Source organism: Bos taurus, chromosome 23 (genome assembly GCF_002263795.3).
Source record: "Bos taurus isolate L1 Dominette 01449 registration number 42190680 breed Hereford chromosome 23, ARS-UCD2.0, whole genome shotgun sequence".
Taxonomy (NCBI): Eukaryota; Metazoa; Chordata; class Mammalia; order Artiodactyla; family Bovidae; genus Bos; species Bos taurus.
Window position 1 is genome coordinate 47,917,938 of NC_037350.1, and position 121,896 is coordinate 48,039,833.

General features: G+C 45.8%; 3 protein-coding genes across 22 annotated transcripts; 2 read left to right on the forward strand and 1 right to left on the reverse strand.

The window, feature by feature from the left end:
• Window positions 1–18,926: 18,926 nt before the first annotated feature.
• On the reverse strand, window positions 18,927–42,696 carry RIOK1 (RIO kinase 1). Of its 6 annotated transcripts, none has more exons than XR_003032267.2 (18): window positions 42,124–42,340; window positions 39,203–39,407; window positions 38,305–38,395; window positions 37,380–37,449; window positions 35,987–36,029; window positions 34,140–34,232; window positions 32,837–32,949; window positions 32,650–32,730; window positions 31,359–31,445; window positions 30,823–30,960; window positions 30,314–30,417; window positions 29,998–30,104; window positions 29,692–29,757; window positions 28,376–28,495; window positions 27,537–27,590; window positions 26,174–26,326; window positions 23,510–25,147; window positions 18,927–23,473 (listed from the first exon to the last, which is right to left on the reverse strand). XR_003032267.2 is itself a non-coding variant. In XM_059880698.1 (18 exons), exons 3-18 carry the CDS (start codon window positions 39,326–39,328, stop codon window positions 25,037–25,039), a joined length of 1,557 nt encoding a protein of 518 aa, XP_059736681.1. In that variant the 5' UTR covers window positions 39,329–39,407; window positions 39,550–39,669; window positions 42,124–42,211; the 3' UTR covers window positions 18,927–25,036. The 6 variants fall into 6 exon arrangements, 5 of the variants coding, with proteins under 5 accessions (XP_059736681.1, XP_059736682.1, XP_005223961.1 ...); XM_059880698.1 differs by adding an exon at window positions 39,550–39,669 and having other exon boundaries at window positions 18,927–25,147; window positions 42,124–42,211; XM_059880699.1 differs by lacking the exon at window positions 42,124–42,340 and adding exons at window positions 39,550–39,669; window positions 41,873–42,064 and having other exon boundaries at window positions 18,927–25,147.
• On the forward strand, window positions 42,416–86,703 carry CAGE1 (cancer antigen 1). 14 transcript variants are annotated; one of them, XR_009492598.1, is made up of 16 exons: window positions 42,416–42,863; window positions 47,376–47,896; window positions 58,402–59,301; window positions 61,998–62,147; window positions 64,366–64,473; window positions 69,970–70,089; window positions 70,563–70,643; window positions 70,833–70,940; window positions 72,055–72,159; window positions 72,465–72,530; window positions 74,251–74,355; window positions 74,938–75,023; window positions 78,472–78,540; window positions 79,115–79,145; window positions 79,911–80,069; window positions 80,185–86,703. XR_009492598.1 is itself a non-coding variant. In XM_059880689.1 (15 exons), the coding sequence occupies exons 1-15, from the start codon at window positions 42,851–42,853 to the stop codon at window positions 79,624–79,626; spliced, it is 2,505 nt and encodes an 834-aa protein (XP_059736672.1). In that variant the 5' UTR covers window positions 42,416–42,850; the 3' UTR covers window positions 79,627–79,866. The 14 variants fall into 14 exon arrangements, 11 of the variants coding, with proteins under 11 accessions (XP_059736672.1, XP_024839839.1, XP_059736673.1 ...); XM_059880689.1 differs by lacking the exons at window positions 79,911–80,069; window positions 80,185–86,703 and adding an exon at window positions 79,585–79,866; XM_024984071.2 differs by lacking the exons at window positions 79,911–80,069; window positions 80,185–86,703 and adding an exon at window positions 79,585–79,865 and having other exon boundaries at window positions 74,953–75,023.
• A 91-nt stretch (window positions 86,704–86,794) lies between these two features.
• SSR1 (signal sequence receptor subunit 1) lies at window positions 86,795–116,923 on the forward strand. 2 transcript variants are annotated; one of them, XM_024983621.2, is made up of 8 exons: window positions 86,795–86,968; window positions 89,339–89,451; window positions 92,126–92,213; window positions 93,411–93,673; window positions 95,431–95,507; window positions 96,267–96,345; window positions 97,686–97,779; window positions 116,411–116,923. In XM_024983621.2, exons 1-8 carry the CDS (start codon window positions 86,890–86,892, stop codon window positions 116,695–116,697), a joined length of 1,080 nt encoding a protein of 359 aa, XP_024839389.1. In that variant the 5' UTR covers window positions 86,795–86,889; the 3' UTR covers window positions 116,698–116,923.
• The last annotated feature ends 4,973 nt before the right edge of the window (window positions 116,924–121,896 follow it).

Sequence of the window (121,896 nt, forward strand, 5' to 3'; positions counted from 1 at the left end):
AAAGAAAAACGTAACCAATCTCTTCTCCTGCTCTGCAGCTTGTCTTTTCCCTTTTGGAAAGGAAAGCTTATCCTTCTTTTTTTCATTGTAGTAAATATACATACATAAAATTGACCCCTTTAACCATTTTTTAGTGTAGGTTTCAATGGCATCAGTATATTCAGTGTTATGCAACTATCAACTCTCAGAACTATCCATTCCTAGATGCTTTGCATCTTCCAAAACTGAAGCCCTGCACCCGCGGAACACGAAGTCCCCTTCCTTCCTCCCCCCTCCTCCCTCCCCCAGTCCCCAGCAAGCACTGATCTATTTTTCTGTCTCCACGAATTTGGTTACTCTGGGACCTCACATAAGTGGAATCAAACAGCATTTGTCCTTCTGTGACTGGCATATTTCATTCTGCATAAAGTCTTTAAGGTTCACCTGTATTGAGGCATATGTCAACATTTCCTTCCTTCCTGTTTTTCAAATTGTGGTAAAATACATATAACAGAGAATTTACTATTCTAATCATTTGTAAGCGTACACTAGAAGGAAAGTAAGCCTCGCATTGTTGTGTAACTATTACACATCCATCCCAGAACTCTTCTCATTTTGCAGAACTGAAGCTCCGTATATCCATTAAACAATAACTCTCCGTCCCTCCCTTTTCAAGGCTGAAACTATTCTATCCACTGGGTGCGTACAGCATGTTTTCTTTATCCATTTATCTGTCCCTGGACACCCGGGGTGTCCCCAGCTTCTGCCTAATATGAATAATCCTCTGTGAACATGGTGCACAGATATCTGTTTGAGTCCCTGCTTTGTTTAAGCTGTCTTCTAGCTTTTTTTTGTTTTTTTGTTTTGCCTCGCTGAATAGTATTTAGGATCTTAGTTCCCTGACCAGGGATCGAACTCTTCATCGAAGTGCAGGGTCTTAACCACTGGACCACCAGGTAAGTTCCTTCTTTTTTTTTTTTAAGTTTTAACTCATTCATTTTTTTTTTTTTTTTTACTCTTTCCTGTATGGTCTGTGCTTTTTTGTTTTTTAACCCCATGAAACATGATTTTTTGAATTTATCACACTTGCTGCAGTGGCCTGCCTATCTCTGGTTCCTGTTGTCCTAAAATCATAACATGGAGGCTGTTCACACCTAACTCTGGCTCTAAGCCCACCTGCTCAAACCCGCCGACTGCTCGCTGGCTGAGTTCACTCAAACCTGATCCCCTGGACCCAGTAAATGGGCTCTTAGGTCTGCTGCCCTTGGGCCCAACCCCCGACTCACGGCTCCAGCCTCAGTCTGGCTCCTCTGGCTGAGTCCTGCCCACTCTCACTGGTTCTTCTAATGAAAAGCCTTGTGCCTGGTCTCAGTCCTGGAGTCTGGGGCCTCGTTGCATCTGTGCCTGATTCCCGACACCCTCCCCATATCGCCCCTCCCACCCCACCCCCGCACCCTCCCATCCTCCCCCACCCCGCCCCCACCCCGCCCCCACCCCTTCATCGGATTGCCTGAACCTACTCAGCGGCTTGCTGCAGGGAGTTTTCGGAACTCTTGCAGGCCAGGGAGGTCTTAGATGGCGGGGGCGGGGAGGTGGGGGGGCGTCGCTGCTTCTTCCCGGGCGCCGTTTAGACCACAGTCAGAGGTAACCAAATTGACCATTATTCATTCTACCTTTTTTATGTGAAAATTAAGTTGATAAAAGGAAAGCAAACTAAAATAGAATCGGGGGGCCAGCGGGGGGCACTCTCACAGTCCTCACACTCTGAATCATTTCATCCCAACAGGAAGAGATTTTTTTTTTTTTTTGGCTGAACTGCATGGCTTGTAGGATCTTAGTTCCTCAACCAGGGATCAGTGATTGAACCCAGAGCCCTCCAGTGGACGTGCAGAGCCCTAACCACTGGGCCACCAGAGAACGCCCTCAAAAAGATTTTAAGCAAGTATGTATTGAGGAGCTAACAAGTGCCCAGCCCTGAAAATGCAAAACAAACAAACAAACCGATTGAAATCAAGGTCTCAAACCTGTGTGCACAGCAGCCCTATTCACAAAAGCCAGAAGGTGAAGTAAGCCAAGGGTTCATCAGTGGATGACTGGATAACAGAATGTAGTCCATACTCACAATGCAGAATTAGCCAGGCTTAAGAGAGGAAACTTGGGACTTCCTGGCGGTCCCGTGGTTAGGCTTCCATGCTTCCAGTGCAGGGGGCTCAGGTTTGATCCCTGGTCAGGGAACTAGGATCCAGCATGCCACACGGCACAGCCAAAAAAATAGAAAAATGAAATGAAAACCTGCCATATTCTACAAAATGGATGAATCTGGAGGCAATTATGCCAAGTGAAACACACTAGTTACAAAAGGACAAATCCTATATGATTCTACCTAAAGGAGGTGTCTAGAGTGGTCAAATTCATAGAGACAAAATGCTGGAGGGTGGTTGTCAGAGACGGTGGAGAGGAAGGAATGGGAATTTAGTGTTTGATGGGGACAGAGGTTTATTTGGGAAGATGAGAAAGTTTTGGAGGTGATGGTGGTGGTTGCACAGCAGTGTGACGGTCCTAATGCCACTGACGTGAGAACTGCAAGAACTCTCCACGGGAAAGACTCCACTCAACGCTCTCTCTCAGTGACCTGCCCAGACTCTAGCCGGCTATGGCAGCCACAGGCCCCATCCCTGGAAAGACTCTACCGCCCCCACCCACCCCTGTGCTGTTCTCTAGAAAAGCTCAAAGCTGCCCAAAGAAATTTACCATTTACCCAGCCAACCCCTTATTGATAGGCTCATGACCTCCCTTTCTTGGAGAATTTACTGAAAACATCAAAACAAAACAGAAAAGCTTACAATTGTAAATCTTTCCCCTGTCCTTCTGAGATGCAGGTGTTTCTATTACAACCCAGGGCAAATTTTCTCAAAGACCTAAAAGCCGTTCCTTTTAAGTGTCATCACCAAGAAGAACAGGGCCTGCGACCCCCAGGGTCTGGGGGAAGGGAGAAGCCTCGCTGAGAAATGCCAGCTGTGGACACAGCAGGCCTGACGGCGTTTCCAGGGACCAGCCCCCCATCGGCGTTTGGTAACGTTTAATTTCCCCGTCTCTGCTTGAGCCCTGCCTGCTGCTCCTCCCCACTGCCTATCTTCCTTGACGGTGCCCAGGCACCTCTGGCAGTTCAGAAGGAGCTCAGCTATTTCCCCCTGAGGTGGGAAAGAGTTCAACCAGATGCGCTGTCTAGCGAAAGAAGCCAGGCACAGGACCACAGAATATCATTCTTTCTTTAAAGTGGGGAGGGGCAAGGTTTACATATATATTTGCCTCTGTATGCAAAACCTGCGAAAGTCACACAAGAAACTGGTAACCCTGCCCTTTAAAAAAAAAAAAGTTGCCACTTTATTCATTTATTTATTAATTTTTGGTCGCACCTTGGCATGTAGGATCTTAGTTCCTCGACCAGGGATCACACTCACGCCCCCTGCATTGGAAGCACGGAATCCTCCTGACCGCTGGACTGCCAGGGAACTCCTGGCAGTAAATGCTTTTTAAGTTTACTTTTGGAGAGGGGAACTGAGTAGCTGGGGGTGGATTGAAGGGGAGTAAGATGTTCTTTTATGTCTATTGAATTTTGAAACATGTGACTGATACTGTTTCCAGGGGGGAAAGATTTACATAGTAACAAAACAAAAAGTAGGGCCAAAACAGAGAAGGAAGTTGCAGAATTGCAAAATTCTATTGTCTTCTTAGTTGAGGTGTAATTCACATGTCATAAAATTCACCATTTTAAAGTGTACAATTCAGGGATGTGTAGTATAGACAGAGAGTTGTGTAACCATCACCACTGATTCTGGAATATTTTCATCCAAAGGGAAACCCCTTATCTGTCAGCAGTCACTCCCGGGTCCCTTCCCCTGAGTCCTTGGTAACCATTAACCTGCTTTCTGTCTCTATGGATCTGTCAACTCTGGACATTTTGCGTAAATGGGATCATACAACATGTGCTTCTTTCGCTCAGCAAAACATCCAGGCTCATCCATGTGGTAGCACTTGTCAGAATTTCATTTCCTTTTATTGCTGAAAAATATTCCATGCTATGGATATACTTGTTTTGTTTCCCTGCTGATGGACAGCTGGGTTTTTCCACGTAGGGGATGTCATGAATGCTGTTCAGTCGTTCGGTCCTGTCTGAGTCCTTGCTAACCCCTTGGACTGCAGCACGCCAGCCTTCGCCATCTCCCAGAGTTTGCTCAGATTCATGTCCATCGAGTTGGTGATGTCATCCAACCATCTCGTGTCATGAATAACACTGTTATGCTAAGTTGCTTCAGTCATGTCCGACTCTGTGCGACCCCATAGACGCAGCCCACCAGGCTCCGCTGTCCCTGGGATTCTCCAGGCAAGAACACTGGAGTGGGTTGCCATTTCCTTCTCCAGTGCATGAAAGAGAAAAGTGAAAGTGAAGTTGCTCAGTCGTGTCTGACTCTTAGCGACCCCATGGACTGCAGCCCACCAGGCTCCTCTGTCCATGGATTTTCCAGGCAAGAGTACTGGAGTGGGGTGCCATTGCCTTCTCCAGAATAACACTGTAGAAATGCACAATTCTGGCTCACACTGAGTCCAAGTTGCCTAATACTCAATATGAAAACTGGGCAGCGTGTCCAGCTACAAAGTCAATGTTTTCTGTACACATTTAATACACATTTAAAATAAATTCTAGTGCAACTGTGAAAAGGTCAAAATTTCACTGAAGTCAAGCCTTCCCTTTTCTGTCCCACGCATTGTCACCCACCTGCGTGTTTCCTTTACCCTTTCCTTCCTTCTCTGCCTTCTGCCACCCTTTATCTCTCCAAATTCCCAGTCCCTCCCCATCTCCCCCGTCCCCAACAAAAGAACTAAATTTTCTTCCTCTATTAACAAATATTTACTTATGTATTTGGCTATGCTAGGTCTCAGTTGCAGCATGTGGGATCCAGTTCCCTAACCAGGGATCAAACCCAGCACTCCTGCATCGGGAGCTCAGAGTCTTAGTCACAGGACCACCAGGGGAGTCTCTAATCTTTCTTTCCTTTACGGGGCATTTTTTCATTCCGCTTCTGTTTGCCAACATATATAATCATTATTTCCAAATTAATACATCCTGGAAAAAAGAAAATTAAAAGCTGGCACCCGGGAGCCGTCTTTGAATAGTCACATTTACCATTCACTCTCCCTGCAGGCCCAGAGGTTTGTTGAAACCCGCCTGCTCCGTGGCTCTCATGAGACTGAAGCTGTGGTCTGTTCCAGCCCAGGTTCACTGGGCTCCGGAGACTCTCTTAATGGAGATTAGGATCAGCAGCAACTAGACTGTGGGCAGCTGCAGATAAGATCTGGAGAAGCAGGAGGGCAGTCTCTGTCTCACACTCACACACACATACACACACACACACCCCCACAGGCTCCCTTCAGAGAGACCTCTGTGCCTGGAGTCTTCCCTGGGAGTCAGAGTAAACACCAAAGATAAGGGCTCAGGCGCTTCCGAGTCTGATGCCATCTTGTCCATCTGGCCTCCGGAGAGATTTCCTAGGAGGGCAGGCTTGGTTGATCGGAGAGGGGTCCTTGGGGACCAAGGGTCAGGCTTTCAGGGCATGCTGGTACAGCCTGAATAAAACCTGCTGGACTTTTAAATTTTGTCATTGTCCTTTCAGTGGTTAATGTGCTCTTTATGGGAACACAGAAACATACCTCTTTCAACTGTGTATCATCACCTCTGTATCCCTGTCTGCTGGGATCGGCCAGCACCCTGCCTCTCTGGGCCTTCCACCAGAGTGCTCACTGGTCCCGGTGCCCCGGGTGGTCCACCCTGCACAGAGCCCCAGCTTGGTCTCAGTCCTCCCCGTCAGTCACCCGCAGCTCTCACGTGTTCCCAGGACCAGCAGGACAACGTCCCAACTCCGACGTGCCCTGAGGGGCGCCCCATCTGCCTTTACCATTCTCCGCTCACACCCCGACCCCAGCCTAGTGGGCTGACTCCCTCTCCTCTGAGCATCCCAGGCTCTTCCCAGCCCCCGCTGAGACCACACTCTGCTCTCTGACCACAATGCTGTTTATTTCCCCGTTCAACAAATATTTACAAAGTCCCCACCACATCCTCGTGGGGAGACACAGCCAGTGAGGATGGGGTAAAGATGCAGCACGCGGAGGGGTGTTGTGGGGAGCAGGGCTCCCGGAGGGCAGAAATCACTGGGGTGGAGGGGACATGGAAGAAAAAACCAGCACACCGAACTTGCCATCAGCAACTGTCAGGGAGACGTGGTCCCCCCCATCCTAGAGCAGAGGAGGCAGACACCTGGCTCGTGGCGAGCTCAGGAGCAGCCGGCCGGCGCCCTGCGAGGCTGCCTCCTCTCCCAGCCTCCGCAGACCAGACCTGAGAACGGAAGCTCCTGCCTCCTGCCTTTCATCTGGGGAGCCTCGGCCTAAGCCTTGTTCTGGGCAGCGTTTTTAAGCTTGGTGTGCGTGTCTCGTCTTGCCTCCCCAGCTCTCCGGGTCCCTTTGGGCAGGGTGGAGTTCCATACACGCTGTTTTGTACAGAGTAGGCAGCCAATAAATACCTGCTGAATGAGTAAAAGAATGCATGTCGGCCTCTGCTGTGTGCTCAGTCGGGTCCGACTCTTTGGTGACCCCGTGGACTGTAGCCCTCCAGGCTCCTCTGTCCATGAGATTTCCTGGCAAAGATACTGGAGTGGACTGCCATGCCCTCCTCCAGGGACTCTTCTGGACCCAGGGATTGAACCCAGGCCTCCCACATTACAGGTGGATTCTTTACCAGTTGAGCCACCAGAGAAGCCTATGAATACTGGACTGGGTAGCCTACCCCTTCTCCAGGGGATCTTCCCGACCCAGAAATCGAACTGGGGTCTTCTCGTTGCAGCCAGATGCTTTACCAGCTGAGCTACCAGGGAAGCCCGTGTCCTCCTAGCTTCTGCTTATCTATCCAAACTCCACCCAAAAAATAGCTCCATAAAGCACAGAGGATTGCTTTTCCCTATTTTACAGGGAATGCCGAATAGATTCATTCATCTGTGTCCCTAATGAGGCCTGAATTCTTCTGATCAAAACCACTAAATCTTTAGCAGGCTCACTGACCTAGAGAACGAGCTATGGTTACTGCTGGGGAGAGGGAGGGGGAGGAGAAAAGCAGGGCTGGCGGATTGAGAGGGTCAAACCACTGCATCCAAAGCGAGCTACAGGGACACGTCACACAATACAGGGAACACTGCTGTTTAGTCGCTACGTGTCCAGCTCTTCTGTGACCCCAGGGACTGTAGCCTGCCAGTCTCCACTGTCTCCACTGTCCATGGGATTTTCCGGGCAATAATACTGGAGTGGGTTGCCATTTCCTCTTCCAGGGGATTTTCCTGAATCAGGGATCGAACTTCTATTTCCTGCATTGGAAGGTGGATTCTATACCACTGAGCCACCAGGGAAGCCACATAGCCAATATGTTATAATAACTATGAAGTGAAATGAAGTGAAGTTGCTCAGTTGTGTCCGACTCTTTGCGACCCCATGGACTGTAGCCTACCAGGCTCTTCCATCCACGGGATTTTCCAGGCAAGAGTACCAGAGAGGGTTCGCCAGAGGATCTTCCCCACCCAGGGATCGAACCCAGGTCTCCCGCATTGTAGGCAGACGCTTTGCCATCTGAGCCACAAGGGAAGTCCTATAATAACTATAAATGAGGTAAAAAAGGTGAAAGTGTTAGTCTTTCGGTTGCACCAGACTCTTTGCGACCCCATGAACTGCAGCCCGCCAGGCTCCTCTGTCTGTGGGGTTCCCCAGGCAAGAATACCGGAGTGGGTTGCCATTTCCTCTCCCTGGGGACCTTCCTGACCCAGGGATTGAACCCAGGTCTCCCTCATTGCGAGCAGATTCTATACCATCTGAGCCACAGATTGGCCTATTAAAACTGTGAATCACTAAAAAAATTGTGAATCACTATAGTGTACACATGTAACTTACATAATATTGCACAGCAACTATACTTCAATAGAAATACACATATCGGGTTGGCCAACAAGTTTGTTTGGGTTTTTCCATACATACGTACAGAAAAACCCAAATGAACTCGTTGGCCAACCTGATATCTGATTAAGAATAAAACCCACCATATACTGGTGGTTGGGAAAAAAAGTTCATAAAATAAAATTTATCTCATAAAAGGGGGCCTTGATTACCCTCCTTTAATAACCATAAAGTCTCATTTAAACTGAAAACACAAAAAGCAGAGAGCATAGGATAAGGGTAAAAACGTATGTTCCCCTTTTAAATGTCACTTCTCTCTTTTGCAGTGTCTAGAGTGATTTCTGGAGGCTTCCCAGGTGGCTACAAGTGGTAAAAGACCCACCTGCCAATGCAGGAGACATGAGACACTGGTTTGATCCCTGCGTTGGGGAGATTCCCTGGAGGAAGGCATAGCAACCCACAGCAATATTCTTGCCTGGAGAATCCCCATGGATAGAGGCGCCTGGTGGGCTACCATCCATGGGGGTTGCAGAGTAGGACATGACTCAGGCGACTGCGCATGTGTGCATGCGCAGTGATTTCTGCGCAATGGGCAGTGCGGCCAGAATCACAAGACACGACACAGCCTTGCCCAGCTCAGGGCTGGCCTCTTCCCAGAAGCTGGAGAGCCCAGCTCCTTCAAAGCCAGGACACCGAAGCCTTGGAGCAGCTTCTCACTCAGCAAAGGGCTGGGGACGCTCCACCCAGGCCCCAAGCACTTGCCAGCTTTTGTCTCTGGGAGAAAAGGCTGCTAAGTCCTAACTGAATGTGCAAGGAGATTAAAAATAATTGAGGCAAATCCAAAGCTCTGCTCCCCACCCTTTTCCTCTGGGCACCTGCGGCTCCCTGCTCCCGGGATGCCTGCAGTAGGAGGCGGCCCCGGGGAAGACCACCCCCTTCTTTCAGGCTGCCCTCCATTTCTTTACTTCTCTGGTGGCTCAGTTGGTAAAGAATCTGCCTGCAATGCAGGAAACCCGGTTTCGATCCCTGGAGGAGGGCATGGCAACCTGCTCCAGTATTTGCCATGGACGGAGGAGCCTGGCGGGCTCAGCCCATGGAGTCTGACGTGACTGAACCTCTAGCACTCACTCACTGTCATCTCTTTGGCTGAGGCAGCTGGAGTCTTCCTCCAGCCCTGCTGACTGCTCCTGCAGGCCCGCACACTGTCCTACCCGCCTTCAAGGTTGAAGGCAGTTTCTCTTCCGGTCTCCACTCCTTACGCTCTGTCAGGCACCCCAGTTTTTCCTATAACGTCAAACCCCCCACCTGCCCCCATCCCCAAGTGGCAACTCTCGGATCTTCACATCTCTTCACACACTTGCAAACTCATTAATCCCCAAAGCATCTCATTCTCTCCCCGCAAGCCTGATCCCGCCCTCCTTTTCCATCTTGATGGCTTGAACTGCTGTCTCCCCTGCTACCTGCCACCAGGGCCGGAGTCCTGGGAGTCAGCGAGATGCTCCACCCCCGCCCGTCTCTACAGCTGCATCTCCACCTGCTGTCAAGCGGGACCCTCTACACTGAGCCCCACTGCCTCCGCACGGCCCACTTCCTCATCAGCCTCCAAAGCGGCTCCTTTGTCTCCAGAGTGGCTCCTTTGCCTCCAGTCTCTTGCCCAGTCCAAATTCTACATGTTGGTCAAAGGGATATTTCTCAGATGACAATATGATTATGTTCTTTGACCGCGTAAATTCCTTCGGTGGGACTGTACCGCCTAAACCAGTGGTTTCTAAACCCGGTTAATAGACCTGAGAGCGTTTTAAAATTTTATTTATATTTTAGTTGGAGCGTAACTGCTTTACAGTTTAACTGTTTCTGCTGAACGACAATGTGAGTCGGCTCTGTGTATGCGTATATGTCTCCTCTCCTCCCCTCTCCCAGCCCGCTAGTCGTCCCAGAGCCCCGAGCTGAGCTCCCTGTGCTATACAGCAGCTCCCCACTAGCCATCTAGTTTACACCTGGTAGTGTATGTATGTCAATGGACCTGAGAGCTTTTTTTTTTTAAAAAAAATGGAGATTCAGAGGATCCAAGAAAGGCCGTGTTGGGATTTCCAGCCAGTAGTAAGAGAGTAGTCCCCTGCGCTGGGCCTGATTTTGAAAATCACTTGCCTTAAAAATCCACTTTAAATTCTTTTGACACACCTCGGCCCTGACACTTGTCCTGAGTAGCCATCCTGAATGATCTCATTTCCCACAGGGACAACCCGTCTCTGCCCAGAGCCCTTGGCTCACTCAATGCCCTCTCCAGCTGAAGGCAACCTGCGCCCCCAGGCGAAATCAATACTTCAATTCTTCCCTGGGTCTCTTCTAAACCTTGTATCGGAGAAAACCTTCACGTGCCACATTGTGCCTCCAGTGCATTTTTTAAAAATACACCCCTCTCTCCAGCTAGGCCCTGAGGCAAGTCTCAGCACAGAGCTTGCATACAATCGGGTCTCAATACATAGGCATCAAACGCAGGACTAAAGGAAGGGGAACACGAGGAAACACATTCTTTCCACCTGCAGGATTTTACAGAGATGAAATAACATGCTGCTACTGCTGCTGCTAAGTCACTTCAGTCGTGTCCGACTCTGTGCGACCCCATAGATGGCAGCCCACCAGGCTCCGCCATCCCTGGGATTCTCCAGGCGAGAACACTGGAGTGGGTTGCCATTTCCTTCTCCAATGCATGAAAGTGAAAAGTGAAAGTGAAGCCACTCAGTTGTGTCCGACTCTAGCGGCTCCAGGGACTGCAGCCTACCAGGCTCCTCCATCCATGGGATTTTCTAGGCAAGAGTACTGGAGTGGGGTGCCATTGCCTTCTCTGGAAATAACATGAAGAACCACCAATAATTTTTACAGTTTCTGAAGTTTTAAAATTTCTGAAAGCCTGGAAACTTGCCATTTTCTGCCTGAAGTCTGATATCTCCACATCATCACAACAGGTTTCTTTTTCCAGGATCCTCAACCAGAACCTCCAATCAGCACTGTCTTAGGAGAGGGAGATGTCAGCTCAGGTGCAGACAGTAAGAGACAGCTCTGTCTGCAATGATTTTAAAGACAGCAGTAAGCCAATTAAAACTCCCTCTGCTTTTTATTGGGGCTTCTCTGGTAAAGAATCAGCCTGTCAACACAGGAGATGCAAGAGACACAGGTTCAATCCCTGGCTCGGAAAGATCCCTGGGAGAAGGAAATGGCAACCCACACCACTATTCTTGCCTGGAGAATTCTATGGATGGAGGAGCCTGGCAGGCTGCAGTCATGGGAATGGCAACCCATTCCAGTATTCTTGCCTAGGAAATCCCATGGACAGAGAAGCCTGGCAGGCTACAGTCCAAAGGGCTGCAGAGTCGGACGTGATTGATCAACCAACAACAAAAACTGCTTTTTATTATCACCATGTGCTGGCAATTCTAAACAATGTGAATAATAAAATTCTGCCAGTCCTCTGCCCACCAAGTAAGCCTGTCTTCTCGTGTTTCTGTCTTTGTTATCGTAAGTGAAGATAGGTATGATCTTTAAAGCTTTATCAATAAGAGAGAGACCTGAGATCTGTCCATGTTATTTCTGCCTCTCCTTGACTTTCCTTGGCAGGCTTTGAAAAGACTCTTAGAATAACACAGCAATAAAACAATTACACATTCATCCAAATGTAACATTTTTTGCTTCCTTTTCTCTTAGGAGCTCACACCAACAAAGTCAGAGATGTCCAGGCCGCCTCTGTGGTGTTTGTGTATCCTTCCTTAATCAGACAAGTCTGTTAGAGTCTGAGATGCGGTTCTGAATAAAGACCCATGATGAGCACATTTAGCTCATTTCATTCCTCCTGAAATGCTAAAAACCAAAGAAATAAAAGTGGCGCAGGACCAGGGAGAATGAGAGAGGAGACAATATAAAACTCTGGAAGCTGGAAAAGGTGGACCCGTGGTAAGTAACTTGGCTGAAGTGAAAGGGTTGAATGTCACCAATGAGGGAAGCTGAGCACAGCTTGACTTCTAGCCCAGGATCCTGAAAAGATGCGGGAAATGGCAGCACCGGGATCTCAGGCGTGTCAGTCACTCAGTTATATCTGACTCTGTGCAATGCCATGGACTGTAGCCTACCAGGCTCCTCTGTCCATGGGATTCTCCAGCCGAGAATCCTGGAGTGGGTTGCCATTTTCTGCTCCAGGGGATCTTCCCACATCTTTTATATCTCCTGCATTGGCAGGCAGGTTCTTTACCACTGGCGCCACCTGGGAAGCCTGGGTGACCTCCTTCATTGTCCTTTATTTTCTGGGGACACCTGGGTTTCCATCACGTGCAGGCGGGGCTCACACTGCCTTAAGGCATGGACACACACCCAGCCTTCAACAGCTGCATCCAAAGCACCCCTAATTTGCCTCCTCGGATTCCTCTCCCCTCAATCCACGTGGTCTGGAAAACAGATTTCTGCGCCTGCCAGGGGGCTGATACTGGCTGGCAGGAGCCCAGCCTGAGGCAGGTGGACCAGGAGCACCTGCTGAGGTTGGGCGGGGCCTCCGGGGGCTTGAAGACAGAAACAGCTGAAATTTCAAACTCCAAATGCAATGGTTCAGGGATCTTTTCTGCATTTGCTTTCTAATAGGGCCTTGCCCTTTCTTTGTCACAGAAATGTTTTCCCATCGTCAAGATCTTTGAAGGGTTTTTTTTTTCCCCTTTTATTCCAGGGACTCCTGATAAGCCTGTTCCAGTCAAGAGAGCCAGATTTCCTTCTCCTGACACCCTGCGAAACTGCCTCATTCTGGCAAGCTGTCCCCAGAAAACGCACTCTCTGTGTCCCAGGCCCAGACTCCAGCCCTCTCTGCACCATCCTGGGGCCTCAAAGCCACGCCCCAAGATCAAGGGTATTCAGAGATGCTGGGAGAGTGGATCCAGCTAAGGGCCAGGGCTGCTCACTGCTTTTCTGTTGAGGCCGCTTTCTTTAGGCTGGCAGGCGCAGCCTAAAAGCCAGCAAACCCAAAGCAGACTTGTTCAGAAACTGGGGAAGAAGCAGTGAAGTTCCTGCAGGAGGGGCGGGGAAGGTCCTAACAGAGGGGGGCTTCCCAGGGAAAGCAAGGGCCCCGCTTTTTGCTTTCCACTAAGCCGGGTAACCAGGGCTTCCCTGGTGGCTCAGTGGTCAAGAATCCACCTGCAGTGCAGGAGACTTGGGTTACATGCCCTGATCCGGAAGATCCCCTGGAGGAGGAAATGGCAACCCACTCCAGGATTCTTGCCTGGGAAGTCCCAAGGACAGAGGAGTCTGGGGGGGCTGCAGTCCACGGGGTCACCAAGAGTTGGGCACGACTTAGGGACTAAACAATACCAAGCTGGGTAACTAGATGCTCCGTAGGCTGCCTTGTGCCTCAAACGCACCAATCAACCCAACAAAAGCCAGCCAGAGAGCAAAACCAGAAAGCAACCACTCTGCAAACCAACCCACGGATCTCCTGGAGAATCCTAAGACTACGTGGCCAGCTTGCCCGGGGTGCTCGGGTCCCCCGGGGAGAGGGGCGGCCTCGGCCCCGGCCCACTTCCTGGGGGGAGCGCTCACCCCTTCATCTGACTGGGAAGGCCAGCTTCTCCGGCTCGGGTGCTAGGTGTGGGTGCCAGCTCCCCAAACCAGCTCTGCCTGAGCCCCCAAGCAGCACGCCCGAGATCCCAGGCCCCAAAGCCGGGAGCGGCTTCCTAAAAGGATGACGCCGACTCCTCCCACCGTTTTAAGCCAGGGTGGAGCCTGCCCTGCAGAACTGCTAAGTCAGGAAGTTTGGCCGCCGGGCTCCTCCACCCTCCCCTTTCTAAGCATCTCCTCGCTCCCCACCCCACCCCTCCGACACTCTCTACCGTCCGCCTCGTTTCGCGCCCCAGATATTCACTACGTACAGTTTGGTGTGAGTTTATCTTCAGATGAAATAAAACCCCTCATTGGCTCTTTTTCCAAGAAATTGCTTATAGCTAGATTTTCCCCCTCTGGCCGCTGCGTGGAGGGCAGGATCTTACTTCTCCGACCAGAGATCAAACCTGTGCCCCCTGTAGGGGAAGCTCAGAGTCTTAACCACTGGACCGCCAGGCAAGTCCCACCCCTAGTCTGCTCTTAAGACTCTCTTCTGGAAGCAACGTGTTGTGGTGAAGGCCATTTTCTCCTCTCTGCTCCCAAGGCTGTCTGTGGATTTGGGCCACTCGCTCTAGAGTCCTCATCTTTTAAGTTCCCAATTATCCTGCTTGTGAAATAAAACGTATTCATTCTGGAAGAGGGAAACAGAGCAAGATACGGACACTGCCAGGGAACTTGCCTTAACATTTCCTCGAATTCTGAGAGGAGACCAATTACTGAGTACACTGTCTTCGTTTCAGATGAAGGAGCAAGTTCAGACAGCTTGGTTTGCCCATTCAACTAGCAAATAGGGAGGTGGAATTTGGAATCAGACAGTCTGACTTGCAAGTTCAACACTTGCAACTGGAAGAGGCCTTAGCAAACACCCTTATTAAGGAGATGAGGAGACAAGGACTTATGTCACATGACTTTCCCAAGCCCAACACACAGGGAAATCCAGCCAGGCAGCAGGTGTATCAGCCTATGCATGCGTGCTCAGTTGCTCAGTCATGTCCCACTCTTTGAGACCCCATGGACCCCCACCAGGCTCCTCTGTGCATGGGATTTCCCAGGCAAGAATCCTGGAGTGGGTTGCCATTTCCTTGTTCAGAGGATCTTCCCGAGCCAGGGATCAAACCCTCGTTCCTGTGGCTCCTGCATTGGCAGGTGGGTTCTTTACCACTGAGCTGTCTGGGAAGCCTATAGGTTTTTGTTAGTTCACTTCTCTCTTCCTCCAAATGGCTTTGTTCTTTTTATCAATAGTATTGAACATGCTGTTTACTAAAGACCATTTAACAATTCTTCAGAGGCTATAAACTATAAATAAAAAGGAGGCTCCCGGATTAAATTTCAGGGTTTCTTAATTGCGATCTGGGACTTTTTCAGTTAGAACATGTAGGCTCCTACTAAGACCTGCCTAAACATGAACAAAACTGTAAATGAAATGGGTGATCCCGTTGGTTCTATAGCAGTGCTGATACAATGTCATAACTTGCTGTGAGCCAGCCTGGTAGAGTCAGAATCCTCTTGGGACAATCCTTCAGTCTCTGTCCTATTTTATATGGAACACCACCTATTAGCAACTAGCTAATAATTTTTAGCGACACTGTGTGCTAAATGACTCGTCTGCATTAAATCTCATTTAATTCTTACCGCAAGAAGATGGACACTGTTACTCTACAAGCCACAGTCCTCCTACACTAGCCTTACTAGCAACGGATTTTTTAAAATGTATTTGATTTTTGGTTGCTTGGTCTTCACTGCTGCGTGGGTTTTCTCTGGTTGCAGTGAGCAGGAGCCTCTCTAGTTGTGGTGTGCGGGCTCCTCAGTGTGGTGGCATCTCTTGTGGCGCACAGGCTCACTGGGCTCAGTAGCTGGGGCTCCTAGGCTCTGGAGCACGGGATCAGTAGTTGGGCACACAGGCTTAGTCGCTCTGGGGCAGGTGGGACCTTCCCACACCAGGGATCGAGCTCGTGTCCCTTGCAGGCAGGTTCTTATCCACTGTACCACCAGGGACGTCCTAGCAGTCAATCGTCCTCAGATACGATTACGATGGTCCTGACGTGGACCAAGGGGGACCTCGGGTTAAACGAGGGGCACCACTTCCCAGAGCACTGACGTTACTTGACAGTAATTGAAGACTTTTCCCAAACGTTAACAGAAATTTATTATGAATGCAAAACTCACATGGATTTTGTCTTTTAAGCTAAAACAAGAGATCTGGAAAAACCAGTCCTGTTTGGAGGCGGAGAGGAAGGCAGCTTCGGGCTGAGTTCTTGTGTCTCAGCGAAACCTCTTTTTCTTCCCTCTTTAACGGTGGACCATTTTTAAAGTCTTTATTGAATTTTTTACGATATTACTTTTTATACCTTTTTGGCTTTTGGCCCCGCAGGTATGTGGGATTGAACCTTCACCCCCTGCACTGGAAGGTGAGGTCTTAACCTCGGGCCCACCAGGGAGGCCCCTCAGTGAATCCCTCTGGTAGAAAAGCTTGAGGAGCAAACCAAGACGGTCACAAAATCCTGGGGTGGAAGGGTAGGAACAAGTTTTAATGTCGCCTTTTACTTGTTTAACACTTTTTAAGAGCCCTATTTCCCCTCATACACTATATATATGATCGGTATTTAAGCCACCTGAATGGCAATTTTACTTTCACAAATTATATATGTATATATATATATATATATATACACACACACACACACACACACACATTTGAACATAAAACTTTGGAACTGTCTTACAGACGATTGGTTGAGATAGATTCTGGGGAAAATTTTGCTCATTCCTTCCTTCGCTCATCCCTTACTCTGTCCTACACACCACATAGTCACATACACCATTTAAAATTACCTACCCCACAAAAAAGTAAACAAAGGTGAAATTAATTCCAATTTACTGTATTTCACCCAATATATGCAGAGTATTATTATACTGATATAGTAGTCAGTATCCAACATTACTAAGTTACTTGATATTCTTTTCGTACTAAGTCTTCAAAACCTGCTGTGTATTTTACACTCGCGATCCAGACTAGCACCAAAGCAAGGACCCAGAGGGCGCACGTGGCGAGTACAGCTCAGGAGCCACCAGGGGCTTCACCTCGCAGATGAGGAGACTGCGGCCCAGAGAGGCGAAGTGAGCCTCCCAGTTAACAACAGGTCAGACTCCCAGTCCAAGGCTCTTCATTTAAAATGTGATTTTAATACTGAATACTACGTGCCTATGTTCGGGTCATCATTTTTTAAAATTAATTTTTATTGGAGTTGCTTTATTTTTATTTTTAGTCTAAGTTTTACAGTTCTTCTTTATTAATTTGTAGTCTAAAACTTGAGAAGTCTTTGTGTGTGTAGTTGATGTTCTTTTCTATAAGTATGTGTCTAATTTTAAAGTAAAACAACTCCTGATTAAAAAGACTTTCAGGAAAAGTTATTGAGCAGCTCTTTCAAAGGACTAGTTTAAACATCAACCATCAAGCACGCACCCTCATCAGGATCCATTAGTTTAATCCTTCTTACTGTTAGTCCCTCAGTCATGCCCAGCTCTTTGCAGCCCCATGGACTGCAGCCCATCAAGCTCTTCTGTCCCTGGGATTTTCCAGGCAAGGATACTGGAGTGGGTCGTCATTTCCTTCTCCAGGGAACTGTCCTGACCCAGGGATCGAACCAAGGTCTCCTGCACTGCTGCCAGATTCTTTACCGACTGAGCTATGAGAAAAGCTCTGAATCCTTCTTTAAGAGGAATGGAAAGACGTGAACTTGACCAGCCTTCTGCTTCCTATGCAGTCAACAGCCCACAGCAGGTTCCTGGAGTTCGCAGGACGTTCATGATGAGAACGTAGGCGCACACCTCCCTCCAGAGGAGCAAAAGTTATTGCAGGACAATGAACAGAATCCCCATCACAAAAAATGGTGCACGGGTTAAAACACAAAAAACCTTCCTTATGAGATTATGAAACAAGTGAGAAGCTGCCTGTGTTGTAACTGACACCTTAAGCCCATTCAGCGTGTTTTTTAATAAACAAACTCTTAAGAGATGTAATTGTAACCTGGTCCCTTGGCCTCTGAAGGACCTGTTCTAACATATTGATCTGCTGCACTTTTTGTCAGTTGCTTTATCAATTTTATATAAAGCCAGAAATCAAGTAGATGTATAAAATGTGCCATATCTATGCAAAAAACATGAGACGTCTTTGAGCATGAAATCCGAGGCGCATTTGGTCATCCTGATAAAATGACAGCATTTTGTTTAGCAATATCCAGGACTCATAAAAAGAGTTATTTTAACAATCGACGGCTGTTAATTATTTGCCCTCACACCTACTTTCTTTGTGCTTCACTCCTTCTTCCTCAAGCCTTCCTGAGACCCTTTTTCTAAAAAATACATTTTTCATATCTCCCTTCGTTAAGTCATCCACTTAGGCTACGGTTTTTAAAATAACAGAATTGTAAAGAAGAAATTTGATGACCATCTTGTGTCATGAGACATTCTCCTGTGAAGCAAGGTGGGTTATCCATTCCAGCATCCTCTCCCCACCCCAGCAAGCCTGGACCACGCTCACATGCTGGGTGGCAGGGGGCAGGCTCCCAGCGTCGCTGCTGATGTCTCGGTATCATTCAGTGAAAGAAACCAGGCTGGGCCAGACTAAGCGCTTCCCGATATTCATGCCCACCCCTGGGACTAGGGCATGCCCTGTGTGTCACTGTGGGAGGTCATCAGCTTCTCAGAGAAGCGGAGGTCATGTTCAAGCTTAGGACCTTCCCTTGAGGAGGAGGTCAAGATGGGAAAGTAGGAAGTGGCGCTAACACCCCACCCCACAAAAATACATCTGTATCTGGAACGATTCTCACAGGATACCACCAGAACCACCTCTTGTAATCAGTACCTCTTCAAACTTCCCGTCTGTGCTTGGGAAGAGATGGCGGCACGTGTGCACAGAAGCCTGGGCTTCTACCAGGCCTCCCGCTCTCCCATGCTACAGTGATTTGGGATTTCTGAATCATGCATCAGCTGATCCACGGCTGCCCAAGCACTCGGCTAACACTGGTGTCAAACGGTTTCACGTGGGCAAAGTCAAAGCAACAGTCCAGGTTAAGGTGCACCCATTCCCCTGGCTGGGGAGCTGTGCTGATGCCAAGGTTCTGGGGACAGAAGGCTGCAGGGGCGGCCCCGTCCCTGACGTCGCTCAGGCCGGTCACCTTAAAGTGGCGAGACCTGGTCACCGAACAGAGGGCTGGAGGGCACGAGTCAACCCACATCAGCTCCTAGTCATCGCAGTGGCAGGGTGGGGGGAGAGAGACGCAATTGATGTCACAGCCCCATCTTTAAGAAACACAGTATATCATTCATTCATTTAAGTATTTATTGAGCATTTATGATATTTTAGACACAATTCTAGGTGCGGGAACACAAAACTGAACAAAGGTAAAAACCCCTGCCCAGTCTTTAATAAAGTGGAGCTTATTCTAGGAGGCTGGGAGGTGAGGGAAAGACACACGACATGTGTAAGGAAATCTCAGACATGCACGCACAGGTAGAGCACGGACGCACCGTGTGCTCGGCTCCCAGCCGTGACACAGAGTGACTATCGAGGGAAAACACATTACACGGAGAGTTTGGTTTCCCAGTGCATATAAGAGTGATGCTCACACTTGAGTGCTGTTGCTAAAAAATGCTACCCATCACCCGAGCTGTCAGCGAGCTGTAACCTTTTTGCTGGCAGAGGGTTTGAAAGCGAGAACCACCACCACGTGGCCAGGGGTGCGAGTGAGCAGACGGCGCCAGGGACGGCAGTCCGACGCGCCGCACGGGGCTGCCACTGCCCTTCAATCAGTAAAACAGTCTCCGTGTCTGCAAAGTGCGGTAAACACGGGGCCAGCCTGTCAGAGCAGCTTCAGAAAAACGCAAAGGTCACGAGGACTGCAGGGGCCTCAGCTGAGGGGGCAGACCGCACGCCAGGAGTGGTCAGGACAGGTCACTGCGAAGGGGACGGGCAGGCTGGGCAGAACCGAGACTCAGGGCAGCTCAGCACACATGTTCTGGAACTGCCTCCACCAGGGGAAACGGAATCTCAGAACCAAAGGCATGTCAGGGGACACCGAGCTGGGCCGGTACCAGAAGGCACTAACAGTCCTCCTGAGGCCTTCCTCTTTGGCCCAGATGATTAAACAATTAAAGACCGGGCAAAAAAAAAAGGTTACTTAAAAAGAACAAACAAAATAAAAATGCAGACACTTGTATAATACAGTACAAGTATGTGGCATTACAAGTATGTGGCAGGCCCTGTTTTAAGTCCTTAATAGACTTCGATTCAAAAAAACCCCAGCTCTTTTCTTACAGAAACTGTAAGAGAGAGAAGAGTGTAATGAATCCCAAGACACCCTTTAGTACTCTGTCTCAGCAACTGTTGACCTGCTATTCTTCCTCCATTCACCGCTGTCCTTTGGGGAGTCAGGAAGGATGGAGAATTTTGAATCACAGGCATCCTATTCATTTCACCCAGTGAGACTTTCGTCCAGGCTCTGAGGGAACCGTTTCAAGCACAAATACCACTATCGTATCTGGTGAAACAAACGATCCCTTGCTCGAACGATCCCTTACTATCACGTGACACCTCCTCCATGCTTAAGTTTTCCCTGTTTGTCTGAAAAGAAATCCCAAACAGCCCATCTTTTTACAACTGGTTTCATCTAACCAGGGTCCAGCTGAAGTCCACAGCACTGGGACACGTCTCTTAGACCTCTTTTCCTTTTTATTAGACGTCTGGCTCCTTCCCTCCCTGCTGCCCTTTTTTTGACTCCACTGACCACATCCTCCCAGCATCGTGGATTCTGCTCCTGTGAGCTCGTGTTTCCTGTAACCTGCCAACCACAGCAAGAGGCTTTGTAGGTTGAAGTTCAGCCTTTCTGGGGAGAGGCAAGGTACCTTCTAGGTGATTCCGTGAACCTCTTTTCACACCGCTGCAGGAACACTGAAGAGTCAGTGGCTGAGTTCCCTGTCACTGGCCTGATCCAGCCCTGGCCAAGCTCCCCGGGGCTCCTCTCAGCGTCCCTCATAGGAGCCCCACGAAGCAGGCACGGTGCTGAACTCCACACGCTGGTGGCACGTGCCTGCTTCACGGGGTCAGGCTCCCAAACCTTCACCACCCTGAGATGCTCCCTCAGGGCCGTGTGGGACCCATGCGGCGTCCGACGCCAGCAAAGCGCCTCGTATCCTCAACTGCCCCTCTGGGGGACCCCTCTCCTTGCCCCATTTAAATGTTGGCTGGCCGGACGGTAGTGATGTCATCAGACACCACTCATCCCCCATCAGTGGCCGGCCCACACCCCGGCCCTGCTGGAGACTCACACATGTCTCTCACAGACAACCAGGCCTGTCCTAACCCAGGACGGTCCTTCCAAAACGCCAGCCTAGGTCCCCTGATTGTCTAGCCTTCAATACCCTCCACTCCTCGAGGCAGCCACTCACACCCCCCGCTATACCGCAGACGCGAGCCACAGGGGCGCCTGCTCCCAGGCAGCTTTCACCAGCCGCCCCTGCCTGCCCCCCTCCAGCTGAGGCACCCGGGCCCAGGGACCTGCCATCCTGCCACGACGGGTTCACGACCCCAGGAGAGCGACGTGGCAGATGTGTAAAGGGTCAAGTTTTACCCCGAGATGATCAAGTTGCTTGGCCTTGAAATTACTACCCGGTGATAAGAAACGCAGAAAGCGCTCAGAGAGCTGGAGACAGCTGTGCTCACACAGATGACACCCTTGCTACTCTGGAAAAAAAGGAAATAGGGTATTGTGTGGCTCCTCCAGGTGGTACGAGGGCCCCCTCCCAGCGGCCGCGGCTGCCAGCCGTCACAGCAGGAAGTAGAGTGATACAGAAAGTGAAGGAAAGATGAAAACCAAAGTCACAAAGTCCACAAGTCTTCATTCTTCAAATTCAAGCCCAGAGGTTCCCACAGCGCTTCCGCTGGGACTAAGATCTCTGGGGAGCACGGTTGTGGGAGAGCTGTCTTCTCCTTTGGAAACCAGCTTAGATGCTTCCAGACCCACCCAATATTATAACCGCCCCCGGAACACCAATAAATGCCCTTATGTCCAAGGCAACACAAGCCCAAAGCATATGGAAGTTAAAAACTCCAACCAAAATGCAGGGCATGTAACGACCTAGTCTGATTCAAGAAACAGAAAACATGGAGCACTCCTGTTTTATGACCACCAGTGGTTGAAAACCTCATCTATCTGACAGGGTCACAGGAAATCTTCACAGGAAATTATACAGCGAGGATCTGCTATAGTTGCTGATTCACGTGACCTTCACATCATCAAAAAGCAAGCCCCAGAAGTCCAAGTCAAGCCCTGAATATTCTATGTGTACACACAACCAAACATCAGAAGATCTGTTAAGCTCTTGAAAACAAAAAGGACTTTTAGAAATGTCAACCTTCAGAGCCCATGACACTCAAGATGCCCTTCGACTGAATTTTTTTACCAGCTTCTAGAAGAACTGTCTCAGCTTTGAAATCATAGCCACAAAACAGGATGGGCCCGCAACCAAGAAACAGCAAGCTGCTTGCACTGAACTCAATAGAAACTCACACAAAGGACAGATCTTCTCCAACCATTCTTGGTACCAAACTACAAAACTCTCCAACCTTGAGTCCACCATCATAAAAGAGAAGCAAAAGTTGAAGAAAACTGGATGTCGGCTGTGGCACCCACCTACCTCTTCACTCTGAGACCAGGCTCAAATGCTGTGCTCCTGGGCGGGGGAAAGGGCCTGTCCCTGAACTGCTTCATCAAAGGAAAAATAAGGACTCCAGCCGCAGAGGAGACCACTGTGACTCCGCGCTTCCATGAAACCACCCAGATCCCTCACAGTCAACTTTGAGAGAAGAAACACCTGCACTTTTTTAAGGGATTAGAAAATCGATGAAATAGAGGACAGAAAACCAGCTATGTCCAAAGTGGACAAAATGATGTCCCAGCCTTTGGGCCAAGAGACCCCAAAGCTCACCCCTGCAAAGGGAAAAGTCACTGCACAACCAGTAATTCAGGGACACCAAACCCATCAGGTGTGCAAATTCTACTGCAACTGGAGCCAGAGAGGCGCTCTGGACGTTTACCTAAGACGGGGCTCCTTCTTCCAGATCTCCTGGCGAGAGTCAAACAAGGGAAGTGGCATCAGACCCGTCCCGAAAGAAGGCTACTGGTGGTTCCCGCTCAGCCACAGCTACAGCCCAGAATCCAGACGGGGAAAAGGCCACATCAGCACGTTGTCAGGAAGGAGGCGCTTTGAGCCAGAATTCCCCTGCAGGTCCCGTCCGAGCGCACCACAAGCCACTTCCTCTTGGCAGCCTGGGATGAAGACTGGCCAGCCGGGCAACACTGGCTCTGCCCAGGGAAACTGATTCCAAACCCAGCGACTGCACTCGATTCAGCAGAGATGGCACCGAGGAGCCTGACCACCTGGATTAAGCACACCTGGCTGGGGAGGAGGCCCAGCCCAGGCCAAAGCCAGAGGGTGCTGAAGGCGACCCCCTCACAAGGGCACTGCGTCACTCAGCCACCTGTCTGTCTTCTCCTCCATTGTGTTCACTGTAGAATATTTCAGAGGAGACACAACTGTGTTTTGCTGGAATTTCATATTTGAACTTCAAGCCGAGAAGGGACACTATTATGAAGATAAAATTTAAGCTGCCTGCTTAAAATTTAAGACCTCAGCTGACCCTGCCCCTCCCTCAATAACCCACCGATTCTCAAACAAGCAGGGCAAGCTCCAGTTTAGGGGAGATTCCACGGCTAAAACCGGCGTTTCTCATGACACACCCTGTAGCTCCTGTACTTAGAGTCCAAAGGCCTCTCTCCGTGTCCACTGCTACCATCCTATGCCAAGCCACCGCCACCTCTCACGCGAGTCACGATGAACAAGCCACCGCCACCTCTCACGCGAGTCACGATGAACACCCAGCCGGCCCCTACCCCTTGCCTCCTGGTCGATTCTCCATGGAAGTAAGAGTGACTGCAATTCTTTAAAAACAAGTCAGACCACATCATTCCTCTGCTCAAAACCTTCCAGGCGCCTACCACCACCCGGTCTAAGCCGCTATGTCCCATCTCCCTGACCCGCCCCCGCCCCCCACGTGGTTACGATGCCCTAGCTTTTGGTGTCTGAACATTTCAGGCACACTTCTGCTTCAGGGCCTTTGCACTTGCTGTCTGCTTTGCCTGGACCATTATTCTCTCCCGACAGGCACACAAGTCACAGCCTTCAAGTATTTGCTCAAATATGGCCTCTTCTAAACGTGCATACCTCCTCTGCCCCAAGCAGTGCTATTTCTTCCATGGAATTTACTAGGCTGATACACCGTCTGCCTATGAAAATGCAAACTACCTGAAGGCAGTAACTTCTGGCTGCTTTACACAGCTGACCCTGCTTGTCCCTCAGTAACCCACAGATCCAAGTCAGTGCAAGCTTCAATTTAAGGAAAACTAGGATTATCCACGGAGAAGGCAATGGCACCCCACTCCAGTGCTCTTGCCTGGAAAATCCCATGGACGGAGGAGCCTGGTAGGCTGCAGTCCACGGGGTCGCTAAGAGTTGGACACGACTGAGCGACTTCACTTCCACTTTTCACTTTCATCAATGGAGAAGGAAATGGCAACCCACTAGCGTTCTTGCCTGGAGAATCCCAGGGACTGGGTAGCCTGATGGGCTGCCGTCTATGGGGTCGCACAGAGTCGGACATGACTGAAGCGACTTAGCAGCAGCAGCAGGATTATCCATAGAATTTGCCTTTGATTTACTGCTGTCTCCCAAACCTAAATACCCAAATGTTGATGAATGAATGAATGGGCCACATATTTGAATGTGAAATAGCTTATGAACTGGGAGGTGCTAGCTCAGAGAAGAATAGTAAAGATGAAAAGTACACTATAAATAATTGTCAGTACACACAGAATGAAGCTGCAATGAACGATGAGATCAACAGCCAACTGAATTCTCTGTATCGGTGTATCTCCCTTTCGTAGAAACTATGGCCTTTTAGTCCAATAATTCCAGGTGGGTCTTTGGTACAAACAAAGCAAAAACAACTTGCCTAAATTTGTCCAAAGTGCCTTTACACTTACACAAAGGGCGGGAATGCTCAATATGTTTAAATAATTACAATGCTTTAAAAGCAACATTGCAGAAGATAAAAATATACAAAAATAAAATTGTATAAAGGTCATTAAAATATGACTTAAGTAAATCCTCTATCAATACTACATAGAGCTAGGGAATGGACCTAGACAATAGAGCTCAGAGCTGTTTACGTAATTACATGAAAACATGAGAACTGGTCCTCTGGGACACTGCAGCAAAAACCATTTGGCTAAAATCAATAACCAGTCCTCCAGAGGCAGCTCAGTGCGCAGGCACGAAACGTAACTGATGGAAAATTACTGAACATGATACGGTCCTGGTCCTATTTGCCCCTTTTCATCTTGGCTGCCTTCTCCTTTCTTTTTTTCACGTGTTTAGGAATTTTGTTTTTTCTTTTTTCTCTCTGGGCTTCCTTGACCATCTTTTTTCTTTCCTGTAAAACAAAAATAAAAAGTATGAAGATTTCCTGGTGGTCCAGTGGCTACCGATCTGCTGTGCAAGGCCCAGGGGCGGGGGGCCCCCTCCTGGTTGGGGACGAAGGTCCCTCATGTGCCCCAGCCAGCCAGCCCATGGGATGTGTGTCACCATTAAGACCCAACACCGATAAATCAATTAGTGGTTTAAAAAAAAAAAGTTCGAAAAAAACCAAAAGCAAAAAGTCTGCAAATTTCATTCATTCTGAGTAGTCATATTATTATTACAACTAAATTGTTAAATATATGTAAAAAGATAAAAAGTGAGTGTCACAGGAAAAAACTGAAAATGATTATGGCTTGGTGGTGGAACTGGGGGTGAAAACTGTCTTTACAATTTATTCACAGACATTTCAAGACCATCAACACAGATGCCCATGGGGACATTATTAAATGTATGCGACTCCTTTTCTTTATATGGTTCTTATTCTAACAGAAATAAATGTTGGAATGAGAGACAAAATACGTATTTCCAGGAGACAAAGGGAGAACGTGCACTAGGGAGCTGGGGATGTCTCTTGGAAGTCTTGGAACCTACACTCTCCAGGGTTTAAAGGATTAGGCTAAGAATAAAGAATAACAGTTACTCAGCCGTCATGGATCATTGCATCAGTAGCATCTCTTATGTCTACAAGCAGCAGTGGAAGAAATATCTGAGATTCTGAAAATAGGGAGCTGGCTGTAAAAATGTCCCTGGAATGGTTTTTTGGTATTCACCACAGGGGCCACTCCAGCATGACCTGCACAAGTGCATGACAACCACTTTTAATCAATGCACTGAAACTAGTGTGTCCTCGCCCTGGGCAGTGCCCAAGGGCTCCTAGAAGAAGCCCCATCTCTAGATGATGTTACCACCAAAGCCAAGTTCACACTTCAGGAACCAAAAACTGATACTTCAGCTACTCTGATCCAGACATCTGAGCACACAGCCTCAAGGGACTGCATGGTTGTGTTGACAAACGTGGGAACGTGCGCTCTCAGCTAACCTTTCTATCAACTTCAAGGTCGGCAGGGGGCCTCCTGGAGCCGGCGTGATCCCCCTGCTCCTCAGAGTCTGTATCAGAGCACTCCGCGCTCCCTGCATCTTCTGAATCAGAACGAGTCTCTTCCTGAACCTGGCTTTCCAGGAGTGCAGGGACCTTGAAAACATCACAGGACCATGTTATTCTCAACAAGCCAGTTACCTACTGGCATTCAATGAGTTAATGACAGAATTCAGATTTCAGCCTCACGGACAGACTTTGAAAATGACATCCCGTACTGAAACATCAAAACAACAGGATCCACGCTTGGCAGGAAGCCTGAAACAGCCATTCCAGGATGGCTGAGGACGCTCCCAACGCGGGGAGCCACCCAGATCAACGGCAGGACTGTTCCACCCCCTGCAGCACATTCCGCGGGCTGAGCTGGGATTTGGAACACAGATAGGAAAGAAAAGTGAACATATCTGGATAACTTCACAGCTGTTGGCCTGCAGATTAAATTTCAAGTGGAACATTTGTTAATCCAAGAGGGAAGACAATCTTTAAACAAAAAACATGTTCACTTTTTTCCCTGAAGGTTAGCAGTTTTTAAAGCAGCAGGAAGCATTTTTTAAAGCACGAGGCTTTCTTTTCATAAGAAACAAACAGACAGACAGATCTTTACACGGTGATGGTACAAAAAGGCTTCCTGCAGTGGTGACAGACTCTTCCTGCTCTGGAATTCAATGCGCAACTATCCTTGTCACACCTGCCACAAAAAACCAGAAACGCAGAATCCAAGAATTCTCCTAGTCCAGTTCTTCCCACAAACAAGACAGTCAACTTCCAAAATGTAAACCACCAACCTTCATATTAAGAACATCCATTAAGAACATCAGAAGAAGAACCACCTTTATTACTGCTTAGATTAGAATTAATCTCTGCTGTTTGAGATGTTAAGATACAACAAAGCTGCTGTAAGAAAAATCACTACCGGAATCTGCAGCGTGAGATGGCAGACTCGTGAGCCTGGTCTTCAGCAGACTGCGCGCCAGGGCAAGACCAGACCCTGCTGGCATTTTAAGCTGCTTAGAGAAACATCTAGAAGCACGTGGTTACTGTTAACAGCTTCACCAGAGAAGATAGGATACACAAAGGATCGACGCCTCAGCTACAACAACAGACCGATTCGGGGCAGAGTAAGCAACAAACCACGCATGCCCACAGCTCAGTCTCACGGTTAAAAGGAATGAACACGATGCCCATGGACCATGAAAGTATCTATACCAGTAATAGCGCACCCTTGTTATTTCAATGCTAATAATACCTGACACACAATTTTATATCCTTTTGAGTTTTCATGTAAATGAATACTTGTTCTTCATACCTTCTGAACACCCGACAGATCTTTCTTCAGTCCTGTGACAGTTTGGTATAGAATCTTAAAACCAAAGAGACAAAAAAAAAAAAAGAGAGAATCAGCATAAAACTCAACACTGAAATATGCTGCAATATTAAGAAAGGATACTGTTGCCAGCTAAATGATACTTCATGTGAGTATAAAAAGGTGTCCAAGCTGTGTCTCACAGGACACAGCCTCTAGGGTGGGTGTGGTTCTTCTCCATAACCACAGCAGGGCTGCACGCCCGCCGGGGCCTCCACACACCTGCAGCCTGGGGGCTTTTATGGATACACAGCTGTACCAGTCAGTGACAGGCAGTCCTAGCTCTGAATCTCAGCTAAGTGTAATGTTTTCTATTCCCCCAAATAACTCTATCCCTTTGTCATTATCATGAAAAGCTGTATGTATTCAATATTATAAGCATTTTTAATGTCATCAAACATTTGGGAGAAATTTTTTCTCTCATTATATAATGATCCATACAATAGCCTCAATTTTGTTTCTTGGACTGCGAAGCCTTAAATATTTACTATCTGGTCCTTTAGCAGAAAAAAATTTTCCAGTCCTTGAGACATGTGTCGATGGATCTAGCACAGTAACCGTTTATAGCCTGGACTTCTATACACATCTTCCTTTCCTGCGATTACAGCCTGTTGGCCTCACTCGTTTCCTTTCGTAAAGACCAGTGGACTGACGTCCTCCACAAGCAACGTACACAGAGGGCGCGCTGTGCAAAGGGAAGGAGCTATCTTACTAGTTCAAAGGCAACACTGGAGACCACGGCTTCCCTGGTGAACTCGCTGAAGACAAACCAAGCTACTCACATTGTCCTGCTGGGCGTTCATGGCCATGTCCTCCTCCTTCAGTTTCATCATTATATCCATATCCCTCTCGTAGTTTTTCACTTCATTCAAGGTTCTAGGAATGTAAGCTCGCTTGAACACCTAACAGATGCAGAAGAAAAGTGAAAAGGAGACTGAGTCACGGCTCCTCGCGTGCACTGAGCCTGCTCACGCCTCAGTCACAGAGGTCATCACCATCGTCACACAGCCGGTGCAGAGTCTCAGCCAGGCTGTCTGCACACCTGGTGCGGCCCGTGCTGTGTGCTGGGCCACAGGAGTCTGTGACTCACGATAAAACACGGACTGATAAACGGTTACCCTTGGAGTAACACTTCTTTCCTTCTGTATTCCAGAAAGTGGCATTTCTGAGTGGGAGAGAAAGGAGCTGCTGTGAGCAAGCACTGCCTGGCTACAAACAGCAGAGGAAGAGGTCTTCCGTGGGGGAATATCGTCTGCCCTGCGCCACAGCTGGGAAGTATGGGGTGCCCTATACTCACCCATCACCCCAAGAGCTCTGAGGATTATTTTTTTTAAAAGCCTGTGATGGGTCACTTTCACAAAAAACATACTGACTCCCAACATCTTAAAAAAAGTCTTCCTTTTTACCAAACGTAAATATATAAAATCTACGTTATGGGAATCAACATTTAGATCCCTTAAAAATTCACATTAACAGAAACACACTTGCAGACTTATGGTCTGAGAACAAACTTATGGTTGCTGGGGGGAAGGATGGGGAGAAGGGATAATTAGGGAGTTTGGGATGGACACACACACACGGCTGTACTTAAAATGGGGTCACCAACAAGGACCTCCTGTATAGCACAGGGATCTCTGCTCAATGTGGCAGCCTGGATGGGAGGGGAGTCTGGGGGAGAATGAATCCGTGTATATGCGTGGCTGAGTCCCTTTGCTGCTCACCTGAAACTATCACAGCACTGTTTGTTAATCGACCATGCCCTAATACAAAGTAAAAAGTTAAAAAAAAATTCACATTAGCAGACTAAAATTGGCTTTTCCTTCTTGAATCACATCCTCCAGTGGGTTCTGTAAAAATATTCTCCATGCCTGGCTAGGGGCAAACAGGCCAGGAATGGAAGGATATAATGGTATGTTAAGTTACACAACTTGGGTCAATTTAATCATGTAACACGTTACATCTCAAGGAAACATCATCATCATTTAAAATACTGCATATCTAATAAATCAAGATCATGCCCCAGCAATATATTAAAAAAAAAAAAAAAAGACCTCAAGACACAAGTGTTTCCAAGGCTATAACAGATAATCAATCTTACCTCTTCATCCACATGATCTTGGCTGGACCTTTCTTCCTTGGTCCTTTGAGATGCTATTTCCATGGCCTTGGAAAGAAAACAAAAATCACCTTCCTTCACATTCAACCCACAGAACATATATCCATTACCCAGAAACCTGGCTTTACACTACAGTTTGATCCCTCATCTGTGAAATCAGAAGGAAAAGGTCTCTGGAAGCTGTCATGATGAACAAAAATGCTCCTAAACCCCGAGTCCTCAGAAGTGACACAGAAACGCCACCACTACCGCTGCTTCCTGTTCCTCCCAGTCTCGGCCCCACCTCACCTTTGAGAGATACGCATCCATGTTCTCGGATGTGATTGATGGATCCGTGACAAATTCAAAGAGCTCCCGCACAGTCATCACGGCAACGCCATGCTTCAGAAAGAAATCTGCCAGAGAAGACGCTTGTGAGGGCTCTGCGAGGGAAAAGGTTGCTATTCCAACCTCTTCACAGACAGATAAAATTCACCATCACTGAGCCGAGGGTGTCAGTATCACTGAGTCAAACGATTCAGTACCACGGTTCTCTATCAACAGCTTAGCAGAGCATAGAGCCACAGGTGCAAACAAACCAGGGAGAAGCCCAGTCTCCACTCACCATTGACGTTGGCGCAGTCCTTTCTCAAGAACTCCAAGGCGTGTGGGTGGTCGTGCTCCACGGACTGAGAAACATCGATGATGTACACACCTCCGCCATGGTACCTGCGTGGGCCAGGGCACAGGGGCTGAGCCACATTGCCACCACACTGCCCCAGGGCTAGGCACAGGGGCCTAAGGCACACTGCTGCTTGCCTGTTATCTTGTTTAAAACTTTCAATTTTAAGAGCAACAGAAGACACTAATAATGTGACCAAAGTGGATAAGGAGAAGAGCCACTGTGACTAACAAGAGATGAAAACTGAGAAAATTTCCCAAGTCCTTTTAACTCCACCAGTGATCAGAGCAGTCAATCCTGTGACTGAGGCCACCAAACACATCCTACCCTGTGACCCTGTGGAAGGCAACTTGAAAACTGAGAATTTAGATGACTTCTTGGATTGGGATTTAGTTCATTTCCCTACAGGCTCCGAGGGGCCTCGTGGAGGGTCACGTGGCCCACCCACTCACAGCATGTTGAATTCACTGAGGTCCGCGTGCACCAGCCTGGCATCCTGGTACATTCTCCTCATGTACTCGATCACCTGCATGTACAACTCCCGAGCCTTGGACTCTGATAACTGGACGTTTTTCAAGAGTGGCGCTGGCCTTGAACAAAAATAAAGTGAACAATTCAGATAAGCAGACTCAAGTTTTTCTTGCTTCCTGCTACACTGTTACACATTCTTTTCTTCTATGGTTCATCACTGACCAGTTTAGTTCACTCTAGAGATACGGTTCTAAAAAGCTGTTCACAAACAGGTGCTTTGCCAGCATAAGACATTCCTGAAAAACAAGGTGAGCTCTGTTGCTCTGAAGCATTTTGAGACTTAAAAAGGTTAAACAAATTAAAAACCCTATGTACTAATAGAGTGGGAAAGACTTATTAAAAAATATTCCAAGACAAAAGGAACTATTTAAACGGGAAATATTCATATATTGGATGATTCAAAGCACCTAAAAATACAACGCTGGGCATGTAATTACGAGCTCTCCCATGCACTCACATGTCGTCTTTGCCGATGAAACTCATGACGAGAACATGACTTCGCAGCAGGATGGGTTCCGGGCACGGAATCTCTGCTGTGTTTAGCCTGTGATATGAAGGCAGAAGAAAAGGACAAATGAGAAGCTGAAACAAACGATCTAAAGCGTCTACTCTGAAACAATCGACAGTGTGCTTACTTGCAGCTACAAGACAGACAGGGCTACGAACGAACGGCACCCAAGCCTCTCCATTTATTACTTCATCTCATGAACTCTAAGGTGCCTAGGACTCTAAGTGGCATCGTTACACATCACCAAGAATGGCGAAGCACTGGCAATTGAACTGGGTCCCACAGCCTCTAACACCCAGTTCAAAGCCAGAGGTGTTAAAACTGTGAAGACACAGGCCCCTTAGAACTGATGAAACACAGAAGGTATGTTTGCGATTCTCTTTTGAGTTGATCAGTGTAAACAATGATTAATAAAAATAGTGGACTCGTGGCCAGTCGCTAATTGAGCATAAGATTTCAAAACAACTTTCAAACAAGTAGACTTGGTTGTTTTTCAGTCGCTAAGTCGTGTCCAACTCTTTGGGACATCATGGACTGCAGCATGTCAGGCTTCCTTGTCCTTTACTATCTCCCGGACTTTACTTCATAGTACAAAAATACCCAGTGTATGACACCTAGATATAGCAAATAAAATGTTAAAAAATATTTGAAAGAGAGATAGAAAACCTTCATTATTTAAAGCATGTTTAAAACTTCAAATGAGGAGGCCTAAAGATGCCTTTACTTGATACAAAGGTGCCAAAAGAATATCCAAGCGTGTCCCGAGTTGGACTGAAGACGAGGGAGTATGACAGAGCCCAGGGCCCAACGAAACTGCCTCAAACTCCAACACCCGCACAGGTGACGCGTCACCCTCCCAGCCTCATCATGGCGCTTGCCTGCTCCAAATCCCACTGGCTCTTTGTCACCCTCTCAGCAAACTCGAAACCTCACGTGGCTCCCAAGGCTTTCACGTGACCCAGCCTTGCACAGTAAGCGTGAGTCATGGCAGAACTCTTCCGCGATGGGTTTGCACGACCTGGAGAGAAGGTGGTTCCTATTTGCCCAGAGACACTTCCTGTTTACCTCTGCACATCTAAAGGACTGGACGAGCCCTGAGAGTCCCTGGCTTTGGCAGGATCAAGGTCTGCTGGGAGCGAAGCTCCAGGGCTGACAGGCAGACACGGAACACACAGACACACCCCCAAGTCACGTGATGCATGTGCACGAGCGCACACCCCCCCCAACCCCCGACAGTCACCTGATTAAGTTCCTCATTTCCTTCTCTGCCCACGTTTTCACCATTTTTCTGGGGTTGCCTTTACAGTAGCCATGGCGAAATCTTGAATGAGAAAAATACTTGTTATTTCAATCATTCCATTATTCTAGTTTTTACTTTTTAGGATATAGAAATTAAGCCACTTGGGGAAAAAAAAATCTGAGCTTACCTGAATTCCCCACTGACGTACTTATCCCGGTCTTTGAACACCAGAATTGAAGTTTTGTAAATTTTGATTGCTCTGCTCTCTCCATTTGCTGTGCGAGCATGATACACATTAGCCTATTTTAAGTCAAAAACAAAATAAATTAAGTCTGTATTAAATAAATATAAAATATTTTGCTTTTGCAATCTATTTGACTCTTATCCTTGAAAGTTAAAAAAGTCCAGTAAACTGAAATAATATGCATCAAGAATACCATCCTCTTTTGAATACGTGAATTAAAATATACAACATAATACTAAAAGGTATAGTAACTATACCTCCTACTTACATATATAGTAAAGAACAATTTAAATATGTTAGACAAAGAAAACAAACTTGTGGTTACCAAAGGGGAAAGGAGAGGGGAAGGATTAATTAGGAGGCTGGGATTAACAGATACACACTATTATATATAAAATGGATAACCAACAAGGACCCACGAGATATATATATATCTGAACCACTCAGATGTATACCTGAAACTAACACAACATGGCAAATCAACTATACCTCAATAAAAAGTAATTTAAAAACAAGTCTTCAAATTAATTAAATACCTACATATATACACGTACACACATGAGTAGTTTCAAACATTTTTATATTTCAAGTATGTGGAAAACATCTGAAGACATTCTTATATCTCATGATTTGTAAAGTGAGTTTCACTGAGAACTGCTTCTCACAGAATAAGTTGCTAACTGAAAAGCAACATGCCTGTCTTTCTCCACAGCCATATGGAGAAAGACGTGTGCTGACTCAGAGAGACTAGACCCCCACCCCTGCCCCCATCATAACTGTCTGACCATCTGAACCAGCGCTGGGCAAGCCTGGATGGGCTGGCACGTGGGGGAGGCACGCTTCTGTGCATAGCTCCTCCCAGCCATAAACACCAACACAGCCATTTTTAAGAAATGGCACTGATTCAACCATCCTGATTTGGCACAGTTTATTTACTAAGTTTGCCCGAGCTTCACTTTTGGGGGGGCTTCCCTGGTGGCTCACGTGGTGAAGAGTCTGCCTGTAATGCAGGAGACCAGGGTCTGATTCCTGGGATGGGAAGATCCCCTGGAGAAGGGAAAGGCAACGCACCCCAGTACCCTTGCCTGGAGAACCCCATGGACAGAGGGGCCTGGTGGGCTGCGGTCTGTGGAGCTGCAGGGAGTCGGACGCGACTGCCGACTGCCGCTTGCACTGTAGTTCCACTTTGGTATCTGAAGTAAGAAAGCGAACATGGAAACATTCAGACATCCAAAGCCTGCCTCACCTCTTTTCCGGTGCTGATGCAGCCATTGATCTCCGCTATGATGCCCCTCGTCAGCATCTTGAACAGGATCATTCGTGTTCTGGGGTCCAACACCTAAAAAGAAATGCGAAAAAGTAGAATGTTCAGACACAGCGGACCGAGTATCTCTCACAGAAGCATTAGACACGAAACCAGAACTAAGTGCACTGTGCGCTCTGCTCGGCGAAGAGAGAGTGGCGATGGCAGCGTTTCACTCACTCATCCGCAGTGAGTAAAATGTGAGATGAGACCCAAAGGAGCCAGAGAGGCAAGAAACCAGCAGGTTCACCCAGTCGGGGAAATCAAAGGCCAACAGGTCCAAGGGCGGCAGAAACTGACTGCAGACCCATGACAACTCCCAGAAATACAATCAAACCAGAGGTGACTTTGTATTTTTCAGCAACATGAAAACAGGGGAAATTAATCTCTATTTAACCCGGTATATCTAAAACACTATCATTTCAACCAGCGGCAAAGTAAGAAGTTATCAGAGAGCGCCTCATCTTGTTTCTCACACACAGTCTTCAAAGCCTGGTGTGCTGTGCAATCCCAGCACACGACAAGCCAGCCCGGCGGCTGCCCTGGACACAAAGCTCCAAGCGACCACCAGCACTCTGCAGCTCAGGAGTCCAATCGGCCACAGCCTGGTTTCTCTACAGCCTGCAAGTCGAAAAGGGATTCTACATATTGAAATATTTTAAAAAATTGGGAATTCTCTGGAAGTCCAGCAGTTAGGACTCTCCACTACAGAGGGTCTGGGTTCAATCTCTGGTCAGGGCACTAAGATCCCTCAAGTGGCATGATGTAGTCGAGAAAAAAGAGAACTGTGACCCACAATGCCAGAAGTATTTATCATTTAGCTCTGTAAAGAGCTGGCCGACCCCTTGCTAGAGGTGGGTAAATCGGGGAAAGGCTTATCTCCTTCAAGGTCAAAGCAGTCAGTCTCAAGTAAAACACAACAGAAGGCAATGAACAGAAGGCAATGAACTTGAAGGCTGCTGTGCCTGTTCAGTAACTCAGAAGAGAATCTGAAGATTCATGTCTGACTGAGTCACTGCTGTACACCCGAAACTGACATGGAACTGTAGATCAACAGGGCTTCAATTCAATACTTGGAATGCTCTGGAATACCACCACTCCAAACTGTGTCTGTGCTATGTGTACGGGATGGGTAAGGAGGCTGGCAGGGGGCAGAAGTGAGGGTCTGACCTATTTCATCACTTTCTTCCCATCAGATACCTGGGTCAATTCCAATATCCAATTACAAGCTTTGACACATGGTGGGGAAAGTCGGGTTTGCCCCCTCATTCCTGCATAAAGAATAAAACAAGTCTAACTTCCAAACCAAGTAAGGGATTCTAATTGAATATCTGAAGGCATTATCTGTCTCTCTCCTTTTCTCTACACACCTACACACACACACCTACACACACACACCTACACACATACACACACACACACACACTTTGTGGTAGATACCTGACTCATCTCCTGAGAAGGCTCACAAAATTTCCGCAGACCTTGTTTAAGACAAAAGAAGAGATTCCTGGTCTTACAGGCAGTTCTGCTTCCCCCAAGAAGATGAAAGCATTGCTGGGTGGCTTCATGGGCCATAGAAGCAGGGCATGATTCTAATTTATCTATTTAAAGCGCTGTTAGAAATAAAGCAAAATGTAGATCTCTAAACTCAAAACTATAAGGATGAGCAATTTTACACAGAAGCAATTCTAGGTGACATTAGCATGAAGCAAGGAGGATCAAAGCAAATTATGATTCAAAGACAGAAGTACTACTTTAAACAGCATGCAACACATTCATTTACACCATACCTGTTCTACAGTTGCTCTGTCCGCCTTATCTTTGATGCGATACCTAAGACAAAACCAAAAAAGTAAAGGTGACATTCAGAATTCAGAGGAGCCAAAATCTAAAGATTCTAAATGTACATCGTTCCATGATATTCCTAAGCAGGTAGTTCTTTAATAACACATTTCATAACCTCGTTGTAGTTTCACCCTTGAGTGAAACTTCACTGCCTTTCACAAGCCGTTCAGTTCCCTAGGGCAAAGGGAGCGTATCTGCAGTAAGAAAAAAAAACTTCCGTCCATATTTCAGAAGGATTAAATAAGAGCAGTGCGGTAAAACAAACTACGCTGGAAAAAGAACAAGTCTGTAAGTACTGTTTCTTAGACCGTTAATGATTTTCTTAGTACAGAATTAAAGTAATTTATAAGGCTTTCTCTTCAGAGTCCTTTTCTACAAAGAAACAAGCTTTTATCATTTCAACACAGCTACTGTATAAAAACAGACTCTGATTACTTTGGCTCACATACTATGTGACTCAATTCACAGACTAACCTAAACTAATAAATATCCAAACAGGCAGTTTAGTGAAATAAGATGCACTGTTTCTCAAAAAGCTGGTATCCCTTACGTGTAATAATAAACCAGAAGAAAACTGGGTTTTAAGTTCAGTTCTAACACTGCTATTTTTATGATCTTAGTATTGTTTTCTGTAACATATTGTTAATGCTTTAGAGTTATTAGCAATAGGAGGTGAGCCAAATCTTAAATATTTGGTTTTGAGAACAGAAATGTAAATGGAAACTGTTTTCAGTTAAACTATTTAGTTTTAAATCTGCTCTTACATTTTTAAGGCTCCTCCAGGGGCTCAGTTGGTAAAGAATCTGCCTGCAATGCAGGAGACCCGGGTTTAATCCCTGGGTAGGGAAGATCCCCTGGAGGAGGAAATGGCAACCCACTTCAGTATTCTTGCCCAGAGAATCCCATGGACAGAGGAGCTGGGCATGTCCAGTCCGTGGGATTGCAAAGAGTTGGACACGACTGAGCAATTAACTTTCACTTTCCATTTTAAAAAATTACTTCATGAAAGGGACCAATCCTTAATAAGCTTTAAAAACGGGACATTTTTTTATACTCTAACATTTTAAACTGAAATCTACAAGCACTGTTACCCTGAGAGCACTTTCATGAATTTTACACAATTATAGTTTCAGCACAGATTTCTTAAGAAAACTCATCTATATTTTCAACTTACAAAGGCATAGGATATCCTAACTTAAACTTAAGAATTGATTTAGGTGTAAAAAAGAACATCCTTTGTAAAAGAATTATGACAGAGATGCTACTAATCTGTCTACAATTAGTTCATATCAGTCACATTTTATTTACTTTATTGTATACACTTGATATATTACTTACATATCTGCTTCCTTTTGTCGAGACTTTTCGGTGACTTTGTTTATTACAGAATCAGTAACATTTAGCTTATCTAAAAAAAAATCCATAACATAAACAACATATAAGAAAAAGTTTCTGAATAGGATACTTTTCCCCTTTCCCTTCTCTACTTTTTAAATATTTTATTACACGTAGCAATGTATTTTAGTAACGAAAAGTGTGTTTTGTGTTTTTAAGGGCAAGCACTTACTAACAAAGATGATCACTTTCATCATAACAGGTGTCATTTCTCAGCCAGAGAAATCTAGATTCAGAAATCCCTAAAAAATATTTTATCTGCTCTTTCAGACATTTAATATTTTGTACAACTATCATAAATATTGTAATTCTAAAAATGTCAGTTTCACTTCCAATCACAGGTCTGTGCTAGGGATGATCAGATGTGAGAGCTGTCATACCATGCTCCTAACAGCTTTTGTCTACGAGAGAAAGAAAACCCCGTGTTTCCCAAGAGGCTTCAAATTCACACTGATTCCCTGCATTCGATGGCTCATGAAATGATTAAGGCCACACCAAAAGTCAAACAAAATGTGATTATATTCAATAGTTTATTATATTCAACACTTGATTATATTCAAGTGTTTTCACCATTCTACTACAAGATAACCCTACTACAAAATCTAGTACAAACCGATGATAACTTGAATACTGCACCTTTGTATTTCCATAACAGGAGAGAACACAGGACTAAAAAAGTGTAAGCTGGAATCTTTTCTTAAAGTCATGTTTTTAACTACCAAATTTTAATTTCCTCTAAGCTTTAATATTTACCCTCTAACACTCAATATATCCATTGATTGATCTAATAAAATTTTATAACACTTTTTGTTGTCTTTGAAGACTTTTCTCATTGCCTAGTGAGAGGAATTATATCTTAAAAACTCACCTAGATTAATTTTATTCTCAAATTTCCGTAAAACTTTGTCTGCTGGAGTAGACATTTTAGCTGCATTGAAGCTGGGAGTCTGTCTATTGGCCTGGAAGAAATGAGTTTCAGAAATGAAAGCTCTAGATTTACATACAAGCCTAAAGTTCATCACATCTTCCCTTGGTTCATAGTTAACTATTAAAGCATCAATACTTAGGGGAGTACCCTAAGGGAAGGGTAGGATCAATCACATTTACCCAAGAGGTTTTTTTTTTTTAATTTATTTTTTACCCAAGAGGTTTTTAAAAATGCACTTGAAATATTCTAGACATTCAGAGACGCCTTCTTTTTTAAAGGACTTTTTGTGGCTCTCGAATTTACTTAAAGATTTGCAGGCTATGTTGCCCTGCAGTCCTAGCCTACATGGACTTTCATTCTTCATCATTTCCATATTTCTGATGATGATGTGGATTCGTTCCATAATCAGTAAATTTAAAAAGAATTATTTAAATCATCATAAGATTAAGAGCCTTAAAAAAACTGCCTGGGAAAAGACACAAATATGCAGTTTACTGCAAATAGTAACAAAACAGAGAAAAATGCAGCTTAACTAGTAAATAAAGAAAAGCAGATTAAGTATGTAGAGGTGCTTTGTTTTCACTTATGAACCGACGAGAGACACTTAGTGCCCGATGGGGACAGAGGTTCAGCTTGGCAGAGTGAACAGCTCGGGAGCTGGACCCTGGTGGAGCTGCGCAAATGTGAAAGCGTGCGGTGCCACTGAATGCGGAACTGCACGGTATCCATGGTGAACACTCGGTGTGCTGTATAGTACGTGACTGTTACCACAACAGAAGACAACTAAAGAGGACATAAGCAAACAACACAAAGACGCACAGGACTGTGTATAAAATACCTGAGGGTTACTCCCTCCACCTGAAGCGTAACACCGGGTGAGCTTTCTGACGCCATCGCCCCACGCCCAGTCATCGTCGTCATCAAAGTCTCCGCCCTCCTCCTCTTCCAGCTCACTTTCGCCCATCTTCTCACTGGCGTTACTCTGAAGGTCTTCAAACACAACATCATCTTCCTCTTTGAGGGTCTTCAAGTCAATGTTTTCACTAGAAATAACAATGTTTTAGCCTGTTTACACATTCTTAATTGGACTTACATATGTATTTATTTAAAAGAGAGTAGACGAATCTATACAGATACATCAAAAAGGTTCAATTACAACAGGTATCGCCCAATAAATTCAAATACCAAGTCGTCCTGTTTCTGAGTTCTATTTCAGCCGTTGGGTGATTCTCCAGGTCCGACTAAAGTAGTATTCATCAGGTTGTTATCAGGTTGTTAAATCCGCTCCTGCCTTTGTTATTTTCTCTGCCGAATGAATTAGCTCTGATCAGTACAACAGACCTGAACTCCAGGAAAACCACTCACAAAGCTGCTCTAAGAGCACACAGGGGAGGCTTTCTGACAAAACTTGGGAAAAAGTCTAAAGCTTTATTTCAAGCCTTACCTTGAACTCAATTATCACTCTACAACGAAAAGAGCTTTATCAAGACTTGTGTTACACAAAGAACTTCAAATCACCCTTGCTCCTGAAAGGAAGGATGGTGACGAGAAGCAGCACAAATGGGAGAAGAGGGCCGGGTATAACTAAATGGGAGAGGCAGGGATTGTCAAACCCAGAGAACTGGCCCAGAGAAAGGGATCACAACTAATAGGGTCTGTTTTTGCCAAGTGAAAATTCAGACCAGCGTTACTGAATCTTCTTAGTTTTTCAAGAGAAGCCAGAACTCTGCACTTTTGTGGAAAATCTCCCACTTAACTGGTATGTTCAATTTTAACAAACCACTGTGCACGCCAACACATGTCTGCAGGTCAGATTCCAAAGAGGCAGTACTACCAGTTTTGAGCCATCAGGTGGAGAGCAAGTACAGAAATCACGTAAAAAACACAATGATATGCATTTCAACGCAGTCAGAGAGGAATTTAAGTAAATTCAGATGAGCAAGCCCGACTCATTAATTAGCCAAGGCTTAGAGGGCTCCAAATCTCCATGGATATGGCTGGGAAGAAAACAAATAATCATTAACCCCCTGCTGTTTGTTAGCATTTCATAACCGTAATCCATCAATTGACCCTTCACACCGCCGACAACCTCCAGCGGCACGTTAAAGCTATACTGTCGCTTGCACCTCGGCTTCCCCACCTCAACTGAGCGATCCCTTGCTGTGGGCGGCGGTCCTGTGCAGCAGCATTTCTGGCCCAAACTTTCCAGATGCCATGAACGCACAACCACCCCCAGCTGTGACAATGTCTCCCAAGTTCCTGGAGTCGCAAAACCCACTGGTTTACATCTTCACAATGTCCAGTGCACACTCATGACCGGTAACTGTTCACCAGTCGCATGGGCTGTTTCTTCCTCCCACTTGACTTGGTCCCTAGGGACTGCTGCACGCTCACCTGAAAACACTGACCTGCAATGCCTTCCTCGTTTCTCTGGCTAAATCCTACATACCCTTCCAGTATGTAGGAAGTATCCAATTAACTTTGCTCAGGGAAGGCTGCCTGGTTCTTCTCCTCTGTACTACTTACCCAAAACGCATACAAATAATTTGTCCAGTTACTCAATAGGTTGGTTGCTCCTGCTAGAATGCAAGCTCTGTCACCCAGGGGAGCATTTACCAATGTATCAAGATCAACTGACACGCGATCTGTCACACACAAAGCGATCAACCTGTATTCACCAAAAAATAAAGCAATACCGTCTGCACGCAGAAAATCCTTACTATGAATATAAAGTAAAAACCATTTTCTCGGAATTCCAAAACGAACACTATGTTTCACTTTGCTTTCAAAGTAGAAGTTATCCCCAATTTCTTTTGACTCCCACTGCACATTTATTCTATGGTTAGAAACCTGTCCTCCTACTTCCAGAACATCCCCGTCCAGCACCCATCATCTATGAACTGAATTTTCTTAGTCCTTTTAAACCGTGTCCTCTCCTGCCCTCCAAAACCATCTCCTCCATAGCAAAATGATTCCTTTCAATCACATGCCGGGGGATGTCACTGCCCTGCTCAAAATGTGGCTTTCTACAGCATCAAGAATATCTCAGATCCTTTCCATTCCTTGTCACAGTCTTGGGCTCTGGCTCCTCACTTCTGCACCAGCCGATCTTTTCAATTACCTCCACTGTGCTCTGGGCACAATGACCTAGCTCTTCCTTCCACAGCCAGGAGGGACCACACCTGCGGCCCCCTCTCCCCCCTCTGCTTCCAGACATTAGCTCCTTCTTGTCCTTCCTATCTGGACTTCATGTTCCCTGACCGTTAAGTCACTGCTTAGTTCTATCAACTGATTTTAACTGTTCGCATAGTATATGTCATCTGTGTTAAAAAAAAACAAAACTCCATATATTTAAATCTCCATGTACTTATGTCTCCGCCTCCTTCCCAAGCTGAAGGGGCTTAGTTTGTCTTTTTCATAACCCTCTTCAGCGCCGAGGACAGAACAGGCACACAGTAGGTGCTCAAACATTTCTGGAACGCTAAATGGTAGTTAAAAGCTCAAGCACCTGCTTCGCTGTCGCTCTCCCCAATTCTAACCCCTCAGGGATGCTGACAACCCGGGAGCTGCGAAGTTCAACTGCCGTCACCTGGATCGAAAGACCCGGTTGGGATGGAGAAAGCCCCAAACGGCTGTGAAAAGAGGCCCAAGGAAAGATGCTTAGGACCGGCCTCCCTCTCAACCGCAAACAAGCGTCAACGCCCCCCAGGAGACCGCGGCGGCGGCGGCGCGCGGCGGCCGCGCACTCCGACTGCCCACCTGTCCGAGGAGTCCGCGTCGTCAAACTGCCCGGGGACCACCCGACTCATCAGCAACCGCCGGTAGTCCATGGCGGGAGCAGCACAGGGACGGTTCCGCCAGCCGGCCCAACGGCCTCTGCGCTAACGCCCGCCTCAGAACCGTTCAGTGGCCGCCGCGCCCTACGCGCGCGCCATGTGCGGGTACCACACGCCGAACGCCCGGACCTACGCCCGCCGCGACGGGAAGTCCCGCCCCCGAACGGAAACTGTGTTCCCGACGGAAGTCCCGCCTCGCGCGAGGGCTGAGCCCTGGAAATCGAGCTTCCGCGGAAGCCGTGGGGGTGTGTGGCGGTCTTGGTGTGGTCGGTCCCCGCGGGTCCTGGGCTGGCCTTCCTTCCCGGAGCTCTCCGAGTCGGCTTGCCGCTTTGTCTCCTCCCGTGGAGGCACGTGTGTCAGCTCGGCCGGGGCCGCTGGCCCTGAGGGCTCACGCCGTGTAAGCCCCTACCTGTGTGAATGGAGACCTGGAGGCGCCCTTCGCCGGGCCCGCGGGCACGTCTGAGGGGACGTCGGATGGTCCGAGAGCCGGAACTCGGTGGCCGCGGCCGGGCGGACGTCACACAGGGGCGTTCCAGCGTGTCCGCGCCCAGGCGGCCAGGCGTTGAAGAAAAAGGTTGAAAGCGTTTTACCCGCGGTAGAGCCCAGTGCGCAGGGAGGAAGCCCGAAATCCTTATTTCGGATCAGAGACTATGGACCCTGGAAGTGAGCACACTTCTGCGACCTAAAAAATTTGTTACGATATTGTGAGGTGGAAGTAGGATGAGTGCTTTTCAGAAGTTAAACTTTGACTGAAAATTAAACTTGAGGATTTTTGCCAATAACCCCAGTGACACCTCTTTTCATTCCTGTCCTAAAACAGCTTAGAAGTATCTCTAGAATATCTATCCAATCACTTGAATAAGTTTTTTTGTTATGTGTGGCAGAAGTCGGGTGAGGACAGAATGAAATGAAAAACGTAAGCCTAACTAAAAAAACAAAAAAAGGCAAATTGGTAGGTCATGCCATAGGAACAGAGTTGTAAAAGTTATAATTTGAAGTTCTGGGTTCGCAGACAAAATTTTGAAGAAATAAGGGCCTAGTAGTTTTTTGTTCTTGGAGAGCAAAAGCATGCTTTAGTCCTCCTCCACCACGGCCCACACAGCATTTATATATTTGGAAGACAGCGGGAAAAGTGAGTGTAAAGTCGGGTCTTTCACCAATCCCGACTAGGCTGCTTGGCTTACTGGCTTGTCATCAAATGATGACAGATTTGAGAAAAACCTCAATGAATTATTAATTTGATAGTTCAATAAAATAACCCAGGAAATTTATTAAATTGTTTTGATAGAAATATATCATTGGGGTGCAGGATTTAGTCAACATATTCTCTAAACACTGGTTGCTTTACTGAAGGGGATATTGAAAAACCTTAAGTGGATTCTTTTTGTTGTGTTGCTGTTCAGTTGCTAAGTCATGTGTTTGCAACCCCATGGACTGTAGCCCACTAGGCTTCTCTGTCCCTGGGATTCTCCAGGCAAGAATACTGGAGTGGGTTGCCATTTCCTTCTCCAGGACTCCTCTTGAGGTCTGTATAATATGTGAGTTCCGACACTAACACGCTTGAAACAATGGTGAAGACTAAAATAGCAAACAAACAATGTGCTGAATTGTGAGATAGAAATTTAAAGACATTGTAGGAATTTTAAAACTAGATGAATGGTAAATAGGAAAGTTTTAGGAAGAGAAGCACCTGCCAGAGCAGATTATTGAAGTTGTAAGACACATGATCTGTTTGCAGGAGAGTAAGCCTGATCTGACTGGAGCAGAAGACTGGGTGGGTAATGTGGGTCCAGGCTACATAAGGCCTAGAAAGTCAAACAGAAGAATTGGATTCAGGGTAATATGATTGGGCAAGTTTTCTACTCCCATACCCTGACAGACCTGAGGAGGTCATGAGAATGTGGACCAGGATGATGCTACAGTGAGGGAAAGAAAGCATGGGTTATGAAAAACATCTTTAAAGGAGAAAAGGACAGGACCTGGTAACTGACTAGCCCATGGGTGATTAGGTAGAAGGATGTCAAAGACGTCTGGTTTTCAAGCCCAGGTGCCTTAGAGGATAAGCGTGGCATAGGGAAGGGAGGAAAAACTGAAGTGTAATGTTGAGTTTCACTTGGTAATGAGGTGATAGAAAGTATCAAGTACATAGAAACAGTGTTTTGCAGACACTAACAGGTCTCTGATAATAGTAAGTGTGTCTTTTGATTAACAGGTCTCTGATAATAGTAAGTATCTTTTGATTAAGTGAGAGATCCTTTCACCTTCTGGGTCCCGACACTTCTTTTTGTACAAATCAGTATTTACTACCATACAAAGGTAGTAAAGGCAAAGGAGAAATGGAGATATACCCATCTGAATGCAGAGTTCCAAAGAAGAGCAAGGAGAGAGAAGAAAGCCTTCTTAAGTGATCAATGCAAAGAAATAGAGGAAAACAATAGAATAGGAAAGACTAGAGATCTCTTCAAGAAAATTAGAGATACCAAGGGAAAATTTCAGGCAAAGATGGGCATGATAAAGGACAGAAATGGTATGGACCTAACAGAACCAGAAAATAGAAGAGGTGGCAAGAATACACAGAAGAACTGTACAAAAAAGATCTTAATGACCCAGATAACCACCATGGTGTGATACTCACCTAAAGCCAGACATCCTGGAATTTGAAGTCAAGTGGACTTTGGGAAGCATCACTACAAACAAAGCTACTGGAGGTGATGAAATTCCAGCTGAGCTGTTTAAAATCCTGAAAGATGATGCTGTGAAAGTGCTGCAGTGAATATGCCAGCAAATTTGGAAAACTCAGCAGTGGCCACAGGACTGGAAAAGGTCAGTTTTCATTCCAGTCCTGAAGAAAGGCAGTGCTAAAGAATGTTAAAACTACTGCACAGTCATACTTGTCTCACATGCTAGCAAAGTAATGCTCGTAATTTTCCAAGCTGGGTTTCAATAAACTGAGAACTTTCAGATGTTCAAACTGGATTTAGAAAAGGCAGAGGAACCAGAGGTCAGATTGCCAACATCAGTTGGGTCATAGAAAAAGCAAGAAAATTCAAAAAAGATCTGCTTCATTGACTATGCTACAACCTTTGTGTGTATCACAACAAGCTGTGGAAAAGAGATGGGAATACCAGACCAGCTGACCTGCCTCCTGAGAAACCTGTGTGCAGGTCAAAAAACAACAGTTAGAACCAGACATGGATCAATGGACTGATCCAAATTAGGAAAGGAGTACATCAAGGGTGTATATTGTCACCTTGCTTATTTAACTTATATGCAGAGTACATTATGCAAAATGCCAGGGTGGGTGAAGCACAAGCTGGAATCAAGATTGCCAGGAGAAGTATCAGTAACCTCAGATACACAGATGACACCACGCTTATGGCAGAAAGTGAAGAAGAACTAAAGAGCCTCTTGATGAAAGTGAAAGAGGAGAGTGAAAAAGTTGGCTTAAAACTCAACATTCAGAAAACGAAGATCATGGCATCTGGTCCCATCACTTCATGGCAAACAGATGGGGAAACAATGGAAATAGTGTCAGACTTTATTTTCTTGGGCTCCAAAACCACTGCAGATGGTGACTGCCAGCTGTGATATTGAAAGACACTTGCTTCTTGGAAGAAAAGCTATGACAGATCTAGATGGCGTATTAAAAAGCAGAGACATTACTTTGCCAACAAAGGTCCATCTAGTCAAAGCTATGATTTTTCCAGTAGTCATGCATGGGTGTGAGAGTTGGACCATAAAGATGGCTGAGCATTGAAGAATTGATGCTTTTGAACTGTGGTGTTAGAGAAGACTCTTGAGTCCCTTGGACTGCAAGGAGATCAAACCAGTCAACCCTAAAGGAAATGAGTCTTGAATATTCATTGGAAGGACTGATGCTGATGCTGAAGCTGAAGCTCCAATACTCTGGTCACCTGATGCAAAGAGCTGACTCACTGGAAAGGACCCTGTTGCTGGGCAAGATTGAAGGTGGGAAGAGAAGGGGATGACAGAGGGTGAGATTTTTGGATGGCATCACTGACTTGATGGACACGAATTTGAGCAGGCTTTGGGAGATGGTGAATGACAGAGAAGCCTGGAATGCTGCAGTCCATGGGGTCGCAAAGAGTTGGACACAGCTGAGGGACTAAACAACAACAACCATATAAAGTTACTGTGACTTTGTACCGTACTCAGACTAGTTTTTTATTTTTCCAATAACTTTCACAAATGACATTTTAGATATTCCCCCCCTACACACACACACACACACACACACACACACACACACACACACACACAAACACCCAAGCACAGGGCCACCAACTTAAGTATGGGGCTTCCCTGATAGCTCAGTGGTAAAGAATTCGCCTGCAGTGCAGGAGACACAGGAGATGTGGGTTCGATCTCTGGGTTGGGAAGATCTCCTGGAGGAGGGCATGGCAACCCAGTCCAGTATTGTCAGGAAAATCCCGTGGACAGAGAAGCCTGGTGGGCTACAAAGCCATGGGGTCACAAAGAGTTGGACACCACTCACTGACCAAGGAGCAACAGCAGCAGCTTCAGTATAGCAGTTCTCTCTGGGTGGGGAAGAGGAAGGAATTTAGAAGGGAAGGGATATTTATTTGAAACACTTCTTTGCATGTTGTCTTTATTTGCTTCTGATTTTTAAAAATATTAAATCTGAATAACTTGTCATATTCAGAAACATAAATAGTATTCTAGAATCCCAGCTGCACTGCTTGCCAGCTGTTTCCCGGCAAGTGACTTAACATCTCTTATGTTTCCATTTCCTTATCTGTAAAAACAGGTAATAACAGTACCTAGTTCATGAGATTGTTGTGAAGTTAAACATGTCTATGTGTGTTTGCTATTACTATACACTGTGTGTTTTATTCTTTTGAAGCATTTTAAAATTAGAGTACAACAAAAGAATTTTGAAGATGCCTTAGAATTTGTTACAATGGTATTTGACAAAAATGAACTGTAAGAAGCTTCTTTGTGGTAGTTACTTGTTGACTTTTTCCTTCATGTAAAAAAGTTTTGTTGCAGCTGGTAGCACAAATAAACTTAATGAAAAAGGTTGAACTTATAATTCTTAAAAGACTCCAACAATTTATTTCGTAAGTGTGAATGTAACTGTTAATGTATAAATTTAATGCTAATTCTTATTTCCATCTTTCTTTTTCTAATAAGATGTCAACATTGGAAATTACTCACAGAATGTACTCACTCAGCCAATTGACACCAGCATTTCTTCCTTGAGACAATTTGAACCCCTTTGCCAGTTTCATCAGACAGACTCGTTTAATAATGAAATAGCATTTCAAGATCTGACGGAAAGCTTATCTTACACAGAGGAGCCAGAATTGCAGCATTATGTATGTGATGATGCAGAAGACACCAATATACAGGAAGACTCATTTAAGGAAGAAAACCCGATGGGAACTAGCACTTTCACCCATACAGATCAATTTGCTCTTGAATGTGTCAGACAGCCTTCTAGAAGCCCACCTTTAATCCACTGCAGTGAAGAGACACTGAAATTCATGGAAATGCCACTGGCTAATAGTAATGCCACGGAATCTGCCCTCAATCCTAGTCAGTCTCAAGACTTTGTGTGTGAGGAAGAAGTACACAGTGATGTTGAACAACCATTTTATAAAGAAAATAACTTTAACTTGCTTGATCTGAGAGCTAATTATGAAACAGAGGAGGTAAGACTTTTAATGATTAGTCCATAGAGTATTAAAGGAAGTGTTTAAAAAAAAAAAATTACTGCTTATAACCGGAGGCTTTTGGAAGTAGTCCTAAATCATCAGTGTGAGGGACTTTGCTTCTCTGGGGGAACTGCCTTCTGAGATCTTCCTCAATTTAGAAACAATCCTTTCTAATGAAGTAAAATCCATACTTGGAGATTAGCTCTACCACATGATAATTTCTTTGAGGGTCAGGGTGCTGTCTTACTTATCCTTTTATGCACCCCAACATCTACATGATGCCTTGAGTATATAATACTGAGCTTTTATGGCCTTCCTTGGTGGCTCAGACAATAGAGAATCTGCCTGCAATGCAGGAGACCCAGGTTCAATCCCTAGGTTGGGAAGATTCCCTGGAGCAGGGAATGGCTACCCACTCCAGTATTCTTGCCTGGAGAATCCCGTGAACAGAGGAGCCTGGTGGGCTACCGTCTGTGAGGTAGCATAGAGCTGGACACAACTGAGGGACTAACACATTCCCTTTCAAGTTTTTATACTTAGTGAATTGTATTGATTGGAACTCAGAAGTTTACAGTAAGGAAAAGGTTGAGAAGAGAAAGAAATGCAGAGATATTCATTAAATTATTTGACAAGAAAACTCATGACTTTCCTATTATGTGGAATTTCTACTGATCAGCAAAAAAAATATTTTTCTACCAAAGTGAAAACATGAATTTGTCTCTGAATTGTTAATTCTGGGTATGTAGTATCATAAGATGGAGAAGGCAATGGCACCCCACTCCAGTACTCTTGCCTGGAAAATCCCATGGATGGAGGAGCCTGGCAGGCTTGCAGTCCATGGGGTCGTTAGAGTCGGACATGACTGAGCGACTTCACATTCACTTGACACTTTCATGCATTGGAGAAGGAAATGGCAACCCACTCCAGTGTTCTTGCCTGGAGAATCCCAGGGACGGGGAAGCCTGGTGGGCTGCTGTCTAAGGGGTCGCACAGAGTCGGGCACGACTGAAGTGACTTAGCAGCAGCAGTATCATAATAGCACTGAAGATGCCAACAGTATAAAGTCTATATAGTCTCTCAAAAAAAAAAAAAAAAGAATTGGTGTGGGCAAATAGATAACAATCCAAAGGTAGCATAAAGAATATCTTTTAATTGTGAGTTTAGTGAGAAAAGTTATGGCTGTTATATTTCATTTACAAGTAAAGTCAGGATTTTTTTGTTCATTTTATTTGAAAGCAGCATTTAAAAGACAAGTCTACTTACCTGTCTTGAGTTCTGGAAAATAACATTTTAAAAAGCTGCTGAATTAGGATTTCTTAAGATTGTAACTATTTCCATTGCATCTAGCCTTTCAGTCAGTCAGTAAATACTTTGAGGCATCTGTCATGTCTGAAGCCCTGTGCTATGTGTTGGTTATAGAATGGTTGACAAAACCAGAAACAAAAAGATGTGGGCTCTGTCCTCATGACAAGAACACTCTCATAGAGGAGACAGACATTAATCAAATAATCACATGAGTAAATATGAATTTTCAACTATGGTAAGTGCTGCAAATAAAAGTTACATATAAAGTGTATATGTTATAAAATTACGTATAAACTTGCAGCTGTGGTAAGCACTATAAAGTAAGATCGGAGTCTTCCTGTCCCTGGTCAGGGAGTTTGGGTAAGACTTCCCTGAAGTGTAGTGGTAACTGAGCTCAGCTCTGCAGGATGAATGGGGGTAGTTAGGTGGTGGGCGTAGGGGAGCATTCCATGCAGAAGTAGTGATAGCAACTAATGTGAAAACCTTGTGGCTGCAGGAAGCATGGTCCCTTCCTTCGTGGGTCTGAAGGCAGCTTAGTGTTGCTGGGTTGGAAGGACGTTGTAGAGGATGGAAAGGTAGCACGGGTTAGATATCAAGATCAGTATCAGAACCTTACAGGCCTCAGTAAGGATGGTTGTCTTTATCCCAAAACGATGAAGAAGCACTATAATATAAGGGTCCAATATCCCTAAATTCTATTTGGAGAGTTATTCAGCCCATCCCTTTAGAGATCTTTTACTAGCGTATTCTGTCATGTTCATTTTAGTGTTTCCTACAACTTCCCAGGGCTTCCCTGGTGGCTCAGATGGTAAAGTGTCCGCCTGCAGTGCAGGAGACCTGGGTTTGATGCCTGGGTCAGGAAGATCCCCTGGAGAAGGAAATGGCAACCCACTCCAGTGTTCTTGCCTGGAAAATTCCGTGGACGGAGGAGCCTGGTAGGCTACAGTCCGTAGGGTCTCAAAGAGTTGGACAAAACTGAGTGACTTCACCTTCACTTTCCTACAACATACTGTTGTTTTTTTTAAACCCCCTTCTCCCAAATCTGTATTGTGAGCAGAAAGTCAGTCATGAGATATGTTCATCAGATTTTCTGATGTTCACATTAGAAATCATAGAATTGTGAGATAATGGCTTGATGAGGAATCAAAAGAGGGCTCACCATATGTGATAAACCCACAGCAAACATTATCCTCAATGGTGACAAATTGAAAGCATTTCCCCTAAAGTCAGGAACAAGAAACTTAATCTCCTTAACAAGGAACTTAATCTCCCAACCCTTACTGTGACTGCAGAGTGGTTTACCAGGTATTTAATGAGGTGCTATGTTTGTGGAAAAATATGTAATTCAAAAACACTATTGAATACCAGATTGCTCTGTGTAGTACTAAGTCCTTTAGGATAATTTTAATTGTGGTCATTTTCTGATTCTTATTGTTGGAGTACTTAAGTCTTGGCAAGCATTACCAATATTAAATGTCAAAAATCCATTTAAACTTTCTTTAAAGTTGGAGCAACTGTTTGAACAGATGAAATAAAGACAGTTTCGAGTGCCCAGAAAAGAAAACTACCAATTACTAATTTGCCTTGTTTGAGGAGCCACCATATTTTTTTTTCTTGTGTTAATAATGAAGATAATTAAATTAGAATGTGGCCATTTTGTTAAACTTAAGAGACTGCACTTCTGAATTTTTGGTTAAAGGTTTTGGCTGCTATAGAAATTTTATTTTAAATATAAGAACAAAAAAATCTTTTGTACTTTGATTTAATTGATTTCCAAATTTCTGCAAGTAAGGTAATTGTAAATTTAAAGCATTAAGCATTTATTGATGAATAATGTATATATTCCCATTCTGAGAAATATAAGTGGGTCAAGTCAAAATAAATTCTTTAAAGTTTAAAAAAAAAAAAAAAAGGAACAAGACAAAGGTGCCCACTCTCACCACTACTATTCAGCATAGTTGTGGAAGTTTTAGCCACAGCAATCAGAGAAGAGAAAGAAATAAAAGGAATCCAGATTGGAAAAGAAGAAGTAAAACTCTCATTGTTTACAGATGACATGATCCTCTACATAGAAAACCCTAAAGACTCCACCAGAAAATTACTAGAGCTAATCAATGAATATAGTAAATTGCAGGATGTAAAATTAACACACAGAAATCCCTTCCATTCCTATACACTAACAATGAGAGAAATTAAGGAAATAATTCCATTCACCATTGCAACAAAAAGAATAAAATACTTAGGAATAAATCTACTTAAGAAAAAAAAAAGACCTATATATAGAAAACTATAAAACACTGATGAAAGAAATCAAAGATGACACAAATAGATGGAGAAATATACCATGTTCATGAATCCAAAGAATCAATATAGTGAAAATGAGTATACTACCCAAAGCAATCTATAGAGTCAATGTAATCCCTATCAAGCTACCAACAGTATTTTTCAGAGAACTAGAACAAATAATTTCACAATTTGTATGGAAATACAAAAAACCTCAAATAGCCAAAGCAATCTTGAGAAAGAAGAATGGAACTGGAGGAATCAGCCTGCCTGACTTCAGACTATACTACAAAGCTACAGTCATCAAGACAGTATGGTACTGGCACAAAGACAGAAATATAGATCAGTGGAACAAAATAGAAAGCCCAGAGATAAATCCAAGCACCTATGGACACCTTATCTTTGACAAAGGAGGCAAAAATATACAGTGGAGAAAAGACAATCACTTTAACAAGTGGTGCTGGGAAAACTGGTCAACCACTTGTAAAAGAATGAAACCAGAACACTTTCTAACACCATACACAAAAATAAATTCAAAATGGATTAAAGATCTAAATGTAAGAGCAGAAACTATAAAACTCCTAGAGGAAAACAGGCAAAACACTCTCTGACATAAATCACAGCAGGATCCTCTATGACCCACTTCCCAGAGTAATGGAAATAAAAGCAAAAATAAATGGGATCTAATTAAACTTAAAAGCTTTTGCACAACAAAGGAAACTATAGGCAAGGTGAAAAGACAGCCTTCAGAATGGGAGAAAATAATAACAAAGCAACTAACAGAATTAATCTCAAAAATATACAAGCAACTCCTGCAGCTCAATTCCAGAAAAATAAACAACCCAATCAAAAAATGGGCCAAAGAAGTAAACAGACATTTCTCCAAAGAAGACATACAGATGGCTAACAAACACATGAAAAGATGCTCAACATCACTCATTATCAGAGAAATGCAAATCAAAACCACAATGAGGTACCATCTCAAGCCAGTGAGGATGGCTGCTATCAAAAAGTCTACAAACAATAAATGCTGGAGAGGGTGTGGAGAAAAAGGAACCCTCTTATGCTGTTGGTGGGAATGCAAACTAGTACAGCCACTATGAAGAACAGTGTGGAGATTCCTTAAAAAACTGGAAATAGAACTGCCATACAACCCAGCAATCCCACTGCTGGGCACACACACCAAGGAAACCAGAATTGAAAGAGACACGTGTACCCCAATGTTCATTGCAGCACTGTTTACAATATCCTGGACATGGGAGCAACCTAGATGTCCATCAGCAGACGAATGGATAAGAAAGCTGTAGTACATATACACCATGGAATATTACTCAGCTATTAAAAAGAATGCATTTGAATCAGTTCTAATGAGGTGGATGAAACTGGAGCCTATTATACAGAGTGAAGTAAGTCAGAAAGAAAAACACCAATATAGTATATTAAGGCATATATATGGAATTTAGAAAGATGGTAATGATGACCCTGTATGCGAGACAGCGAAAGAGACACAGATGTAAAGAACAGTCTTTTGGACTCTGGGAGAAGGCAAGGGTGGGATGATTTGAGAGGGTAGCATTGAAATGTGTGTATTATTTGTGAAGTGGATCGCTGATCCAGGTTCGATGCATGAGACAGGGTGCTCAGGCCTGGTGCACTGGGATGACTCTGGGGGGTGGGATGGGGAGGGAGGTGGGGGGGATTCTGGATGGGAAACACGTGCACCTGTGGCTGATTCATGTTGGTGTTTGACAAAAACCACTACAATATTGTAAAGTAGTTAGCCTCCAATTAAAATAAATAAATTTTAAAAAAAGGCTTTAGAGAGGAAAAAAAAAGGGGGGGCTCACAAGAGAGGGTTGTCAGCATCATGGTAGATTGAGATATTCTCTCTGTCTCTGCTTTTCAATCTACAATTAGTAAAACATCCACAGCTCAACAGATGTGGCTCTTCCCAACACACCAGGATGCTGGAGAATTCCACACATCCATACATCTAAAGGAGGGTGGACTGGAGCACACAGAGGAGGCCGCACTGGGGGACTGTGGAGGTTGTGCCTGAGATCGTGGTCCTCCCGGGGTGGCAGCTGAGCCCACAGCCTCAAAGAACCCAGCAGCAGGAGGAGAGGCGGCACCCACAACCTCCTGGCCACTAGCCAACCGTGGGTGACTGGCAGCAGTGGAAGTGGGGCCTGCAACCATCTCTCCAGCTCCAGAGGCACCCATAACTGCCCCCCATCAATCCAGCCCACAGTGGCAGCACCTGGGAATCTGATGACACCCAACTCCTCCTAGCTCTCCCCCTCCCTGCATGCAGTAGAGCCTGTGACTCAGGAGATTTTGGACAGGGCAGAAGCAGTGCCCCAGAGCCTCAGGTGGTGACATCAACAGCAGCAAGACACAGCCACCCTAGAGGTACAGGCAGCGACAGCAAGGGCGCCTATCAGAGCCATGAGGGTGGGTAGTGCCAACTGCCAAAGGTAACCAGAGCTAGCGCAGGAAAGAGAAACCAAAGACTTAAGCCATAGATGCCACCTCCTGGCAAACAAAAGAAAGGCCTCTAATTTCTAACCCACTGAGTCATTAGAATCAAGAAAAATTAAAGCATCTTCACCTAAAGAAGTAGGGTTTTTTGCTACTTCAGATTCAGTGTGCCAGGGAACAACAAGGCACCAAGGGCTAGCCACAGTAACACTACCACGAAAAGAAAACGGCGGTTCTCCAGAAACTAGACTTAACGTCTATGGAATACTGAGATCTAGCTGACAGTACGTTCAAAATAGGTGTCATAAACTCGAGGAGCTATGAGAAAGCTCAGAAAGCCAATTCAGTGAGCTAAGGAATCAAGTTTATTAACGGAAGGAACATTTTACCAAAATGTTGAAACTCCAAAAAAAAGAACCAAACAAATTCTGGAGCTGAAGGACTCAATAATGAACAAGATGAAGAAGGGATTAAAAAGCCTTGGAAATAGAGCAGACTATTTGGAAGAGAGGATTAACAAGCTTAGGGATAGAAACCTAATAGAAGTGATGCAGGTAGAAGAGGAAAGAGAATCTTTAAAAGTGAGGAAATTCTGTGAGAGCTGCAGAACTCTTTTAGGAAGGACAATGGTAGGGTAATGGGAAATCCCAGAGGGAGAGACGAGAGAGAGAAGGAGAAGGGAGCAGAGAGTTTAAATAATAGCTAAGGGACTTCCCTGGTGGTCCAGTGGTTAAGACTTCACCCTTCCAGTGCAGGGGGCATGGGTTCGGTCCCTGGGCAGGGTACTAAGATCGCACATGTCACAGTTCAGTTCAGTCGCTCAGTCGTGTCCGACTCTTTGCGACCCCATAAATCGCAGCATGCCAGGCCTCCCTGTCCATCACCAATTCCCACATATCACAAGGGATAGCCAAAAGATAAATAGAAATAAGGATTACTAAAACCAAGAGCATATCAGGGATGTAAAAAGATTAAGGTTTTTTTTTTAATAGCTAACCTAAAAAAATAGCAAACCTAAGAAAAGAACTGTATATACAAATCTATGAAGCTAAGAAATCATTGCTAGTAGATCTTCTCTAAGACATGTGGTATTAACACTGTCAAAAATCAATGACAAAGAGGTGTTAAATACAATGTGATACTCTGGACTGGAATTTGCTATTAAATGTGCCATGGTATATAAGACATTAACATTAAGGGACCCTGGGTGAGAGGTATAGAGTACTCTTTATGCTTATAACTTTTTCATAAATCTAAAATTATTCCAGAATAAAAGTTTTATTAAAATATTTTAAAAAGGGAAAAAAGGATGGTTATCTATAAAGGAACCCCCATTAGGCTATCAGCAGATTTTTCAGCTGTAACTATAGGCCAGGAAGGAATGGAATAAAATTCTCAAAATAGTGAAAGATAAAAACTGTCAGTCAAAAATACTTTATCCAAAAAAGTTATCATTCATATATGAAGGAGAAATAAAGACTCTCAGACAGACAAAAGCTGAAGGAGTTCATTACATTAGACCTGGCTTACAAGAGATGTTGAAATGAGCTCTTAGGCCCAAAATAAAAATGCAGAATACACAAAACTTTGAGTAAGGTGATAAATAGTCAGAAAATTGCAACTTTATGTCAGAATAGATTATTAACACTGTATTATACCATAAATGTCAAGGGAAAAAAGAGCAGAAAAAGTAACTATAACTACTTCAAATTGGTAATAAATTTACAACATTAAAGGATAATTTGAGACAGCAAAGACAAAAGAGGAAGAGGAAAAGGACAGAACCTGTATAGGCATATGAAGATCAGATGCTGTCAGCAGAGAAAAAGGACTGTTTTATCTATAAGATGTTTTATACAGACCTCATGATAACCACAAAATAAAGATCTAGAGCAAAGATGTGAAACATAAAAAAGAGAAACATCATAGAAAACCACCAAACCAGAACAGCAGACAGAAACACAAGAAAAATAAACAGTGGACATACAGAGCAATCAGAAAATAAAAGATAAAACCAAGTTCTCATCTGTCAAGAATCATCCTAAATGTACATGGATTTAATTCATCAATCAAAAGGCAGATTGGTTGGGGCTTCCCTGGTGGTGCACTGGTTGAAAATTCACCTGCCAGTGCAATGGACGCGGTTTCAATCCCTGCTCCAGGAAGATCCCACGTGCCTCAGAGCAACTAGGCCCATGCACCACAACTGTGGAGCAGGTGCTTTAGAGCCCATGGACCTCAGTAAGAGAAGCCGCTGCAATGAGAAGCACAGCTCAACAGAGAGAAACTAGAGAAAGCTTGCACGGAGCAAATAAGACTCAGCACACTCAAAAATAAGTAAGCGTGAGTGAAAGTCGCTCAGGTCGTGTCCGACTCTGTGACCCCATGGACTATACAGTCCATGGAAATCTCCAGGCCAGAATACTGGAGTGGGTAGCCTGTCCGTCCTCCAGGGGATCTTCCCAACCCAGGTCTCCCACTTCACAGGCGGATTCTGTACCAGCTGAGCCACCAGGGAAGCCCAAGAAGACTGGAGTGAGTAGCCTCTCCCTTCTCCACAGGATCTTCCCCACCCAGGAATGCAACCAGGGTCTCCTGCATTGCCGGCAGATTCTTTACCAACTGAGCTATGAGAGAAGTCCTCATACCTCATACCTCAACAAAGAGTAGCCCCTGCTCTCCAAAACTAGAGAAATCTTGCGTGCAGCAAATAAGACTCAGCACAGTCAAAAATAAATAAATAAATCTTAAAAAAAAAAAAAAGTGGTTGGATGGATTAAAAAGCAAGACCTCCCCGCCCCCAAAAGAGATGTATTAAAAACGAGATCCAGCTGTCTACTCCCTCCAGTAAACTCACTTCAGCTTTAAAGATAAACGTAGACTCAAAATGAAAGGATGGAAGATGATGTCCAAAGCAAATGGTAGCTAAAAGAAATTGAGTGTAGCTATGTTCATATCTGACAAAATAGACTCCAAACTCCAAACCAAAAAAGGTAACAAGAGACAAAGATGGACATATAAAAACAATAAATCTATCATAGACAGTATAATTAGTGAATTGGCCTTAGCAATATCTTTGGGTATATATCCTCAGGCAAGGAAAACAAAAGCAAAAATAAATGGGACCTCATCAAACTAAAAAGTTTTTGCACAGTGAAGGAAACTATCTATAAAATACAAGGACAACCTGCCAACTGGGAAAAGATGTTTGCAAACCACATAACCAATAAGGGGTTAGTATCCAAAATATATATAGAATTCATACAACTCAATAACAACAAAAAAATCTAATTAAAAAATTAGCAGAGGAGCCAAATAGACATTTTTCCAAAGAAGACATACCGGTGGCCAACAGGCACATGAAAAGATGTTCAACATTGCTGATTGTTGCTGCTGCTGCTGCTGCTAAGTTGCTTCAATCGTGTCCGACTCTGTGCAACCCCATAGACGGCAGCCCACCAGGCTCCCCCGTCCCTGGGATTCTCCAGGCAAGAACACTGGAGTGGGTTGCCATTTCCTTCTCCAATGCATAAAAGTGAAAAGTGAAAGTGAAGTCGTGTCTGACTCTTCTGCAACCCCATGGACTGCAGCCCACCAGGCTCCTCCGTCCATGGGATTTTCCAGGCAAGAGTATTGGAGTGGGGTAAGGTGGGGTGCCATTGCCTTCTCTGACCTAAGTGCCTATCAATGGATAAATGGATAAAGAAGGTATTTCGTATATTTACAATAGAATACTACTCAGTCATAAAGATGAAATTTTGCCATTTGTGGCAACATGGATGGGTGGATCGTGAGGGTATCATGCTAAGTAAAATAAGTCAGGTGGGGAAAAACAAATATGATTTCATTCATATATGGGATACAAAAAAACCCAAACAAAAACCAAAAAATAAATGAACAAAATAAATGAGTAAAATGGATCAACTGTATGGTGATAAATGGAAACTAAATGTTTGGTGGTGAGTGTGCTGTAGTGTAAACAGAAGTAGAAATGTAACGTACACATGAGGCTTACATAATGTTAAAAACCAACATTACCTCAAAAATAATTTTTTAAAAATGTCTTTGCAGATTTAGGGTAATGAATAACTTTGTTTTAATTCATTTGAAGTCAAAGGAAATATCTTGTATGTATCCAGAAAAGTTTGTGTCATAGAAGATGGTGAGAGTATCAATATTTAATTTTTTTTTTTGTAAAAGCATAATACAGATACCATACCTGCTGTGCTGCTAAGTGCAGTACATGACATTCAGCAATTAATACTTAAGTATTTTTGTTAATTAGATATTAGTGTTGGACGTACACATCTTCCCTATTATTTCAGAGCTGAGAAAACCAAATTTAGGGATCCAGTGTTCAAGGGCAGCTCTCTTTGACCTCAAAGCTCATATTTCTACTCTTTCAGACTTATTTTACTTACTGTAATTTACAGATTGCAGGTTCTTCCAAAGGAGTACAGAATTCTATGGATATTCCTGAGATGTCAGTCAGACACCAAAAGGAAGTCCCAGAAAAAGGCAGGTGGAGTCCACAGATGGTCTCAACTTGGGCTCCTACAGGCATTTGTTGGAGCGATGGAGCGTCTCAGGAGGCCTGCTTGATACCTGACGCAGAGCAGAGCTTGGAAAGCTTACAACCTCTGGAAGAGGACATGGCTTTAAATGAAGTCCTACGGAAATTAAAACTCGCTAACAAAGAACAGGAAACTCGGATCCAAGACCTAGAGCATCGTAACACGTATTTAGAGAAGAAGGTTGAAGAACTACAGACGAATACGACTAAACAGCACGTGTTTGTGGACATCATCAATAAGCTAAAGGAGAAGGTCGAAGAGTTAATTGAAGAAAAGTACAGAATAAAGCTAGAGAAGAATGATACAGAGAAGACACTGCAGAGTTTGCATGAGATTTTAGTTACCACCCAAAACCACCTTCAGGAATGCAGGAGTGAAAAGGAAACCTTACAGTTAGAGTTTAAGAAACTCAAGGGCAATTATGCTAGTCTAGAGGAAAGGTACATGACTCAGTGCATGGAGATGGATAGTGCCTTGAGCAAGAAAGAAGAAGAGATAGAAAGACTGCAGCAACTCAAAGGAGAACTGGAAAAGGCCACCAGTGCCGCTCTGGACTTGTTGAAAAGGGAGAGAGAGACCAGAGAGCAAGAGGTCCTGTCTTTACGGGAGGAATTTCAGAAACGTGAAAGGAAACACCTGGATGAAAGAGAGAATCTGAAATCTAAACTCGAGAAATTGGTCGCTCAGGTTCAGAAGGTGCAATTCCTATCCGACAGTGAAAAGGCTAAGAATGCAGAACTCCAGCAGCAGATCGACGAGGTAAAAAATGAAAACACAAAACATCAGCAGCAGGTTGCAAGGAGTGAGGAGCAAAATTGTGTCCCTAAATGTGAGATAGCTCGACTCAAGGAGATCTTAGAGGGTGTTACAGAGTCAGATGTGGCCAAGGTATTATCACAAATTCAGAATCTCTAAGACAGAATTTCAGGAGTTTCTAATAGTCTGCTGAGGCGTATTTGGGCGTGGCCCATACCCTAATTTGTCGGCGGAGAGAATTAACAACCAAAAAGAGAGAAATGATGGAGAAGGTGCCACAGGTTTGGACGAGTTTCTTTGGGTCTCAGATACTCACATTAAAGAACAGCCATTCCTGGCCTCTTGCAATTATATTGGTAGAGTTGCAAATGAATGTGGGAATTTTGTGGGTACCTAGGAGCCTGGTATGGAGAAGGCAATGGCACCCCACTCCAGTACTCTTGCCTGGAAAATCCCATGGACGGAGGAGCCTGAAGGGCTGCAGTCCATGGGGTCGCCGAGGGTCGGACACGACTGAGCAACTTCACTTTCACTTTTCATTTTCATGCATTGGAGAAGGAAATGGCAACCCACTCCAGTGTTCTTGCCTGGAGAATCCCAGGGACGGGGGAGCCTGGTGGGCTGCCGTCTATGGATGGGGTCGCACAGAGTCGGACACGACTGAAGTGACTTAGCACACATGCAGGCACTCGTACATGACCAATCATCCAAAGCTTCCTCGAGAAAAGATTTTCTGAGTGAGGATCTCAGTCTTTTCATGCCATGTCTGCTTATTCAACAGTAAAACTAAATAATACAGCTGCATATTTGGTTTACAAGGCAAAACCTACATCATATCACACAGTAATCTTGTAAAGTTACTAACATTTTTACTGAGATGGCACATCCACGAGTTTCAGGTGTGCAGCATAAAGATTCAATATCTGTATGTATTGCAAAATGATCATTCGTTAAGAACAACATGAGAGCCTCGTATCAATGTGTTTGGAGAACCTGTATTTTGTATTTGCAGTTCAGATGGCTTTTTTTGGCAGACAACTGGAAGCCTGTCTTGGTAGTGATAATCCTCACAAGCCAGAGCACATCTGCTCTATTCCAGTTTTGTAGGCCTGCCTTAAAATATCTGTAGTACAATCTTATTAACTCTATTAGAAGGCTAATCTGAGTCAGAAAATGTATACGTTTATTTTTATATTTGTCATAATAACTTAAACTGAACTGATCTGTTGCTCAAAGATGTCCTTAGAAGACTTACTTTTGTGAATATCTAATCCGTATTAAGTATTGTTTGCAAGACAGGATCCTATTATTTTTAATGGCTCTTAGAAAAATACTGTTCTCATGGGACTGGAAATTCTCTCTGTCATCTTTTCTCCAGAAAGAAGAAAGGATTATCTAAGCCAGTGTGATTCTCAAACGTTAGCATTCATCAGCCTCAGCTATGAAACTGCAGATTGCAGGGACCACCCCAGAGTCTCTGATTCAGCAGGTGTGAGGTGGGGCCTGGGGATTTGCATCTCCAGGAAGATCTTAGGGACTCACTGATGCTCCTGGCCCCAAGGTCATGCTTTGATAAGTACTGACCTAAGCAGGTCGGGAAGATCCCCTGGAGAAGGGAACAGCAACCCACTCCACTATTCTTGTCTGAAGAGTCCCATGGACAGAGGAGCCTGGCGGGCTACAGTCCATGGGGTCAAGAAGAGTTGAAACACAGCTGAGCAACTAACACTTTCATTTTCACTTTTAGCCTAAGCAAAGATGACCTTCAGTTTGGCTGTTAACCAAAGCATGACAAATTTTGAATTAGTAAACACTGCGTAAATCAGTGTTACTGTGCAGTAGTTTATCCACTATACAATGTTTTTCTTGAGCTTTCTTTTTTTAAAGGCAGCTTTTGCACCATCTTGACTAATCCGTTTTTTTTTTTTTTTTACTTCTAGTTTTGCTTTTCATTAATCTTTAGGTCCATTTTCTCAATGTGTGTTCTGGGAGCATCTTTGATGTCGAAGCATTTTCATGGTAATATGAAGACACCATTGCCTTTTTCACTCTCATTCTTTCCCAGGTGTACAGTGGAGTTTTCCCGTGAAGCCATGTGGCATGTGACAGGGTAATTGCTTTCATGATTGATGGAATATGGAAAGCACAGTGGAGAGTCCTGCTGTCTTCTATTAAGCCAGCATTAACAATATTTGCAGAAAGTGTAAACATTCCCACTTTTCACTAATTTTTCATTTTGACAAATGTGGTAATTTTGTATTAAATTGTCGCTTATACTGACATAATAGATTTATTGTTTAAATGAATTAGTAAATAAATATTTTTGAATGTTCTCAGTTGTAATTTCTAATACAATGAATATTGATAAATATAAAATAGATTCTAACACAATAAATATAAATGTAGATATTGTATTTTTAATACAATAAATATTGATTGTCATTTAAATGAATTTGTAAATCAATATTTTTTATGTTCACACTGTGATTTCTGATGCAATAAATATTGACAGATACAGCCTAACAAACAAAAGCTTTGGGATATCCTCAATAATTTTTAAGACTGTGAAAGCATCCTGAAAATCAAAAAGTTTGAGAACCACTGCTTTGAGTTTTTAAGAGTGGTATTCAGCATTTTACCTAAAAAGTAATCCAGATTCTGTGTCTTTATTGTGACAAGTCTGAATTGTGTATATGTAGGATACAAAGATGACACATTCTAATTTGTTCCCGAATCACTCACCTTGTGAAGAAGGGAGCGCAAACCCCCCAGACATGAAAAGAACTTCACAGCCGACGTCCAGAATTCTCAGTCTTCTGGCTCTGATGGTAGAACTTCTCCCACATCAGGTAATTATACAAAAATCATATTTTTATTAAGAAATATCAAGGTTGGACAATCAAGTTATGAAAGAAAAATAATGGAAGGAATGATACAGATGGATAGGGAAGCCTGGCGTGCTGTAGTCCATGGGGTTGCAAAGAGTTGGACATGACTGAGCGACTGAACTGACTGATACAGATGCTTAAACCAACCAATCAGCCCTTCCTTCTTCCCACTGCTTCATCCTGTCTTTTTTCATCACCTAATTCCCACAAATCAACAGTAAGATAATGTAGTAGGACTGAAAAAAATAAGAACTTCAGGCAAAACCTGTCCCTCAGTGCTTTCCACGTGTTAGGAAAACTCCCTCTGAGCAGTAGTCTTGGGCTCCAGCCCGGCTGCTCCTAGTGATGAGTTCACATGGGTGGGCTGTTTACCCAGTCTGATCTGAAGTGCAGCTCTGGGGCAGGGTGGGCAGTGTGGAGCTGTGTCCATGGGAAGAATGAAAAATGAAGTTAGTGTCCAGTGAGTTCCAGACATGGCCTCTCCACCTCTTGGCTGTGTGACCTGGCCAAGGAAATTTTCCTTTCTCAGCCTTAGCTGCAGTGGTGTCGCTGCTGCCCTGGGAAGTGACAGACCCTACGTTTGAAGGGCATGATGCTCGGAACAGCTCCTCAAATTATTGAACTCTCTTTCTTCCTCTTCCCTCTGATTATTGTATGTTTCTTTGAGCTTAAGTGCACTCCTCTGAGCCAAAATTTGGCAACGTGGGTTTGCTGTGTTCCTGATCTGACACAGGAACACACTACACACTACACTACTATTTTCTTTCAGCTAAAATTTGTTGAACGCCAGCATTTATTGAAGGCTGGAAACCAAGCTAAGTAATTTTAGCAGAGACCCCAAATTGATGGCCCAAAGACTGTGCCCGCCTGAAGTTTTGTCTTCATAAGGTTTGAATTTGAAAGTGTCGCCAGCGCTTCTTGCTGCAGCCTTTCCATCACCCCCGGCCCTTCAGACATCTGCTTTCTCACCATATTTGCTTGATTTTCTCTTCTCTCAGCGGATGCTGCTGTTCTTTCTCAGTCTTATTTGCTGGCTGCTTCTTCTCTCCCAGACCCCTCAGTGAGCCATCCATCAACCCTCTACTTAGTAGATCTCATTCCAGGCCAAACAAATACCTGTTTGCTCAAGGCTTCAAGATCAGAGACTCCATATGTGATATGCCCTCTGCTAATACAGGGTAAGCCTCTAATAGGCACTGGACAAATATTTGCTGGCTGCCCACCCTGTCCTTGGAGGCATTTAAATTGACTCTGCTTTTCATGGATTATCTCATTCAACTCTTACACCATTAAAAAAATATTATCAGGCTTTTTTTTTTTTTTTTAAAACATGGAAAAACAAACAGGCCTAGAATAGTTGAGTTTCTTGTTCAAAGTCTCACATAAGTTAAGTGGCAGAATGAGTTTCCATTCCGTTTCAGAGCTGCAGTAGACGCTTTCCACTGTGCTCAGTCGATCAGTTGTGTCTGACTCTACGACCCCATGGACTGTAGCCCACCAGGCTCCTCTGCCCATGGGATTTCCCAGGCAAGAATACTGGAGTGGGTCACCATTTCTTTCCCCAGGGGATCTTCCCAGCATAAAGATTGAACCCATATCTCCTGCATTGGCAGGCAGATTCTTTACCACTGAGCCACAAGGGAAGCTCTAAGTGGCAGAACTCAGATCCAAACCCAGGTAGTCTGACTCTAATGCGTGCACTTTTGACCCTTAGGTTACAAGGGTCTTCACTGTACAAGTACAGTGTACAAGTATCTTCATTCTGGGGGCCACTGAAATGTCTAGAGTTTCAATATTATTAAAGATGTCTCATTGTTCTGGTGTCAGGTATAACAATTAGTCTAAAATTTGGATTTGTAAACTGACTAGGCTAACAGGAGATGTATCTATGAATGTGTAGTCATTATAGTTACTATCAATGTGTATTAACTTCTAGCAATTATCCTAATTTGTCCCACTTACAATTTATATGCAAATGTGAATCTAAATGAATTATTTCCACATTAACCTGTTATTAGATGTCTTATGATGAGTAACTGAAGAATTGAGTTCAATATTTTTCTTCCTTCTTTTGTTTGGCCTCTTCTTTTGCATGGAACATTTAATTTGTATTCTACCCTTCATTCTTTTAATTTTATTGAAAACTTTTTAAGAAAGCTTCTCAAAACATTACCCTTAGGACATCATCAATCCTGATGCTGAACATTTCAAAGAGAATGAGAAAGTTAGTGATATGCCACAAAAATTGAAGAGTTTTCATCTTAAAAAGAAAATTTTAGATAAAGAGGTATGTATTCTTCATTCTAAAAATTATATCATTTTTAGTGAAAAAAGAAGTAAAAAAAAGCTAGTGTAAAAGTATAAAGAGGCTCCTAAAAACTTTGGATTTTTTAAAATAATTATTTCAGGGGACAAGATTAGCTTTACTTTGACTCTAAGGAGGCCTTTTGTTCAACACTTGACTTGTTTTATAACCTAAGTATGTCTTAGAAAATCCCATTCATCTACCCAAAAACTGGTATGAGTATCTGTTCACTTTTAATGGTACCACTGATTCCTGAAGATAAGTATATTTTGACATTCCTATAGGGCTTCCTTGATAGCTCACCTGGTAGAGAATCCGCCTGCCATGCAGGAGACCCCTGTTCCATTCCTGGGTCCGGAAGATTCCCTGGAGAAGGGATAGGCTACTATTCCAGTATTCATGGGCTTTCCTGGGCTCAGACAGTAAATAATCCACCTGCAATGTGGGAGACTTGGGTTTGATCCCTGGATTAGGAAGATCCCCTGGAGGAGGACACTGCAACCCCCTTGAGTATTCTTGTCTAGAGCATCCCATGGACAGAGGAGCCTGGGGGTCTCAGAGTCAGACACTACTGAGCAGCTAAGCACAGGACATAGTTATTACAAACTTTATCACTTGGAATAGTGGATACATTGGAAACAGATTTTATTTCTCAAGTGAGACAAGTAAGGGAAGGCCCTTGGGACTTCTTCAGTCAGTCTCTCGGCTAGTGGTGCAGAGGTGGAGAGAGAACTAGGAGAGCCAGGTAAATGTTGTTGTTCAGGTGTGCAGTCGTGTTCGACTCTTTTCAACCCCATGGACAGCACGCCAGGCTTCCCTGTTCAAACTTGAGTCCATCGCGTCAGTGATGCCATCCAACTATTTCATCCTCTGTCATCCCCTTCTCCTCCCGCCTTCGATCTTTCCCAGCATCAGGGTCTTTTCTAATGAGTCAGCTCTTTGCATCAGGTGGCCAAAGTATTGGAGCTTCAGCTTCAGCATCAGTTCCTCCAGTGAATATTCAGGATTGATTTCCTTTAGGATTGACTGGTTTGATCTCTTTGCAGTCCAAGGGACTCCCAAGAGTCTTCTCCAGCACCATAGTTCAAAAACATCAATTCTTCAGCGCTCAGCCTTCTTTATGGCTTCCCTTGTAGCTCAGTCAGTAAAGGATTTGCCTGACGTGCAGGAGACCCAGGTTCAATCCCTGGGTTGGGAAGATCCCCTGGAGAAGGAAATGACAACCCACTCCAATATCCTTGCCTGGAAAATCCCATGGACAGAAGAGCCTAGTGGGCTGCAGTTCATGGGGTCTCAAACAGTTGGGCACGACTGAGCGACTAACACTTCTAGCCTTCTTTATAATCCAATTCTCACATCCATACATGAATGCTAGAAAAACTGTAGCTTTGACTAGATGAAACTTTGTTGGCAAAATAATGTCTCTGCTTTTTAATATGCTGTCTAGGTTGGTCATAGTTTTTCTTCTCGAGGAGCAAGTGTCTTTCAATTTCATGGCTGCAGTCATCATCTGCAGTGATTTTGGAGTCCAAGAAAATAAAGTCTGTCACTATTTCCATTGTTTCCCCATCTATTTGTCATGAAGTGATGGGGCCTGATGCCATGATCTTCGTTTTGTGAATGTTGAGTTTTAAGCCAGCTTTTTCACTCTCCTCTTTCACCTTCATCAAGAGGCTCTTTAGTTCCTCTTTGCTTTCTGCCATAAGGGTGGTGTCATCTGCATATCTGAGGTTATTGATATTTCTCCTGGTAATCTTGATTCCAGCTTGTGCTTCATCCAGCCCAGCATTTTGCTTGATGTACTCTGTATATAAGTTAAATAAGCAGGCTTACAGTATACAGCCTTGACGTACTCCTTTCCCTATTTGAAACCAGTCCATTGTTCCATGTCTGGTTCTAACTGTTGCTTTTTGACCTGCATACAGGTTTTGGAGGAGACACGTAAGGTGCTCTGGTGTTCTGATCTCTTTAAGAATTGCTTGTCGTGATCCATACAGTCAAAGGCTTTAGCGTAGTCAATGGAGCAGAAGTAGATGCTTTTTTGGAATTCTCTTTCTTTTTCTATGATCCAACTGATGTTGGCAATTTGATCTCTGGTTCCTCTGCCTTTTCTAAATCAATTTCTGACCATAGTTCTTCAGGCACTCTGGCTATCAGATCTAATCCCTTGAATCTATTTCTCACTTCCACTGTATAATCGTAAGGGATTTGATTTAGGTCATACCTGAGAGTCCCTTGGACTGCAAGGAGATCCAACCAGTCCATTCTAAAGGAAATCAGTCCTGGGTGTTCTTTGGAAGGAATGATGCTAAAGCTGAAACTCCAGTACTTTGGCCACCTCATGTGAAGAGTTGACTCATTGGAAAAGACTCTGATGCTGGGAGGGATTGGGGGCAGGAGGAGAAGGGGACGACAGAGGATGAAATGGCTAAATAGCATCACCGACTCGATGGACGTGAGTTTGAGTGAACTCCGGGAGCTGGTGATGGACAGGGAGGCCTAGAGTGCTGCAATTCATTGGGTCGCAAAGAGTCGGACACGACTGAGCGACTGAACTGAACTGAGCTGAATGATCTAGTGGTTTTCTCTACTTTCTTCAATTTAAATCTGAATATTGGCAATAAAGAGTTCATGATCTGAGCCACAGTCAGCTCCCGGTCTTGTTTTTGCTGACTAAATAGAGCTTCTCCATCTTGGCTGCAAAAAATATAATCAATCTGGTTTTGGTTTTGACCATCTGGTGATGTCCATGTGTAGAGTCTTCTCTTGTGTTGTTGGAAGGGGGTGTTTGCTGTGACCAGTGTGTTCTCTTGGCAAAACTCTGATAGCCTTTGCCCTACTTCGTTTAGTACTCTAAGGCCAAAGTTGCCTATTATTCCAGGTATCTTTTGACTTCCTACTTTTGCATTCCAGTCTACTGTAATGACGGAGAAGGCAATGGCACCCCACTCCAGTACTCTTGCCTGGAAAATGACATGGACGGAGTAGCCTGGTGGGCTGCAGTCCATGGGGTCGCTAAGAGTCGGACACGACTGAGCGACTTCACTTTCACTTTTCACTTTCATGCATTGGAGAAAGAAATGGCAACCCACTCCACTCTTCTTGCCTGGAGAATCCCAGGGACGGGGGAGCCTGGTGGGCTGCCATCTATGGATGGGGTCGCACAGAGTCGGACACTACTGAAGCGACTTAGCATCAGCAGCAGCCACTGTAATGAAAAGGACATCTTTTTTTTGGTGTTAGTTCTAGAAGGTCTTCTAGTTCTTCATAGAACTGTTCAGCTGCTTTGGCAATAGTGGTTGGGGCATAGATTTAGATTACTGTGATACTGAATGGTTTGCCTTGGAAATGAACAGAGATCATAGTCATTTTTGAGATTGCACCCAAGTACTGCATTTTGGACTCTTTTGTTGACTATGAGGCCTATTCCATTTTTTCTAGGGGAGTCTTGCCCACAGTAGTAGATATAATGGTCCTCTGAGCTAAATTCGCCCATTCTGGTCCATTTTAGTTCACTGATTCCTGGAATGTCAATGTTCACTCTTGCCATCTCCTGTTTGACCACTTCCAATTTGCCTTGATTCATGGACCTAACATTCCAGGTTCCTATGCAATACTGTTCGTTACAGCATTGGGCTTTGCTTTTACCACCAGACACATCCATAGCTGGGTCTTGTTTCCTCTTTGACTCAGCTTCTCCATTCCTTCTGGAGCTGTTTCTCTGCTCTTCTCCAATGGCATATTGGGCACTTATCGACCTGGGAAGTTCATCTTTCAGGGTCATATCTTTTTGTCTTTTCATACTATTCCTCGGTTTCTCAAGGCAAGAATGCTGAAGTGGTTTGCCATTCCCTTCTCCAGTGGACCACATTTTGTCAGAACTCTCCACCATGACCCGTCTGTCTTGGGTGGCCCTACATGGCATGGCTCATTGCTTCATGGAGTTAGTTGAGGTTGTGATCCATGTGATCAGTTTGGTTAGTTTTCCATGATTGTGGTTTTCAGTTTGTCTGCCCTCTGATGGATGAGGATAAGAGGCTTGTGGAAGCTTCCTGATGGGAGGGACTGGCTGTGGGGAAATTGGGTCTTGCTCTCATGCGAAGAGTTGACTCATTGGAAAAGACTCTGATGCTGGGAGGGATTGGGGGCAGGAAGAGAAGGGGACAACAGAGGATGAGATGGCTGGATGGCATCACCGACTCGATGGATGTGAGTCTGAGTGAACTCCAGTAGTTGGTGATGGACAGGGAGGCCTGGCGTGCTGCAATTCATGGGGTCGCAAAGAGTCGGACACGACTGAGCGACTGATCTGATCTGATCTGATCTGGTGGGCAGGGCCATGCTCAGTAAATCTTTAGTCCAATTTTCTGCTGATGGGTGGGGCTGTGTTCCTTCACTGTAGTTTGGCCTGAGGCCAAACCATGATAGGGGTAATGGCTGTAATGGGGACCTCCTTCCAAAGGACTTATGCCAGCATGCTGTGACTCTCATTTGGGAAAATGATAATAAGACTCAAACAGGAGCCATTTTTAATCTGAGAGGAAAACAGAAGTGACCAGTTTACCTGGCTGAACAGTAAATCTGGGATTCAATTTCAATACTGTACTAGCAGGAAATGACTTCTCTGAACTGTGAGGTGGATAGGAAATTTGTTGCAAGTGCTCTGGAGAACCTATCTTCTGGCTAAGCTATAGAGAAAAGGACCAAGGAATAAACAGGCATGCAGAAAAACTACTGGTCTCCACTTCTTAAAGCAACCTTCTAAAAGAAGCCTAGTTGAGGGTTCAAAAGGGATGTTGTGCTTAGCTGCTCAGTCGTGTCTGACTCTTTGCCACCCCATGGACTGTAGCACGCCAGGTTCCTCTGTCCATGGGGATTCTCCAGGCAAGAATAGTGGGGTGGGTTGCCATGCCCAAACCAGAGGTCGAACCCAGGTTTCCCACATTGCAACCAGATTCTTTACCATCTGAGCCACCAGGGAAGCCCAAGAGGGATGTTTCAGAAATACAATTTCAGATATTTATGTTCTCTTGGTAAATTTCTGTGTCATTACTGTAATATTGGCAGACAAAATAATGTGATGTCTGTCATTTGATTGAGTGAAGGGAGTTGCAGGGAGGAGGAAGTGCTTGGGGTATTAATGATACAAGATTGATCATTAACTGTCAATAATTGGAGCTGAGTAATAGTTATATGGGGCTTCATTAGTTTTTTCTCTTTTTTCGAAATTGTTCATAATAAAAAATTCTGTACAGCATACTTTATCACTGATATTTGGAGGAGTTAGAAATATTGAATATTAAAGATCTATTATTATTATATGGAACATATAAGAAATGATACTGAATTGTATCTAGAAAAAGTTGGCTAATTTTTTCTTTAAAGCAGAGTCTTAATAGCCTGGCTGTAAAAGCAATTGGGTATTAGAATAAGCTCTGCGGAGCTCCCAAGCCCTCCCTCATGTTTGGTGACTTACAGGACTCACAGGACTCAGCACACAGTCATTCTCCCAGTTATGAGGTATTATTACTGCGAGAGGATTCAGAACAAAACCAGCAAAGGGGAAAAGCACATGGAGCAAAGTCCAGAGGAAACCAGGTGCCCTTCCCTTCCCTGGCAGTGAGCTGTGCAGCCCATGTGAAGAGTTCCCAGGGAAGCTCACTGGACACTGAGTGTCCAGGGTTTCTATCTGAGGCTGGTCGAGTAGGCAGGCACCCTCTGCCTGCCACGTACCAAAACCCCAGACTCTCCCAGTGGAAGGAGGCGTTCAGCATAAACCACATCCTCTGTGCAAATAGGTTAGACGCAGTGAGCCTTCATACCGGGAAATGATGGAGACTCTCCCACGATCCAGGTTCCTAGAAGCCAGTCAGGGGGCACCTTGGCGAGCAGGCCTTTCTGGGGGCAGCAGTCTCAGGCATGTTGTGTGAACTCTACTACACAGGAGCTCGAAATACAAGACACCTTTGAGACAGGGGTTGGGCTGTTCATGGTTTGGTGATTTTATTAGAAATGTTACTGAATGTAGTCTTATTTCCTGTCTCTGAAATAGAAAATGCCTTTTTCCTTAGCTACTGAAACATAAAGACAAAATCGCAGCTTTCAGACAGTTACTTGCTAATGAAAAATCATGTCAACATCAGGTTCCTGGGGTGAGTTAAACATTCACCGTGTCCTGTTTCTCTAATACAAAAATGCAACTTTAGATCTTACATTGAAAGCTTTCTGTTATTGAAGCCACTGGAGAGCTCTCTGATGGCTTAACTGATAGCATATTCATTGTCAAATGTTCCAAGGAAAGTGAACATATTGGAAGTGGACACAAACATGTTTCATGGCAGGTTACAGAATTTGACTCCAAGGAAGCCAAGAATGTCAGAGACGTGCCTGTTGTACTGGGAGCCAAACTGAACCAGCCCCACAACCTAAACGAGGAGCTTGATTTTTTGGTAAGAAACACCTTTCGTTGCTTTGCTAGCCTTTTTATTCACAACACTGTCTTAATAACGAGTTGTGGAAATGATCTGCCTTCAAAAACTTTGCTCCTTGAAATGGTCACACGCTGGCATAGTAGCAGTATTATTCACCCCCACAAATATAGAACTGAAGTTGGCACTCTCAGGTTTTGAAATTTTAAATATTGTCCCACATGGTTTCTGTTTAGAAAAATTTTTTTTCTTTCAAAATGCAGAAATTTTCAAGTATGTGCAAGTTTTTAATAGTGAATGAAGAACATTTATATTGTGGCACATACGACCACCATTCTTAGAGCAGTAGGTGTTTACAGCAATCGAGATTAAGGGGGTGCCAGGGAAATGGCACACGTCCTTTGGATGGCACCCAGAGCCATCACAGGGGAGTGGTGATTGTGGGAGGGGTGGAGCTAATGGCGGTAATCATTTTGCAATATATCAGTGTATCAAATCAACACGCTGTACACCTGAAACTTACACAACGGTTGCATCAGTTATGTATCGATAAAGCTGGAAAAAAGAAGATAAAAGCAGCTAAAAGAGGAAAAATCTGTGGGAAGAAAATTAAAATATCTTGGTATCTAGAAAGTTACAATCCATTTGGATCCCACTATATAGTGAAAAAGAGGTTAATTAACTTAATTGGTTCTTTAACGTTTATTTATTTCTGGCTGTGCTGGGTCTTCATTGCTGCGCAGGCTTTTCTCTAGTCGTGGCGAGCCGGGGCTCCTCTCCAGTTGCGGTGCTTAGGCTTCTCTTGTTGCAGAGCGCGGGCTGCACGGGCTCTAGGCGTGCACGGCTTCAGTAGTTGCGACTCATGGGCTTAGTTGCTCCGCGGCGCGTGGGATCTTCCCGGACCAGGGATCGAACCCGTGTCTCCTGCGCTGGCGGGTGGATTCTTAGCACTAAGCCACTAGGGAAGCCCCCATAATTTCTTTTTTCATCTTTAGAGAAGTCTATCGTATTTCTAAATTGTTAAAGGTCAGCATCCTGTACTAAATTCATTGCATAGGAGAAAGGGAAAAGCCCGATGCTGTGAGGGCTTATAGTTTTCTTCCTTTCTACTTCATTAATTTTCTTCATTATATAGGTAATTATTGACTTCCTTGAAAGGGTAAGCAAGGCTAGTCAGTATGGAGATATTGATGGAAAGTTACATCAAACGGAAGCCCTGCCTCCAAGGAATCTAGAAAAGGTGAGATATATAGATAGCTGTTTGCAAGGACTAAAGGGAACCTTTTTAAAAAGAGGAGGATCCCGTGACATCCAGGTGGGAGAAGCACAGAGGAGAGCCCACAGGCTGGCAGGGGGCGGATGAAAGGGGGGCAGGCCCTGTCAGCAGCTTCTGAGCTTCAGGCACAAAAGAGGTTTGGAATGGACCTCGGTCTCCCCTGGGGTGGGAAGCTGAAGTGAGAAAACGCTCACAAATGGCAGCATCTCAGACACACTATGTTGCCTCTTACATGTGCTGCAGACTTTGTTGTACAAACTATATTTCAGAGGAACCGAATAACTCATGAGGGAGAGTTCTTCGCTGGAGAATGTAAGCTGTTAAAAGCAGAAGAGGTACTTCCCTGAGGGTGCAGTGGTTAAGACCTCGCCTTCCAAGGAGGGCGGTGCCAGTTGGATCCCTGGTTGGGGGCTAAGATCCCACTTGCCTCTCGGGCAAAAAAATAAAAAAACAGAAAACAGAAGCAGTATTATAACAAATTCAACTGAGACTAAAAATGGTCCACATTAAAAAAAAGCAGAAGACACACCTATAGAAAATTACATCTTGCATCCCTGAATAAAATAAGGCATCTAGGCACTTAGAATGGCTGCTAAAACCTGTAAGTTCAAGACTTACAAGAAACTTTTAATGACCCACAGCAGAGCCCTCTTGTCCAGCTTAACCGCACAAAAGGTGAGGTGTGCCCTTGACTGCTTGAGGCATGGAACGGGCACTGTCCGTGGTGTCTCACCTGAACCCACCTGAAAGCAAGCTTCTAGACCACACAACTCCTGAGAGGGTAAAGAAGCACATCAAGCTGACCGTGATAAAAATTCCAAACGTGAGAAATGCTAGTCCCTAAAGGACTGGCACACGGAAAGGGAGGGAGAGGAAAGGAAGAGCTGCTCTCGACACAGAGGTTCAAGGTGATGGCGTTCAGTCGCTAAGTTGTGTCCCACTCTTTGCGGCCCCGTGGACGGCAGCACGCCAGGCTTCCCTGTCCTCCACTGTCTCCCGGACTCTGCTCAGATTCATGTCCGTTGAGTCAGTGGTGCTAACAATCTTAGCCTCTGCCACCCTCTTCTCTCTACTTCTAGCCATGTCCTTTAAAAAGCATTTTAAATTCTCTTCACCTTGGGTTTATCTGTTAAACTGAGGTAATATCTGTACTCCCTGCTTTAAGTAACATGTGCAGTCAGAGGAATGGGACCCCGATTTGATATTGTCCCCATTAATATATCTATGTAAAGGGAAAGAGCAAGAAAGCTTGTTCCGCTATTGTTTCCTGTAGGGCAGACTTGTAAACATATGTAAATAAATATGTTTAAATAAACATTAGAACATCAACGGCCACTCTTAACATTGTTATTTAAAGGGAACATTTCTGTTTTTTTTCTTCTATAATTGCTTTGAAAATTAAGGTAACTGTGGGGGAACTTGTGAATACTCTTTCTTGGTAATTTAGCCTACATATCATTTTTAGAAATACAAACTTTAAATTGTTAATGCAAGAATACAATATTTAAATTGTTAATGTTAATTTTTTGCAAATAAAAATTGGACCCCCCCAAAAATTTAAACCCCCCCCTAAAAAATTGGACCATAAGTCAGAATGTGACACACGTTGAGCTGGACCTTTTAAAAACTCTCATTTATACACGTGAGAATATTGATGAAACCTGAAAATGTGTCATCAAGCAGCACATCAGTGCTTCAGAGACAATCAAATATCCATTGGTTATATATGGAAAGAAGATAGTCTATCCATTGGTTATGAATGGAAAGAAAAGACTTGGGACTAATAAGTACTTGTATTTACTAGTAAGTGTCTAGTTGTTTGCAAAGCTATTTCATTGTATTAAAATGTAGAAAAGCTGAAACACCGTTTAAATTTCTGTTCATGTGTTCTAACTGCAGTCTAACTAACAGCCTCTCTCAATTCACCTATGGTACAAATCAGTGTAAGGGAATATTGAAATAAAGTATAGCTCACTGTTCTCATTGTTCTTAACATCAATACATGATTTTCATGGCAGTTTCCAAGTTATCATTTTTGCTGATGTTGCTCTATAGATTGCAAAATTGGAAAATCTTCTAGAGACAAAAGAAGACCACTGCAACAGACTCACTGAAGAAAATGACAAGTATCAAAGACATTTAGGCAACTTAATAAATAAGGTACAGATTTTCTTATGCACATATATTTTTTAAACTATGTCAAATATTAAAACATTAGAATTTGGATGCAAAAAAGGGATCTGAAGGATGATGTAACACATTTGTCTCAATTCCATTCACTTCATCATGACTGTGTTATTTTCCTTTTAGCTAAAAGCTAGCAAAGAACTGTATGTGTGCATATAGCCTTCTGTTGTCAGCAATTTCTTAGTCTTAGCCTCACCGATTCACTTGGAGGGTCCTTCTAAATCTCGCCAACATAGTGTTCTGGTTTACCTTTTAAAACCTCATTGTGGACTCTGACCCTGGGTTGACACATACACTACTTGTATGGATCACAGTTGTTTCACTACAGTTGTCCTTTTTTTGATACTTTTTCTGCATGGTGAACAGGCACATTTCAGTTCTATTTGTATCCATATTCCTGATTTCAAAATACAAGGAAGATGTTCTGCCAGTTGTAAAACCTTCATTCACAGGAGTCATATAATTGAACTTCAACTTGTGCAGATTCTTGAAAAGCAAAAAAATGAACAAAACTAAGTAAATATCTTAGAATTGATCACAGAATAATTGTTTTAGCTAATGTTTCCCAAGGTTACATCTTATGAGGAAATAATCAAATGTGCTGACCAAAGACTTGTGATATCCCACTCCCAGATTGCACAGTAAGTTCAAAAAACTTTATTTTTAATTTTGTAAACATTTGCTGGTATGTCACTTTCTGACTTGCTGAGTTCATCTTTTAGACTCCTACAAAGAGGGAAATGTGCCATTTTGTAAGTAAAGAAGACCATTCTTCAATAATGTGTTTATTCTATTTAATGTCTGGATTACTTGAACACCCAGAGTTTCCTCTTCCTTCTCAGAACTCCCTTTGATGTGGGGGTGGGTGGGTGGGGAGCGAGGTTAAGGAATTAGTGAGAAACATCCAAGAATTTTAGAAGATTATCACCACAGTGTTCGAGTAAAATAACCTTGCTATCCTTAGAATTTATCCATATAAGGTTTTGAATGCACCCCAAATGAAACGTATCATGTACCAAATAGATTTTCTCATTTATTGAGATTCAGAGTGAAATATTCCAAAATTAGTGTTTTAAATTCTGCAAAGTTTTTCCACTTATTTATTCTCTTTATTTCTTACATGCTCTTTCCTCCACCCTTCTCCCAATTTCATTTGTACAGCGCTTGCTGTCATTAGAGCTTAAGCAAAAGGTCTAATCTTACACCCCCTAAAATAGGAGCTTTGTATAGTGCTAACTCACTACAAGATAACTGAAATAAATTGTAGATAAAACACACACACAAAACAAAAGCAAAGTCATCAATACAGAGAACCTGCTGGTGGTTACCGGAGGGGAAGGGAGTGGTGAGTGGGGGAGACGGGTGAAGGGGGTGGATTGTGTGGCGACGGATGGTGACTGGACTTCCGTGGTAATGCTCTGTAGTAGTGCATGCTGCTGCTGCTGCTGCTAAGTCGCTTCAGTCGTGTCCGACTCTGTGCGACCCCAGAGACGGCAGCCCACCAGGCTCCCCGGTCCCTGGGATTCTCCAGGCAAGAACACTGCAGTGGGTTGCCATTTCCTTTTCCAATGCATGAAAGTGAAAAGGGAAAGTGAAGTCTCTCAGTCGTGCCCAACTCTTAGCAACCCAGGGACTGGAGCCTACCAGGCTCCTCCGTCCTTGGGATTCTCCAGGCAAGAGTACTGGAGTGGGGTGCCATTGCCTTCTCCGGTATTAGTGCATACAGAGGTCAAATTATAATGCCGTACACCTGAGATTTATATAATAATATATACCAATTTTACCTCACTAAAAAATAAAGAATGGAGAAGGAAATGGCAACCCACTCCAGTATTCTTGCCTGGGAAATCCCATGGACAGAGGAACCTGGCGGGCTACAGTCCATGGTGTTGCCAAAGAGCTGGAGACCACTTAGTGACTAAACAAGAGACAAGACCAGAGAAGAAGTTACTGAGAAGTTGCTGTAATTCAAATATACAGATCCCTTTGAACAGAACAAAAGCTTTCACATCATTTAAACACAGAGGAAAAAAAATTGGAATTTATGGTTTAAGATTGTGTACTTGTTTACATTGAATTTCAAATCAAAGGACTTAAAAAAATTTTTTTTTTCCATAAGGGCTGCAACACAAACATATAAATATTTCCGTTTTTAAATAAAACAATTATCTTTGATGTGTAAAAAAAATAAAGAAGACAATATAAATATAAAATAGTACATTCAATAATATAAAGATAAAATAAAGACAAATATATAAGGAGGTGTACTTATTTCAGAAATCTTAAGATTCAATATTGTTAAGACTTATTTCTCCCCAAGCTGATCTAGATTTTATTTTTATCTTTTAAATATGTTTTATTGAAATATAGTTGGTTTTCAATGTTCTGTTAATTTCTGCTGGGCAACAAAGTGATTCAGTTATACATATATATGCATATATATATATGTATATATGTATATGTATATACATATATATATACACACACACACATTCTTTGGAAAGGATGCTGAAATTGTTGGCCATCCATTTGCAAACAAACAAAAAAAACAAAAACACTTTGATTTATACCTTGTATCACATGCAGAAGTAACTCAAAATGGATACTAGACCTAAATGAAAGAGCTAAAGTGTAAAACATTCTCAAAATATAGGAAAAAGTTTCTGATGTTGGGTTGATGTTGTGTTAGGCAGTGATTTAAATATGATACCAAAAACATGATTCATAAAAGAAAATTTTGATAATCGTACTTCATCAAAATTAAAAAACGTTGGCTCTTCCATGGACATCATTAAGAGAATGAAAAGACTAACATGAAAGAATATGTACACGTCATATATCTGCTAAAGAACTTGTAATCAGAATACATAACAGACTCTAAAAACCCAAGAATAAGGAAGCAACCCCATAAAAATGGGCAAAGATTTGAACAGACACTTCACCAAGAAGATGGATACATGGATGACAAGTAAGTACATTAAATGATAGTCAACATCATTAATAAGCAAATTAAACCCCAGTGAAGACCACTACACACCTATAAGTGTGCCTAAAAGACTGACCATACCAGGTATTGGCAGGACATGGAGCAACTGAAATGCTCATAGCCTCCTGGTGGAAATGTAAAATGGAGCAACCTCTTAAAAACAATTTGGTGCCTTCTTTAAAAGTTAAATATACCCAATGTATGATTCAGCCAACCCACTCCTGTGTATGGATCCAAGAAGAAAGAACACATGTGTTAACACAAAAGAGAATTTCAAGGTACCCACTTCAGTATTCTTGTCTGGAAAATCTCATGGACTGAGGAGCCTTGTGGGCTGCAGTCCATGGGGTTGCAAACAGTCGGGCATGACTGAGCTACTAACAGTTACTTACTTACTTACTTATTTGTAATAGCCCCAACCTAGGAACAACCTAAATGTCCCTCACATGGTGAGATGACAGACAAATTGTGACATGGCCACACAGTGGAATTCTATACAACAATAAAAAAAAGAATGACCTCTGGGTAGGTGCAACAGTGTGGATGAATTGCAAAATAATTAGGCTGAGTGTAAGATTTCATTACACAAAATTCTAGATGGTGCAAAACTATAGTGAAAGAAAGCAGATGAGTGGTCATCCAGGATGTGGGGGCAAAGAGGGCTGGGAAGGAGGGATCACTCTCCTTCTTCACCACTGGAACCTTTAAAGGGAAAAATTAATTAAATAATTTGAGTTGCTAGGAAAGAATTCCAAGTTCCCATATAGCTGTCTTCCCAGGTGGCTCAGTGGTAAAGAATCTGCCAGCCAAACAGGAGATGCAGGAGACACAGTTTTGACCCCTGGGTTGGGAAAATGTGGAGGAGAGAATGGCAACCACTTCCAGTATTCTTGCCTGTAAAATCCCATGGACAGAGGAGTCTGACGGGCTACAGTCCATGGTCCCGAAGAGTTGGACACAACTGAACTCCTGAATAGACACAAGATGGGTGGATGATGTATAGAAAGCTAGACCATCATTAAATTTATCTACTCAAATCCTCCAGTGAGGTTAGCTTAGAAAAGTCCATTTTAATCATAAACTTCAGTTGTTTCTTCTTTCAGTTTAGAAGAGAGAAATAAACAGTTGGAAGATTTAATTAGAAGGTCCAGAGAGAGAGTCAGAAAACCAAGGTAAGTTGTTTCTTTTTCTAAATGATAATGTCTTTACCTTTAGAATATATGCATAATAATGTTAAACATTTTTAAAAAACACCTTTCTCCTTGTCTTAATTTGAGACAAACAAGATAAATTATGTAAAAGTGCTTGGTATCTTGCCTAGCGTGAAATAGTTGCTTCATGTCTTTTTGTAGGACCTGAATTGCAAAGCAAGGTTCACTGCCCTCAGGGAACTTATGATCATTTCTAAGAAAAAATACTATGCAGATTATGAACTAAGATTTAGTTTACAATAAAACAGCTTACCCAGATCTTATGATCAGATTTTCTTCCACTGGTATGAAATCTTATAATCTGTTATGTTATTAATAGAAGACTCTCAGCTCTCAGTATTCGACGCTACAAGGTGTATGCCCAAACTCTAAGGGGTTGATTAGAACCATCGTAGGATGTTGAAATGGAACTCTTTCTGGTCCAGTTCCTAAGATGCTCATTCGACGTTCACCAGTTCTCTGTCTTAACCCTCCTCCACCCCCACCCCACTTGCTTCTGTTTTCTTTGATGTTATGCTCTCTCTGTTTCCTGCAGACCGAGAAGTCATCCGAAGCCCCTGACCGTGGTAGGTCATACTGATTGACAATCATTATAAAGAATGCGATGTTTCCATGTCATTGTCAAATTACACAAGATTAAATAAGATTTCCTAAAGTTATATTTCAGTAATGTTCAGCACAGCTTACCCCTCTGCCCCACATAAGGGCCTCTGGGCTGTGATTATAGCTGGTCCCGCAATTGGAAGCCCCTCCCTTAATTGTATTAGTCCCCTTGATGTCCCAACAGTTTGAAACAAAAATGTTGATTAAAATATAGTATTAGTATTATCTGTGGAGTTTATCTGTAGGTTTTCCTTGCACCCGTTTTTTTGTATGTAATCAAGAACACACTGTTTATGGAATAGGAGTTCTGTATGTGATCAAGAATTCACATGTAATCAAGAGTTAGCTCTTCTGTTCCCAAATGTCTGTCCTGCAAACTTATTTTTTTCCTTTCATTTTTAGATGCCAGTTATTTTAGAAGGAAATAGAAATGATTTAGATTAAACAGAACTGAAGATTAACAGTTAATCATTTTTGTCAGCCTCTCCAGGAGCAGAGTCATTACTGAGTACTGTACCCAGATCGATCCACACAAATGATACATTAAAATCTGTATAAGTAGTGAAACTTTACAATCCAAAAGTATGTGATTATTTTTCTTCTAGTTTCTTCCTGTGAACAATCAAACATATTCTAATATAAAATAAACAAGTGGATACAGTGTCTTCTTTTCTGAATACCTGCCAAGTTTCATTCCTACAGCACAAAAGTCTTGTATTGTTGTTTAGACGTTAGGTCACATCTGACTCTTTGCAACTCCATGGACTGCAGCCTGCCAGGCTCCTCTGACCGTGAAATTCTCCCAGCAAGAATACTGGAGTGGCTTGCCATTTCCTTCTCCAGGGGACCTTCCTGACCCAGAGATCAAACCCACGTTTCCTGTATTGGTAGGTGGATTCTTTACCACTGAATCTTTACCAGGAAAGCCTATTGCCAGGCCTTTAATAACATTATGAAATTGTTCTCTTATCTCACCCCAACTTTTTTTTCTTCTCTGGCCAGGCATCTCTCTCTACTATCAATCAAATTTAAAAAGACTAATGCTGAAATCGTTTGGAATTAAAACCCCGGTGACAGGAGATCTGACCCTTGTAACTTCCACCTTAACATATTTTGAGGAATTAGTTCCGAGTTTAAAAAAATGAACCAGAGAAGCTGATTTTGTAATATGTATTGGAAAAACGAATGTACATAACAAATATATTATCTTTTTGATAAATCCCAGAGCCAGGGTGGAGGTTTAATTATTGAATGAAGATATACCTTGAATGGAGGGGAAGAAATTATTTTATCTCACTGAAATTAGCTTTGCACTTAAATTAGGCAGGCAAGTTACAAGGGGGAAATATATGGAGAATCTAATCTGGCCCCAAAGGAAGTGAGGAATAATTTTAAAAAAAAGTATTATTATTGATATTATTTTTGTTGAGGAATTTTATAAGACATCTTATATGAATGTTGAAACAAAGTTAATTTCTCAAATTTAAGAAGTTGCAATACACTTTAAGACAAACCATGAGAAATGCAAATGAAGTTGCAGCTATAATCATGCTTTGTTTGAAAAATGTAAGCTCTGAAAGCTTTGGAAGTGATCAAGTTTTAAAAAGAGACATTATTATTAGTTCCATGGGGTTCTCTAGGGAAAGTTAAGGTGTGCTACAAGAAAGACAAATATTGTCATGGCTAACATAGCATCTGGACTCTGCACACACACGTGGTGAGATCTTTGGAAGGGACAGGTTAATACAGGCTGTCCACACGCAGGGCCGTGTGCCTAAGTGCTGCACTCACCGCGTGGGCTACTAGACGTTCATGACCTTTACCTCCAGGCTGTCTCACAGTGGACGTACCTCCTTTGGCACACGGCTCAGGGATGAAGCATCTAAGCCAGGGCTTCTCCCTATAAACATTTAATGACTTTCAACAAACCATGTGAACAGCCTCTATGTTAGATGCCAGAGTGAAAGTGAAAGTCACTCTGTCGTGTCCGACTCTTTGCGACCCCATGGACTGTCCATGGGATTCTCCAGGCCAGAATACTGGAGTGGGTAGCCTTTCCCTTCTCCAGGGGATCTTCCCAACCCAGGAATTGAACCGGGGTCTCCGGCATTGCAGGTGGATTCTTTACCAACTGAGAGATGCCAAAGGTATCATGAAAAGCCAGGCAGAGATGGCCAAGGACCACACGATGTATCGGAGAGATGGATAATTGATTCTTTTCTCGATTGGCACATGGGTCTCACCATGTGGGATGCTCTAGAAGCATAGATGAATTGGCCCTGGACATGATGATGAGAAAACCTCAGGGCAGGTTTTGCAGAAGTGATGATGCCTGAGCCCGATCCTTCTCGCTGACTAGATGTTCCCCAGGTAGACAGAAGAGGAAGCTCCTTTCACATAGCACAGCAGCCCGAGGTACCCTGTGATACTCTCTGAACCACAGGTAAAATCTAAAACCTGCCTTCTTCATACGGCAGGAGATAACCATGATCATCAATAATCTTCCATGCCATGTGAAGAAGTGTGAACCTTGTCCTTGTGAGAAGCTCTGAGCGATTTTACGTGTAGGAGTAATGTGGTCGATTATGCATTTTGAGGGACTTCCCTGGCAATCCAGTGGTTAGGACTGCACGTCGTCATTGCCAACGGCCTGGATTCTATCCCTAGTCAGGGAACTAAGACCCACAAGCCATGCAGCATGGCCAAAAAAAAAAAAAAAAAAAACCATTATGCATTTTGAATAGTGATGTATGAAGTGTAGTGATGGTGGATGATGCTAGAATCAAAAGTACCAGATAAGATGCTACAAGAAAAATGGAGGCCAGAAACAAAAACAGTGACAGAGGAAACAAAAGGGAAGTTACGTGTGCAAAGCGGTTTCAAAGACAAACGGAAAGGACAGGTGATCTTTAGCTCTGAGAGTGAAACAGGGAGGCGGTTAGGACGTCCTTGCTGGGTGAAAGAGCACAGAAGTCTTTGCTTGCATATAATAAATGTAACTTTTTTTTTGCTTGATAGTTTTTCACTTCTTATTAAGTCTAAGATTGAACTTAGGTTGCAAATTTGTGAGGGAAAGATGTCACTTGTAATAGTACAACAAATGCAACATATTTTCTGAGTTATCACCAATGTCAGGTGCTGTTCTATATCATTGACTAAAGGTACAAAAATCCCTGGTCCCAACATGTGACAGACAGGCGATGTAATAAACTGTATATTGTATTAGAAGACAAAAGGAGCTATAAAAAAAAAAGAGAGAGAGAACAGAGAAAAGAAATTGAGAGTGCAAGGGAAGGGCTGGGGGTTGTAATTTTAAGCTGGGAGTGAGGGTGAGCCTCACTGAGGACGTGGTCCTTGAGCTAAGACTTAAGGTCAGGAGAAAGTTATTTAGCTACTCTGCTACCTGGGGAACACCCAGAACAAAAACCAAGGTTTAACAGACAGCATCTAATGATGCTGAGGGAAATCTTTAGAAATCAAAGAAAAAGAAAGTTCTGCCAAGGAAGTAAAATAACAGAAGTGGAGAATCCACAGTGAGTTTGCCTGAGCTATAAGAATGGGAATAACCAGGGTACGGTGTATTTCTGGAAAACACAGATCTTCAAGGAGGTAGATGAGTAAGCAAGAGAAATAAAGCATAGAGGTGTGGGGATCCAGCGAGGGGGAGGGCTCTGGGTCGGTTCCCAGGGAACGCTGCTCATTACGGGGAGAAGGGAAATGGCAACAGTGCACAATTTGTGGGTACCCAGATCAGGGCTAGGATTTTACTTCAATAAGCCATAGGCTACTGTGTTTTATTTTTGTGCCGGTTGGACAGTCACACAGATCTCTCTGTTTTCTGTTTGTATGATCTGATTTTCACATCAATCCCACCCCAAGAAGGCACACTTTGCCCCTGTTGCACCTTTAGTGGCTAACTGTCTAAAATTCCAGTCCCAAATAAAAATCTAGTAGTAACCATTTAATAATAAAACTAGAGTCAAAGTCCCAGTTTAAGCCTAAACTGCATTATCCTCGTATGTTCAGTCTCTGGAGAAACACATCCTGAGAACTGGAGCCACAGACCTTACTAGGGATCTCTTTAATATCAGGAATGACAGTCCTCTGCCAGAAATTAGCCCTCTGAAGGGAAGAGAGTCAGGGAGATAGCCCTGGTCCAGGGACAGAGAGAAGAGGTGATTCTAAATACACAGCATGATGGCATATAGAGACAAACAGTTTGAGCAGAGCCAGTGCAGGAAAAAGCAGGCCAGTGACAGCCTGGAATTAGTTCAGTTCAGTCGTGTCCAACTCTTTGTGACCCCATAGAACTGCAGCACGGCAGGCTTCCCTGTCCATCACCAACTCCTGCAGCTTGCTCAAACTCATGTCCATCAAGTCGGTGATGCCATCCAACCGTCTTATCCTCTGTTGTCCCCTTCTCCTCCCGCCTGCAATCTTTCCCAGCATCAGGATCTTTCCCAATGGGTCAGTTCTTCGCATCAGGTGGCCAAAGTATTGGGAGTTTCAGCTTCAGCATATTCAGGACTGATTTCCTTTAGAATTGACTGGTTTGATCTCCTTGCAGTCCAAGGGACTCTCAGATCTTCTCCAACACCCAAGTTCAAAAGCATCAATTCTTTGGCACTCAGCTTTCTTTCACATCCATACATACTCAACTCTCACATCCATACATGAAGACTGGAAAAACCAGAGCTTTGACTAGATGGACCTCTGTTGGCAAAGTTAATGTCTCTGCTTTTTGGTATGCTGTCTAGGTTGGTCATAGCTTTTCTTCCAAGGAGCAAGCACCTGCAATCACCATCTGCAGTGATGGTGGCTGCAATCACCATCTGCAGTGATTTTGGGGCCCAAGAAAATAAAGCCTGTCACTGTTTCCATTGTTTCCCCATCCATTTGTCATGAAGTGATGGGACTGGATGCCATGATTTTAGTTTTTTGAATGTTTAGTTTTAATCCAGCTTTTTCACTCTCCTCTTTCATCAAGAGGCTGTTTAATTTCTCTTCGTTTTCTGCCATAAGGGTGGTATCATCTGCATATCTGAGATTATTGATATTTCTCCCAACAATCTTGATTCCAGCTTGTGCTTCATCTAGCCTGGCATTTCCAATGATGTACTCTGCATATAAGTTAAATAAGCAGGGTGACAGTGTACAGCCTTGAGGAACTCCTTTCCCAATTTGGAACCAGTCCATTGTTTCATGTTTGGTTCTAACTGTTGCTTCTTGACCTGCATACAGATTTCTCAGGAGGCAGGTAAGGTGGCCTGGTATTCCCATCTCTAAGAATTCTACACAGTTTGTTGTAATCCACACAATCAAAGGCTTTGGTGTAGTCAATAAAGCAAAAATAGATGTTTTTCTGGAATTCTCTTATTTTTTCTATGACCCAGCAGATGTTGGCAACTTGATCTCTGGTTCCTCTGCCTTTTCTAAATCCAGCTTGAACATCTGGAAGTTCTCAGTTCACATACTGTTGAAGTCTGGCTTGGAAAATTTTGAGCGTTGCTTTGCTAGCGTGCGATATGAGTGCAATTGTGTGGTAGTTTGAACATTCTTTGGCATTGCCTTTCTTTGGGATTTGAATGAAAACTGACCTTTTCCAGTCCTGTGTCCACTGCTGGAATCAGACTGCCAGGTTCAAATCTTAGCATCTGCCACTAGACTAGCTTTTATTAAGCCTTGGGGAAGTTACTAAGCTTAATGTGTCTCAGTTAACAATACACAGCTTATAAATATTTTCAGCGACTGAATGACAGGGAATGGCAACAGTGAGCACACCAAGGGTTAGCTTGTTTCATCATCCCTGTGACTTCTCCGGAAGGTCTCGTCCACTGGTACCTGGAGTTCACATTGTTTGATTGCATGACATACCAGATTGCTGGCAGCAACTCAAAGTCCACACTAGAAGAGAAGCAAAGAGTACAGCCACTGCCATCCACATTATGTATTTCCTAAACACTTGCTCTATGGTAGGCACTGTACCAGGTGACTTCTAGCACTGGACTGTCAGGTAAGAATTTAAGAACTGTTACTGTTTAACTGTGGACGAGGGTGTCTGCAAGGGCGGGGTGGTGGTGGTGGTGGTGCGGAAACAAGATTTTCCAATGTGTATTTTTTTATGCTTTGGATTTTTTTAACAATTATATATTCCAAGCATATTCTTGCTTTTCAGTGCCACACACAGGCAGTTTCAGTCAGTCAGTCAGTTTAGTCACTCAGTCGTGTCCAACTCTTTTCGACCCCATGAACCACAGCACGCCAGGCCTCCCTGTCCATCACCAACTCCCGGAGTTTACCCAAACTCATGTCCATTGAGTCTGTGATGCCACCCAACCATCTCATCCTCCGTCATCCCCGTCTCCTCCTGCCCTCAATCTTTCCCAGCATCAGGGTCTTTTCCAATGAATCAGCTCTTCGCATCAGGTGGCCAGAGTATTGGCGTTTCACCTTCAACATCAGACTGATTTCCTTTAGGATGGACTTGTTGGATCTCCTTGCAGTCCAAGGGGACTCTCAAAGAGTCTTCTCCAATAACACAGTTCAAAAGCATGAATTCTTTGGCACTCAGCTTTCTTTATAGTCCAACTCTCACATCCATACATGACCACTGGAAAAACCATAGCGTTGACTAGACGGACCTCTGTTGACAAAGTAATGTCTCTGCTTTTTAATATGCTGTCTAGGTTGGCCATAACTTTGCTTCCAAGGAGCAAGCGTCTTTTAATTTCATAGCTGCAGTCACCATCTGCAGTGATTTTGGAGCCCCAAAAAATAAAGTCAGCCACTGTTTCCCCATCTATTTGCCATGAAGTGATGGGACCAGATGCCACGATCTTAGTTTTCTGAATGTTGAGCTTTAAGCCAACTTTTTCACTCTCCTCTTTCACTTTCATCGAGGCTTTTTAGTTCCTCTTCACTTTCTGCCATAAGAGTGGTGTCATCTGCATATCTGAGCTTATTGATATTTCTCCTGGCAATCTTGATTCCAGCTTGTGCTTCCTCCAGCCCAGCGTTTCTCATGATGTACTCTGCATATAAGTTAATTAAGCAGGGTGACAATATACAGGCTTGACGTACTCCTTTTCTTATTGGAACCAGTTCTAACTGTTGCATCCTGACCTGCAGACAGGTTTCTCAAGAGGCAGGTCAGGTGGTCTGGTATTCCCATCTCTTTCAGAATTTTCCACAGTTTATTGTGATCCACACAGTCAAAGGTTTTGGCATAGTTTGTAAAACAGGCAGTTCATGTTCCTTATATTAAGCGGCATTACTCTTCAATTGCACAAAGACTTCCAAGCTGATCGTCAAATAAAGGAACCGCTAACTGGGAGAGAGGGATGGATGGCGCGGTGAGCGGCAAAAGGGCAGTTCGCCGCCAGCCCTTGGCCGTGATGGGAGGCGGACTCTCGCGGGATTCTCGGAGGTCTCGCGGGAATCTCGGAGGGCCTAGCAACCTGTCACGTGACTCCCGGGGCTGCCCGCGCTCCCCCACCGCTGGGACCCAGCCGCCACGTCGGGAAGGGGCGTGGCGAGTGCCATGCGTGGTGCGTGCCCCGCCCCTCTCACGTAGGAGGAGCGTGACGAAGGCCGTGCGCGGTGCGTGCCCCGCCCCTCCCCCGGAGCCCGGATGAAGAGTAACGCCATTCGCGCCGGAGAGGCCGAGAGCTCTCCCGGTCGGGCCCTGGACGCCGCAGCGGCCGCGCCATGAGTTCCCTTCGCCGCCTGCTGTTGCTTCTCCTGCTGGTGTTCCCCGCCACCCTCCTGCTCCGAGTCGGCCCAGGAGGTGAGGCCGGGGCCGTGGGTCGAGGGGTTCGGCCTGGTGGGCGGGAGCCGCCGTGGGACCAGGCAGGCGTGAGGCCGTAGGCGGCCGCGGCGCCCCCCGGGTCGGGGTCCCCCCGGGGCCGGAGTCTCCCCGTCGGCCTCCCTCGGTGGCCCCTGGGCCCCATCCCCGCCCCCGGCGCGCAGTGCGGCCCCGCGCGCCAGGCCCTGCAGGGGCCCGGTCCCGGCACGGAGGGTCGGGGGCGGCGGGCGGGCCGGCCGGAGCGCTCTGGGACCGCTGACCGCCCGCGGCTGCCGCTCCGCCCCCTGCCCTGCCCTCCCCTCGGCGCTGAGCTGACGTGTCCCTGGCTTCCAGGCCTGGCGTCCTCCATTCATTTGCCGAAACCGGGGTGTTTGCGGGCCCTGGCACACTGCTCGGCCTCCGGTCTTTCCCCCGTGTATCAGCGCAGCCGTCTGCGTCCCCGGGTGTCTTGGCTTCACCAAACCCCCCGTGCTTGTCTGCCAGTGCAGCCCTGCGTCCAGACGGGCTGCGGAATCCTTGGGCACGTCCATTATTCCAGCCCTCCTTTTGCGCCCCTTTTTTTGTTAACTTTTTTTGTTTGTTTCGTGGATGCATCGCATAGTCCTGAAAAAAAATATAGTCTGTTTCGTTATTTAGATGTATTCCGACAGTTTATCTGGTGTGACAGGGGACGATAAAAATGTGGAGACTTGGCTTCTTGCCCTGATTCTGTCTTGAACTGCAGTTTTCTCCATGGACGTTAGTCTGACCATATGATCGCTAGAATTCCTGTAAGTTTAAGCAAGCTGTGTGGCAAAGTGAATGATAGTGACAGCCCTTCACGTGTTCTTTTTGCAAAGAAAAGTGAACTGACTGATTTCTGTTTAATGGATAGAAAACCAAGTTTGAGAATTAACCACAATTGTTAATTCATTTGCAAATTTGAATAGGAATGCTTTTCCTTTAGGAGTTGCTTTCCTGGTTGTTTTTATTTTCTTTAGGAAAATTTGGTGATCATATTTGTCTAGAATCTGGACTATATTTTTTCTGGCTTTAGAACATTTTCTTAAGAAACATCAGTTATCTGACTGGGTATCTTTGATTTTTTTTGGGGGGGGTGCCTTAGGGTCTGTCTTTCAAAACATATTTTCTCTTAATTTTTTCAATAGAAAAGTGTTAGATTTTTTTTAAGGCACAAAATTGTTACTGGTTAGCATAAAAACGTTCAATAAATTTTGGGTGAAAGCCAGTGCATTTATTGAGAAGTCTTGAAATTTAAGTATTACTTTATCATGTCAGATGTAGTCTTCTTACTAGTTTTATTGTAAATTATGAATGCACTGTTTCGGTTTGTTCAAGAAGCAGTAGAAGCTGACTTTCAGTTCATGAAATGTGGTTCAGTGTTAACAGTTGACTTAAATCTTAACTGTGGTAAGAACTCAGGGAGGTGGAAAAGGCTTGAAATGCAGAGTTCTTAGAATTTACTGTTTCTTCTGGGTTTATGCTTTTTCATTTTCCCCCCTATACTGAATTGCCACATCATCATTCTTTCTGAGAAGTGTTGGAAGAGTCTCTGAAACTTTGAAATTTCTTCTGAGGGCCTTGCCTGAAATAGATTTAATGTGACATGTATTTTTGCCTATAAAATTAGGATTTATAATTTTTGGGGATTAAAGTTATGCTTAACTTTCACTATTACTTTAAGTGTAGGGATTATAAGAAGTATCTTAAAACATTTTTGAAGCTGTATGCAAAAATAAATGCATGCTTTCTCAGCTCTCAACTCTGAAATTGCCGATATAGTTTTTACTAAATCAAATGTGTTTTATGAGAACTAGTTTTTACCATAGGTGTCATACAGATGTTTGTTCCTTGGAGTTATATGCTATAAAGTACTAAGAGTTTTGAGCTGTTGTGAACTTTAATAAACAGTTTCTTGCCTAGATATTTAGATTGCTATTTTCCTTTAGGCCTGGATTTTTTTTTTTTTGGTTTGTTTTATATGGTTAATGATGGATTAAAATGTAGAGCTTTTTAGTTTTAAAACAAACTTACTTTGTTACTTTTAATATGTTTAACAAAATTGCCTGAATTTATTTATTTGGCCTTTACGGCATCTGTAGTTTTAGCAATTCATTTTTCCAGCTGCTTTTTAAAGTTAAACAGCATTTCCCGCTAAAATTAATGTGCAGTTGGTAAGACTAGCAGTAAGATAAGATCATCTGAATGTTCTTAGAGGCATTGTAATTTGTCATCACTTGAGTGGACTGGGAGATTGAGTTGTTCTGAGGGAAAATTTTTGTTGCCTTTACAAAAGGAAAAGTTGGTATTCCAGGGTAAAGGTTAACTGCTTGTTTCGTGTTTTATTGTTAGGCTCATTGGCAGTGGCGCAGGATCTTACAGAAGATGAAGAAACCGTGGAAGATTCTATAATTGAAGATGAAGATGATGAAGCAGAGGTGGAAGAAGATGAACCGACAGATTTGGTTAGTGCTGTGCTCGATTTATTACATGTATATTATGTATTTAGAATTTATCCCTTCTATAGACAAATATGGTATTAAACTGTTTGCCTTTAGAGGTTTGTGACTGGGATCAGAGTGGATTGAAGTTGGGAGAATGAGGCCAGTCACTGAGGATAATTCCTTAGTATTTTTGGGCAGAAGGAAGGAGACATGAAACAGAACAGTCCAAGATGACATGGACAGGAGTCTTTAAGGCAGCGGAGTAGGACCGCTGGACCGGTTGGTGGGTTTGGGACATACCCCGCTTAACTTGCTGACCTTGGGCAGCTTACCTCTCTGGGTCTTCCTTTCCTCTCCTCTCCTTCCTTCCCTCCATAAGCAGTGTATCTGTGAGTTCCTGCAGTGTACCAGGCGCTGTTCTGGATTCCCTGGGTGAACAGGCCAGACAGCCTCTCTGTTCCTGCGCTCTTTCTGTTCTGGGACAGCATGTATGCGTTTTGCTGCCAGGGGTGAGGAGTAGACAAAAAACAACGTGTAAACTATGTGCCATGAAGATTCCTCATAGAGAGGGCTTGGAAAAGATCTAGAATTTGTCTGATTTTGAAGCTTTTACTATAAAATTCCAGTATGACAGCAGACACATTGAGCTACAAGTAGGATCACTGTGGCACGCTGGTAGCTGAGACCTGGTGGGCGACAGTCCGTGGGTCACAGAGTCAGGCATGACTCAGAAACTCACACTTTCACTCCACTTTCTAGCTTATTTTCTCTCTCAGACTACTGTAATTTATCCTACAGAGAATCTTGAACCACTCTCAAACTCCAAAATTAGTTTCTCTTTGAAGTCTTCACAACAATGTGGTCTTTGATGTCAGAGTGAAGGCCATCAGTGTGAACTCTGTCAAGTAGAACTTGAGTTCTTCTGAATAGATTACTCACCATCTTGTCTGCGTCTTTCCTTTCAGAGAGTTGTTTTTACTCTCCTCTAGGGTGGGCCCTCCCACCTTCTCCCTGTCTGGTCCTGTGGGATCTTGCTTATTATCCTCTTTCTTCCTGTGGCTTCCAGCGTTGATTTTTCTCGGTGACTTATTTCTGTTAAGCTACAGATGTGCCCACACCCCTCCACTTGGTGTTCTCCACCTTAAGTTGCTAACAGGTTTCCTTTTTACCAGCACAGTTCTTAGAAGAGCGCTTTGTACAGCTGTCTCTTCTGCTCGTTTCCTGTTCGTTCTCTCACAGTGGTCGCTCAGCTCCACGAATCTCGTGAACCCATCTTGCTGTGGCGCCCGTGGCCTCGTGGCCAGGTTCCTGGCCCGGTCTCCGCCCTGAGCCTTTGCTGAGTGCCCCTCCTCGCTGGCCTCATGGCCTTTCCGGGTTTTCTTGGTTCTGCCGCTGCTGCCTGCTCCGCTGCCTCCTTTGCCTCCTCACTTCTTAATGCTGATGACTCCTGTGATCAGGTCATAGGGTGATTTCTCTTGTTTCTCAAGTGTCTCCTTTTCCCCGTATTTGACAAGTTTATGGTTCCTACGTTCCCTTAAACATATGAGGTGGGTGTGGAGAAATTTTAAAATGTAAGATAGTCTTTGCTCTGTTGACCTTTTTAAAACAATGTTATTGAAATATTATTTACATATCATGATACTTTCTCACTTTAAGCATACGATTCAGTGATTAGTAGTAAATGTTCTGAGTCGTGCAAATTTAATTGAATTTCAGGACATCTCCACCTCATAATGGGGCTTCCCTGGTGGCTCAGAGGGTAAAGTGTCTACCTGCAATGCAGGAGACCTGGGTTTGATTCCTGAGTCAGGAATATCACCTGGAGAAGGAAATGGCAACCCACCGCAGTACTCTTTCTTGCCTGGAAAATCCCATGGACAGAGAAGTCTGGTAGATTACAGTCCATGGGATCGCAAAGAGTCAGACACGACTGAGCGATTGCTTGCTGGCCACCTCATTATTTCCCTAGTCACGTTTTTTTAAAGACCGTTTCTTCCCAATGGTGTGCTGACTTCTTGCAGGGAGGTCGTTCTGTAAATTGGGACTGGATGACTCATAACCAGGCCTGGAGCAGGGGCGGCAGAAGCAGCCCGCGGGCCCGCGCCAGCCCTGCCACCTTCTCCATGTTGGCTCTGGCTGCTCGCCTCCTGTGCCTGCAGCTGCATACTCGCAGGGGGAGCCTCGGTTCCAAAGCTGAAAGGATTTGATATCTGTGTCCTTAGACCGGCCCCTCCTTTCCCCTTTGTTGGGGAGGGAATTGAAGACTGTGTTTGAGACTACTTCTTTTCTTGGAAAGTAGTGTTCCTGGCATTTAAGGGGGAAAATTAATACTGTCCATTTTAACTAGAAATTATATGTCCTTTTGAAAAATACGGTTTTCAAAGTTTCAGACTTTATAGAAAACTTACCCACTTGGGCTCTAGAACCTTGCAGTTCAGAGTGTAATCTAAGTACCAGCTTCATGGGCATTTGGTGGATCCTTGTTAGAAATACAGAATCTCAGGCTTCACTCTCAGTTACAGTTGCAGAATCCCTGGGGGATCTATATGCATGTAACTGTTCATTCCACTACTGATCTCAGCACAGCCTTGGAGATGCAGTATACTAATATATTGTCCCAAATCCAGTGAAGTCACTATTCTTACATGATGCTGTGCTTTTCCCCATAGTAATCGGTTTTCAGCATTTCTTTTAGGCTGAAGATAAAGAGGAAGATGATGTATCGGGTGAACCTGAAGCTTCGCCAAGTGCAGATACAACCATCCTGTTTGTGAAAGGAGAAGGTGAGCAGGGGATGTGGTTGTAATTCAGACACAGGAGTGTTTTAAATGACAAGCTCACTTGTTGGGGAAGCAATAATGATAAAGATCTTTATTTCTGCAAATATAGTGCAGACACATTTTGGGGAAAAAAACCTGCTAATATATGTGTGAATATGGGTATCTGTAAAGTATCGTTTCTGGCTTTGAAACTAAAGGGGAAGATAAATACTATCCATTTTAACTAGAAATTAAATGTCCCCTTGAAAGATACTGTTTTTAAACTTTATCCAAACTGCCACAGTAAAATTAACATTCATATTTTGAGTGTAAATACTAGTGAAATAATAAATCTTTTTTTTTATTAATGCCTGTGTTGCGTTAGAAGAAAATAAATGGCTAACATTTATTGAGAGCCGACGTTTTGAGTATTTTGTGTGTGTTCACTGAATCCTAACGGGAACCCCAAGAGAAGAGTTGCTGAACTGATTCAGAGGTCACTGCTGCTCAGGGTCACTCTCAGTGAACAGGCTGTGAAGACGGTTTAGACTCAGGTCCATCTGGCCCCAAACCTGTGCTTCAGCGGATTAGTAGCTCTGTAAATGATTATCGGATACTTATTATTGGAGATTATTCATTTGAGGGGCCTTCTCAAGCTCTGTTTTATTCCTGTGTACATTCCAGCTCTATGTCTACAGAAAGTGTGATTTGATTGAAAGGTTTTTGTTTTCCTAGTTTTTTTTTTTTGTAGCTGCCTCCGTGGGTCTTAACCTTCAGATCTGCATTCTGAGTAACTGCCTAAAGTAGATAAGGGTTTTTTTTTAACGTCTGACAGACGTTACAGTTTGCAGGTGAATCTCAGGTGTCCCTTCCCTGTCACTCTCCTCCCCACTGTCTGCACAGCCGGCAGAGCCTGAGTGGCGCCGCTGGTGAGCTCTGCACCACGCGCAGCCGCCCTGGGGGCCCTGACTGCTGCAGCACAGCACCCGCTGCTCCTGGCGACTTGGCAGCTCCATTGAGCTCTTCAGTTGGAGCGCTGGCATGTCAACAAGGGTTTCAGCTTACACTGAAGCTGCTGGAGCACGGCTGCAATGTTCTCCTGAAATGGGTTCTGAAACCAATTCCATACACAGCAGGAACAGATGTCAGAATCCATTTGTAATGTCTGTGTCTTTTGTACCTTTTAAATGTTTTCTAACCTTCCTCTTTTTTGTTTCGTAGATTTTCCAGCAAATAACATTGTGAAGTTCCTGGTAGGCTTTACAAACAAGGGTACAGAAGATTTTATCGTCGAGTCTCTGGACGCCTCATTCCGTTACCCTCAGGACTACCAGTTTTATATCCAGAATTTCACCGCTCTTCCTCTGAACACGGTCGTGCCGCCCCAGAGACAGGCAACCTTTGAGTACTCCTTCATCCCCGCAGAGCCCATGGGGGGCCGGCCCTTCGGTCTGGTCATCAACCTGAACTACAAGGATCTGAATGTAAGGCCCTCCTTAAGTTAGGGGCGCGTGAGGACAGTTGACGTCTAAGTACTATTGTGTTTATTCGTTCGAGTGCCTGTTTGGTGGTTGAAATTGATGGGCAGCGGGCAGGCAAAGGTAGATTACACATATCTGTCTTCGAGTCTGTAATGCAGTGGGCCAGAGGAGTGTAAACAGACATCACGGCGTGACAAGTGCTGCGTCCTGGAGACGAGTGAGTGCAGGCTAGGAAAGTTCTAGAAAAGAAAGTGGAATCCACAGCTTCTTTAGGTGTTCATACATATTCAGTGATCTTTGTGCTTTCTGTCACTTGCATTTTGCCCATTTTACTACTACTGGGTGTAAGTTTTAAGGACTTTCTGTGACTATTTTCCTGTCATTTTATACACTCATAAAATATAACCGAATATTTTTAGGATATTAAAAAGGCTTATGGTTTATGAGACCCAAATAGCCTCTCGGGCGTCTTACTCCATAGTGTAGGTGTGCCCAGTGAGTGAGTGAGAGGAGCCCACTAGGGTTTTGCTGCCAGGAATTGACCTCCAGATGCCAACTGTTAGGTCCTCCTTCAGATGAGAGCACATCTAAAAGGCTTTCAGGAAAGGAAATCTCATCCTTTGTGGAAAGCTTATTCAACCTTCTCATCACCCTAGTGTCAGTGTATTTATCTTACGTCTGCATTAAATTTCTAATGCTACCATTAAGTTTTCCTTTTTTGTTTTTTTTTAAACTACTTAGTAGAATGTGGAAAAGATTTTTCCATCTTTTTTTTTTTGGCTGTACCTCCTGGGCTTCTGTGATTTCAGTTCCCTGACCAGGTTTGAATCCGGGCCCCGGCATTGAGAGCACTGAGTTGTAACCATTGTACTGCCAAGAATTCCCCTTCCTTATTTTCAAAACAATGTACTAAACTTCCTCAATGTTACAGCTTAGTAGCTTGCAGGATTATATATTTCATCTTGTTTTTAAGCAGAATTAAACTTGATCCAAAAGCATGCCTGTAGTTTCAGCTCTGTTTGAATGTCTGTTTCATCTTGGTTTGCTAATCGAAAGATCTTGAAATAAGACTTAAACCGAAAAAAAAAAAAAAAAAAAAAGACTTAAACCGTTACAGTTCAGCAATAAATAGTGACAGTTTGGAAAAGTGTTACCTCAGTGCTTCACACAGAACACGGAGCACAGCTGTGTGTTGTCCCAGTGAGTCTCATGTATTTGAAAACTGAAATTGTATTGAGCTGACAAAATTATTTCGAGACCACCAAAAAAAAAGATTTTGATACTGTGAATGTCACTGACCGTTTAATGTAAATTGATTTCCAACCCATTGTCAGTATGGACTTGACTTTTGTTCAAGTCTAGTTCTTAAAACAAGGCTCTACTGCAGAATGCCCACGTTCATGCTTTTCCTTTCTTGTTTGAAGGGTTACATACAGCAGAAGCCAGGGCTTCTAGCTGAAGAGTGTTCTGTGTTCTCTGCTTCTTTCTGTACGTTTTACTGTGTATTCACTTCCCTGGTTTCAAAGAAAGTGGGGACAATTTTAGCAAAGTTGGAGTCATTCTTTGTTTTGTAGGACAAAGTAACGTCATAATGTTGAGTCCCTGACTTAGTACACTTAGGCACGACTCTGTTGAGTCTTAGGATATTGTAAGTGATTAGAGAGCTGTAGTGCATATTAGGATGACAGTTTGAAGAAATCTTACAGGCTTTCATTATTCTAGTGCATTCCAGATTTTTGTGATTTATTTTTTCTTAACAGGGTAATGTTTTCCAAGATGCTGTCTTCAATCAAACGGTTACAATTATCGAGAGAGAAGATGGGTTAGATGGAGAAACGTAAGTGAGTTTTGCCGGATGTAGATTTTGGTCTCAGAAGGCAGGACTGGGAGGCTCGCGTCTCATCCTGGTGTTTCATGGTGAAAATGGAGCCTGCTGTGGATGGGGTGAAATCTTGACCACTTGACTCCACACTTTAGATGATTCTCACAACAATGATTAATAAGAGCACGTTAGGAAAGGTGGTTAAAACTAACAAAAATTGATTTAGAAAGATAGTTCACTTTTTGTTCTTCCTGTCTTTAAATTGTTTTACAGTCAACAGCCTAATGGAAGTTGCATGCCTCCAAAATTGTTACTGAAAATATATTAGGAGATTTTTATCTTGAAAAATGTATTCTTCGTGAATACCGAATCATTTTTCAGTGTATACTTGTGATTCACAAAGAGTAGTTTCTAAATAAAATCGTGCAAAATCTGTGAGGAACAAAACCTAATGCATTTATTTTAACTGAGCTTAGAATATAACAAATTATGAAGTCATTCATTGTAGATCATGTGCCTTTTGGCAGAGTAGGGGGAAGACTAATTGATGTTAAAGATAAAGGTAAATTCATGAAACTATTACCTTCATCTTAGTTGAATTTAAAATATTTTACTCTTTTTTTCCCCACAAATTGTTTGGAAAACATACGTTGTATTAGAATTATCATTGCAGTTACCTCACAGGTCTTCTGAGTTAAACTCAGTTGTAGTTTTAATTAGCTGTGGTATTTCTTACGAACTGAAGCAGGTTTCTGTCTTCTCCTTTGACATCAGCATATTTATGTACATGTTCCTGGCTGGTCTCGGGCTGCTGGTTGTCGTTGGCCTTCATCAGCTCCTGGAATCTAGAAAGGTAAACACGCTTGAACTAAGCAGCTCCTGTTGGGGTCTTCCGAAGTCGGTACAGTGCCAAGTACAGTCTCCATGTTTGTGCCTGCTTGCTCACTGTGGGTTTATAGATTTACACCTTTTTAAAATGAAGCTTGAAGATGAGACCTTGGGGGTGTGTTTGGGTTTGTTTAGAATTTTCTGCCACATGCAGTTGATGGATGTGTTACTTTACTTATTAGCCATGCAGCTTCTTGATCATAGGGCCCATTTCTAATTAGCAATTAAATGAGTCTTCGTTTGAAAAAGAAAGAGTGAAATTGGCCGAATTTTGCTCTTGCTGGAGTAGTGAAGTGTTAATGTTGAAGGCCCTCGTGTGGTCATGGCCTCCTGGCTTTGAACACGGTGGTTAATTCTTCCCCCGCGTCCTCATCTCCCTCTCCTCCCCACCCTCCAAACAAAAGCCCCAAAATGGAATAATCCATACTGTTCCTTTCAGTGTGTAACATGGTTTGTGTCAAATATATTGATGTCCACTGGCTCCAGACAATTATTTATTAAGCAATTAGTCAGGCAGTTAAATCTCTGTGATATTGGTAGTACATGTTAAGTCATTATCTTTTAAAGAGAAGTAGTGCTTAAACTTTCATTACCTCATTTTCATAAAATAGCATTTTTGCTATAAATTCATGTATTAGGGATAAACCATTTTTTTCAGTTGTCTTTCTGTGTATTAAGATTGAGTTTTCAGACTGTAATTAATTGTTCGGTTTCTTATGTAAATAATTAGATGGGGTTTATTATTTTTTAAAGAATAGGATTGAAGGGTAGAGTTCCGTCTCTTTTCTTTCTTGCAGTTTTGCTGCAAATACTCAAGGAACAAAGTTTGAGGCTGTTAGCTTAACTGAGATTGCATGTTTTTGTTTTATTTATACTAGCTATTTAAGTGTATTTAGATACAATGCAGGAATCTGCATGCAACATTTCAGTAATTATCCCACATTTTGTTGAATGTGAAAATAAATGTATTCTTCAGATTCCCAAAATGAGAAAAATCATTGTATAAATAGTAGTTCTTACTTGGTCTACCAGTTGTATTAACATATGAAGCCTTAGAGCAGAGGAAAAGGTTAAAGACTGGAAATAAATAATTGTGAAGACTTATTCCTTATTCTTTATAATTGCTGTAGATATGGTTTCCCCCTGTCTAGTTAAAAAAAATAATTGAGGAATACGTTTTAGAACTAGCAGAGAACATGTTTATCTAAAGACAGTTCAGCAGGTAGCTTGATAGAGGTCGTTTTAAATGACAGTAATAAAACGCTGCTGGGGCTCCTGTAACGTGGTGCTTCTGTGTTCTCTCAGCGCAAGAGGCCCATTCAGAAGGTAGAGATGGGAACCTCGAGTCAAAACGACGTCGACATGAGCTGGATTCCTCAGGAAACTCTGAACCAGATCAGTAAGTACTCAAATTTGGCTGGAAATTTTTCTCTTAAATGGAAGTAAATGTCTTAGATTTAGCAAAAAAAAAAAAGCCTGGTTGATGCTACTTAGCACTTACCTTTTCATTACTTCTGGAGTCCGATGTGATTAATGAATGCTTTACATTTTTACTGTGTTCTGTATGTATACTTTTAATTTAGAAATACTTCCGCATCTGCAGTTTGTGTACAGATGTGTGAGTTCTCTATATTCCTAACCTTTCCCTATCTTTTTTTTCTTTCCTGTTGCTTCAGTGCAGAGTAGAAGAGGTGAGGCAATTAATTTTTTTAATGGTATTTGATACAGTATTGAGAGCTCTTGTGCAGCATGTGAATATCGTATAGTAAGTTTAATGAACAACAGTTTTCTACCACTGTTTATTAGAAAACAAACTGCCAGCTACCCATTGTATTTGAAAGAATAAACCTACCATACTGCCTGAGAGTTTATCTAATATAATTTCAGTTTTATTATATATGCAGTTGGTGAAATACTAATCTGTATAGGAGAATGTAGTTTTTTTCCTCTCTCCAGTGGTAAGCAGACTTTTTAAAAAACATTATAAAAGCAGTATGACCTCATTTTTTTAAGGTGAAAAATTTCACGCCACCTGCTGGCTCCACCAGTCCCATTTTCCATGAGTCACTGTGTTCACGTGTTACTCTAGCCGGTTTCTACACGCGTGTCAGTGTGCATGTCTGGTGCTTCTGTGTCTGTGTTCACAGGTGGGGTCGTGTGGCACATGGTTCTACAGCCTGAGTTCTCGTGCCTTGGGTGTCTCTATGGTGATTACTTACATACTTACCTCGTTTTTACCAACCATATAGTATTCTTTTACAGTTCTTTTATTTAAATGTGTTAGGATTGATTAAGCCTGTTCCGTGTTGAAGGATAGAACAGTTTCTGTTTCCAGGGTTTTTTGGTTCTTAAAATTAATTCTCCAATGAATATTCTTAAAAATAAGATGATGGGATAATTTTCCAAATTGAGGTGTAGTTGACATGGGACGTTAGTTTTGCATGTACACCATGATGATTTGGTGTTGATGAAGTGATCGTGTCACCTAGTCGGCACCGTCCCCCACAGGTGTTTCCTTATGATGAGATGAGACCCTTTTGCGGTATGCTGTCTCAGCCGTGTCCTGGTGGCAGCCCAGTCGCCTTCCGTGTATCAGATCCTTGGCACTTGTACCATCTGGCCCCAGGCTCCTATTTTGCCCACTCTCCACCCGGGATAATTTCCTAAAAGAATAGCTAGGTCTAAGCATATGTATGTCTTTGTGGAAAGTATTCCTGTTGCCTCCCCAAAGGTGGTAGTGTCAGCAGTGTATGATGTTTCCTGTTTCTCTTCCTCTCTCACTAATCATCCTCAAGTGTTCAGATCAGATCAGATCAGACGCTCAGTCGTGTCCAACTCTCCGCGACCCCATGAATCGCAGCACGCCAGGCCTCCGTGTCCATCACCAGCTTCCGGAGTTCACTGAGACTCACGTCCATCGAGTCAGTGATGCCATCCAGCCATCCCATCCTCTGTCATCCCCTTCTCCTCCTGCCCCCAATCCCTCCCAGCATCAGGGTCTTTTCCAGTGAATCAACTCTTGGCATGAGGTGGCCAAAGTACTGGAGTTTCAGCTTTAGCATCATTCCTTCCAAAGAAATCCCAGGGCCGATCTCCTTCAGAATGGACTAGTTGGATCTCCTTGCAGTCCAAGGGACTCTCAAGAGTCTTCTCCAACACCACAGTTCAAAAGCATCAATTCTTCGGCTCTCAGCCTTCTTCATAGTCCAACTCTCACATCCATACGTGACCACAGGAAAAACCATAGCCTTGACTAGACGAACCTTTGTTGGCAAGATAATGTCTCTGCTTTTGAATATGCTATCTAGTTTGATCATAACTTTCTTCCAAGGAGTAAGAGTCTTTTAATTTCATGGCTGCAGTCACCATCTGCCGTGATGTTGGAGCCCAGAAAAATAAAGTCTGACACTGTTTCCCCATCTATTTCCCATGAAGTGGTGGGACCGGATGCCATGATCTTCGTTTTCTGAATGTTGAGCTTTAAGCCAACTTTTTCACTCTCCACTTTCACTTTCATCAAGAGGCTTTTGAGTTCCTCTTCACTTTCTGCCATAAGGGTGGTGTCATCTGCATATCTGAGGTTATTGATATTTCTCCCGGCAATCTTGATTCCAGTTTGTGTTTCTTCCAGTCCAGCGTTTCTCATGATGTACTCTGCATATAAGTTAAATAAGCAGGGTGACAATATGCAGCCGTGACATATTCCTTTTCCTATTTGGAACCAGTCTGGTGTTCCATGTCCAGTTCTAACTGTTGCTTCCTGACCTGCATACAGATTTCTCAAGAGGCAGATCAGGTGGTCTGGTATTTCCATCTCTTTCAGAATTGAAAGAGTTTCTTGTGATCCACACAGTTTCTTGTGATCCACACAGTCAAAGGCTTTGGCATAGTCAATAAAGCGGAAATAGATGTTTTTCTGGAACTCTCTTGCTTTTTCCATGATCCAGCTGATGTTGGCAATTTGATCTCTGGTTCCTCTGCTTTTTCTAAAACCAGCTTGAACATCAGGAAGTTCACAGTTCACGTACTGCTAAAGCCTGGCTTGGAGAATTTTGAGCATTACTTTACTAGCGTGTGAAATGAGTGCAATTATGCGGTAGTTTGAGCATTCTTTGGCATTGCGTTTCTTTGGGATTGGAATGAAAACTGACCTTTTCCAGTCCTGTGGCCACTGCTGAGTTTTGCAAATTTGCTGGCATATTGAGTGCAGCACTTTCACAGCATCATCTTTCAGGATTTGGAATAGCTCAACTGGAATTCTATCACCTCCACTGGCTTTGTTCCCACATGTTTAATCTATCAGTATGCTATAGAATGGTACCTTATTTTTCATTTACAGTTAAAATGAGGCTTTGGAGAAGGCAATGGCACCCCACTCCAGTACTCTTGCCTGGAAAATCCCATGGATAGAGGAGCCTGGTAGGCTGCAGTCCATGGGGCCGCTGGGAGTCAGACGCAACTGAGCAACTTCCCTTTCACTTTTCACTTTCATGCATTGGAGAAGGAAATGGCAACCCACTCCAGTGTTCTTGCCTAGAGAATCCCAGGGACGGGGGAGCCTGGTGGGCTGCCATCTATGGGGTCGCACAGAGTCGGACACGACTGATGCAACTGCACACATGAGGCTTGGCTTCAGGTGTCATGATTGGGCACTGGGTTTTGCGGGGGTTAGGGGAGTGGTGAGGTGGTGGTTTTCCTCTGGAGACTGAGAGGCGTGGTATATGCATCAGTTTTCTTTGCTGAAATGAAACGCCACTTTCTGGGCTTTTGTGGCGTTTGGAGCCGCTTTCCCCAAAGCTGGATGATTCCAGGCCGCTCTCTGTTTCATGTGTCTGCTGCTTAACTGATGGGCAGACAGGTGGGTGGGCAAGGTTCTAGACTCACTGTTAAAGGTAAGTTGGAGCGGGCCGTTCTACTGTTGGAGTGAAATTCACTTGTTGAACAAATAGGCTTTGCAGGTTCTTAGAGACTTTTATCGTGTACTTCTGTATTTAAAACTCTGCTGCAGGGGTTGACATTGGGAGTCAGTAATGACCATTTCATATCTATAGTAACAGCTGTGTCCACGTAAATGGCTGATTTCTGAAGTATTTTTGTTGGGGGTGGGGGTGGTGAACACTAATTAATTAGCTATTATTATTTATTTTAAAAAATAAAATAGAGGTAGAAAAGGCAATTAATTCATAGTCTGGCGTTTTTGGAAACCTGGTGAAAGTTGTGGGCTTTCTTCACCAGAAGGTGCGTCTGTGCTTGCTGTCAGGCACCAACCCCTGAAGCCCCTCATCACCAACCTGCTGCCTAAGCACAGAGGCCAGCTCTCATGTGATACTTCAGGCGTTTAATTCTTAAGCACAGTCTTTAGCTTGTAAACATTCGTTGTAAACATTTACTATGTGTTTTTTATACTGGGAGGATAATTTGTAACTTACTCCATAAAGAACTTACATTCCTAATAGGTTAGGTGCTCCTAGAAAATAAAAAGGACAGTGGTCAGAGAGAAGACAATCTTTTACTTGTTAAATAAACTTCAGGATGACTCCTCCCATCGGATGAAAGTGAAAGGAGCAGCGCCGGGTTGTTTGGTCTAATTGACCACACTAAGACTAACGTCAGAGAAGAGGCGAAACCCTGCTTGTGGAGAATGGTTCTAACACTGACACTGTTCTGTGTGGTTTCCTCTAACCTGCTGTTCATTGCAGGTGGTTTGTGAAACTGCTGAACATTGTGCCAAGTGCGTGGTGCTGTGTCTGTGAATCCTGTCTTAGTTTGTAACCAGTGTCAGTTGTTTATGCTGTTTGTAAAGATTGTCCTTTTGCAGGTATAAACATGCTCAGCTGTAGACTGCAGGAAGATTTTGCATGGTAGCTTCACTGTCACCGTGACCAGAGTTAGACCGTTCCCGCCCTAGTTGCAGAGTTTTAATGGGCAGTCATAATGGCCTGTCAGTTTCAGGTGTACAGCTAAGGACAGAGATCTGTGTACACTGGGAAGTGGTCACCGCAGTAAGCCTTGTCATCATCTGTCACCATACAAGATTACCCAGAAAAGTGTGTGTGTGTGGTAATGACCTCTAAGATTTACTTAGCAACTTACAAGTATGTAGACTTTTCATTTTGAGTTAACCTCTTGAAGGACTTGAACATTCAGTTTAGAAACCTGTGCTGGGTAAGAGACGTTTATTGGTGATGGTCTTCTTGCATGTGTGTTATTTTTTGAACTAAATGGTAAAATTGAAGAAAAATGCTATTGAATTGAACACATTTATATAGTCAGGCAAGTTAAAACTTCCTCTTTTCTTCCAGATAAAGCTTCACCAAGAAGGTTGCCCAGGAAACGGGCACAGAAGAGATCAGTGGGATCTGATGAGTAAATGTTCCTTTGTGCAACAATTCGGTCTTTACTTAACCCGCCCTAATGTTTTTCGGCCTGATGGGAATTAGTGCAGAGAAGCCATATCACCATAGAAGGCGGCTACTACTTACGTGTGGACTGAGCAATCAGAGTCTGTGGCGATCATATTGCTGAAAATGCACTGCATTTATTTTTCTAAAGTAACAAATTTGGTTTTTTTTAAACCATTAAAATCTATGTGTGTGCGTGCGTGTGTATGTGAGCAGTTGGTCTTAGCAGAATCATTGCTGGCCTGCCTGAAGCAGCCTTTAGAATACTAAACGTGTGCATTGTCTCCTCTTGGGCATGTGCTGACATTTTCTCCCCACAACTCAGCGCTTGCCCAGTATGATTGTAGAGGTCCTGCCTTGGACTGTTCACAGTTGTTTCTTGTTTAGAGTAGCTCACATCCCAACTGCTGACACAGATGTGCGGGTTTTTGCTGTTTTACGGCTAGTATTCTAAAGGCGCAAGCAGGAGCAGCTGCTTTTAGCAGTAACGTTGTTGGGTATTTTGCTGCTGTTTACTATAATGCACACCTTCAGAAACCTTCCCCAGTGAGTTAGGCAATTTGGGGATCTCTAGCACCAAAATTGTGAAACATGAAAATTCTGGTTTTGATCCATAAAACCAACGTCACTGTCTTTTAAAAAAAAAAAAAAGAAAATGGTACCTTTGTGGAGACTGAGTTGTTGTCCGTTGTTCTGTTTCTGACCCGAGAGATGCAGTGGAGTGGCTGAGACCACTCTGGTTTTGTTTTTCCCCTAAGAGATCGTTTTTCTCAACCGAACCGTCTTGCTTAAGAAACGTTGCCTTGGTCTGCAGACTAAGCAAAGTTCTAATAAGAGTTGGATAATTTTTAATGGTTAACCAGTTGTTTTCTGTCTAATCTTTGGGGTATTTTGGTTATTGATTTTTTTTTTTAAAGTTAATCTGAAAAACTCCAAAATCTTAAGCACTTAGAATCTCAAAACCAAAATGAATTGGACTTCATAAAATTCCTCTTAGTCTCCCTTGTCCTTGACGGTAAATTAAGTTTGACATTGTCAGACTGGGTAAGCACCAGAGTAAAATAGTACGAACAAATAAGAGGCTTTTCCCCTCTGTCCTTAAGCCATATTCTTCTACATATATTTTGTAAGGAAATGGTAAATGAAGTTTTAGTAGCTGTTTTATTCCTGATCTGTCTTCATTATAATGAACTTAATCCCTCTTTATTATAATTCCCCCTACACCCATGCTCACACAAGAAAATAACAGAACAGAAATGAAAAATCTTTCCAAGTTGCTTAAGTATTTAAACATCTGAGCCAAAGCTGACGTCAAGGAAGCGAGTGACTGTATAGCTGTGAACCGCTTTGCAAGCGGGGCTGAGGTGTCAGATTAACTGCATTGGCTGTGCTGAGCTGTGACTTTCTGTGCCTGTGAAACAGTGTTTGAGTTTTTAATTGGGCTGTACGATCAATAGTTTACTTTGGAAAAGCTCTGTGAGCTCTAAGAAACTGCATGGGTTTTACTTTGATGTAATATAGGAGACCCTCCGCCTTCGGAAGGAATATATTTCAAAACATTTTTGTGAATGTCCCAGGTTTGTGAAATTACAGGGATATAATGAAGTGAGGTGTACTACAAAATTCAGTGACCTCTACGGAGCATTTTATTGAATTCCTGGTGATACTTAGGCAGCGGCAAAGCCAGGCCCGGTTACGGGTGCCGGGCCTCTGGCTCGTGAGTAACCTGCCTTATGTACTAGCCCTTCCACTTCTGAGGTCCAAATTAGCGCACGGAAACCATCTGTCATGTTTTATTTTCTTAGCATAGATTGAGAACACTTGAAAATTCTTAAATCCTCAGATGCCAGGGGTCTCTGTAGTGTCAGTGTTTAGCAGAAACTAACTCCATAATGAATGGAATTCAATTCCACACATGGTTTGTTCAAGCACACTTAATAAGTAGCCTGTTTTTTTAAATGTCTTTTTTAAATGTAAATATTTGGATGAAGCTTTTGTTTGTTTTGATACATTAATTTGCTGCACCAACCATGGTTTCAGAATTCACCTTTTGAACACCTTGGTTCCAGAGTCTGTAAAATGAACTGAGAGTCTTGTGTGTCGAGCCTGTCACTGGGACTTGTGAGAGTAACGTGTTGATAAAGCATGGATCTCACCTCACGTGTGCAGCTGCATCGCTTATTTCACGGTCTGACTACAGGGACTGGAGAGACTTCCTCTCCCGTGAACTCCGAGGTGGACGCCTGGGGATAGGAGAAATCAGAAGGGAAGGATCATTGATTGACTTTAGTTTTTAATTTTAAATAAGTGTCAGAAAATAGTCACTTTGATAGGAGAAAAAGGCACATTTAGATCTTAAAAAATTAAAACGCTCCTGCCCTAAAGGCGTGCTCGCTTTCACAAGCCTGAAGCTGCGTTTCGGTTCTATGCGGAAGCAGGAGTGGGGTGACCCGGGAGCCCTTCTTTAAGGACTTGTGATGTTCTAGAGGAGCAGGCGTGGATAACCGTGACACGTGCGGCTCTCGAACAGCACGTGTCTCGTGTGGATCGGTGATCCCCCTTCCCATGGCATGAGGGAAGACTAGTGCATTTAAGTAATGTGATTTTTCTTAACCAATGAACTTGGCAGTACACATCATTTCTACAGGATTTTGCTAAATTACACCCTTCCATTTAAAGACATTTCCAGATGTGAAGTAGTTTACCAGAGTTTTGGACAGCATCATTTGTAACTGTAAAACCATTAAATTCATTCTAATTTTGTTAAGTAAAGTCCTACTTTTCTTTGAACTAGTATCCCCAGCTTAGTGAAGAGCAGCCTGATGTATAAATGAGACCCTGGTTGTCTAGGGAGCGTTCTAGGTTCTCTAGTCAAGCTGATCGGTATTGGTAAGATCGTCATCCTTACAAGAGAGCAGGCAAAAGTAACAAAACTTGGAGACTGACTTGCCAGCATCTGAAATTTCTTCGGGATTCCTATGATTTTATCCTTTTACACAAAAGGCTGGACTTTAACAGTAGTTAATTACGTAATCTGAAGTTTCAGACTTTGGAATCATGTAGGAGTATGACTTCCCTGGTGGCTCAGCTGGTAAAGAATCTGCCCGCAATGTGGTAGACCTGGGTTCCATTCCGGGGTTGGGAAGATCCCCTGGAGAAGGGAAAGGCTACCCACTCCGGTATTCTGCCCTGGAGAATTCAATGGACTGTGTAGTCCATGGGGTCACAGAGAGTTGGACACGACTGAGCGACTTCACTTTCACACAGGAATACGACTAGGGTTTAGGCTCCATTAAGGCGGCAGGGAAAGAACTTAGAAAATGTCAACCACATGCTGTGTTCTGCTGGGCCTTTCCGTTCATCTCCTAAACCCTCACAACAGTCTGCTGAAAGGTGACGCTGTTCCTTTTACGCACCAGGAAAAAACCAAACCTCCGGAGTTGAAAGTTCGCATGAGGTTACAGACTGCCTCTGGGGTTGGCCCGACTGACTCTACGACCTTCACATCCTTTTCCCTGCACCGGGGTCAAGGCGGAAGCCATCAAACCAAGCACTGGGGCAGCTTACAAATACTGGGTTTTCTAGAATCTGGCAGCTAGCAAGTTCAGATAACTTCACGGTTATTTATTTCAAAATCATGGTGGTTAAAAACACTTCAGGATAGATGTTTGTTTTCAGGGATTGACAAGCTCATCTTGGTGTTGGAGGCGAGAGTGAAGATGCCCGTGCTCTCTGCCCAGGGCGGGGCGCAGGGAGTCATGGGTCCCGTCCACCGTGCAGATGGGGTTCCCAGGAAAACCGAGCATCCCCTAGAGTCACGTAAAGGACGAGCCTTCCGGTTCATAGATCCCAGCGAAAGACGGCTTGACGGCCCTGACTGCTGTCCCTCAGGCAGGCGTCTGTGATGGTCACCTCGTGGAGGGGTCCGCCCCTCCGCTGGCCTGCTGCCCCCAGCTTCTAGTTCACAGTCGTGTGGAAACCTAATGGGGTCTAAAGAAGACGGAAACGGGGCTAGCATTCCCTGGCCGTCTCCCAGAGAGAGGACTGGTCAGATGTTGTCCTGCGGATAAGCCAGTTCGCAGTTCCGCGAGCTGCCTCGGAGGGGTTGGGGTCGCTGTGGTGGGCCAGCCAGGGGGTCGGGACACAGGCGGCCCTGGCCAGGAGCCGGCGGTGACCGCGAGACGGCAGCTCGTCCCTCGAGGCCCAGCGGGTTTCCTAGACTGACACAGGCCTGTGTCCTTCAACGTTCAGTGGGTTTTTTCTCTTTAAAACTAGTTTAGGAGCCCTTGGGTCTGCTTAGGTTGAAATCCTATCGCCCTCCTTGGTTGGGGGCCCTGGGCTCTGGCTTGGGGAGCCTGCCCCCTGTGCCCCCAGGGTTGTGGTGCTGAGGCCCCGCAGCAGGTGACCGGGTGCTGCCGCGTCGTGGGGACACGAGGCTGAGGAGAGGCGGTGCTCCGGGGTGGCCTGACGGTGCAGGTCTGGGGGGACAGAAGTTGAACGGTGTTCGTTCTTAACGAGAGCGGAACGCCTTCTGCTGGACGCGTCGGGCGGCCAGCTCTGGCTTTAACCGTGAAGGGCCGCCCCGGGAGCTCTGGTCGTTGGCCCGGGTGGGTCCGCACCTGCGCGCCTTGCTGAGCACGAGCGCCCCGAGTGCCGTAGCCGCCCCAAAACGCTCCTGAAAGCCCCAGCGGAACACCCTGCGGCCTCAGGCGCCCGCCTCAGCCCGTGTGTCGGGACCCTCGCCCCGCCTCGCGCCTCCGTACGCGCCCCCTTCACCGCCTGTCCCTCCTCCAGACGCCCGTCAAGGCCGCCGGCCCTGGGGCCGCGCCTGGCGCTTCCTCCGAGGCGGGTCCCGTCGGCGCCCCCGCGGCCGGGAGTCAGGGTGCCCGGGACGCCGGCTGCGACTCCGGGGGACTCCTCGCCTCCCGGCGGGCCGTCCTCGGAGCCCCGAGCGCCGCACCCTGCTCTCGGAGCCACCGCGCGGCTGGGCTCCCGCTGCTGTGATCTGAGGGCGCGCCCCTCGCGGCGCTGGCTGCGGCCCGCGAGCGGAGGTGCGACCTGGCGAGGCCGAGGCCTGCCGTCCCTGCGCCGCGGGGCGAGGCGGCCCGGCCGGCGGGCTGGGGGCCTCTCCTGACGGGCGCCCAGGGGAGCCGGGTGGGCTGTGGCCAGGCTGGCGGCCTGCTGGGTGGACATGGCCGCCCCCCAGGGCGCCCCGCACGGAGACTTTCCGGCCTCAGCTCGCGTCAGCTGGTTCTGGCTCCAGGTCCCCTTCTTCGCTGGGCCGTCAGCTCGGCTTCCGCCTCGGAGACCTCTCCCGGGGTCTCAGCTCGCCCCTTGGCCGCGTGTGCGGTCCGTTCTTGGCCTTGACCCACGAGTCTGCCCCCTGGCCCTCAGGTCCCCTGCTGTTCTAACCGCCTGTGGCTCACCTTCGCAGAAACGTTTTCTCCTCACCCCATACCCCTCCATCAATGTCCCGATCTGACTTCTTGTCTTTCTTCAGTAACATGACGGGTTTATCCAGCGTCAGATCTCAGGCCCAAGGTCAGTGATTTGCCTTTAAAGTATTTAACACAGTCTTAATAATTCTACCTCTGCTGTGAATTAAATTGGGCTTGCCTAGTGACACCGTGGTAACGAATCCGCATGCCAGTGCAGGAGACACGAGAGACGCAGTTCCATCCCGGGGTCGGGAAGATCCCCTGCAGGAAGGCAGGGCAACCCGCTTCATCTGGAGAATCCCAGGGACAGAGAAGCCTGGTGGGCTACAGTCCATGGGGTCACAGAGAGTCGGACACAACTCAGCAGAGAGCACACATGAATTAAATTAGATCTCAGTTCTCTCCATTTCAAAATTGTAGAGATTTAAGGGCTTTTAAAGAAATCTGAATCCACTCAGTACAGGGGGAATGTCTCTGGTTCAGAACGCTTCTTTTTCCGTTTCCTGCTTCAGCTCAGGAGGACTCGGGTGTTCGCTGTGTTAGCCCCAGCAGCCCTGGGTGTTGGTCAGGCTGTTTATGACACTGTTCTTCTGCAGTGTGCATTTCATCGGTGACTGTGTCTGAGAATGTTACCCGGCCACCTTTCAGAACTGACTAGTTCATGAAACGTTTGAGTTAATTCCTGCTCCTTGAGCATCTGGAAGTCGAAGTTTTCCCAGCTTGGTAAACCCAAGAACACCATTTTTCCCTTGGTTATTTCCCTTAGTCCAGTCTGCCCCCTGCACTGGTCTTACAGGCTGTCAAAACACATCCTTTTATTATTTGCATATCCCTAATTCAAGCTGATTGTGAAAGGATTTTCACGCAATACAAAATGATTGATAAAGTGCCAGTGAGTTTCACTGCTGGGCTTCAGGGTCTTTGAGAAGCACAAAGTGCGTCTAAAATATTGAGCAAAAGGAAAACTAGAATCTTGATCTTCACTTCCTTCTGGAATTTGTAAAAAGCTTCACATATTTTCAGCTTCTAAAACTTAGACCTTTCAAGTTACAGAGTCTCCCTTGAGACTGAAGATGGTTGAAGATGAGCTTTACACGTGCCGCGTGACTGTTTAAGTAAGGCCATAAGACACCTCCCCCCCACACACACACACGTACACGCATTTGTGTATTAAGTTTTGGTTCCTAGATTAGAGACTGCTTACCCTGACTGTTCAAATGTTCTTAAGCAAGCCGAGATACATCTCTGGTTTCACCAAGTCACCAGAGTCAATACTGACTCACTATCACTGAGTCAGTACCTAAAATTTCCTTCAGGATTTGTTGAATTAATGGTATTCTTCATAGAAAAAGTAACCTTGGATAAGAAGATGTGCATATTTAGGGGATTTAATCTTTGTAACTATGTAATATTTTCAGTCTTGTATGCTAAAAGGAATGAATTAAAAAAATATTAGGGCAGTAAGAACCAGCATTTTAATTTTTCCTCTACAGCACTTGAAATACTCAGTATTAAATAAATGTCAGGTTACGCCAAAGTCTGAAAAGAAATATGCAAAACGGCGAAAGCAGTTTCTGTGGCAGGGTGGTGGTGATTTTTTTCTTTTCGAAGTGTTTGTAATGTGCTTATATTTTATAATGGAAAAAATAAACGTGTTAAATTTACGTGAGCCCCCTATGATGAGTGTAAAAGTCCCAGTGGCTGCGGGCAGCTTCACTGTAGCCCATAAAGAAAGTTAGCCCATTTAAAACTTAGACGTTTTTGTCGTTTTTACACATTCAGAGAAAATTAAGGTAGATGGGTAGAAAATCCATAAAAGCATCTTTCCTTGGAAGGAACCCAGGCCTGCTTCTCAGCTGTTAATAAACCACCTGCATGGCCATCTGGGTGCGTGCCAGGCACTATGCCAGACCCTCCAGTGCCCGCAGGCAGACCGGTGAGGGGACAGGGAGGTGGCTGGCACCCACGGGCGATGTGGTCCTCACTTGCTCCCCCCACTCCCTGCTCCCCCGCAGCCCCGGCAGTGACCGCCTCTGCCCAGGGCTCACCCTGCGCTGGGGTGCCCTGTTTGGGCCCACCCTTCCCTGACAGCTCGCTGCGTCCGAGGCGCGCCCCCATCCCGATCCCCGCATCGCCTCACAGTCCCCCTCTGGGTCGCCCTCATCCCCACTTGGGTCTGAAGCTGCCCGGTCCTTCCACCGCCCGCCACCCCTTTTTGAATTGTAAGCTTCATGAATGACAGCAGGAATTCCCACTTAACCACGTCACCGAGTCTTGAAAATGGTACCTGGCCTATGGTTCAGTTCAGTTCAGTGGCTCAGTCGTGTCCGACTCTTTGCGACCCATGAATTGCAGCACGTCAGGCCTCCCTGTTCATCACCAACTCCCAGAGTTCGCTCAGACTCAGGTCCATCGAGTCAGTGATGCCATCCAGCCATCTCATCCTTTGTTGTCCCCTTCTCCTCCTGCCCCCAATCCTTCCCAGCATCAGAGTCTTTTCCAGTGAGTAGGGAGTGTACCAGTTAAATAACGTACTAAAAATCACCAGCTACCAAGTGGCAGAGTTGAGACTGGGGGACTTCCCCTTGTGGCCCAGTGGGTAAGAATCCACCTGTCGATGCAGGGGACATGAGTGCAGTCCCTGGTCCGGGAAGATCCCACACGCCGCAGAGAATTCAAGCCTGTGAGCCGCACCTGCTAAGCCTGTGCTCCGGAGCCCTGCTCGCTGCAACTAGAGAAAGCCTGCGTGCGGCAGCCGAGACCCAGCAGGGCCAAAGATAGATACGTTTTTTTAAAAAACTGAGATGGACACAAGCACGTCTGTCCAGAACCTTCACAGAAGTGCTGGTCTCCCAGCCCCCAGTCCCTGAAAACCCAGGAGAAAACAGGTTGCCCTGCCGGCCCTGGGTTCACACAGGCCCTCATCCCGGCACATCTGCGCGTCCGCCTGGGCCCTCCAGCCTCACGGGACGGACGGACGGACGGACAGACGGCTGTGGGATGAGGGTGCCAGGGGAGACGGCGCTCCAGCTCCACTGCCAACACAGAGCCCCTGGAAACGGCGAGAGTCCGGGGAGCGGCTCACGGGAAACCCCGTAGGTCAGCTCCGCATCGGAAGGGGACCAGTGAGGGCGTCAAAACCGGGTCTTGTCCCGAAGCGTCAGTAGACTGGAAGCCTTAAACATCTTTGTTGTTGTTGTTAAATGTGTAATCTAAGCTTAGCAAAGTATGCCAGGTTGAGACCATGAAGCCATCAGAGGTGACACGCTGACCCCCCTCCCCTGTTGCAAGACCACCACGAGGACAGAGAGCAAAGAAAACTGCGCAGCAGCACAAGCCCCCTTCAAGCAGTGTTTGAGGTCAGGAGACCCGCTGTGTCATGAAGGCTTTTTAAAAAGGGAGGAATTCCTTGCCTGCATCGGTCTTCTTGGTTTCATCAGCAGCAGTATTCCTCCTCTGCCAGAATCCTCCAAGGGAAGGGAAGCACTTTGAAGCCGGAGTTGCCCCCAGGCCCCTGGGAACTCGGTTGCGCAGGGCGGTTCTGCTGCCCCCTGCTGCTCACGGGTGGTACAGCCTCCAGGTTCATTCCCATGGCTGCCCCCGGGCATTCCGGCAAGACTCAGGGATTATCCCCGCCTAAAGCCTCCCAATGGCAACCCACTTAAGTACTCTTGCCTGGAAAATCCCATGGACGGAGGAGCCTGGTAGGCTGCAGTCCATGGGGTCGCTAAGAGTCGGACACGACTGAGCGACTTCACTTTCACTTTTCACTTTCATGCATTGGAGAAGGAAATGGCAACCCATTCCAGTATTCTTGCCTGGAGAATCCCAGGGACAGAGGAGCCTAGTGGGCTGCTGTCTGTGGGGTCGCACAGAGTCGGATACGACTGGAGTGACTTAGCAGCAGCAGCAGCAGCAAAGCCTCCCTGGTGACTCAGCGGTAATCTGCCTGCCAGCGCAGGAGACGTGGGTCTGATCCCTGGGTCGGGAAGATCCCCCAGAGGAGGGCATGGCAACCCGCTCCAGTATTCCTGCCTGGGAAATCCCATGGACAGAGGAGTCTGGTGGGTTACAGTCCATGAGGTTTCGAAAGAGTCAGATATGACTTAGGGGCTGAACAACAACAAAAGCAAACCACCTACTCCAACCAGCACAGCCCACCGCCTGGGCATCCTGTGCTCCACGCCCACCCCAGGCATCAGACTTGCTTGTGCGAAGACATCAGTGAGGTTATTTGGATTGAGTTGAGTGATCACGTCAGCGGAAGGACGTGGTCACCTGGGGAGCTGACCAGACGTGGTACGTGGTCTCCTGAAGGTGTCTGGTCTCCCAGGACAAAGCTACTGCCCACTGCTGTTCCTCCATCACGTCCTCATATGTGTTAACTTCTGATGAACTTACCGAAGGCTGAGACAAGAGTATGATGCTCAACAGCCCTTGTTTGACTCAAGACGCACCCACTTAGTGGCTGAATAATGTCATACAAGTCACTTAATGGGTCTCAACCTGTTTCTTCCCTAAAATGGGGATCATCTTAACTACAGTTATTAGTTATTAATGTTCAGTGAGAATTTATAAAGCCCTCACTATATGCTGAGTGTTGAATTTTTAAAAAGATTTTGCACATACAAAGAAGCCGATCCCAGTGCTGGCCAAGGGTATGAGCTCATTTTCACTACTAGGAAGGTGTCTTTTCCTCGTTGCATAAGCAACATTTACCTGTCAGCCAACTGAAAACCATCAGCAGCAACTTAATTTTCCCTTAGAATTGTGAGATTCTGTTTAAAAGGTGTGATTTCTTTTTTCCTCCTGTATGTAAAAGAGCCTCGTACGCTATCAGAGCTGGGAAGAACCTGGAGAGTCATCAGGCCAGCTTCCTGCCCACCTGGCCAGGCGGCCCAGCCACCTTTGGACAGCGCAGCTAGTAGTCACTCCTTTCTTGAACCCAAACCCACTTTGCTGTGGTCTGTATCCTGGTCCTGCGCTGCAGACCAGCTTAGGGAAGAACCCGCCTTCTCCCCCTTACAGCAGGCCTTCTTGTGTATGTGAAGACCTCTCCCCCGCCTTTGTCAGAAATCATCTTCTACCCAGGCTCGAATACAAAGTAATTATAACCACCTCCATCTAGTTTTTTCCCAGAGCAAATAGCGCCTTGATCATTGCCTGCTTGTGTGTCTGCTCAGTCCTGTCTGACTCTTTGCGACCCCATGGACTGTAGCCCGCCAGGCTCCTCCGTCCACCGGATTCTCCAGGCGAGAATACTGGGCTGGGTTGCCATTTCCTCCTCCAGGGGATCTTCCCGACCCAGGGGTGGACCTGCGTCTCTTGCTTCTCCTGCATTGGCAGGTGAGTCTTTACCGCTGAGCCACCTGGGAAGCCTTTACTACGATGGGAATTAGTCTGCTCACTTAAATCTTACATATTTTACTAATATTAAAGGGTCCAAAGTGATGGAGATAAAGGATGAAAACAGCTGTCATTTGTTCTCCCTCTAAAAACGCATCACTTCAACAAGTTCTTGTCTTAGGCAGCGTTGGCCATCTTCACTGCCCCTGAGACGGGGGAGGGGTGGCTGCAGGGGGGTTTGCCCAGGGTGCTGTCCCCAGAGCTGCCGAGTCGCACTGCGGGCCTGGGCCCAGGAATCTGCATTCTAACGGGCAGCACCAGTGCCCCCAGCGCCACGCCTTCCCCAGGAGAGTCGGTCCTGCCCGACGGTCCGCCGACCGCACCGCAGTGAGCCAGGCTGCCCCGCCCACCCTCCGGAAGCTCTTCAGCCGTGAGCAGTAGGCCGGCTTGGGCACCACAACGGTGGGCTCGGCCTGGAAGGGGGGCCGCCTTGCTCCCCTGCACAGCCCCTTCCATGTGCTGGAGGCCCCAGAGGCTGGAGGAGGAGGTGGCGGGGCCGTAACTGACCCCGGGCGGGCTTCCTCTGCCCCCGGGGCTCCTCAGCATTTCCGAGTTGACTCCGGCTGCTCAGGGCCCCAGCCCTGTCCGAGGAGGCTCCAATGTCAGCGGTTAGAGCTGAGGGGTGTGGATCCACGGAGCCAATTTTCCGGGGTCACCCAGCTAATGAGAGATGGGGCTGGGCACTGCCACAGGCAGCCTGACTCCAGGAGCCCCCACTGCTTGGCCTCGGCCCTGGCTCTCTCCCCCTGACCTGGGGGTGTGAGGACAGCCCGCCAGAGCCCCGACGTCCTGCAGGGCCTGCAGGTCACCCCGCTGCTCCTCAAGCCACCCCCTCCCTCGCGATGTCCTGTCTCGGCGCTGTCCCCCCCACAGGAAACTCCTTCAGATGGTCCCCGTCCACGTCACCTCCTAAGGGTCCCAAAACCCAGCCGTCCTCTGACCCCCAGACCTTCGTCCCAGGTGGCTCCCCCAGGTCAGTGAGCAGGGGACAAACGCGGCGCCCACATGGTGGCCATGCCTGTGATGCTGCTGCTGATCCACCCCCTGCCCCCACCACGAGCTGCCACCACGACCCCAAGGAGGAGACGGCCTCCCCCACGGCCTGCAGGACCCAGACCCAAAGCTCTCCTGTCGACTGCCGCAACCCCCGAACCTGAGCCCACACTGGCCCTGCTCCCACCTGGCCCCCCCGCCCCCCAGGCCTTGCCCGCCTGCCCGCCCCCGCTGGTCCAGCACCCAGCCTGGGAGCAGCCTTCAATTTTGACATCATTCAAGAAATTCTGCAAAGAAACTCCCTAACCCCTCCATCTTCACCCAGATCACTAACTGCTAACGTCCTGCCGGACGGACACGCATGAGCCACACACAGCCTCCCCTGACTGCTCAGGCCTCCCGCCCTGAGAGCACCAGTGTGCATCTGAGGGGACCACGCACTCTAGGTGACCGAGTCGTGGTCGCCACCTGGCCAAGCACCTCCGGTGCTGGCTTGTCTGCCTGCTTGAGGGACAAGTCCAGGTTCCCGCAGTCCATGCACTCATCATGAGTCCACAGTCCCCTTGGGTCTGGACACTTCCTGGGCCTTTGGGGGACACTGGATCTGGATGCTTCCTGGGCCTCTGGGGTGGGGGGCACTATCTGGACGCTTTCTGGGCCTTTGGGAGGGACACTGGATCTGGACGCTTCCTGGGCCTCTGGGTGGGACACTGGATCTGGACGCTTCCTGGGCCTCTGGGTGGGGGGCACTATCTGGACGCTTCCTGGGCCTCTGGGAGGGACACTGGATCTGGACGCTTCCTGGGCCTCTGGGTGGGACACTGGATCTGGATGCTTCCTGGGCCTCTGGGAGGGACACTGGATCTGGACGCTTCCTGGGCCTCTGGGTGGGACACTGGATCTGGATGCTTCCTGGGCCTCTGGGTGGGACACTGGATCTGGACGCTTCCTGGGCCTCTGGGTGGGACATTGGATCTGGACGCTTCCTGGGCCTTTGGGAGGGACACTGGATCTGGACGCTTCCTGGGCCTCTGGGTGGGACACTGGATCTGGACGCTTCCTGGGCCTCTGGGGAACACTGGTGCTTTGAGGGAGCGCAGGCTCCGCGTGTCCCAGTCGGGGCTTGTCTGTGACTAGACTCAGGCCTAGAGCCACACAGGCCCTGGGCCCCTGCCTGGCCCAGAGGCCCCGCCGCCCGCGTGGCAGCGGTGGGGTGGTAGGGCGTGTTGGTCTCCTGCTCGAAGGAGGCTTTCTCAGGACCCCCGCCCCTGGGCACCTAGGGTCAGGTCAGGGGCCAGACCCCATCAAGGCCTGGGCACAGACCCGATGAGACCCAGGCCGCCGGCCCACTGCAGGTTCCGGGGGCCGGGCCTCTGGCAGAGCAGGGGCTTGATCGATATTTGCTTAGTGAGTGAAAGGATGAGAGAGACTGTTCAGGAGCTGATTCTGTACCAAAGCAAACGCTCCGCATGGCCCAGACGCGCCTGGGCGGCTTTCGCTTTATGCACGGCGCATGGCTACGCTTGCGGGCCTCTTAGGCCCGATTCTCACTGAGAGCACGGAAGCCTCAGTCCCAGTAAAGGTTCCTTCCGGGATCCACAGAGTAGACTAATTCTAGAAGCTGAACCCGGGTCCAGGATTTCTCCGTTTGATTCCTTGTGGGAGGCGGGGTGGGAGGGAAGGGGTGTCTCCGGGTCTTGGGTCCTGAGACTGGAGCCCAAAGAGGAGCCCTCGGGGCAGTCCTCGGGCCGGGCGGGCCGCCCGGGCTGACCGTCTCCCTCTGTCGTTCCAGACGCAGGCGGAGGGAGACGCACTGAGGCCCCGAGGCCGCTGCACGGCGCCGCAGGAAGACCCGCTCCCGGAGGCCCGGCCCGGCCGCGAGCCCCGCGCGGGACCCTCCGCGCAGCCCCGCGGCGCTGGCCGGCGGCCGGGCCGGGAGGTGCCTGGACCGCCGCTGGGAGGGGTCTGGGTGGCCGGCTCCCCTCCGCCCCCGGAGGACGGGTGAGGCCGACGGGAGGCCCGGGGCCGGGCCCCCGCCCGGTGCTCCGTCCGCCTGCGCGTCCCCGTCACGAGCACTGAGCCCGGGAGTGACGGGGGGCCGCAGACCCCTCGGCCGCGCCTGGCGGCCCTTCGGGGCCCAGCGCAGGGAGGGCGTGGGGCCGCCCCGTGGTGCCTGTGGGAGCGGGGACTTCCCCCGGCGAGGCTGCGACGTGCGGGCCTCACCCCGCGCTCTGATTATGCTGATGTGACTGACCTGAACCGCACTGAATCGAATTGGGTGGAAATAAATGGAATTCAAAGGCTACCAACATGTCTGCCTCTTTCACTGAGGGCCAGGCCCGGCGGTGAGGACCGTCCTTGTCTCCGCACCAGCCAGGCCGAAACCGCGCTGCTGCGGCAGGAGAGGGACGGGGGCCAGCACGGACGGGAGGGGACGGAGGAGAGGGACAGGGGCCACCATGGACGGGAGGGGACGGAGCGGGAGCAGCAGAGACGGCAATGGAGCAGGTCCGGCTGGCGGAGGACGCGGACGCACGCAGACACGTTCGTGCAGATGAGAGCATCTCGGGCGTGGCCCGTGGACCCCACATGTGGAATCACCTGGAAGGTCCCCCAGGCCGACAGCAGAGTCTCAGGGAGCTGGACCAGGAATCTGCATTTTCAAACAACTTCTACAAGTGGATTCGAAGTTTGAGACTCACTGAGGGGAGGGGGGGTGGGCCGTGGGGTGTCAGTCATTCCCCTTCCTATGGGGGCCTTCCCCAGGGGCTGCTGCCCCGCGCCCTGGGACCCCCGGGCGCTCCCGGGAATCCGGGTATTCGCTCTGCTGACACGCTTCCAGCGCCTGATGGCAATGGGACGGTCGCGACACTTGGGGCACTCAGGTCTGACCAGGCACGCCTTCCTTCTCTCTACGCCCATCCTGGATTCCAGGGCCAGAAGTGGGATGCCTCACACAATCAAGAAATGCCCAGCACGCCGGGATCTGGAGGTGGGTGCCTGAGCCACACTGCCATGGGTCCTGGCCCAGCGGCTGGAGGCCTGAGGTCGAGGCGTCGGTGGGCCGGTTCCTCCTGAGGCCGCCCTCCTCCCCGGGCGTCTTTTCCCGGAGTCCTCATGCGGTCTGTGCACACACATTCCTGGTGTCTGGGGCCAGATATCCTCTTCTTGTAAAAGACCAGTCAAATTGGATCAGGGCCGCCCTGTGGTGTGCTGAATCGCTCAGTCGTGTCCGACTCTTTGCCACCCCATGGACTGTAGCCCACCCGGCTCCGCTGTCCTTGGAATTCTCCAGGCTAGAATACTGGCGTGGGTTGCCATGCCCTCCTCCAGGGGATCTTCTCTACCCAGGGATCGAACCCGGGTCTCCCTCATTGCAGGCGGTTTCTTCATCGTCTGAGCCACTAGAATACGGAGTGGCTGAATTCCCCACCCAGGAATCGAACCAGGGTCTTCTGGATTGCAGGCAGATTCTTTACCAGCTGAGCTATCAGGGAAGTCCCAGGCTCCTTTTAACTTAATCACCCTCCATATATAGCCACACCTGAGGTGCTGAGGGTACAGCTGAGGGCCTAATTGAACACATAAATGGGGGGCTCCCACAGTTCAGCCCACAACAGGTGGTGTTTCCTTTGCTATAATCTGGAACATGCACGTGGAGAAGCGCTTTGATCACCTAAGTGCTGTCTCTCAAGTTTAAGCTGCCCTTCCTCCCTCTTGTCCAGTTCATCTTATCTTTAGATCAACATGTGACAGGTGCGGCCTCCGAACTGTGGACGTTTTTAGGATTCTCCAGGGCTTCTTGCTGAGCCTCTGTCTCTCGTATCAACACAAAGTTGAACTGCGGCCCAGAACGTCCCAGTGGCAGTGTATGACCTAGCAACCCTGGGACATGTTAGCGACCCAGGCCCGTCATCAGCCAACATTCCTCATACACGTGCCGAGCATCCAAATTTCCCACCTCCCACAGTCGGTACCTTGTGGCCATCGAGGAACCCAGGTCCCTCCTGCCTCCGGTAGGAACCACTGCCGGGGTCGCTGCACGAGGGACGGACATGACAGCAACATCTCCAGCTGCGCTGCCGCCTCCCTGACTCAGGGTCCCCACTACCTTCCAGAAAACCACAGATTCTGGGGACTCCCCTGGTGGTTCAGTGGCTGAGACGCTGTACTCCCAACGTGGGGGACCTGGGTTCAATCCCTGGTCAGGGAGACTGATCCCGCATGTTGCGTCCAAGACCCAGTGCAGCCAATGAGTACATTTTTCTTCTTTTTATTTTTAAAGAAGCTTCCCTGGTGGCACAGGAGTTAAGAATCCGCCTGCCAGTGCAGGGGACCTGAGCTCAGTCCCTGGTCCGGGAAGATCTCACGTGCCTCAGGGCAACTAGGTCCATGGGCCACAACTACCGAAGCCCCGGCTCCACTGCAGTGCAAAGCCCGCACGTCCCCATCTAGAGGGTGTTCCCTCATCACCGCGTCTAGACAAAGTCCACGCGCAGCAGCGAAGACCCAGCACGGCCAAAATACATACAGAAACCACACTGCTACGGAGTTCTAAGCCTACTTCAAAAAGTATTCTGAAATGAATAGATGTTGATTTTGCATAACATGTAAAAGCACTTAGCTTGGTCACATCGGGGAGCCTATAATAGAAAGTAAAACAGGCTTTTTTATCTCAGCTCCATGTGACGACGGCTGACGTTGTCCCAGGCGCCCCTGAAAGGGCCTCCCTGTCCCCGCAGATCCCTGGAACAGAAGCTGACGGTCTACCTCTGTCAAGGCCTCAGTTCCCCAGGAGACCCGGGGACTGTTGTTCGAAGCGGCTTCTATGTATTTGAAACTCCACACCTACCTGCTGTCCTGGGAGATGGGTATTTTATATGCACTTTGGAGATTAAAGACGCCAAGTCCTGAGGCGCGGGATCTCAGGCAACGGTCAGGGTGGGAGGTGAACCCCAGGCTGCCCGGCTCCGCGTTACCCACAGGGTACCTGCAGCTGGGCGGGCCCAGCCTTCTGCACGGCGGCGGGGAGCTCCAGGGAGCACTCACACCTTCAGCACCTGCACAGCCCCACCCCAGAGACCGAGTAACTGCCTGGGGCCCTCACCGGGCTTCCCTGGTGGCTCAGCTGCAATTTAAGAATCCACCTGCAATGTGGGAGGCCTGAGTTCGATCCCTGGGTTGGGAAGATCCCTTGGAGAAGGGAAAGGCTACCCACTCCAGTGTTCTGGCCTGGCGAATTCCATGGACTGTATAGTCCATGGGGTCGCAAAGAGTCGGACACGACTGAGGGGCTTTCACTTTCACTTAGAATCAATCTGGAAGCACTCTCTCCCTTCCCTTTCCCTTCACTGGACCTGAGCAGACCTGAGCCGTCCCCAGGTGACTGTAATGAAGCCCTGTCTGCGGCCAAGGGCAGCACCTGGGAAGGGCAGAGCCAAAAACCCGAGCCCTTCACCCCAAGCGTGGGTGGAGCCATTCACTGACAATGCACATGTCCACCTGGCCTGGGCAGAAACCCTAGCGCTGGCACCGGCCGGCTGGAGGGACGAGGCCCAGAACTGTATACCAGCCACTGCCTGGACCACACAGCCCGCAGGGTCACCCCCGGGGCTTTGCCTCTACCTGTGAAAACACGCTGAGCGGCTGCGGACTGTGGGCACTGGGCTAGGTTCTGGAGGGGACACAGCACTGAGTGGCTGCCCCCCTTGTCCTCCAGCCCAGGAGACACTGCTCAGCTAAAAAAAAAAATGTGGGGCAGGGGAGGCCAAATATATTCCACTAAATGACCAGAACGTGGTTCAGCTGATGCTGGGAAAGACCGAGGGTAGGAGAAGGGGGCGACGGAGGATGAGATGGTTGGTGGCACCACTGATTCAACGGACAGGACTTTGAGCAAACTCAGGGAGACAGTGAAGGACAGGGAAGCCTGGGGTGCTGCTGTCCATTAGGTCGCCGAGAGTCAGACATGGCTTAGAGACTGAGCAACACAGTGGTAGAGAACCCGCCTGCCAATGCAGGACGCTGAAGTTCCATCCCTGGGTTGGGCAGATCCCCGGAGGAGGAAATGGCAACCCCCTCCAGTATTCTTGCCTGGAGAATCCCACGGACAGAGGAGCCTGGTGGGCTACAGTCCATGGGGACACAAAGAGTCAGACACGACTGAGTGAATCACACACACACAAAGAACCAAGCAAGCACCCAGCTGGGGGTGCTGGGCAGGGAGAACCTGGGGAAGCCCCCTGGGCTGTGTGTGCCCAGGTGACCGTGGGCACGGCGGGGAGGAGACAGGTGTTTGCCATTGAGAGCTGGCTGACCGTGAGCCATGCCTGAAACACACACGGGGTTGACGAGGGCTTCCTGCTGCTACCGGCCGCTGTGCAGACAGAGGGCATGTGGGTTCTCTGCCCGAGGGGAGCCCTGAAAAGCTGCTTGGAAGCCCCCTCTTTTTTCTATCTTGGTCCCCATCCCCAGCCTCTGATCTCATTCACCCCCAGAACTTCCCTCCTCCAGGACTCAAACGCAGCTGCAGCGTTCACTGTCCCCTGAGCCACAGGCATCCCACCAGGACGCCCGCAAATGCCCCTCCTCCTGGGGACAGCCACCCCCACCTGCCCTCCTCTGAGCCACCTTCCCAGTCACTTCTGGGTCCCTGGAGAAGGAGCAGCTGGGGGTGAGCCGGGGAGCAGAGCCGGAGAAGGCGACCCTGAAACCATGCCGGGGCATGGACGCTCAGAGCCGCCTGCCACAGGAGCTGGCCCGCGCGGGGTTCTATCCCTTGCCGTCATGGGCTCCTCGAGCAAGAGGACCCACGGCCTCCGGGCCCAGCGGCCAGCTCCTGGCTGCTCCCTGGCGGCCCTGGTGAGAGCCCCCCTACCCCCCATCCCGTGCCTCTCTGCACCCGGGACCCCTCCCCACCTCCTCACCTGGGCCGGGACGACTTCACGACTTCAGCCCTTTCCTCCACAGGCCTCCGGCTCCGCTCCGCCCTGCACTCCGCCCGGGATGTTTCCAGAACCAGCTGTGCTCCAACAACTGCCTTCCTTGACCCCACTTGCCACCAGGGCTGCGCTCTGGACTCTCAACGCTAATCCCGGGCCCTCCAAAGGCCACTGGCTGCGGCCTCCCCCCTCACCTCCCGGGCACCCACCGGGGGTCACCGAGCCCACCACGTGCCTCCCAGGCCCGCCCACCACGCCCCCTGACCCCTGACCCGCCCTCCTCCAGGTGATGCTCATCCCGGCTCCCAGCCCCTTTGAAATCATTGTGGAATCCTGT

Coding starts and splice junctions, on each gene's coding strand:
- RIOK1 (XM_002697599.7), bottom strand. CDS start 42,194: ATGGACTACCGGCGGTTGCTGATGAGTCGGGTGGTCCCCGGGCAGTTT. Junction 31,446..32,649: donor GAAATGAGGAACTTAATCAG/GTGACTGTCGGG, acceptor TTCATATCACAG/GCTAAACACAGCAGAGATTC. Junction 27,591..28,375: donor TGAACGCCCAGCAGGACAAT/GTGAGTAGCTTG, acceptor TTTGGTTTTAAG/ATTCTATACCAAACTGTCAC.
- CAGE1 (XM_059880689.1), top strand. Junction 70,644..70,832: donor GTCAACATCAGGTTCCTGGG/GTGAGTTAAACA, acceptor GTTTCATGGCAG/GTTACAGAATTTGACTCCAA. Junction 79,146..79,584: donor ATCCGAAGCCCCTGACCGTG/GTAGGTCATACT, acceptor TTTCATTTTTAG/ATGCCAGTTATTTTAGAAGG.
- SSR1 (XM_024983621.2), top strand. CDS start 86,890: ATGAGTTCCCTTCGCCGCCTGCTGTTGCTTCTCCTGCTGGTGTTCCCC. Junction 86,969..89,338: donor GCTCCGAGTCGGCCCAGGAG/GTGAGGCCGGGG, acceptor TTTTATTGTTAG/GCTCATTGGCAGTGGCGCAG. Junction 97,780..116,410: donor GGAAACTCTGAACCAGATCA/GTAAGTACTCAA, acceptor CTGTCGTTCCAG/ACGCAGGCGGAGGGAGACGC.